The sequence below is a fragment of the Aythya ferina genome (assembly GCF_964211825.1).
Source record: "Aythya ferina genome assembly, chromosome: 7".
Taxonomy (NCBI): Eukaryota; Metazoa; Chordata; class Aves; order Anseriformes; family Anatidae; genus Aythya; species Aythya ferina.
The window spans coordinates 24,330,278-24,452,173 of record NC_140302.1 but is presented as its reverse complement, the minus strand read 5'-3'; the positions used below and the strand labels follow the sequence as shown (position 1 = coordinate 24,452,173).

Below are 121,896 nucleotides of genomic sequence, written 5' to 3'. Positions count from 1 at the left end.
CCCCGACATTCCCCCATTCCCCTCTCTGCCCTTAAAGGAATTTATTGAGGAGCACAAAAAGGAGCACAAAAAGAGAAGGACACCGACAAGTATGCAAATACCTTTAATGCACTTCGGATACACGGGAGGAAAAAAAAAAAAAAAAGGTTTAGTGATTCACAAAAATATTACAAAAGTCACGTGCAGGCGGAACACACCCAGCACCGCAATAACCATGTAGGAATTTACATTAGAAACTAATATAAAATATTTAAAAACCTCTGCTAGTTTAGCTTTCCATTTGTTTTTTTTTGTCTTTTATATATATAAAAAAAAAAAAAAGGGGGTGGGGGGACAATCGCACACGCACACCGGGAGCTGCGGGGAGCTTCGCCGCCGGGCTGGGGGCTGCCCCGGATCCCCCCGGCCAGTTTGTCTTTGCAAAATTCTGCAGGAAACCCCCCAAAAACGCAACCCAACCCATGGGCAGCACAACCCGCATCCCGCATGGATGTAGGGAAGAGCCTGGGCTGGAAGGAGAAGGGATTCGAAGGGCTAAAACCCCGCGCTGGGTTCGGAGCCCCGGGGTGGCCAAGAGGGGAGGGCAAAAGGGGGCACCGAGCCCCACCTGCGCCCCAGGACCCCGCACGGGGCTCCCGCAGCCTCGTGTTTCTGTAGGACCTACCGCTCCTGCATCCCGCGTGGTGTTTCTGTAGGACCTCCAGCGCGGTCCCTCCCACCCGCCCCGCGCGGTGTTTCCGGAGCCGCTCAGCTCCTCGCAGTTGGGCCCCGGGGACAGGAACAAAGGAGCCATTTTCATCTCCAGCCTCGCCGGGAGAGGAGGGGAGAGGGCGAGGGAGAAGCAGGGCAGCGTTTGCAGGACACAACGAGCGGCAGGAAATCTCCCTCCGGCTCTCTCGGAGGTCCCCTCCGCCCCGCTCCTCTCACCTCTTCCCCTCCTGCGAGAGGGGAGACGGCACGGCACGAGGCAGGGTGCCTGCCCGCGAGGCCGAGCTCGAGACACGTTTGCAACCCTCCGGCTTTATCCTCCGCTTGAAATTTTGGACTCGTGTCGAACACAAGGCTATTTTTCTTTTCTTTTCTTTTCTTTTTTTTTTTTTTTTTTTTTAAGGGAAAGAGAACAAGCAGGCACTGCACAACAGAGAAAAAAAAATGTTACAAAAATAGTAGGTCGCTACAGAGCTCGTTAAAAACCACAACGGTCCCAGAGACCTAAATTCGGCTTTAAAATCTCGGGACGTGAACCCCCCCCCGTCCCCGTCCCCGTCCCGGCAAGCGTGCACTTGGAGCTTGTTTGGGATTTGGGCTGGCTCCGGGGCAAGCCTGCTTCGATCCATGGGGACAGACACATGGAAAGGGGCTCCCGGCTGCCCGACAGCTCGTCTGCCCCTTGCAGCGTCGCTCACGGGGAGAATTAAGGCACAATATACACTCGTTTGGGGGGCAGCCGCTAAAAGGATCAAGCCTCCGGGGTGCGGAGGGGCTGTCGGTGCTGGCAGGGGGCTCCCACCTCATTTGGGGTCCCCGATTTCATCCAGCTAGGGGAAAATGGGATGTGGAAGGGTGGCCTCCAGCCTGAAGGGCTTCTCCCCACCTGGTGTGATGCTGCCTTGCCATGGCCAAGCCCCCGAGCAGCCCTGTCCTCCAAACACCAGCCCTACAAAGCACACAACCAGCCAAAAACTTTGTGGTGAAGCACCCTGCACCCCCCTCAGCTCCTCTCACAGCCTCGAGACCCCGCAAAGGCCCTGAACGAGCCCCAACTGTGGGTTTGGGGGGGGCTGTGGGTTTCGAGGGGGCTGCCAGCCCGACCCCAGCACGAAACCTCTCTTTAATCACGAGCTGAGAAGGAAAGTAGTCCTGGCTTTTGGGATTTCTCTCGTTTCAGGGCTGCGGTCACACGTTGGACTTTTCAAGGCATCGCGGGCCTGCCATAAGGCTCCTGGTGGTTGGAAATGCCCCTGCCTACCTGCGCCGCGAGGCTTCTCCAGGAGAGAGAAAACCTGGAGCCACTGATTTCAAGCCCAGATCGCTATCTCTGGACAAAAGACGCCTCGCAGGTTTGGGGTTTCTGTAATCCTGCTTCAAACCTCCTGCACAATCTAGAGCAAAATCAGCACCAAGCAGACCTGCACGGGATCTCGGCAGGTTTGGGCTAGAAAACACCGCGGCGTTTATTAGCGCTGCTGCATTTCCCTTGTCAGAACTATTCCGCTCACTAAAACACGGAGCTTGCTTTGCCATTTCCTTCGCACACAGACACGTCCTCCTGCCCCGAGATGAAAACATCCAGCCTCGAGATCTCTTTTCCTTGCCAACGAGTGAGGCTCTGGCAGGGTCGCAGACCTGAAGCCGATCAGGGGAGGGATGTCCTGCGGGTGTGCAGCTCTTCCAACACCGCACACCACGCCACTTTCTGATTCCCGGTGAGTGCTGAGAGGCAGCAGCGTGACCTTGGAGCTTCAGGGTTGACTTTCACCGGTTTCTCTCCTAGAGTTGGCCTCACGATAAGACAGAGATTTCTATTTTAGCAGTTATTTGTCTGAGAGTTTTCCCTTTAGCTAAGTAGGAAGATTTCCACTTCCTTCCCCTCCAACCTTCCCCTCAATTGTTATCTGGCTACCGGCACAGATCCGCGAGGAAGCGTCTCCGAAACGGGGATTTCTGGCACGCCACCTGCTCCTAACTCAAATACCCAGAGCTACACATAAATACGTGGCACGGAACAGAAACACACACACACCAGGATACCGGGTGGGTTTTCGAACGCGTTCTGAGTGTGCTCCCTCTGAAGTCAATGAAAACCCAACCCAGAGCGTCTGAGGAGAGCAAATACGACGAGGGAAACATGCAGATAAGCCAGGCACAACCGGAGCACGAGGCAGCCCGGAGCAGCAGCAGCGATTGACCTTCCGAACGTCCCTTCTGCGCTACGACGTGGATTGGAGGCTCCTTTTAACGAGGGCCAGCATCTGGAAACGAGGAGGAGCAGCCAGCAACGTGGCAGCGAGCCAGCAATGCTGCGGGCACCCCCAGCAAACCCTGTCCCGGCGCAGTCCGCGGGCTACTGCTGCCGGGTGGCTTTGGGACAACGCTGTGGCCGCTGCCTTTGCTCCGTTCCTGACGAACAATCGTCTGTTTGTTCATTATCTGGCGACGGGACGCTCGGGTGCGTTGCTTCGGAGGCTGGACCGCTCAATTTTCATGCTGCTCCCGATCCACGGTGTCCCCTGGATACGCATCGAGTGCGGGAGGCTCGGGTCGGCTCTGTGCGGGGCAGGACAAGGAAAACTGGGCAGGAGATCCCGGGGATGAACGCAGGCTGCCACGGCACACACAGCACTCTGGCTGGCACACGCAGCTCTCGGAAAGTTTGTTCTTTCGCAGCAGGATTTGAAGATGATCCGCTGAGTTCAGACTAAATGACAGCCTCATTTACATGTAAATTGCTTTCGTAGCTTTGCAGAAGGGAAGGTTCTGCCGAGCAGTGTTGGCCCCTGCATTTGGCCTGCCTTAAATTATAATATAACAACAATTATAATAATACAAACGCTACTTTGTACACAAAGCACGCCCTCCCCTGCAAACCCTGGCATGCTTCGGTAGGTCCTACAGCCCTCTAGTCAATAATCACCCTCTCTGCACGGAGAGACACCGAGTGACTTGCCTGAGGCCACAGAGGGATTCTGCAGCAAGTCCAAGGAAAGCTTTGCGGCTCCTAGCTCTGCTTCTTGACCAGCGTTAACCAGCCTCCAATATATGCAAGAAGACATCAAAGCTGACTGTGCCAGGAAGAAATTAACTCCGAAAACAAACAGAAAACCAACCCTGGGGTACCAGGAGGCCTCCTGGACTTTGCTGTTTGATCAGGGGAGGTAAAGTGTTAAAAGCTTTTGTTCTACTTGCACTGAGATCACCCGACAGTTGCGCATACATCGGGAAGAAGGAACGGCCAAGTCAGCTTGGCGGCAGAAAGGGGTGGAAGAGAAAGCTGCACCTCCCCTGCCGAGGAGTGAAGAGTTGCCACCGAAAGACAACGGGCAGGGAAGGGCCGGGGGAATACGTCAGGGACAACCTGCAGCAGCAGCGGGGGGTAAAGACGCAGTGCTTCGCTTCAGCACATCCCCAGCGGCCGGCCTTGCAACGCGGAGGAGACGCAACGTGATGGTGCAAAGACTGCATCCTCTGCACACCACCTTGTGCTCCGAGGGGGAGGCCGCGGGGAGCTAGAGGACAGGGTCTTTTCAAACCGATCCCGATGCTCCACAGTCCAAATCCACGCGACAGGAGGGGCACCAGCCGCAACAAGAGCCGCTGCAGCAAGGCTGAAGGGGAAAACGGAGCTGTGCTAGAGCCCAATCCTGCTGGAATGAGAATAGTTGGATTTAGTGAGGCTGAGTCTGCCTTTGCTATGCCAGGGCAGCGGAGATCTCCGTTTCATATGCTTTCAAGCAGCCCTCTGGATCCTGCAGAGCTGCCTAAGTTACCCCTGTGAACAAACGGCTCTTTCTAGCTTCTCGAATTCTGTACAATAGCAAGGAAAAAGTACTTGACAGTATCTCTTTAAAGATAAACACACTGTAAACAGGAGATCTCCCCCGCCCCGGTAGCTTTCTTCCTCCTGCCTGTGCAAAACCAGAGGTTGCGACCTTCCCTGGGGTTCAGGCACAAGGACAGGATGCGCGAGAATAAAGTTGCCTCTGTTTGCAGCGATACCATAGCTAATAGCACCAAGACCAACACTTAAAACATGCCTAATTTGAGGGCAGGGAGGATCTGGGTTTGTTTTTCTTGACTGAACTAGAAAGTTCATCTTTAAATCTGTTCAGCTTCAAGCATGTGAGCTTTTGGCCTCCTTTAAACAGGGGAAATACCATTCCGTTTCTGAAAAGAAAAAAAAAAAATAGCACATGGAAGAACAGTTCTGCAGTCAGTAAAAGTTTGGCTAACAAAAGGACTCCAGAGTCACGTAAAGAACATTTAATCCATGGATTATAGGCTCGCACCTGGCAGAATGCATGTGTAAATACAGGCGTGCAGAGCGTCTACACCCTGGGCTAAGGCAGAGGGGAGTTCTGTAGCTAGGAGAGAGAGAAAGGGTTCTTACTACTAATTTTCATAGTTAAATATTTCTCACTCGCACTCACACATACGCAGGCTGTTCCCAGAGAGCTCAGCCTTGGGAAGGATAAAGGAAAGGGCTCAGTTCGGTCTGGGCTGGTGCTGAGGAGCTCCTCTTCTGTTTGCAGTGGTTGTGCAGCAAACTCTTTTATTTTGCAGGCAGAGTTTTTACTGCATTAATTATCCTGTGAGTCACTGGGTAATGGACAGTAACTTGGCTCTCCCAGTCGTTAGGAGGGTGTAATTCAGCTCTAATGCAGCGGGTTGTCGAACACAGCATCTGGCAAGATGGAGACTTTCAGTTTCTTTTCGGGCCAGCTGTACTCCTTTGGAAGTTTAAACTGTTAAGACAACACAGAGAGCCGGTTAGCATATATCCCTGCAACCTCATCCCCAGGAAAAAAAAACAGACTTGTTACAAAGGCAGGCAGCCCCACGTTACTATTATTATTTAAAACAAGAGGCCACTAGGAAAACATTTCCCCAGCAGTATGTTTTGGACAGCAGTGGACATTAGATAATGTGGCCTGTGCCTCGGCTGCCAAAGTAAAGTCAGGAGATTTCAGCCCCTGCATTGTTTGTTTCATCGGATGGATTCCGGAGGCTTTCTGCTCCCATCACCATCTCCCCTCCCTGATCGCACCGAGAATTCCCAAATCTCTCCCTTCCCACCTGACCACATCCCTTTCCCTCCAGGACCAAGGAGACCCTGTCGCAACCGTGTGCATTCACACAGAGCTCTCCAAAACAGCGAGGGGGGGTGGGAGGGAGGGAGGTGGACCCGAACCATCACAGGGGCCATCCCCAGGCATTAACATCCCCGCAAGGGTTAACGTGGACCGGGGTTGACAAGTGCTGTCCCGGAGCAAGACAAGCTCCCCCTCAGTGTCACTTCAAATCTTGTTCTGGCTGCTGAGCCGGCAAAGACATGCCTGAGAGTGCAAGCAGGCCAAAAAAATGCAAACAGGCTAGATGTGGAGCTAGCAAAGGCTTCAAACCCTTACGTGGCAGCAGGGCAGCTGGTTATCTGCTGTTCTTTTTGACGCTTTTTCAGGCTAGAGATCTGCCCCAGCCAAGGCTGGCTGACAACCACTGCTGGGCCAGCATTTCAGGCAACCCCACTGCTTGGATTGATGGTCCTGAGCACATCGGGGACAGCTCTGGAAGCCAGTTTGCAGGATGATTTTGTTTCAAACCGTGCTGCACCCATGGCACAGCACTGCCCGATGCAGCAACAGCCCCTGACATCCCTAGGGCTCTCCCAGGGAGGAATCTCGCTGGGATCCCACACCATCAGTGACAAACGGACCTGGAGGCAGCTGCTTTGGGACCACACAGCGATCCTCTCCTGTGTGAGCCCCTCTGATGGGGCTCCGTACATCCCAGAGCTGGTGCAAGAGAAAAATGACCTGCAAACAGTCCGCCTTTATCCCATTAGTTGTCTTTTTTCCCATAAAAGCCCCACTCTGAAGGATATTAACCTGCTCAGGGGCTTGGCAGGATCATTCAGGACAACAGCTACCACAAACTCCTGCTTTGTCTCCTCTGGGGAGCATAAATACACGTCCCACACAGCCCAGGGGATCCTTCTGAGTTCAAGGGCTAGGGTACACACAAAATAAGCCGAAGCTACCCAAACAGCTAATTTCACTTAACACGGGCAGCTCGTGATGCAGCGGAGGAAAGGCTTTCCTCGCAGCGCCGACGGGGCTTCATTCAACCACATGAACATCAGCAGGAACCAGCCAGGGCTGCTGAGGAATGCGTGAAGTTGGCCCAAAGCGGGATCCTGCAACTTACAAATCCTTGGAGGGACCTAGATGCTGAAAGATCACATTTCACCTCCGGCATTTTTTTATTTATTTATTTTTTTTTCCCTTTTCGTAAACAGCGGCGGTTCCAGAGCGCTCCTCTCGGAGAAGCCATCCTTTGCCTTTGTTTGTTTTTCGTTTTTGAATTTAGCAAAGCCCCAGCAGCTCGGAGGCGAGCGGCCGGCTGCCCTGCCAGGAGCTGCCATGCCCAGCGCCTTCGCCTCTCAGCGGAGCCGTGCGGAGCCTCAACTGCAGTTCAAGAGCTCCCGGGCTTCCATGTCACCGGCAAAAATGAGCTTTGGATTAGCTTTAACTGGATAAAAGCTGGCCTGAAAGTCCCTGCCCGGCCAGCAGCGTGCTCCCCTCGCTCACGCAGCGAAGAACACCCTGGCATTAAATCAGCTCCGGATTAAATAATTAGAGCCCTGAGATTTTTTCCTTAGGGGGAGGGGAGCGGGGCGAGGGATGGGAGGGCTGCTCTGCAAGCCAAGGAAAGTTTCTTTAGAGTCTGCAGGGAGCTGTAAAAAATGGGATTAAAAATATTACATGTCATTTCTGCCACCGCTCTTTGAAGTCAGGCAGAATATTTATATGGCATGCATGGGAGACAGGGTGTTAAATGTTCCCCAGGAAGAGATCACATGGCAAGGGGAAGTTTAGCACCGCACAGCAAAGCTTTCTAAAGCTCCCTGGGCTGCTGCTGCAACGCTTCCAGGCTGGTGATGGTCTTTTGCACATTGTGCACTGGCTTACAGGGGCGGCAGGTGAAGGCCAAGCAGCAGACGTGAAAAACTCCCCCGTCTGCTCCCCAGAGTGGAAAAAGGAGGCCCCCAGGACAGATTGTTCAGCAGCAAATGTGCTGCCACCGCTTCCAGCCTTCCTGAGAGGGGAGAGGAGGTGTGTTGGGGGCTGCTGATGAGGACGTTGTTATCCACAGCACGGAGACAAACCCTGAGACCCGGCCCCGGGGCTGCACCGCCTCGATACGGGGTGCTCAGATACCGAGCTGGGAACGGTGCTGGTGGAAAGGATGCTCAGCACCTCCCTGAACACCCGCCGCTGCCCTGCACTTCTTGCAATCCCTTCTCGCAGTGCCTTCCTTAGCCCAGGGCAGGTGTGAAGGTCTAGCAAAGCCTCGAGCCTCCAGGGCAGGGCTGGATCAAAGCGAGCTGCAGCGCTGCTCTCTGGGGCAGTGCACGGAGGATGCGGGAACGAGGCAGTCTTACCTCCTCCGGAGAATTCAGATCTTCTAAATCTTCCAGCATTCTCTCTACAAACTCTTCCGTCAATAGGATCTGCAAAGGAAAAGACAGCCGTTTATGCCTTTGTACGCCTGGTTTTAGCTAATTGCCAAGCAGCAGAGCAACTTTTACACTTGAGCAGACCGGACCAGCTGACTCCTTCCCCACGTCCTTCTTTCCTGCAACACAAAGGTTTGAGGGCAGGAGCTCCTAACTTTGCCTCTCGCCTCAACCGCTGCAAAAAAAAAAAATGTTAAAATTATAAGGCAATCTTTTTTGACCCTCAATTATCTTCCTAAGTCTAAAATTAGAGGCTCGGCTTTAGACAGACGGAGTGGGGAAGGAGGAAAAGGGGTCAAGAGAACAACTGCTGGAGAGGCAGTGGGAGACAGAGCTGCTTTCATCTGATTCCTTGAAGTGAAGCTCACAGCTGAATTAGGAAACAGCAGTGCAGTGAGAGCCTGAAACCTGTGCAGAGCCAGAGCTCTGGGCAGGCAGAGGGCTCTGTCTGGCACACCGTGTTTAGACAAACCAAGAGCCTGTGGTGGGAGCTGATGTCCCAGGACCCTGGCTGTGGCTCTCGGGGACCCTTCCCACTCCTTGCCAGGACAGCAAACACGAAGCAGCCCGTGAGAGGGGCTGCTGACAGGCCGGGACGAGGCCAAGGTCCCCATGAGGCCCAGGTTGCAGCAGTGCCTGGTGGATTACCCCCAGTTCAGCCTACAGGTCTGGTTCTTCCCCACCGCTCCTCCTTTCCTTCCTTCGCTCCACCCTTTCCTCTGTCCCTGCCGCCGCTTTCCATCCCGAATTGAGCACCGTCCCCAGGCCCCCTCCTCACCCTGCCCTGGCCCTGGGGAACTGCAAACCCTAAATCCAGATCTGAGAGCCACGATGTTTCTGCACTGCTCTTCCCTTCTGCCCTGCCACCACCGCACACTGATTTCCCTGGGGGTGAGGGAGCTCCAGCCTCCCCTCTCCATCACGTTTCCCTCCTTGCTTAGCAGGCTTCGGGCCAGGTTTTACAACCGAGCCGCTCAGCGTGGATGCAAGCAGCTCCACCAGGCCCCTCCGCTCATACCTCAAACCTGGAAAATGAATAAAAAATAAAAAAAACAACCCTGCTGCAGCCAGCAGCCAGGATCTCGCTGCTTTGGACACGAGTCTGCAACCTGGCACCGCTCCGCAGCCTGGCGAGCTGAGAAACGTCGCGCTGAAACGCGCGGTGCCACCGCAAACTGCTGCAGTCTCCTTGCAGGAGGCTGGGACCGCTCTGCCTGTTGGACTGGAGGCACCCGTTTGTTGGCTGCCTGCACGACGAGGAGGAAGGCGGCTGGCCGTGCTGGAGGCAGGAGGGCGACCCGAGAGCTCAGCAACCGGAGGAAGAGCTGGGTGGGGAGCCGGGGCCGCGGCGCGGAGCCGATCGCTTTCTGCGGAGGTGCAGCCCGCAACGGGGCGAGGGAAGGAGAACGATTTGGCAGGCACCGAAAGGCACAGAGCAGCCGGAAAAAGGAGGAGGAATTGGTATTCACAGCAATCAGGCAAGGAGGAAATGAATATTCAGCCCGCCACGGATGAGCAAAAATGCCAGAGGCTGGGATGGGTGAGGGAGCAGGAATGAGGAGCCGCGGCTTTGGCAGGGGAACCAGGCGAGGAGCAGAGCAGGAAGACCCCTGGGCGCTCCCAAGGTGCCAGAGGCAGGGGAGAAATGGGAACCACGTGTGCGAGGCAGCCAGCTGCAAATAGGCTGGTGGAAAACAAGGCAGGGTGTGCAGGGGTGAGCAGCAAAGGGTAGAGAGAGTGAAGGGGGGACAGGTCAGCTCTTGTGGCTAGCACCGACCTGGCGAGCGATCCCCGGAGACGGCCGAGCCCCTCTGCAGCTCGCTGCCACCCTCCCGGCAGGATTTGTTAATCCAGCTGAACAAAACCCAAATTCCGCTGATCTAGCGAGCCGAACCGGCTCCCTGAAGGGCCTGACAAGTGGATCGGGGCAGCCGTCTGCGGCTCAGCTGTCTCAGGGACCGTGTCGGTGGGATCTCGGCGACGGCAGCCTACGCTGTGCAGCGCCACGGAGCAGGCAGAGGGAAGATCACAGCGCCGTTCTGCCAGCCCTGCACAGACACTTCACTTTGGTGGAGGGCAAGCGTCTACGGCTGCAGTGACAAACCGCTGCAGTGACATTCCCGCAGCGCGTCACTCGGAGCCCGTCCTAAGGAGCCAGCTGCAGCCCGAGTCAGAAAAAAAAAAATACCCCAAAAACCTGACTGCCCCGTAGAGCTGGGGGAGCCTGCCCTAATTCCTGGAGAAGAAGGGAGTCTCTGAAACACGGGTGCACACGAGCTGGTCCCTCGGCAGCACTTCTGAACTCTCCTGAGGATGCAGGGAAACGCAGGTGCTCCCTGCACAGACAAAGCTTTGAAGCAAGAAGTACAGCCATCCTGGATTCGCATCCAGACGAGACTTCTCCTCTGAGAAGCAGCCCCATTTAAACAGCCCAAGAGCATTAAGGTCTTGGCCATAGATCAGGCTGACACCCACACCTGCCATCAGCAAAACCAGCTTCGTGCTGGTGAGCCAGTCCTTGCTCCTCGGGAGGAGGATGAGAATAAATCCGATCCCATCTCAGCTTCCCTCGCTCACGATATTTCAGGTTTCCAGTTCTTGCAGCATGCCTGCTCCTGCACAGTATGATACCCCATTACATTAACACACACACGTTATATGTGCATGATATTAAAGGTGACATTCCCAGCAAATAAACATGACAGACTGCCATTGCTCTAGGCACCTAATTTAATTTCCTTTGGGATTTAAACCTTAGAAGCTCAAATTAAACAAATAGGCCCTGTTCACTTTGTATTTCAGACCTGAATCTAGAGTTTTCCTCTGATGCTGTTAGCCGATCTTATCAACAGGACACTGCACAGAGATCATAATGATGAAGCAGCTTTTTCTCTCTGCAAAGGAAAACGGAGCTGCAGCTAGGGGAAAACTCTGCGAGCTGGAAGGCAAATGAAACTCTCCCTAAATGCAGAGAAAGCCTTCTTCCCCCAAAATCCCTTGGCCATTGCTTTGTGATGGAGCTCTCCCGAGCAGCAGCGGGTGTCCCCCAGCGCTGCAGCAGCTTGGTGCTCGCAGCTCGGTGTTTTCACAGCTCTGTGCAAACATTCTTGCCCGCCCGGCCTGCTGAAGCTGGTTGCAGGGTGTAGCTCAGCCTTTGTGATGCCTGTTTGCAGTATGCACAAGGGAAGGGACATTCCCTGTGGTGCTGCACAGTTCTGCTTGCATCAGGATCTCGGTGAGCTGACCCGGAGAGGCCCAGGCAGATGCCATCCCGTTGCTAGCAGATCCGTGCTCCATTCCCCACGCGCTCTGCGTCTCCGTGAATGCTGCTAATGCTGCAGGTGCTTGGAAGAGGATGACTCCCCTAAAATTACGTCCCTATTTTCTATCACAGGGCCCTTCCATGCAGCCAAGGCTAAAAATTTAGGTTCTGGTAGCCGCGTGTGTCCAGGCGCGTTACGAAACACCTCGCCAGGCAGCCTGGTTCAGGTGGAGGCGTTCGGGGAAGGCGCTGGCTCCGAGCATGATGTCTCCCTCTCGTGGCAAGTCCCACCTGAGCCTGCTGAAACCTGCTTCTTACCTACGGGACTCTGCTACAGGTCAAGTGAAGGAGACGGCGTGGAAGCGTTCATTGTTGAAGCTTCCATGCCCGCAGATAGTTGAGAAACCTGCGTCGTGACTCCCTCCAGGTAGGCAGCTGCGGATGCGGGGAAACAGGTGAGATCTGAAGATGTACACAAGGTCACGGGGCTCTGGAACAGTTCATCTGACTTTGAAAGCTGTGCTTAGTAAAACATTAAAGACTTTACAGTCAGCTTATAGGTGCCATACACACCTAGCACCCCACCTCTCGCTTCAGGGTTCAACCCCACCACCAGGACCTGACGTTCTGTGACCACGGGTCACGCCGATGCTGATAGCCCGGCACATCTGGCAAGTTTCTGGTCAAAGATGACCCTCAGAAGCTGAGTGTAGCCGAGCTGCAGCTCTGCCCAGCTTCAGGGAACGCGATCTGTCCAAGGCAAGAAGAGACTGACCCGGGGACAATTACGCAGAGATGCTTTAGCTGATAATAGCCATTTTTCTTGCCTACCTCGAAACAAAACCGAACGATCCCACACTTTGCCCTAGTGCTTTGTTTGCATTAAACATTGCCACCAGCTTTTCTAACAGGTTTGTCAAAGAAAAGAAAACGTGTTTTATTAGATCTGGACTTAGTACGGAGCTGGCTCGCAGGGCTCAGCCCGAGAAGGTGGGGACACGTCGCAATAAACCCCTGTGCAAATCCCAACCCTCCTCAGCCACTGCCCATCCGTACAGATGCTGTGCCTGGAATGGGTGGAGCCGCTGTACCCTAAGCCGCGTGTCATCTGTTACCTCTGCAAATACCCAGCAGCTTTTAGGAGCCCTTTGCCCTAAAATCGTTTCAGACTAATTCCTGTCGACAGCCCAACACAAAACGCAGCTAAGGCGTGTCAGCCTTTCCCCCTGAACTTAAACGTCACCCACAAAACCCCTCACGAACCCTGCTTTGTGCCACAAGCACCCCCCAGCCCATCTCTCTGCTGTCCCCTTGGCTTGGCCGTGTTCGTGCTGCCTTTCAAGTGGCTCAGGGCCTTGTCACCACGTCCTTCTACGCTGTGCCCAGCCCTGGCACCGTCTCCAGAGCTACCAGTACTGCAACAAACACCTTCGATGGGAAATTCCATTCTTGCTCTTCCAGGAGATTCGTAACCCTCCATGTCAAGGAAAAACATCCACTCGCAGATGCCTACGGGACCCTATTGCTTCACAGCGCGATGTTACAACCCCAGAAGAGGAAGTATAGGATGAGGCTGGGAGATTTTGACCTTGTGGGATCTCTCCATGATGTTCCCAGCTTCAAGGCTAGTCCCGGGGGCTCCTTGTAGCCCAGCCTGACAAGACCAATCTTGCAGACAGGGCTGTATGCAGTGAACACACAAAGTTGGGTTCAGCTGGAGAAGGTTGGCAAGGGAGCCAAGAGGACAGGCAATACCCATGCTTTCAGAGTGAAAATTGGCCAGAAGAACGGGCATTTCAGGGAATGTTCTGGGCAGATGAGAGAAGAGCTACGAACAGTAGCCAAAATGTACTTTGAGTAGCAAGGGAGAGGCATTATGCTGTCGGAGAGTCAGCCAGCTTAAGAAGGATGGAAGAACTTGACTCATCTACAACTAGCCTGGACAAAGCACGAGGGAACACGCTGCAAAGGGTTGATATGGGAAGGATCGTGATGACCTAACGGGATGTTTAACTTCTAATGCAAGCTTTTCCTGGCATCTCACGAATTCAGATAGTGAGAAAGAAGAACAAAAAAGGGATATAAAGCTATGAGGTTTTGTGAAGTGTTGGGGGGAAGACGATAAACTTACTGGAAAGCGTTAGCTTAGGTTGTCCTAGGACTGACCAAGAATTTGGGGAAAGCCACCTAAAAGATTTAGAAAACGTTTTTCTTGGGACAGATAACATAAAGCTGTTTTGGGGAAGAGCAGGTTGTAGTTGGACGTGACTGAAGCCAGTTTGCGGGCACTGTCCTTAAACTCACCAGGCTAGGAACAGCACATCTAGTTTTGGGCACAGCACATCTATTCAAGCTGGGGAGACCAAAACCCATCCACTACCACTTCAAAAGAGGACTTGGCCCATAGCTGCCACTTACGGGCGAGCATCTCAAGTACCAGAGTAGCTCTTCCAAAAGTTCCTTTGAACCTCTGCTGCTGCCATTATGCCAATGTGCATAAATGATTTAACATGTGGTATAGCAGAGAGAAGAACCAGATGTGCTCATTTCCAGGGGAATGTCCTAACGCTACCGGAACAGAGTCATTCTCTTGTGCTGTCTCTGTGACTAATTCAGTGTTTTATACGATGTGGAACGACTCCAATTGGATGAGCTGAGGAAGAACCAAAATACCCTATAGCTGTGGTGCCCATAAAGCTAAGAAGTAGAAATAGGGGTTGAAATAAAAGCAAGGGGATGGAACATGAGTTTCTCATATCCTGGGCGAGCGTTTTGTCCCCCAAACACTGATTAGAGAAGGCAAAACTTCTGACAACTCCAGTTCCATTCTGCAAAACTAGATTTTGTTGGGGCTGTTTTTACTGAAGAAAACCTTCTATTTCTGGTTTCATTCAACACAAAGGGATTTTTTTTTTTTCTCCTTTTGGTTTCTTTAAGGCTTTTGTTTCAGCAAGAAAAACTGAAAAATATTTAAAGATTGAGCTCGGTCTGATCTTCTTTCCCAGATTTTTCACTTAGGTTGCCAAACCAAAAGAATGGACCGTCCCCTCTGACCCTGCTCACTGCAATCTCCCCCCACCCTACAAGTGCCAGCACAGATAGCACATGTTGATAGCTCCCGAATGCTGGGTGCTTCCCACAGGTTCCAGGTACCTATCCTGCCGACAAACACGCTTGTTTAACATTTTCTATGAGAAATTTGACCTTGCTGTCCTAAACCTCAACTTATTTTTCCATGCTGGATGTCTTTTTTTGTTGTTTTTTAAGGGTTTTTAGGGGAAAAGGAATCAAGTTATCTCAGAGAGGTGTTTTGGAAAACCTATCTTTTGGCAGTGCTAACAAATGCAGATCATCAGTTTGTTGCAAACAACTGGAACTACCCCTCAGGAGGAGGGCTACGAAGATTAGCAAAAAATGCTCTGGAGGTCAAAGGAGTCCTTCTCTCCATCATGAGAACGCTTTGCCAAGACAGAAGCCTCTGGAAGTAAGTGTTTGCCCACAGTCTTTCAGAGAAGGGCAGAATAATGAACCGAAGAGCCCTTCTTCACTGAGCATGTCCTTGCCCAAGACAGCTCTCCCCCAAACGCAGGGCAGAGGCAGCTAAATAGGACTTTCCCTTCCAATCATTCCTCCGAGCGATGAGGAATTGCTATGGCACCACGCACATCAGGACGAAAGGCAGGGAAACTCTCCAGCGCTCTCAGCATTTCGGCTGGAAGTCAGGCAATGTGGAGGAGGAGAAGGAATTTGCCAACTTGAATGAAGGGGAGGAGAGAAAAGCAGAGCCGGGCCAGGATGAGGGGAAGACAAAGACACAGAAAAACAGGATGGAGGGCAGACCAGAGGCCAAAGCCGGAGGCGACACAAAGGGTAGGGAGACGGGAGCAGGACCCCGTTTCCACAGCCTCAGCATCCACACAGCGACTGCTGGACGCTGCAAAGCCACTGGCACAGGAGGCGAGCAAAGCGTCCTCCGGCAGGGGCTGGTGCCAGAGGATAACACCCCACCGCAGCTCGGCTCACGTGGAGGCAGACCTTGCGCTGAGAATTGGAGGGCGCCAGCTGCAAATGAACCATAGCCTCCATCTGCCTAACAGCATTTGTTTTGAAACGGAGTAAATTACCTGGAAAAAAAAAATAAAAAAAAAATCTCTACATTCAGAGACCAGCAATATGAGGCACAGAAAACTTTGGAAATGGCTGAATAGAGATTGCCTGCGCAATGCTCATTTGGCCCCAGCGGACGTCTGCATCACGAAACAAATCTGTAATCACAAGATCGCCTGCAGTTTTTCTCCCACAAGACCTCTGCCCTGCTCAGTCCTCAGGATGGTTCTGCTCACTGAATGCAGCATTAGTCATCATTTCTTTTCATTATCATTCAAGTTGTTTGCCTGTTCCCTCCTACTCTCTTCCCCTTTATTTAGTATGCTCCATCCGACTACTGCCAGCATGGATTACACTGGAAGCACCTAATCTTACCGTCCTTACTGCTCGCACAGTCTCTGACGTGCTCAGCCTCACATTTCTGCGAGGCAGGGAGCGCTCCTCTCCGTGCAGCAGATGGGGGAGGGAGCTAAAAGAAGCTGAGACCTGACAAAGTCTCCGAGAAAACCTGTAAGAGCAGGGGGCTGAACATGAGTCGTCGGCTCCCAGGCTGAACCCTACACCCCACAGAGTTCCCTTTCTCTCTCCTGACCTGTAAGGATGAATTTTAATATCTTCCTGAAATTGCTTCTGGTGTTCATCTGTGGTGCTGGAATGCTTGGCAAGCACTGAATTAATCTTCACAGGATGACTGGAAGGTTTTCCTTAACAGACAGGGGAAAACAAGCGAAGAGGAAATTGAGTCTGAACGTCCACTTCTTGCAGGTGCCTGCCTCAAGACTCGCAGCTCCCCGTTCTCCAGCCCACTCAGCACTGTGGGGCACAGGGGATCTGCAGCAGAATTCCTCCTGGCCTCGGGTGCTGCTGGCAACATGGATCAGACCTCGGGACTCGAGCTGGCTATCCAGAAAATAAGGAACGCAAACTCAGTTGCCACCTGTGAATATTTTAGCTTAAGAATCTAGAATAACATTGAGAAAGAGCAGAGTAATAGAGGCAGGGCCAGGATCCAGTTCTCCAGGGTAACATTTAACAGGCTTCACCATGGGACTATTGTGATTTTTTGCAATTACCTGCCTCATTCACTACACACCTTCTAATTCTGACAAACAAACGAAGTGGAAGTCCTACAGGCGAGAGGCTACCTTGCCCCATACTCCTGATTCATTCCCAAAACACGCTGTACGAGGCAGGCATACCTTGTAGAAAAAAATAAATCTAATCATTCAGTTAGATATGGCACTGAAACAGGCATACGTAACAGGGGCAAGACTGTTGTTCAAATACTTCTGAAATTCGGTACGCTTGATTTTGCAGTTAACGAGGACTCGTTAACTACAGGTTTGTTTTTACTGCACCGTATTGGCTCGTATGTCGGAGTTTGCAGCAATATCTGATGCGTAACACGCACGTTGCACATGATCAAAGACTCGACTGTCATCTTCTTCCCTAGAACAATGACTGCCTAGAGCAGCAGGAGCAGAAATTATCTGAAGGTAGTGTTAAACAACCCTCCTTCTCCCCTCTGGGGAGAGTAAGCAGTCCAGGTGAGCAAGGTAGGAGGGGAGAACAGTCTGCTTTGTGCTAGACGGGCAGAGAGCTCCACATAAAAGCAGGGGAGCTTTGCAGAAGCATGTCCTGACTCCCATCACTGGAGACTTAATGATGGTAATTCCCAAAGGATGATGCATGCTGACAGGCTTTGACACAAACTACCCCAGGATAATATTAATATGTATTAAAGGCTCAGGCAACTTTATTGGGTCGGGCTTGATCAGTAACACATTTCAACAGAGCGTCTCTATCATCTGCCTGAGCATAAGTAAGGGAGGGAAGGAGAACACACGCACGACCTCACCTTGCTTCGGGTAGGTTCACAGACAAACAAGGCTGATCTGTGATGGACTGCGTGCTTGGCACCGCTCAGACCAAGGACCTGGGACACCCCACCACGAATACAAATGGCTCTGTGGGGCTGTTACTGTCGGTCTGTGGGCATGATCAACATCCTTAACCCCCTGACACTGGGCCAGGCAGCTCCTGCACAGCCTTTCGCCGTGCATCTGGGGCATCCACCCCTCGGGAAGGAGAGGAGAGGAGGCTGGGGGTGCTGAGGAGGCAGTGTGGGGACACCGCTGCCACAGCACTGGGGGAAGGGGGAATGGAAGAAAGAAGGGCGGAAGCCTTTGATCATGTGTGATGTTAATGCAAGTGTTACACATCAGAGACTCTGCCACAGTAACTAGCATATAAACAGGAGTCTAGTGTTAACAAGGAGGGCTGCTTGAATATGTTTGTATGTTCCTGAGTCAAAGCAATTTCCCTATTCAACAATACATGACACGGTGGAAGAAGTTCAGAAATAAACCAGCCTGACATGCTTAGACCTTTAATAGAATTTAGCTTCTTAGAACTAATTAAATGTTACTTAAATGAAAAAAAAAAAAATTCCAAGTACTTGGGAAAGGTGCCAATTTGACAGCTCTGGAGAATGAAATAATCTAATCATCCCCAGAGCATGGGCAGCAGCAGGACAGGCTTCCCCTAGTAACATACCTCGAACGTGACCTGGAAAGGCTGTTGATAGAAATGGGGGCGTACAATCATCGTGGTCTAATGACTTTTCTGCTGAGGCTGCTAAAAACGCTCCTGCCGAGCGCCAGCTGCCTGCTAGGAACGGCGCCGGGACCTGCCAAACCCCTGTCACCCGCTCACCGTCCATCAGGCGACCCTCAGAGCATCGCTCAGCCCGGGCTGATCGACTGACCCACCTCGGACACTCTCCATATGAGCCCAGGAGATGTGAACAGGATTTGCTGTGTTTAATCTGCACTTTTGGGCTCCCACTCGGGCCCGAGAGGAGCCAGCCTGCTGCTGCATGGGATGGAGGCCGGGATTTTTGCTGCCTCCTCCCCGGGAGGAGAGAGGCCTGCTGTCTCTCTTCCTCCCCACGGTCCCTCCGTTGCCGTGCCTTTGCAGCAAGCCTCTGCATTGCAGCGCTGCGTTTCAGGCGCCAGCTCTCCTTGGAGCTCATCGCCGTGCCTGGGGTCCCGAGCGAGGGAGGAGGCAGAGCCCCTCCGGGCCTCGCTGCGAAAGCTTCGTGGGGCCTGCCAACTCGGCCAGCCCAGGCTGCGAGGGGCTGAACCCAACGCAGCTCGCCTCCTCGGAAATTCTGCGCACCACAATTTCTTTTGCCTTCTGAAGCAAAGCCACACGAACCTCCCTCCTCTGCTCCCAACACCACAAGGGACTGCCGAGCGCAGCTGAAGCCTCCCGTTGCATATTAAGCCAAGAGCCTCAGACACTCCCACATGTATCTCACACAGCCGGGTGCTCCTCCTCTTGTCCCAGGCTGCTGCTGGCCTCCCTTCCTCCCCCACCCGGGCTGTCCTCCTTCATTCCCATCACAGGATGGGGCAAGAGCCAGCACAAAGGCAGTCACGTCAGAAGAGAAGATCCGATGCACTGACCTTGTGTAGGAGACGAGCGAGGGAACTTGCTTCTCCCTTCCCTGCAGGAGCCAGGAAGTCTCCACCTTTCCCTCCCACCTACTCCAAAAAAAATACCTAATTTTTGGTGCCCCGGTGACAGCAACCAAGTTCCTAAGGGTTAACATTAGCTGCTTGTCTGAATGGTGACCTAATTATTGCCATTCTTCACTCTTAGAGGTTACCTGACTACTCCACACATCAATACATTTCAAGATGTGATGTAAATGCAAACAAACACTCTTATGTTTGGAGTTAACACAGTCACAAGATCCCGTGTATCATGTGTTGGCAAGCACAGGAACCAACAGCAAATGACCCACCCTTAAACCTGACTGTTTGCTGTTAATCATTACAGGAGCGTTGCACTTTCCAGCCAGTACAATCAAAGCACGCAAGTTCTTTGAAAATCCCTACACGAGATGATTTCAGCCAAGATCAGCTCCTTTACAAGTCGTACAGGCTTCAAGGTATGATGTCCTCCAGACATACGAACAGAGGCAGTGGAATGCCTTGAAAACAAGTCAGGGGAAGGTTAAATGCAACGCTGCAATGCTAAAACAAACCTCTGCCTTAAAAGCAGAAGGGGAGGCAGGAATGCCACAGTAACAATGAAGGCAGAGAGGCACTGCATGTATACAGTCCCTCAGAGATAGGCTTTTCTGCACAAACACATTCCCTAAAGCTTTTTTTTTTATTATTATTATAATTATTTTTTGCAATATGTTTATAACTGTGAAGAAATTCAAGGTTAGAACAGTGCTGAGCCACCATATCGTTAGTGCATCACTGGCTCCGTAGGGCTGACCCTCAACACCAAGCAGATGGGGAACTTCCAAGGGAAATCTGGTGCAGAAAATGTGTGGGTGCTTCAAGGAACCGCAGACTCTCAAAGAATCAATAGGAAAGAGGTATAACTGAAAGAGGCTGCACTATCTGTGCTGCTCTGCTGTAAAGGACGATGTAAAACTGAGGTCCTGGCTCTGTAGGATCAAAGTCCCACAGCTTTCTCTTGAGATCAGCTTGCTACTCTTCTGCCCTGGCTCCATTCTTGTTTAGGTCATTCCACTCTGCCTCCCCAAATTCCTTTCTGGAAGAAATCGTGAGTAAATACAGCCTGCAAAGTGTTTGCTGACTCCAGGAAATGGATACTACTGTATTCACAGATGATTTTAGAACTTTCCAGCCACTGCATATCAATTTGAGCTCCGTTAACATAAATTGTAACATCTCACCATTATTTTTTGAGCCCATAGTCACTGAAAATATTACCCCAGAACTATAAGAAATGTTGCAGCAAGAATGAACAGGTTTGTTACACTTTTAAGCCACGTAAGCCCTTAGCAGGATCACTTTTAGGACACTGTAAAGGAGGAAGGGAGAGAAAAAGGAAGAAGGCTCTCTCACTTGTAACCAAGGTCCATGTGCTGCATAGGGGTGCTCTTCTGTTGCAAATGCTCCTTCTACTCCCGTTGATACAAACGTGATTGCTGTGTCCCCTGTAATACTTTTATACGTAAAGTGCCGTCCATGTAAGAGCCTCCCCCTGGGGAATAAAACATGCATGTGAATTAAAAGGCTGCGAGCAGCATTCAACAGACTGATGAAGATAGATCACTGTGATACAGCACTACAGCTTCTGCCATCAGCATGGAAGCCATTTGAAGGCAGCAACTATTAATTTTTTTTAGGAATATGTGACTGATTTGCTTCGCAAAGCCCGTCACAAGTCTCCTTCTGAGGCAGGGAGCTCTCCCCTACCTCCCCCCTCAAACTCAGGGCCTTGTTTTAGAGCTCTATCAGCTCACCTTGGTCCCCTCGCATACCTATCCCCATGATGAGGCACTGATGCATGCATGGGCAGGGCACTGCCAGCCTTTCAGAGAGATGAGAGCTGCAGGAGAGAACCCAGACTCCACATCACGTGGCAGGGTCTAAGCAGGCTCATCCGTGGGACCAAACTTACCGACGGTGACAATGCCCAGTAATCCCCTGGGACGTGACAAATGCAACCTGCGTTAATTATGCATTTCAATAAAACGTCTAGAAGATACACACACGTGATCATCTATAGCATCAATTCCCATTTTTTCACTCAGTGCTTTCCGTGGGGACAACCATGCCTCTGGTATTTACGCTCAGAGACTCTGCATTACAAGCATGCCTCCAACATGCAAGAAGGAAACCTTCAGGTAAGATATATGGCACCTAACAGCAGTCACAGCTGCCTGATGAGTTACTGCTGGTCAGCTGAGCTGCGGTAAGTGATCAGGACAGACTGTTCACACATTTGTAATGTAAAATAAAATATGTTTGTGTTAACTGTCCCACTGGTTTCTCAACAGGCACAGGCAACCGTGCACCTGCTGCTGATAACTCTGATACCACAGGCACGTAACTCATTAAGCCAAAGTAACTCAATCACCTGGAACCGTTTGTCTTATGCTAACGACTACAACATTTGCCACAGGTATTTTTTAAAAATAGCGCTGATTGAAACTGTGGACGTCTAGAAAAGTCACTTGCAGTGGTATGCAAAGCCTGAACCTTTGAAAGATAAGGCATAGGGCGTACACACCATGTTCTGTTCCTTCATTCACCAAAGTGCCAGAATTTGACTAAAACCACACTTGCATGCATAAACTGACTGCAAATGGGCTTTGTACAAATACTTGTGTCTGAGTCCATAAGCCATAGTTAACAACTCAAGGGATTTCTTTGACAGAATATGATAAGACATCTCTCCTTTATCGTAGTTGCCAGCATTAGACTAATAATAATAAAAGCATACTAATCCTGTCCTGTTTCAGCACTCAAAATACACTGGAGGACAAAAAAAGAATGAGAAACAGTCTTACCACGACGAACACACATGCAAAGAACCATCTGTTTTTAATGTGTTTTGGCAAAATTATCTCAACCCTGGCCTTTAAAGACCCATTGCATGCATGCCTGTATGGCGAAACAATGCCACAAGGCAAAAGCTGCGTGTTAGTTACAAGCTGAGGAGGAGGACGGCCTCTCTCACCTTAGACAGAGGGGAATCAGAGCTCCGGACTCTTGGTTGAACTTCAGGTGTACACTCTCCAGCTGTCTCGTGCGGATTAGCTCGTGAGGAATGATAGCTGCTGAGCTCTCGCTTTCTAAACTGTCCTTCCGGCTTCTAGGAGGAGAGAGAAAAGAGATACTTAGGGTCCCAGTGCTGTGTGCCACTGCTGCTGTGATTCAGATCGATTGTGCGAATGCTGAAGGACACAGGAGCAACCTGTTAGGAAGACGCATCTGTGTTTTCATCACCCTACAGAGACGCAGCCTCTCGCAGACTACCAGCCCCAGCATGCAGCTCTTTGCCTTCATTAGACAACCTAGGATGTGAATAGGAGCCTCATCCCTTCCTAGTATACAAGAAAAAAATAATAATCTGGGAAAAACTGGGGCAAAACTACACTCTCCAAAGCCCAAACCAGTATAAAATAGCTTGGAAGAATTAGCAGGTATGCCCTCCCTCCCCCTTTTGCTCTGTCTTCAGGTTATTTTAGGCAGTGGCCTGTGGGAAAGGGTCAAAAAGTCTCTTGTGCCCTTGCTGAGTATCTTTAAGGTCTGAGGCACGCCTACAATTCTCTCCAAATTATTTCTTTCCACAGTTCAACCAAAAGGTTTTGAGAACTCTGTTTCCACCAGCATCAAGACAGCCACAAGATGGATTCTGCACGTGACGAGTAGGACATCTGCAGATTGCCTTCCCTTTGAAGCAAGGCTGCTTTAAGACAACGCAGCTTTGCTTCCTATTTATTCATTTCTGCAAGGCCAGCAGCATGTCACGGAGCTACGACTAAAGGTTATGTTGTTGCATGATTAGGAGCTTCGCCAGACAGAACCCTCCAGATAATCAAGCAGGTGTATCTCAAAATACTTGACCATAAACACTTTATATGTTCAAAGAGCAGTTACTTGATAGCCCGGAACGAAGAAGGCAGAACACAGGATTTACAGTTTTTGAGGATGACACGTATTGATGTAACATGCCCGATAAGTGACTTATATTTTTGTGACCCGATGTTCCATGTTCACTTCAAAGAAGTAAGACTTTGTGAAGATCATTTCTGTACAAGAGAATCACCAGAGGATCGGAACAGGGAAGGCAGGAGAGAGCTGAAAGATGCCACATAGCAGTGTGGTTTTATCTTGCCAGACAGACCAAAAACCAAACGAGGCTACCAGGCTGCATTTGGGAACACTGCTAAAACACGCCCAGATCCTTCCTCCACCCAAGCTGAGCCATCTTGAACGTACATCTGGAAAAAATTGTAAAGAAACAGCTTGAACTTCGTGAGATCACACCTCTACTTGACTTTACATTTGGGTGTTGTCCCAAAATTACTCCCATCCACCACACACATAGTAATGCGGTTCAGAATGGCTTCCAAAGCAGATCAGCCTCCAGCCCCTGCCCCGTCACCTAGTCCCAGGTGAGCCTTCCTCTAAAATGGGGTACGAGCTCAGCTCTTCTATCTCACCACGCCTTCCTGAAAAGAAACAGAAACGTGAAGAAAAAAAACAAAACTAAAACAAAACCAGGGCAGCTCAACTCATCTCCCTGCGAGATAAAAACTCTGAAACGTGTCCTGTGTTCTGCCTTTGCCACACACAAAGTGTAATGGCCTCGGCAAGGACACAGTAGGTCAGGACACAGCTTATGCACGGGGTGGGCTCTGGGCTGTCAGTCAGCCAAGTGTCAGGCTGGTGGGTTAACCCCGAGGCAGAGACACAACATGCTTTGTAGTCTATAGGTGGCACTTAAAGCTGTGTTTAATCTACTTCAGCAAACATTTTACAGCTCTTTGTAGGTGGGGTCTTCAAAGAATGGAGTGGGCCAGCATTTTGCAGGCTGATTACCTGAGAAGTGCACGGTTGATTAATGATCAGTTGACCTTAAGCTAAGCTTTGCCTGAACTTCCTTATCAGATCTTATATACACAGCGAGCTGTGGGAAAGTCAGCCTGTGGTCTACCGCTTCCAATCATTCATTTATCAATCCCTACTAAAAGGGTCAGCCATTAGCAACGCATAGTTTTCAAGCCATAAGCTCGCACTGAAATGCAGTTGCGGAGTTTATGCACCCTGGAGTAGATCAGGAGTTACACAGAGACGGTGCCCTCCTCACCTGGATTGCCTAAGTGCTCTGGGCACGTCTCCTACCACAGCGTCCCAGGCAGTCGGTGCCGTAGGTTCGTGCTGGAGCAGGACAGACTGCCGGGGGACGGTTCCCCAAAACCCCGGGCTCCAAACTCCTGGAGCCGAAGGTGGGTTTTTCGGTTTCCACCACGCGAGCCAGTGCAGCTGCGAGCACAATGGGGCTGCAGTCCTGAGGGGAAACAGCCTCCGGTTGTTAATGCAATAATAGGAATGACGACAATATTCTGCAGGCAAGGGGCAAAGCTTTCTAAATCTTATTAAAACCAGCAAACGCTGTTTGTCATTACACACTCAAGAGAAGATGTTGACTAATGTATAACTCTCAAACGGAACTGTCATGACTTTAAGGCTGTCAATAATTATGACTTCACATTAATAAGTAACCAGCCCTTCTGTCAAAAAGGTGAAGGAGTGAAGCAAAATGGTAGTTAATTCTTTGAATGACGTGAAATTATTAATCCTTTCCACAAAACTTTTCCGAAATAGTCACGGTCTCCGTGTTTCTTTTTTTCACTTTAGTGGAGCTCACACGATCTCAGCTATTCAGAGTTAGGGGTGAAACTACAGGAGCAGAAAGCAAACCACCTCCTAGCTAAGCTATCCATTTCTAAAAGGAGTTTGTGGGTGTGTTGGGGAAGAAGCACAACACATTGAGAGGTGATGGTGCACCCCACGGGCTTGTGGCACCTAATTTTCGCCTCAGCAGAAATCGCCACCGCGGGGCCTAGAGGTGGCCAGTCCCACCGCCCCAGCGAGGGACCCCAAAGCTCGCTGACCCAGCTGAGGCCCTGCTGTGCTTTCATGAGCATCCTAAAAACACCTCAGGAAGGTGGTGAGGGGGGCACGGGCACCCCATGGCCTACATCCAGCCTGCGGACCAGTGCTCAGACCCACGCGGTGGCTGAGGCGAGGCAGTAGGCCCGAACGTCCCACCGCTGCCTCCGCTGTTGTTATATCCCGGGATATGCAACTTCATGACAAGAAAACAGACAAAAGCAAGATCTGAAGGGTATCTACAGGCTTCAGCTTGTAAAACGGAGATGATCAAGTGAAAGAAAGGTGCTTGAGGAAGGCCACAACCGGAGCTTTCAGGCTCTGAGCATGTGCAGGGACTCTGCAGGACGCATTAAAATTCCCCCCCTGGGAACGGAAATCCTTGTGCTTACTCTTCCAAAGGGTGATAGCCCAGATGGAGGGTCAGCAGGACTTGTAGGGCGTTATTAATAAGATTAGAGGTCACGTTGTAACACGCACTGCCATCCACAGCTTGTACTTTTCAGCTGTAGAGGAAAATTTAGAAAAAGTTTGCTTTCTAACACTAACATCCCTGGTTTTACGACTGTCAGTTACCCGTAAGCCTTTGCTTCCTCCACCCCGTCACCAAATAAATCAGCAGCAGAATTTGATGGAGTTTTATTTGTTATGACTAAGATCTAGCTGACTATCACGTAAAACGTTGCAAACTCGGTCTATTCCAGATTTAATACTTCATCCAACCCACACACAAAAAATTCATGTTTCTCAGTGTCCAGAAAAAACAAGTCTGCAAAAGCCAGGGCTGCTGCATTAGGGAAAGCAGGAGATTTAAATGGAAGCAGCATGCCGGAAATGCCCCAGTTTAAGGACTGCACATCTAGTGTTTTGTGAAACTGGAGGGGAGGTGGAGGAGATTAAAGCGCATTTCCCACTGATTGGGAGCTTGTGGGAGGTGTAAACGTGGGCAGTTGTCAGATTAATTCTTTAGATGATTACATTCTTTTTGTTTCTTTAAAGCTGTTTGTAGTTGGGTTTGATGTCTCCTGTTCTGGGCAAGTGTATTGCTGCAGTTACCAAGGTGACTTTAGCTGACTTTCAACTATTTTTTCCAGCTTCGGTTTCTACCAGTAGTCTGCTTCTGGGCGGAGGAGAGAGAGAGAGAGAGGAAATTATGTTTGGTTTTGTTTTGTTTTTTAATTTTGTGAATGCTGATTAGCACTCTGTGAACTTAACCAAAGTCATACTTGATTTTTAAAGCAAAGTTTTAGGGAGAGGGGTGGTCAAGCTGTTGCAAAAGGGTCCAACGTGGACCGCAGCCTCCCCAGACCTCTGCCCAAAGGGAAAAAGGGCCCGAGGAGACTACAGGTCCCAGCGTGCTGCGCTCCTCCATGGGAGCAGCCACACGCTGCAACCTGCAGCCTCCTGGGGGCCCTCTCCTCGTATTAAAGACGAGGGTGGCTGCAATCTGCTTAATTTTCTGCCAATTAGCAGCAGCCCTTGGGGATCCTGGAGAGTGGCCAATGCAATCAGCGGGTTGCGCAAAGTTTGGATGTCCCCTCCTTATAAGTCATGTTTACGGCAGGCTCCTCTCGAGCAGTCCCCATGGCAGTTATTTTATGGGATTCAAGAATAACCAGATCGGATTAAGAAAGGTTTATTTATTCTTGCATTTGCATTCCGCTTGATGATCAGAGCGTTTGATCTCAGGGATCTGTCACTGAAGGAGGTCTCAATTCCCTTCCAAGCTCTGTCACTGACACGGAGAGTAATTCCTCGGCGTTTCCAAGTCACCACCCTGGGCACTGAGCTCACCAAGGCCAGGCTCTTGGAAGCTGTCCACGGCAGTGACTCTGTAAAACTGGGTGCCCACCGCATTGCTAACCCGACCTGCAGCCACTTCTCCTCGCTTCCTAGGTACAAACCCCAGCACCACGAGGCAGCAGACACAGAGCGAGCTTACAGCAGCTGGGAAAGAAAGTCTGCCTGGCTTTTTTTTTTCTTCCTTTTTCCCTTCCCAACTGGGGCTATTTCAAACTTCCTCGCTCCCTAATGAAGATATGGTCAAAGATCACTTAAGCGTCGGCAACCTTCCAGTGTCTTTCCCACAGTTTCCCCTGAAGGGCAAACCGGCAGTTGTGGGAAAGAGCCCCGAGCATCTTGGCACACGGCGTTAGGGACACGTCACGGAGGCACGGAGGCAAGTGCAGAAGTGGGGGGGACGCTGCTGCACAGTTCCTGCTGTGGTCGCACGGAGCCAAGGCTCAGATCTGGGTGCTCACCCTCCTGGTTCAACCGGCCGGTGAAGATGCGCTGTGTGAGTTCCCTGGCGCAGAAGGGCTCCAAGGACAACGCCAGCAGCAACAATCTTCTTGCCGCTCACATATCCCTTTGGAAAGCTGCATAATAACTGCTGTCAGTGCTTGCAGGGGCCAGGCTGTTCCAGACCTACAGCTGAACTAGGGCTGAGCGATTCAGGCTGTGCCACCGGCACCCTGCAGGCTCAAACAACTCTTGTGTGCATCAGGTTCCCTGTGCCTGTAAAACCGAGACATTTTTCCACGCAGGGGTGTTGCAAGGATTAAGTCAATGTTTGCAGAGCACTTTTGGATTCTCAGATGGGGAGAACTATGCAGAAGTGCAAATTACTAGCATGGTGACCATTCTGCACTTCTCCTGACACCGGTTTTCCAGCCATTCGCTTTTCTAGTTCGCAGGCTTGTCACCCAGCACTCAGGCTCATGCTGAGAGACACTCCCTAAAGCACACTGCCTCCCCCCTTCAGCATTCCTTACTCAAGCAAGACACCACTGAATGGTGTCTCGATGAGAGAGCATGCCTAAATAAGCAGGACTGGCTTGGAAACTTGCTGCTTAGTGGTTGCAGAATCGCAGAGTCTAGCCAGAACTAGACAGTTTCAGAGAATGCTGAAATGCTCCCCTTTATGCAAAACGTTGCCTCCAAGAACTGAAGACAGGAAACCAGCTACACAGACAACAGCTCCCCTCCGCCCAAGGAAAGCAGCAAGCAAAACCTCGTGCGACTGGAAGACGCACAGCGCAGACGTGCCTCAAAGCAAATTCTACATCTTGATATCACCTTACGAGCTTCCTCAGAAACGCTGCTCGGATGGGGCTCGTTCATTTGCATCAACCCAACACTACGCACAGCGTTTACTGAAAGGAGGCATCAGCACGCCCTGCTTCCCGAGTCAAAGGGGCTACAGAGAGAGCAGCCCTGATCTTGCAAGCTGTTGCACTCTTATTCACTTGTTCCTCACCTGCCACTGCATCACACCGTGATCTCGGAGGACTTCTGGAGTGACACAGCTCCTCCCTCTTCCCACAAGGGAAGGGCACCGACCTGAGATGCTCAGGGTGCCCTGCGCCAGGAGGTCACGGCCAGGACGGTGCCGCCAGCCCCACCTGCCAGAGGCTCGCTCCCTGCTCTGTTTGCCAGGGACCTGCCTTCGTTTCCCTCCACAGCTGGGAAGTGTTCAGGGCTGGATGGAATTAGCACACTGGCACAGAGCTACCATATGTTAAGGGATCCCTAGACTCAACCTGTTTTTCTGCCGGGAAATTGAAGGCAGATGGGATTGGAGGTCTTTGGGGCATCTGCTGTGGGCTCCCGGACAAATGACCACTGTGCACGAGTGGCCTGGGGGGGACCAGAGTGTGTTGCTGCCTGGGAAATCCCAGACAGAAATATGGGAACCATGCGCGAGCGGCCTGTTGAACCACACTGCTTTATCCTCCTCGACAAGAGGAGGATAAACTCTTGTCGAGTGATAACTGTAAGGAGATGCTGGATAAACCTCATGTTTTGTCATACTGATGCACCTTGGGAGACCTTTTTCCACTACTCACACCTCACCTTGAGACACCGGGGATGTGTGTGGGCACTACCTGAATCCAGGAACAATGAAGTGTAGCAATTACTGATAATTTTAGCCTCAACTTATGCAGTGATGCAGCTTGCTAGCTCTAGGTTTCTACTCCATGCCTCTGCTGACAGGAGCGGTAGAACTGAGTCAGCCAAGGGGCAGAAAAACATCACTTTCAGCAATGCTGCGTGATAAAGGGGACCCTTGAGGGGTGGAAAAGGTCAAGAACTCCCCTATCCCAGCCCTGGCTCTCACCACAACTGTGGCAAATTAACTCCTCTGTCCCCACGTGTAACGTGGGGATACTACTCCCCTGCCTCACAGGACAGCACAGAGCCAGTTGCCAGGAGCAATTACAGCCTCAGCCCTGGAATCTCCTACATCGAGAAATTAAACAGCGAAGGGAGCGAGTGTCACTGATCTCTGACATCTGGAGCCTCCAGCCCACCGAGGTCTGAGCAGCACCAGTGTTTAGTCTGACATCTGAACGCTCCCTGTTGGGAACAGCTCGCAGCATCCAGCGACAGCGAATCTGCAGACTGAGAGCCTGGGAGCATCGCCTGGTTGTGTCTCCACAGCACCTACCAAGCTGAGGGGTCGTAAGAAATAAATAACGCGCCACTGGGATGTACATTTGGATTCATACACGCCTCATTTTTCCAAGGTGTAATCAAGAGTATTGTGTTACCTATGGTCAAAATGATTAGTCAAGTTTCCAAAGATTAATTTTTTTTTTTTTTAAATGCATGCAAACTGATTTAATGGCTGTTTATGAACTGAGCTAGCAGTCATTTGGAGAAACAGATGTCCAATGCAGTTTTAAGCATTAAGAGTGCCTTTATTCATATCCTTAGGAGGAAAAATGGCTACACAGTCTATAGTAATAACACTAATGAATCAAAGTGCTACAGCTGCCCAACAGGGTTTTGACAGAAACCAGCTTTTTTCTCAAAGGAACTTTTTTTTTTTAGGATTCTGGGACAGTGAACAACTGCTAATATGAATGCTTAACGTGTAAGTATGTGCCTTGCTGAATCAAGCCCTATCTGGAACCAAACAATGTGAGGATTTTGCATAAGCACCAAGAACTGTAACGACACAAAGATGGGGAAATTCACATGGAATCTGGATCTCCAAAATTTTCTACAAATAAATATTCAAAAGTTTGAGTGTTTCTGACGCTGTTTAGTGACACTGAATGCAGAACAGGTTGTCTGCTTTAAACCCTGACAGATTATTGCGTGTGGGTGGTAGGGTTAGGATAAAAGAAAGGGAAGAAAGCCACTATGAAAGCAGCCAGTGGCTGCAAATCTATGATAAATAAACAGCACATTCCTCTTCTGCACGAAGCCATTAGAGTCTATGTCAGCCTTTAACATCCTAATGTCAGCTGGGTGCAAATTTGACAGCCACGGGGTTCTGCGGTGCTCCCTACGGAAAAGAGATTTGGAACAATTTGCCATGCCCCACCAGAGCGCTTCTGTCAGGTTCCTGAGGAGCCCCGAGTGCACCAGTTATTCACAGAACCCTTGCAACGAACCATGGGTTTGATATTTTATGGTCTGGTGTGTACAGTGCAGGATATGATTACACTCAAGCCTGGTTCCCATCAGCCAGCACCTCGTAATCGTTAACATATTTATCCTTGTGGTGCCTCAAGAAGATGACATTGTTATTAGTCCCATTTTATAGATTTAGAACTGAAGCTCAATAGCTGGACGACTTGCCTTTCGTTACACAAGATTCACAGGGAAGGCCAGAACTGAGACCCAGCTCTACCAGGCCCGAGCAGGATCGCACCAGAAGGATGAGATCCATGTGCAGAGCTGTCCTTCTCAGGTGCCTCTAAGTCCTGGGATGTTACTGTATCTGCACTGGGTTTTGTCTTGCAGGTCTCAGCCTTTGCAGCAGTGTTGTGGTTTAACCCCAGCAAGTACCCAAAGGGAATGTGGATGGAGATATATAACTACACGCAAAAACTGAACTCCTGAGCTACATCCCCCTGCAGCAGTGGGAGACAAGAGACTCCAGACCATGTACGTGTGGTTAGAGCAGGTTGTCCAACCTTGCTCAAATGCTGATGCAGAGACAGTACATTGAGAAAGGCCAAGTGCTGGTAAGATCTTCCTCTGCTGCTTCACCTGTACCATAGTGTGCTGGAAAAAATGTTGACTGGTAAGTTTTCACTAAAGGGTAATCATCAGGTCTGATTTAACTACAGGTTAGTTAGAAGTTATGAGTAAAGACTGCTTGACGCTACAAATCACCCATCTCAGGGAGGACAACGCATCAAACAAGTCCCGCTGCATCTGTTACACAAACTAGAGAAGAAAAACCACTGCACGAGTCGAAAAAGACCTTTCCCAAACTCCTCTAAAAGTAGTCAGAGAGGAGATAGGAAGGAGGTATTAGGGCACACCGCTGTTTAAGTTGAGGAGATCAGATGTTAACCAGAGTGACCACCAGTAAGACACAGAGCAGCCTGATAGCTCTCTTTCCCTAACAGCAATGCTGTTATGGAGAACCAGGCTAGCTATCAGCTTCCACAGCAGCAGCCACAGACCTCAGAGCAAGGTATTGATCTTCCAGGAGACAAACACTGGGAACCAGCCATTCCTACCAGCCGTGCTTCATGGAGGATGGGTGTGCAGCTGCTACAGGTAAGAGCCTTGCTACAAAGGGTGCTATCGTGGATGCGAAGCTCTGAATTTGACCTGCCTTCCTCTCTGTCTCAGAACAGCTAAAAACTCAGGTAAATATTTGTGTGCTCCATCACAGACCTCTACGAACATTTCAGCACTCTGTCTTGAGCACACCTCTGTTTATCATACCCTGAATAGCAGACAGCTTTCTTATCTAAGCAACAACTGCCTCCCAGCATTGTGGCTTACCCATCGGCTGCCTCCCTTGTCCTGATGAACACCCAAAATGTTTCTGGTCTCTCCCAGCTGCTGCAAACAGAGAGCTTTTACTGCCATGCAGATTTATGCGGGAGCCTGGCATCAGTGAGAAATCCTGCTCAGTACTTCTAAGGCTGGCAGTGATTGATTCTTGCAAATGAGATGATATCATCTGCTTTTTTCAGTGGGGCCAACGGGACCAACCTTCAGGCAGAGAAGTACTACTCAGAATCAGAGTCAGGTAAGAATCTGGCTCTGTATAATTACTACATATCAAAAATAACATTACTAAAACAATACTAAAACCACCTGATAATTTTTTTTTTAATTTTATAAGCACCAATATCTCATCTTACGTATTAGTACACAATATCAGCAATTGATATAATACTTTCCCAAAGTACCCAGAATTATTTATAAGCAAATTAAATCAGAGGTCACCCAGAAAATGGAACAAGAAAGGACACCAGAGTCCTAATTAAGTATGAGCAGTATTTTTTCTGTGAAATGCTTGATCAAGAACGAAACTGGAATTGAAACAGAGCAAGGTGCTGCTCCTGCCTGGCACTACAGGAAAGAGCTGATTTCATGATGATCTTTACTCTTAAAGCAAGAAAGCACAGATGTTCACAGGAGACTAGAAAATACCAAGACAAAAAGAGTACGGGAAAGATACATGCCTTTCTGCATCACTTCGATGAGAACATTATGATTTATGGAAGAGATTAAACTAGTACAGTAACCAGCCTAAAATGGAAGAAACACAAAAAGACTGAAGATACTGCTGATGGCTTGAAACCACAGGTAATTTCCTACAGATTTACTGCAGCCAAAATTCACAAATGAGGACAGATCTCCAGGCCCACCTAGTCCCACTTTACTCACCTGTTAGTGTACAGACCATTAGATGTGAGGGTGATAACTGGCAGGTGATCACTGACAGTACCTGCCTGCTTAGGCAAGACCAAAGTCACCTTAAAAATATCAATGTTTTAATCAAAAGGTCTCTAACTATGAGCTTGGAAACAAAACGTGCAGGCAAAAATATCAGCAAATGCTCACCTATGCCACCTAGCTCTTTGGATACCTCAAGACTTTTTGACAGTACATTTTATAGGGCTCAGTCCAGCCAATGGCAGGGGGCTGGAATTAGATGGTCTGTAAGGTCCCTTCCAACCCAAACCATTCTGATTCTTCCTTTGTCTTTGCCCTTTGCAAGTGTTTGCTATCAGCTTTTTTCTCTGCCTGCCAAGCCTTTTCCCACCCAGCTTTAACTGAGTTTTCCAGTCTGAGCTCTTAGCATTCCTCCTCCCACCACCTGAGAATGCATGACGAAACTTACGGTGCTCGGTCATGGTTCAACCCATTCTGTCTTTGTGCATTTATTGGAGGTAGAACAGGTTTGCTGTTAATCTCAAGCCCTCTCCGCAAAGTCTCCCTGATTTGTTCTGTATCTGCAAAGAGAATTTTTGTAGTGTGACTCAGAGTCCCCAGAAACATCACATAACACAAGGAAACACCAGCTTTTCTTAAACGGCCTGTCTCTACGGTGTATTTCAACTAAACTCTTCCCCTTCAGAACGAAATAAAGAAATACTACAGGTGAATTCTTAATGGCCCTTCCTGCACCTCAGCAGTTACTTCACTTTATAAAGTCAGCCTGAATTCTCATGTTTTGGGTTGCAACGTTATGTCAAGCAAGGAGAACTGGAAGCTTTTCCCAACGAGAAAATTCTGGGTAGTTTTGTATCTTTTCATAAAGGAGGTGTTCGCTGTACCTGAAGCTCTTGCAGAACCTCCTGACACAGCCAGCCTTTGTGCTGGAAGTCGCTTTTCTCATTAGGCATAAAGGGAGTTTGCTCCTTCACCAAACGAGGGCAAGGAGATCCTGCAGCTTTTGCAAATGGCTTTGTAAATCTGATGATTCATTTACAATCAGATTTGCAAGAAGAAAGTCATTTTATGCAGGGTAAACTTCAGCCTCCAGCTCACGTGTGAAAATAAAATGCAAATTATGCAGCTCAGATGCAGCGTGCTTGCTTTTTCGTTTTCCTGTGATGTTGATTGGCCAAATACTTTAACAGGATGCTATCTTCACTTGCTTAGAAGTTTCCTGACCTTTTTTGATAATAAAAGTGGAGGAAAAAATATCCAAATGATTTCAAAACCTTTTGAAGGATACGACATACAAATATCATCTATGCCTGTCCCAGGCTCTGCATTTGCACGGCTGAGGAAGAATACTGCCTAGTCCTTTTAGATCCAGTGCCGTCCAAAATATATGCACAGAAGCCAGACAGATCCATATATCCATATAGGGCTGGTTGGTTGTTTTAAACCATGGATTTAAAAACTGGCTATCATGGACTTAAGATACCGTTCTTAAGGAAAACATCATTAAGTCCAAGAAATCTCAAACCCTCAAATTTTATGTTACTTTGCCCATTTGAAAGATAGCAATTTCAGGCATGCTTAATGGCCACAACATCTGCGCCCTGACACAGCATCTCACTGCAAAGGGGAACTCCACCGTATTTATTTTTTTCTTTCCAGAGTTCTGTATTTGCAAGATTCACTTGAGTTCAGCTACAGCAACATGCAGCGTCAGTCCATTGTGCCACCCAAGAAGTGACAAAGTTAAAAAGGAAACACAGCCTGGGAAAATGCAGTTGTGTCACCCTGCAGGTGCTAACAGCCCTGGTTTCACCCAGTTCTCAGCTTAACTTTGCAGATTTAGATTACGAATAGCCTAAAACCTGAAAGACGCATTTAAAGAAAACAATGCAAAGATCTCCTTACCTCCTGTCTTCCTCAAAGAGGCCACACCAAAATTTATTTTGTTCCTGAGACATACTGAGCCTTCTAGCATGAGTGCTGATTTTATTTTATTTTTTTAAATGAACCCCACAATGCTGCCCAGACCAGTCAGAAAACAGGGCAAAAGGCCATGACAGCGACTCAGCCCAGGTCCTCTTACCTTTCCCGGAGAGCCGCCGCGGCTGGGTCCCAATGCAAATGCTCCTGCTGTCTTCATCATCCTCGGGGGGCCGGCTGAGATCGTCCCAGGCACATTTGGCACTCACTCCGCTCAGGTTTGAGCCATCTGTCTCAATCCCTTTGTCGACTCTCTCCTGCTTGAAAAGATCCAAAACCCCACGACTTTTTTGGGTGTGACTTGACCCTGAGCCGGAACCCACCCTGGCTCCATGCAGCACGAGCACGGCTGCCGTCAGCAGCTCCTACATCTGCCCCTCTGCTGCCAGCCCCTGGGCTTCGATATATCAGCTAAGGATGACCAGACACTGAGCCAAATCTTGCAGCTGATGTGAGCTGGAACAACCTTCGTGGCAGGCTGAGCTGCACCCCTAGCTTTTCCTCCCTTCTTCCCTCTGGGGTGCTCAAGGGCATAAATCAGGGAAAGACAGAGGTGAAAATGAGAGTTCTGGGGGATACCAGGTTGCTTCTACGTTAACACCTACTCAAAGGTGAGTTACATACTCCTATACGAAGCAAAACTTCTCAGTCTACCTGTTACATGCCACTGATTACAACCCCACAAATAACTAGGACCCTTTCCCAAGCTTACCAAAGAGTCCCACAACAAAAAGTTCACACGGAGACCCATGGTTCCTAAGAGTTCACCATTTGCAAACTGCCCATACAATGACTGCTTTGTACTGTGCTGGTCTGTTCAGTTGAGGACAGATGTGCAAGGAGACACTGGTCCATATGCAAGTGTCAAAATCAAAACACACAAGCTCCCTCCCTTGCAAGTTGGACTTTCCAAGCATGTAAAGCACCGTTTGGTGTCACACACCACCACCGAGCAGCTGGATGCTCTCAGACACCGCGCATTTTTTCAAGGACACCTGTATCTGTTGCCAGCAAGACTGGCCCCTGAGCTGCACCCAAAACCTCCAGCAGACACCTACCTAATGGGAACTCGTTCCTCTGAATTTCCACCCATTTCCCACAAGGGGGTAATGTTGAGCTGAACAGACAGGGCTGGGTTACACCGAGGAAGGGCTGCTCTTACACTGGCACCTCTCTCCTGGCATTGAATAAATCCGGCTCGTTTTCCTCTGTTCTGCAGGGGTGTCACTTCTCATAGCAGTGATCCCCATCCCACTACATCCAGCTGGGTCACCTCAAAATACGCGGTAAGTCCCGCTGCTCGCAGGACAGAAACTTCGCAGATTTGAGGGAAGAGCAGAGCTGTGTCCCACACGACAGGAGCAGACCTTGCTGCTCAATATTCCTAGCCTCGGGTTTGACCTTGCCACTGGAGTCAAGAGACCGTGGGAGCATTCAGTGCTTTGCAAAGTCTGTTCCCCAAGAAGCAGTTTCCAAGCTAAAACCCTCACACACTCCTCCCCCTGCCCAGCTGTAGCCACTGTACCCTACAAAGAGCCTTGCTTGCTCTTGTGACCATCCAAGAGGGGATTTGAGCAGCTCAGAGATAAGCACGAGCGCTCTGGGTGTGGTTGCACAGCGTTTGAAGCTGATGTAATTCGCAGCGGCTGCAGTCCCACCCTCCTCCATGTGCTCCTACCCCTTCCCCTCAGCCAACTGACTGTTTTTTTTTTTTTTTTTTGCAGCTTTTTCACCTTCCTGAACTGGCTTCTCTGGCCCAAGAAGGGAGGCAGAGGGGGGTAAGACCACAGCAGTCCTGGCTTAAGTATTCAAGAGACTGCCTTCCTTCCGTCTCTCTCCCTGGAAGAAGGCTACTCGCCGGGCTCTTCCTCTGGCGTCAGGGGAAAACTGGCTTCTATGAAAAAGGAATGGGAAAATCTGAGAAATAATACAGCGGCTGGAATTTTCTTTTGTTACATGCTAAACACAGAATTAGTTGTTTAGCCCAGAAATAGAAGTTGTGAAAAAAAAAAAACAAGCCCTGCATCTGATTCTGCATATGCTGGTGATGCTCTGAGCGAGATTTACCACGTGGCCCTTCGGGGAGCCCTCCCCGGCGCTCTGAGAGGCTCCAAATCAGCTGGGGATTTTGTCAGCGTGGTTGGTTTTTTATTCCAGAGGTTGGGAAGCGAAGGAGGGCCACCAGACTTGCCCTTGAGCAGGGAGATGAAGGGCCCCGAGGACTCCAGCTGGACGTCTCTGGGATGTGCCGCTCCATCCCCGCAGCCAGAGGCCCCGCTCGCAGCACAGCACGACGCCTCGGGGAGGGGGAGAGGGATGTTCTGGGGGAGAGGGATGTTCTGCAGCCCCCGTCTGCCTCTCAGCTGCTCTGCAGAGCACTTCCTCGGGGGGAAGAAGCGCTGCTCTGCTGGCATCCCTTGGAGATCAAGGGGAGCTGATGGGAACGAGCTGGCCTCAGGCTGCCTGTGTTTGTAAGCACTGATGTAGAAGGGGGAGAAAATAAGAGGAAATAACCAACACAGGGTCTCAGTTTGGGGAAAAGCAGTGCTTTTTCCCCCATTCCCAGCCAGTGAGGATGTGCCTGGGCTGAGGGGCTCTTCTTCCTCCCTTTCAGGGCAGCCTGAGCAGGAGGTTGGAGGAGCCCAGGGCAAAGGAGGTTCAGCTTTTCCCTTCCTCAAAGAAAGGATGTTTCTGTCCCATTTTCCTCTCAGCATGTGGGAGGGATGCTCCGAGGCTCTTCTAAGCCACTGATCCCTTTCTAAACGAGCCAGAGCACTGCAGCGTGACCCGCAGAGCAGCAACCACAACTCAGGAAATTCAAATCAGCTTTATTCTCTTCTGAGATAGCTGCTAAGACAGAGAATCAGCACAGAGCTGGGGACCGACAGGGACTGCTTGACGGCGCTGCCAGGGAAATGTGAGCGGCCTACAGGGAAGCCTGGCTGCACAGAAAGCAGCCAGCGCTGCCACAGCGTTAATTGCCGACATCCTGGGATGACATCTTCGTTGGGATCCATTCGCAGCGACTTCGAACAGAAAGTACAGCTGCTGCTGCCAGGCCTGGGTTTAGGCCTCAACCCATTCCCACCAGAGACAAAGCAGCCTCACAACGAGCTCTACCCGCGCCCTGGGAAGTCATTTTCTCCCCCCCCTCGCCTCCACCTATGTGCCTTTCAGCTCCCACATGCTGTTTAACACCACCAAAAATGCCAGGGGAATGACACTTCATCCTTCGCCCACTAATTGTGGGCAGGAGGGCTGGCCCAGCCCAGCCCACGGTCAGGTTTTGGGCTCTTTTCGGGACCTGTCCCTGCAGATTTTGCTCCGTGTCTCCCCGCAGTCTGTAGGAGCGTGGCAGGAAGGAGCAGCGCACACCTGCGCATACTCATTGTTGAAAGAGCAAGAGAGAACAGAAACAGGAATGTTTTAATGTGAGGAAGTCCGGAAAGACCACAGACGGAGCAGCCGTCAGTGGCAGGACACGCTGGTGAGGCAGAAGTACTCTTTATTTGCCTTAACTTGCCTTGGCTGACTCAGATTCCAGTAAGCCCAGCCACTTCTCATTTACAGTAAATTGAAGAAAACCCTGTTATCGTGAGGAATCACCGCTGCTGCAGAGAGCAGACAACACCCTCCAGGAGGGGAGAGGGCACACAGGCGAAATTCTGAAGAGCCTGAAAACTCTCGCGTGAAAAACTTGCAGTCGTATTCGCTCCCACACTGTGGGACATTGGCGGAGCATTTTTTTTCCCTCTCTCAGGCTGGGGTTGTTATTTTGGATGAGCAAACTCTTCAGAACAGTAAAAGTAGAATTTGGTTTCCTTCCTGAGCTTTCAAATTAAAAGATGCTGTGAGGCAACTGGGGGTAATCAGATACAGACACACAGACCATAAGCGAACGCAAGAGCTTGTACAAAACGTGCACATATGCACGTGCCTTACCAGGCTACGCCATAAGTTCTCTGTTAAAGGGAAATACTCCGTGAGTCACCAAAACGAGGTCAGCACCACGCTGGATTTGCCTTGGACCCCTGCTCTCCAGTCCCACAGCTCTGCTGAAGGGGCACAGAACTGCTTCCCAAGCACACGAATCGGTGGTAGGTTGCGGGATGGAGGTAAGCCCTCCACAGAGGTCCTGATCTTATCTTTAAACTTGGGAAATTCACAACTTCAGCTCTGAAGCAGGTTTAACAGACCTTCCTGCACATATTATTAATAACGTCATGAGAGGCTTTTGGCTCGCCATAGCTTTTCAGATCATGCTGACTACTTGGCCTCAAGTGACATCCTACAGGAATGAGCTATGCTGTCTCATTTGCTAAGAAATAAAAACTACTTGTTTTGATTTTTGTGTCTTATTTCTCCTTATGCTTCCATATAAAACAAACGAGGAAGTTCCTGCTCTACCATCTCTAAAGTGGATACTGTCCTATACTCTTCATCATTTGTTTTCCTTCTTTCTTAACCATGCCACAAATCTTACTAATTGGTCTCATACACGAGATCATGTTTTCTTGGCCTAGCTTCTCTTCATTTCCTCCTAAAGCCACCATCCACTGGGGGCAGAATATGAGCACTCTTGAACCACTTCTGAGCCAGCAAACAGTCTCTAAGACTGTTCTGAGATTACTGCAAAAATTGAGAAGATCTCAGCACCTTTACAGAAAATAATAAAACTGGTTTATGCCATTAAACCCGTTCTCCCTGGCTACCACAAAAGACGTGATGTTTTATTAACTAAAGACATACTTGCAGATGTGGGTCGATTTCAAATATCGTTTCTCCTCTTCGCATATCTGTTATCAGCCAGGGTCCTCCAGCTCTACAAAGAAAGAAAGGCAATGAACCAAACAAGGCTTTAGCTAGGAATGAAAGCCCTCCGTGACCTGTTTCTTGCCTGGTGTCTGGCACCACAAAGTCCTACAGGGCAGTCTAGATTGATGCAGGCTATCCCCTGTGTGGACCCACTTCCTCGTGCAAGACTTAAGTGAGTTTTATAGGTAACTGAATTGGGACTGAGAAGTCCAACGTAACCTGGTATATGAGATACAGGTATATGAGAGATCAGCAAGGCATGGGTCAAGATTTACACCTCTCCTAAGCATCTGAAGATGCAGCTGGGTCCCAATGGGACTTCCCTTTTTGCTGAGATCAGCAGTCATGTTCAGCACCATAAAAAGCTCATTGCTCTGATGAACATCCTCACAATAGACATTCCGCCCAGATGGTACTTAATGGCTGAGTACTCAGATGGTTCAGCAAAATCCTTGTTTTCGCTAGCAATGAAAGCTGGAAGGGTCAAGATGTACCCCAACAGAGGCGATAGAAAGATTACTGTGAAGATGAACTACTTGGGGACTTTAGTCTGGGTCACAGTGCACCCAGGCTGGAGAAATCAGCCTCAAAACAAGCTTTTTGAAATAAAAACCGAAGTCTTGTGAAATCACCAGAGTTGTTTTTCTTTTTTTTTTTTCATGAGACACTTTGTTATTGCAGTCAAAAGCCCCCTCCTCTGGCCCTGTCTGTGTTAGACTCCTAAAGCACTTGCAGCCAGACCAATAAAGGTTAATATTTTATAGGTTTTCGGATGCATCGGTAACTACTCTTTTTTCACATCACTTTGGAAGCTGTTAATTTGTAACTGCAGAAGTGCCACCTGCTTCAGTTCCTCACTGGGACGCAAGAGCCTTTTCCCCTAGCTCCGTATCAGCAGCTCAGCAGTTTGCAGCTTTGCCTTTGAATCAGACGCATTTCTGGATTTCATTTTATCCTTGGAAAGGTGCTTGTGCCACAGCACAAAAGCCAAAAACCAACATGAAAACAGACTGGGGAGAGGGGTGCTACATCTGCATTGGTTTAGAGGAATCAAGGGAGCTGCAGACAGCATTTATTGTCTTGGGGTCCCAGAAACAAAGCTTGCAGATGGACAAATTCCCTCTTCTCCAGGGCAATCACATGAATTATTTGCACTTGTGCCTAAATGGGAAAAGTTCAAGTTTAAGAAATTCAGCAGCAAAGGCTGGACTCTTCCAAATAATCAATCAATTAAAGCCCACGGTGGCATTATAGACTGCACTGTTGTGCCCATATTCAAAACGACTTTGTTTAAAATGTTTTGAGCTACTACCACACTGCAATAATCTCAAAATATAGGAGAAAAGCATTTAAAGCAAATGCCTGCAAATCAAAAAAGTTTGGTTGCAACCTGGCAGCAAATAAAGCATCAACAGATTACGTAATATTTAAAATCCGTCTCCTCCTTGACCCAACAATATCTTTGTTTTGCCAAGGGAGAAATAACAGGATGAACTTCACTCCTGTGAACACTCTTTCTACTGCAAATTGGCCCTTCAGGACAGAGATTTTCTCACTTTCAGACAGTACCCAAGCTTTTGCTCGGCACTCTAAGTCAGACCCTCACTTCCCTTTCTTTCGAACTACTCAGAGAGGTCAGCAGTGACAGCTATTTTGGCTCCTTCAGGAAGAACCAATGGGAAAATGCTGCAGGTGCAAAAGACAGGAAATTTAGCTTGTAAAAGCTCATTGTGTTCCGCCCTGAACACGTGGACTTCCACATGCATTAATCTGCCATCTGAGCATCTGTGTGCGAGCAGATTTGCAATGAATTCCCATCTCTAGCTACAGCACAGGACTAAATAAGTTCCGTCAACCGGTTAAAGATTGTTGATAAAAACAAACTGAATTGTTCTCTGTCAGTATGCCCCTCTGTATGGGGCTGCAGGAACACTTACACTGGCACAGTCCGAAGCAGCTCCAGGATCCCTTGCCCGTTCCATTGTTGAGCTGCGTGCAGTTCCTCAGTGCAAACCCCAACAATCTGGAAGAAATAAAAACAGAGATGGGAACTGTGTGAAAACTGTGAAGAACACGTGCCACATGGTGCTGGATCAAACTGTAGCGATACAGAGAAGCACCATTCCTTTGAACTAACGAGACAAGCGAGGACAAGAGGAGCCTGAGACAACAAAGAGATTCTGCAGTTCCTTCTGCCCTCCCAATATCATGTGAAGTGCCCTGGCATGTATGATTTAATGTTGCATGGAGTGTGTGAATTAAGTAAGAGGAAGGCCTGGTGAAACATCAGGGCTTACTGGTCTGTTGTCACACTTCAATCGAGTCCACACAAGAGAATCCAAGCCAGGACAGGTTAGGGTCTGAGTACACGCAGAACACCGTGCTGTTGGCCGATTGCTAGGAGCACAAGTAATAACAAACCATCAATTTCCATCAGGCAGGAAACTAACTGCCACCAAGGAACGCTTCGGTGCTCATGGATCCTTGACCGACTTTGTTTGCAGACTGGTTAAATCTCACCTACCACGACAAAGTAGAGCTGCTAACATAATGCATAATCCACTCCTCACTGCAGGCAACTGCAGACTTCTGCCTTCCTGCATAAGGCAGGATGTGTTTGCTCTTCAGGATGAGATCTACCACACTGAACAATACCAGACATCCTTCTCACAGCAGCTGAGATCAGACACTTCAGATGAAGGGGCAAAATATTCTTCAGCTGATAGAGAATGGCAGTTGGTTTTGTTTTTTCTTTGATCCATCAAGCACTGGCTTGTGCTTTGGAACACAATGATTCACCCCCTGGGATGAGAAAAGATTTTAGCCAGGGACTTCTGCTTTGTCTCTCAAGACTTCTTTCCCAATGACATTGGATTCTTGGTCAGAATCTGTTCAAGTGGTGCTTTATCAGAGAACAGGAAAATTGAAAACTTAAGTCCTGTAGAGCAGTAAGCAGGAGTACACGATGTGCCTTCACCACAAGCAAGTATCTGCACTGACCAAGATCTGCATGGAAACCTGTCAGCACGTACCCACTTCTGCACCCTACCTCCTCTGCCCCTCGCAGAGCTCACTTTCTCAGGACCCAGCCCCTGGGAACTCACTTCATCCCCACCCACCTCCCAGGCTTCCTCCGTGAGCAGCCTGAATCACCCTCACTTCAGCACGCCCCTCCCTGCGCCTTTACTCACTAATTACATGCAAACAGCAAGACTCTAAACAGGAAATTATTTTGTGTTCATTCTTGCCTTTTTGCAATCATTTATCCTCGTGGGTCAAACTGAATCCATAACAACGAGCATCAAACAAACAAAGGGGAAAAACAAGTCAACCCAACGTGCTGCAGAAGATTGGAGGCCAACAGCCTCAGGATGCAACAAGCTGACTGCCCTTTGATCCTGACCAGCTGGGCACTAGAGAAGGGATGCAGACTAATGCAACACTAACTGGGGACTCAGCCAGCAATCACCCTGCTTCGCTTGACTCTCTCCTTCTGCTTCCAGACCCTACAATTCACCTTGTACTGATTAACCCCACACCCGTCTCTTTCTTGTTGATACAACACAGACTTTTGGGCAAATTGGAAGGTTCAGGAAAGCCTTTGCCCTTGCTCAGCAGTTGCCTTGTGCAGGTCTGTGATAATGGAGCTTCCCTTTATGCGCTGCAACTACAGCTGAGCACTAATGGATATAAACAGAAGCTTAAGCTGTAAAATACAGACACTTGCATTCTCCCACGTGGCTGAAGCTTCTCCAAAGAGCAGGGAAAAATCAGCAGTTGGCGTCAACTCTGCTATGTCAACTCTTTTGCTAACGTTAGTAAGTCCACATGTAATTTTTTAAAAGTTCAAAGCAGCCCTTGTCCGAGAGAAGCTTGGATACCACTGAGAAAATGGAACCTGTTTGGCCAAGGAAGCTCCCCTCACTGAGCAGCAGTGTTAATACACAAGGGTTGTTTCATTTGCAAAGCAAACCTGAACCTTTCTTAAACAGATCAGTACAGGCAAACCCACGTAGCCTCTAAAGAATCCTTATTTCTATGTGGCAGGCTACAGTTCGGCCATTAAATAACTACAATAATTTGCCAGTCCTACTAAAAACATCTCTTCTAGAACTGAAACCAATGGATCATCCACTGATACTGCCATAACATTAATGTGAATTTAGCCCTGTATTATTATTATTTTTTAAGTGTTTCTCTCAGCTTTTTTCCCCGTTTGTGTTTGAAATTTCAGAGCTCTAAGGTAATACTCAACTCCAGGTGTGTTTCAGGGTGTAAACCTTTTCTTCATAAGATAGGCCTCTATCCTGAGAACTGAGTGTGCCATTACTCAATCCCAGTAAAATCCTTACTGAACACCTCCAGGGTAACACCTTACTGAACACCTCCAGGGTAACACCTCAAAGGTGAGATTCATAGTAATCAAACACGGAAGCACGGTGGAAGACAAGTGAATAAGCATCTGACTTATCAAAGCTAAATAAAATGCAGTGTTAGCTGCATTCCACGCCCAGGAAGTGATGGAGCCAGCACTGCTGGGTGTCATACCTGCAGGAAGGTAACGACCCCAAAAGGAGTCTGCACTGGCTGCATCTGAGGGTCTTCTGTCAGTAACATGTGCTGGATTCTGGATTCACTGTTGTCCAAAGGGCTGTGCCACGACACATGGTCACCGCTGCAGAAGGTGTTTTCTGCGAGGAAGAGAAACAAGGAATGTTTAGTCCCTAAATTCTGCTGGAATATTCCTGCTGAGGAGCAGGACTGTCCCTGGCTGCTGTTCACAGTGACTGCCTGCAGCCGGCTCTGCTGCATCCCCAAGTCAGCTGAAGCACCTGAACCAGGAAAGGGATCTCCCTGAGCCACCTGGCTTCAAGCACTGGTTTTAAAATGGCCCAATCCTGAGTTAATCCTATGGCCAAAAAAAAAAAAAAAAAAAAAGAGGTTATAAATTAAGTTAATATATTAAATGCCACCAAATAAAATTAGTCTCTATCTAATTTATTGTTTGTCTCATTTTGTGAGAGGGTACAGACAGTCAGAGGGCCATACAGGATGCGATTCTTACTTGGTTTGCAACTCCAATTTGCCACAGCGAACAGATTCTGAAATGTGAATTAGACACAAATAACGCCCTGCTACACCTAATAAAGCACAGTCTGCTGCCCAACTTGTGACAGTCCAAGTCAAAGACACTTTCTCTTCTAATTGTCTGGCAGCTCTGGTGCAGCATTGTAATTAATATGTTCCTTCTTTCCCAAACAATGAGAAAACCAGTAGGCTGTAAATTTCACTCCATGTCAGAAGAGTCTGCATCAAAACAAAGGGCCAGAAATTATTTTCCCCTCTTCACAACTGTGAGAATTCCTTTCTTTTCCTCCTCTCCTCCTCAGAAATATAAAAGCCAGATAATCCCATGTCCTACAGCTGGTTCAAGCCAAAGGCACACTGGAACCCCTGCATATGTTGCTGCCTAAGACGAGGAGAGGCTAATGCCTGCTCTCTGGAGGAACTAGGAGTAAAACCACCAGCCATGACCATTTTCCCTGCAGTTAAGGCATGGTGCAGCTGCACACAGTTGGAGAAGGGCACGTGCAAGCGTGCTGCCCAGCCGACTGCCTCGAACGGGGGTCTTGCAGCGTCCCCCTGGATAGTTTTTTCACTGTACAGAGAAATCAGCAGCTTGGAAGCCACATTATGCCCTCTCACATAGGTGTAGCACCCCAGGGATGATCCGAGTATTGCCTGCATGTTTCTAAAACCACCTGCAAGCTCATGCTTCCTCCTTACATGAGCTCATTTGTGAAGCCAGGCTGGCCTCTCCCAGCTGTGCCAGGGGTAAAGGCAAGGCTTTTCCCTCTGAAGGACAACCAGGACTTCTGCTGTGGGCTGGAAAACATCAGCAATTCCTCGCATTACTGTCCTAAGACACTGGAGTACCTCCCGTGATGTGGAGCAGGTCCAGTTCAGGAGTGCTGCCTGCTGCAGATCCTCCCCTGCCTTGCAGCGGTGCAGGATGCTGCAGGTGAGCAGAGGAGAGGCACCTTGCAGCTGCTGTGCCCCAAAACACCCCAGCAGGGAGCAAACTCACGCTGCCACGGCCAGGGGGTTAATTCAGGGTGTCGCAGGCAACTCCCAGCTCCTCCACCAGGTGTCCCCATTGGCGTTTATTTGGGCTTTTCACGCTCTATGGCTTTGCAGACGGATTTCTGGGACAGCTCAACAGATTGAGAGTTAATATAAACTTTAAAAATAAAATAAAACGCCACGAGGAACTCGGCCTGCAAAACGAGGCACGGGACTGAAGTGTTGAGATAAGTCAGGGAGTGCTTTGCTTAGCTAAGAAAGAAAGAAAACAGCAAATGTGAGCCGCTTGAAAGAAAGAAAGGAGTTTATCTTTCTGTACGATAAATTACACGCTTCCAGCTCTGCGGCTGAAAGGAGTGGCTCGGAGCATTACTTCACGTTTAAAGTTGGGACGTGTAAGCAGACAGAAATGAGAAATATGATTGCAAAGTTTTCCTTATATCAAAATGGGATTAAACAAACAGACAAAACCGGCACAGTTGCAAAGGATCTCGCTGATGTTTTCCAGGTTAGGCAAAACGTGGCTGATTAATTTTATTTTTTAAATGATAAAAGCCTCTCAGTCACAGTTTTCAGGAATGAAACAAAACCACAAAGAACGTATTCTTGGGCCCTGTCTCTATACCACAACATTTTGCCCATCAAATGCTCACCCAATTCTATGCTGATCGATCGCTGCGTTTCACTGCTGCTGCTGCTTCTCCTGGGAAATCCCAGCCCGTTTAGAGCAGGTTTTCAAATGCAAATGTCTCTGCTGGAAATCCACCTGTTTATGTCCAGGCGAACACTGAACACTTAGAAAATCTCCCTCTCTCTCTCACATGCGGCCGAACAGCAAAAAATTCACACTGACTACTCAATTCAATCAAAAAAAAAAGAAAAACCACAAAACCACATTCTGCCAATAACCCGCAGCCCAATTAAAAGTTGTAAGAGTGCAAAAAGTTCAGAATTACAGCCCGAAACTCAGCTCTGCTCCTGCTGCATTGTAAGCCGTGCAGAATGTAAGACCAGCTCCTGTACAGAGACCACTGGAGGACGGAGGAGAGCCTGAACTGCAGGACCTGGAGGCACAGAAAGCGAGGAGCTACAGGAACAAAGCAGGAGATGACCACTTGCACTCGCCTCCTGCTGGAAACGGGGATGTGCACCCTCCCTTCCCACCTCTTGCACCCAATTTGTAAAATGAGACCATCAAAATCTTTAAGCTCCAAACAATGTTTTAACCAAAAGGTGCTGAAGTTTTTGTAAATTTGGATTTACACCTCAGCTGTGGTTTTCGTGAATGTTGTTGAATTGGAGCGTGGATCAGCCAGATAGATCCTCACAGACATCACTGCACAGATGGACAGGAAAAACCTCCTGTGGTTTTTGTCCCTTCCTATTATTTGCCGTGCTGTCAGCAACGCAAACTTCCCTTCATCCGCACACGTACAATGTGCTAATTTTTCCTGCACACAAATATTAATTTCCATAAAAACAAGAGATGAGTCGGCACAGGAGGCGTGGGCTCATCTCAGGTACAGCAGAAGCACAAACACCTTACGAGGAGCAACTCACTTCAGGAAGATGCGGTGGTTCCCCAAAAAGCATCCCCATTTCTGCCATACCATGCAGAAATAACCGGAGAAACAGCCTGCCACCTCCCAGCTCGTTTCTGTGTGCTGCTGTGAACCAGGACCTACAGTGACACCAATATGGGTTTACAGCCATACCTTCTGCACGTGTTTTGAAGTCTACTGCGTTTATTGAATGAGAAACCTCCAGTCACGACTGGAAACGACTTACAGCTGAAATACTGAAAATACAGATGTGAAAATAGGCATTAATGCACGCATGAAATAAATGTTTCATGTAAAAACAAAACACGTCCTAGTGCTAGGACAAAACCTGCCTCTCCTTCCTAATAAACGCAGAATGCTCCTTTGCAAATTGTCTTGGTTTAGGAAGGCTGCAGGTTTACAGCCTCAGCAGCAAAGCTGCTTCTGCAGTGATCCCATCACACCCCCGATGCTCTCCCCTGCCCTGGGAGATTTGGGAACAGGCTCGGCTTTATCCAAGCCCACTCCCAGCTCCACTGACCCAACTTTTTCCACTCCCACCAAGCTCTGCTCCGACAGCCCTTTTGATCTGCTGCAACGCTGTGCAGATGACCGTGCTGAGGCAGTTTCTTATCAGTTCCGAGGAGGGATTCAAGTTTTTCTGTACAAAGAGCGAGCACAACAGATAGGACACAAGGCTTCGTGCTGTATTAATGAGACAAAACGCATTTGGGCCCAGAATCCAGGAAAGGGTAAGAGTTTTCAGTGAGAGCTGTGAAAAACCATGGGAAAGCATCTCCTTTACCGTTCAACGAGGGCAATGATCAGCCTGTGGGCAACAAACGCCAAGACTACGGTGGCATTTGCTGCTGCCACGTTGAATTTCCAGGACTTACACCAACACAGCAGCACGATCTGTTCTCATGAAGCCCAGACTTTGTTGGTTTTTTTTTTTTTCCTGCAAGTGTGCGTTTTAACAAAACCTCCTGAACTATTCCGTGCTGTTAGGGAACGCTGATTCCACAGAACTGAAATGCTTCATAGGGAGGTATCGATTTCATAAGAACTGAACAAGGAAATCGTTACAGCATTTCACGGCAAACTTATTATTTCATTTCATAATTTATAACAGCAAATCTGAAGCTCCCTCTAGCTCCACAGCACTGAGAAGTCTCTAAATTTCCCCTAGACCGGCTCTTGCATCGCTCCATTATGCAAAAGCAGCATCCATAACGCAGCTACACCAGACTTCTCTGTTAAGCCTCCCATATTTTGAAGTCTTTAAAATGTCATTATCCATTTTCTTTTACAGCCCACATAAAGCAGGTGAGGCTCCTTCGTGCAGCAATGGTCATAATTCAGCTGTGCAATCTCTCCTAACTTTACTATCCAACTGCTCAATAACGAGAGCTGGGGAAATAACTCAGAGGCAACCGTTCCACTGTGGACTAGTAAATTTTCTTCGTGTAACGTTGCTCATGTATTTTCTTGGAGCGCATTCCCCTCGCCTTTAATTTGACTAAATATAGCTAATGCCTAGAGAAATAAATTCAAGTCATATTCTTGGCCTCAAGATGTTTTATAAACAGTGTGGCGCATGCAATCCATGCTCAAGAGGTGTTAGCGAGCTCTAGAGAGAGACACAACCCGTTTCCTGCTGCATTTTCCATTTCTTTTTTAAACCTGCGAGTTAAATATCTTCTCTTGCATGTGTATAGGGAACAGTATGGGGGAAAAGACAGTGCAGATGCTGTTCCACCAGCAAGGAGACAACTCAAAGCATCCCTCCTGCCCATGCATGGCCTGGCACAGTCTCCAAGTTAAGATCACAGCAGCCTGATTCCAGCAAAAGCCAGAAAACTTCTCCTTGAGACCGGGTCATGCCAACACTTCTTTAGATAGATTTTCAATTTAGGGAAATCGGTTTGTAACCTGACCTTTCTTCTGTGTCACTTCTGAGACACCTCCTCCTTCACACCACCTAAAACCTTTAGAGGAGGCGTTTTTCCCTCTAAACCAATGAGTTTGATAAATCCGTGGTGGTTCTGAGCTGACACCGAGCAGAGGGGGAGAAGCCCCCAAGTACGTTAACTACTAAACATGCTCACTTAGGGGAAAACGGCTGCTCTGCTGCGCTCACACCCTTCAAAAACAAGTTTCTGTGTTCCTCCTGTCTCTGCAGAAAGCCAGCCCATCGTTACACGGTCACTTTATTCCGAGATGAATGCGATGCTGCTGAAAGAAACCACCCTGCGTGCCCCCCTGTGACAGCAGGGGCTACCTGGATCCCGACCCTGCGAGCTTGGGCTGAAAAAACCCATCTGAAATTCGGGACAGCGCATGGCAGCGGGGATGCTGGCAGGCGAAGGCGATGACCGCATCCCTTTGGCGAGCCAGCCCTACGTTATCTGCGGCGCTCGGCGGCTGGAAAACTTGCTGCTGCGAGGGGCAGGAGCTCGGAGGCTGGGTCCGACCGCCAGATCCGGGCTAAAATGGAAGCAGGGAGAAACAGGAGTGAGCCAGCAGGCAGGGAAGGATTTCGAGCCCCAGGCTTACGGGTGCAGGAATGTTTAAGAGGCCCCCTGCGAGCTCCTGAGCAGCACGACAGCGATGCAGCCAGACGCTTAAATTGAAGGCAGCCTGTCCGATGGTTGCAGGAATCGTGTAATTTATTGCGCCGTTATTACCACATGCGCAGTCTGCAGAATTTATTACAGAAGTGCATTTTCCCCAACACATTTTTAATATTCAGTCTGGCTTTGTTTTATAAAAAAAAAAAAAAAAAAAAAAGGTAGTCTGGCAATCTGTCACGAGTAAGCTTTGGTGCTGTGTTTCAGTGCCATTTTGCAGACTGAACAGCCAGAATTAATTAAGAGAAACGAGGGGCAGACGCAGAGCCCAACGCTGAAATCTATTAGCTCTACTGCTCACCAGAGCCACTTAATACATTTCTAATCAGCTTACTAACGTCTATGACCACGCAATGCAAGGATGCAGCTATAATAAACCAACGCAAAAACTAAATACGAAGGTTATCTAAAGATCTCAAAGCAATACTGTTATGGCAACTCCTCATCCAGACGGAAATTTAAACGAAAAGAAAAACAAAAAACAGGCTATAAAGAAAAAGACTTTATTCTGACTCATTTGCCAGACACATGAAATTAAGATAATCTAGGGATAATCAAATTAATGCTAAATTCAGTCTGTCTGCTTCCTTTCCCAACCTACAAAGGACTACACAAACGGACTGGTGGAGGAGGAAAACAACGGTGATGTAAGCGGTGGGGCCTGCTGGCAGCGTCAGCTCCGAACTTCATTTTCAGCTCAAGCTGAACCTTTTAAGAACATGGGAGGAAAGAGGAGAATCCGAGCCATGATGCATTTTTATTTTTTATTTTTTTTAAAGCTTTTTCCTCGTGGTTTTCTTAAGCGGATTTGCTGTCCTGTATCTCCCATCGGGGAAAGGAGAAGTGCCCCAGCCCGGGCTCCCTAAAGAGGAGCAGACTCGCAGCACGGACAAGATGCCCGAGGAAGAATTAAATCCCCGGAGTACAATTAAACAGTGGCCCCGCCGCAGGGATTCAAATTGGGCTTTTACAAACAAGGGGCCTAGGCAAAAGGTTCTTTAAAAAATAAAATAAAATAGCATGGAGAGAAACAGCTTATCAGCACTGTAAGGACTCCTTGACCTCTGAGGTTTGAGGTTTAGAAAACACAAGAGCGATGCAGATCTTTTAAAAAATTGATCAGCGCATTGAAAATAAAAACTGTGTGTTAACTCTGGAAAATTAACGATCCTCTCCAAGGAATCCCATCAGTTTACGCAAGCGTACGTAAACTTATTTGATCTTTTAAGTCCCCTGGGGTGAAAGCCCGAGGAAGGGGCCAGAAGTGGGATGTCCCCTGCCAACCCCCCCGAGGAACAAAGAGGGCTCCTCGCTCGCCATGCAGCGCTCCCAGCTGCCTGCCTTCCAGCCCTGCTGCCACGGGGCTGGGGGAAATCGCCTCTTGTTGTATTTCAGCTCCACCAGAGTTACAAACACTGGGTTTTGTATCAGGACGCAGGCACCTGGACGCCTTCTGTGACGCTGTGTTAGCCCAAGTGCTGTCATGCAACAGGCGGCGTGGCTCTGTGTCTCCTTTGCCCCCCGTGTTTCCCAGGATGTTTCTTCCCAGCTCTTGCCCATCTGCGTGCCTGGCTCGCTCCCTCTCCCTGCCCACCACCTCTGTGCAGTTTCCATTACTGCAGCCTCGGGGAATTTCTCACGCAGGCTCCCAGCGAGTGACTCCCGTGCCCAGGGCACGCTCCCACCCGCCGGGAGCCGTGGGCCCCCTGTCCTCTCCCTGACTCCTTCCAGCCCTCTCCGCCAGCCACCTCCTCCCCTGCTTCCTCTCCTCCAGCTCCGTGCTGCCCCTGCTCCTTCCAGCCCCCCGCAGCAGCAGAGGCAGGAGCTGGCACCCCCAGCACCCGCTCTGCAGAGGGCAGGGTGCCTCTCCGGCGTTGCTTTTCCACCCACAGTCCTCACCTGCCTGCTGATTTATCCACACAGCACACACCCAGAGGGAAGGAGTCCTGGAGGAAGGCACGGCAGCAAGGCACGGACCTCCCAGCAGACACCTTGCAGTGTTTCTGCAGCAATTCCTGACAGCGAGGAGCAGCCAAGAGGCACCGTGGCAGCACCCTCCTGGAGCCCAGCCTCTCACAAAATGTTTTATCCGGAGCCAGACCCTGCCACCACCATCCAGCCATGCTGCCACCAGCTTTGCCGCCCCTAAATATCTACGAGACTTCCATTCAAGAGCTCTTAAGGAACTTCAAAGGGAAACTAAGGGACTATCCTCCTCTGAAAGGACTCGGGGATGTCGAACACAGCTTTAATGCTCGGCCTTCGCAGCACACAAGTCCCAAGTCTGAGAGGCAGATGGAGAGACTGTGCTGGGATCTCTCTAAGCAAAAGTTACTCAACAGAAAGGGCAGCTGGACTGGGACAAAGCACCTCTGGATGTATCACACCGTAATCTCTTAAGAAAAATTATCTAGTTACCCTGCCACTAGTTCTGGGGCTCATAATGGAAAGGGACGGGAGGTGTTAGAGAAACCATAGTGTATTTCTCAGTGGTTATTTTTAAGTTTTCAGGAATTTAAAGCTCGCATGGGCCAAACTTTAGTTTTACTTCTGGCAAAAGCAGGAAGCTGAAGGGCAGGAAACAGAGGAACTTTGTCTTCAAATGTATTTGTGTAAAATATTAGCCGAGCTCTATCAGCTCGTTACATTGGTGCAAGGGAAATGCCAAGTTTGCCCAAGAGCTATACTCATGGAGCGAACACAAATCGATCGGTCTGTTCGTGGAGCACCTTTTGAAACTCCATCCCAAGCCTGCTGAGACGACTCCTTTAAGGCTCTGGCTCTAAAAGCGAGCAGGGGAGTCGGCTTTCCACAGGCTCTGGGCTGTCTGCAGCCTCCGAGTGCACTCTCCCAGTCTCTCTTCCCCACCAAGAACAAAACGCTTCCCCTGCTGTGCCCATTTGCTGCCTCCTGGCTGAGCAGGCAGCTGCGAAGGATCTTTGTGTGCAGGGCTGTCAGAAGAGGGCCTGTAATGAGCTCAGCCTGCTGCCGTACTCGCAAGCAGAGGGGGTTTAGTCAGCAAGCACAGCCTGAGCACTCCTTGCTGCACTGATCTTCAATGGGAAGAGTAAGAAGGTGGATGTGTAACCACAAACCCAACTTCCAGCTCAGTCTGCTCTGAGATTTCGTCTAACACAGGCTGGCAGCTCTCAAGGGAGAAGCCAGTCCTTTTTACAAGGCTACTCAGTATGTGTGCAACCTTCACACTCTCCTCTGAGCATCCCAAACAATCGAGGGCAGGCAGAAGGAGAGGGCTCTCCTGTGACTGCAGAACAAGGCTGGTTTTGTGGCTTTCAGCTCCTGGATGGGAGGAGGCAGCGCTATTCTGTGCCGAAGCCTTTCGCTGTGAGAGCGGCTGCTTCCGCTTCCCAGAAAAGGCCGGGAGGGACAAAGCCTCACAAACAAGAGGCCAGAGGACCTCACACCAGCAGGAGGGGGAGTTTCTGCCTTCCCCTGAGCTCTTTCCTTTGTCTTGCATTCCTCCCGCGGCACAGGGCACGGAGCCTTTGTCCGGGCTGGGCTGACCATGTGCAGCCCCTGCCCGCTTCCCTTCCCCAGCAGCCAGAGATGCTCCTCGGGTCCCCTCCTGCAGCGGGGATGCTCTGGGGAGGATGGAGAAAAGGCTTGGGGCAGAAAGCAAGCCAGATCCATCCTGATAACCGATCTATTCCACGATAAACACCTGCCAGGAACCAGCAACCCAGCACCCCAGGGCACGGAGCCCGCTGGCTGTCCCTGCATCGCTCCGGCTCTTGCAGCAGCCTGGCATGGAGACGTGTCGCTGCTTTTTCCGTGTCTCCATGCCTGTTTGTTTCCTCCTTCTTCCAGGGGGAGCCCCCGTGCAGCAGGCAGGCTGTGATGACTGTGCATTTATAAATGCAACACGCATCAGATTTACACGTGCTGCTGCTCTGTCCGTCCACGGCATCTGAGAGCAGCGTAAGGGCGCGCGGGCTGATGCAGAGCACAAACAGAAGACAATCATTTTTTTTTTTTTTTTTTTTAAATAAACCAGCTGAAAGAACCGTATTGAAGAGCTGAAAAGCAACGAGCCAAGTTCAGCTCCCATGCAGGGACAGGACACGGGCTGACAGAATTAAAAGGGACAGCACCAGCTGAAAGCCAGCCAACCCAAACCGCGCCCGAACCTGCTTTATCGAAATCGTGGCTACAAACAAGCTGCTTCTTTCAGGCAGCACCAAGACCCCTCGCTCACGGCCTAGAAATAGTTTGCAACCAGCAAAGCAGCCCAGGAAAGACAGCTTCCCTTCTATTTCAGCCAGGTCTTTTCTAAGGAACAAAGACTTTCTGTGCCTCTGCTCCTGGCACAAAGTCTCTCCGTGCGTTAGTGTCAACCTAGCCTTTGGGGTCAGGTCTGTTCTCAGCAGAGGGCTGGAAGTCCAGAGACAAGAGGGACTTCCACGACAAGGCACGGGAACTGCCCAGCCTGCTCCGTGAGCCCAGACAGACCACGGGAGAGAATAAAGCCCAAACTCCATCAAGGTTAAGGAGGGAGAGACAAAAAGGCTTTAATTAATGTTACGCAGCTTGCTCCCTGACAACATAAGCCATGGACTTTTCTACCCCTGAGCCAAAGGAGAGCACAGGTGTCCTTAGAAAGTTGTAGGTTCCCAGTCATGCTTTCCAACCAGCTCAGGAGGAAGCTGGGCGAGCCTCCTGCCCTCTCCAGGCTCACGTCACCACTGCTGCCAAAGCCAAAGGCAGCGTCACACAGGTGCTGGTCCCCTCCTTTCAACTTCTCGACAAAGAGCCCAGCGTTTTTCCAACTTGGCTGGGGTGTTGCTGGGGCTTTTCCGTCAGCGCAGCAGAAGTAATTTGGTGGAGAAGAGAGATCCTAGCAGCTCTTGAGCGAAGGACAGGGAGATGCTACCCACCAGGTGCTACATCAGCCATGGATGCTGATCAGGTGCTGGGGCGCCTGCAGCATTGTCGGGGGCAGCGCCCTGCCTGCTCTGAACAAAAAGAGAGGCTGAGAAAATTTAATCAGCCAAAAATCTAAGGTCAGGGAATTGCATTTATGCTGCCAGGACGAACGAGGACAGGGGCAGGACGAGCGCACCACCTGCCTGGGGACACACACAGCAGCATCCACACCTGGGGCTCTGCTTTACAGCTCCCTGCCCTCAGCCAGTTTTGTACCGAGCTCTGAGAGCACCTCTCCAGCCTTGACAGAGGAAGGACAGACCGCCAGCTGCGTGCTAGTGCACAGCCTGGGGAGCCTCAGCCACAGCCTCGACCACCGCGCAGCTTTTCTCTGACGACTGGCAAGCCTCCGACCTCCCTCCGTGCCTCGGCACCCAGCTGCACGCAGGGCTGGGAGCGTTTCCCTGAATGAAAGCACCAAACTTCAAAGGTCCCTGAAATTACAGACGTACAAAAAGACAAACAACATTAAGCTCTGAAAGTGTGCAGAGAAGGAGCTGCATTAAGTTTGCCTAGAGAAGGCAGCAGCACCGATGCACGGTGCTGGGGTCTGTCCTCTCGTTCCTCTCCAGGGGTTCTCCAAGGGTGCTGCGTGCCACAGGCAGTACTGCTACACTCCTCTGGAGTCTGCTAGAAGGCAAAACCACCTTGATGTTAAAAGAAAATAAAGAGGAAAAGGTGCTAGAAGCTTACAAGGGAAAAGAAGAGCTGTACTAAGGGGTTTTCAATGGGCCCTGCTGCATCAAACACCCAGAACCGTCATGTAAAATGAAAACCAAAGCAGATTAGAGGAAAAAAAGTCCAATGCCAAAGACTTAAAAGCAAGAAGGCTTCTCAAGACTTGTTGAAGAACTGCTGTGTCAGGAAAGCAGGTGGGCATCCAGCTGCCCCATACCTCACATGCACTCAAAGACAAAATGCTTGACTCTCACTTTCCTCCTCCAGGAGCTCGGACACAAACCCAAGCTTTTGTGGCTCACCAGCACAGGCTGAGGCCAGAAGGCTGCCAAAGGAAGGGCTCAGTGCATGCAGCACTGCCCTGGGTGCTCGCCCTTGAGCATCCCGAGCACCAAGAGCAACAGGAAGGGAAGAACAAACACCAGCTCCGGACTGCTGCTTCTTACTTGTGTTTAGAAGGGAAAAGAGCCAGGTCCATGCACGACCCATGCTTTGCCATCATCCCCACCAGGAGGGAGGCAATTTACACGAGTGCTGCTCAGCAGTTCCCTCCCAGCAGGTTCTCCAGGAGCTGGGCAGCCAGCACGGCACCGAGCACGGCCTCAGCACGAGCTCGGCAGCTGCCTGCCATGCCCGGCACGTCCGCTGCCCGCCCCGCGCACGAGGAGCCGGCTGGTTGGGACCAGCCCCGGCACGTAGATCCCAGCTGGAAGCTGAGGGGACGTGACACGGCCGCCTGAGGAGATGGGGCAATGAGAAATATCGGGGAGGTGAGCTCACCAGCAGGGAGAGGCGGATTTATTGCAGCGGGGCTGGGACGCGAGGACGTAAAGGACCGGGCTCGGCGTGTGCCGGTGCTCGCGCAACAGCTTGCTTTATGGGAAACGGCGAAGAGGAATCAGGCTAAAACCCAACCGATTTCTCATGGACCACTGAATAACTATCAGATGATGAGAGCTCTTGGCCACGACAAGCTCGGGTTAAATTGGAACCAGTGACTTCATGTTTCCATACCCCTTTCACAGGCTCGAGGCACGCAGCCCGCGCGCTCGGATCCCACTCACCTACGGCACGGGACGGGCCCAGCACTGCTGTAGGAACTGCAGCGAGCCACACTTCCAGCGTTTGCACAGGGTTCACTACACCACAGGTTCTGCTGAAATTAGATTTGATTTATACTTCTTTGCGGAGCCCAAAAACACAGTTAATCCCCCCCCATTTTTAATCTAAAATCCTGGGATACTAGAGAGGAGCCAGGGCAGCTCTATACTGGAAACTGGTCAATATTACAAACAGATGATAGAAAAATATATATTTTACAGAGCCATAGCAACCAGAAGAGAACAATAAATCAGGCTGGGATTAAAAAAAAATAAAAATAAAGGCACAGTCAGGGGAAAAAGAAACCTCTATGAAATACTGGAAGATTTTATTTGGCTTTAGTCATCCTATTAGGGAGAAATAAACACAGTTTTACCAACACGCTGGCCAAGCCTCATTTGTATTCAAGGAAGCTGGGCGTTTGTTTTGTTTTCTTTTCTTTTTACACACAGAAATTGGCCAGTGTCAAGAGTGTTTGAAAACATGTCAGCAAGGAAAGAGTCATTGAGGCTACCACATTGAGGCTTTCTAAACTCCAGAGGATCCGAAGATGAGGTCTAGTGGTTAAGCAAGGGCAACAGGTGTCAAAGCGCTTGCTAGCTTAATGGCCTCAGGTCTGCAACCTCAGCCAAATCACTTAATCCCACTGAGTCTCATTTTCAGTGCAGAAGTTATACTGCCTGTCAACTGCACCGTGCCTCTGCGGCTCGGATTAAACTAACTTGAATCAGATGAAAATTGCTGGATAAGAAGAAAGCATCTTCTTCATCTGCAGTCCTCATGACTCTTAGCATCGTCACTTACCGGAGGAGAAACTAAGGCACGCAGAGCTGGTGTAGCTCTCTCAAACTGATAGGTTTTGCAGAAATAGAGGATAAGACATTTCATGTCTAATCCTTTGGAAAGGGCATCCCTCACTGTGAGGGTGCAAAGGGGCTAGACATGCCCACAGAGGTGACTGTGGGGAAAATATATATATATATATTGCTAATTTGGCGCTGCGTTGACACAGTGCTATCAACACATATCACTCACCGTGTACCTGCTGGAATCAGTTCTGTCCAATGCACTTTTCCAAGGTGTAAGACGTTTTGCTAGGGAATAATTAAGTCAAGGTTATCCAAGATCTGAAAACTGTGCTGCATATAAGCAACTTTCTTCTGAAGCAATCACCTGAAAGCCACACTAAAGCACCACCCAGAAACTGCATCTCCCATGCTTACTTCTTTTGCTTGTAGGTTTTGTTGCTACTGCTCTGCAGTCTCCAAAACACAGGCAACTTCCTACTACTGACTTGTCAAAGGTTAAATCTTTGCATTTGACTTTTAAATTGGCTGAAACTTCAGAACTTTGATTTAAATCTTTTAGTGCATTAGTAATCAGGAAACTAAGAAAAAAGGTACGGTATGTGTTTAGGGAACAAGATCACGTATAAAAGACTTGAAGAGGACATCTAATTGTTAAGACACTGATTATAAAGGGGACTCAGAAGGTTCCCCCTCTGCCCCCACCAAAATGAAGAATCAACTCTTCCTGACAAATATGCATGAAGAATAGTTCAACTTACTCTCAAAGGCATGGAGCAATGTGGAATTGACAATTACGTCAGTGCTTCACTGCACTTATTATTAGAAAGTTTTACCTAATGACAAACTCTAGGCTTACCTTACAGAAATTTAAGTAGTAATGGGCCTCTCAATTTACTTTATCCCCTACAGCAACCTTTTGCTTATTTGAAGACTGTTCTCACATCTTCCCTTCATCTTCTCCTCCCTAGACTAAACAAACGTAATTCTTTCGATCATTCCTCCACAGGTCATATTTTCGGGACCTTTGGGTCATTCTTACTGCTCTCCTCCAGAATTTTTCCAACTGTCTTTTGCCCAAAACCAGACAAAAAACCTCTCTCTTTCCCCTCAAGTTGTAGCCAGCAGTGTAGGACTGCACCACATACAACACGTAGAACAGTTCTGTGTATATATATGTAGGTTTATGTATATGTGTAGGTTTAGGTTTAGCTATTGGTGAAACCAACTCTGAATCTTTTTCTTCTCCTTTCAGGACTGCTGCCTCTGCCTGTCTTTCTCCAGCCAGTAATTGTGCACTGATTACACCTGAATAAGCGCAGGAACTTGCTCTTCTTGCACCTTACTGACCCTTCCTGCACACACAGGCATTTCAGACCATCTCCGCAACTTGCAAAAGGCTGTTCTGAACTCCAGCCCTGTGTGCCATAGTGCTTGCTGAGCCTGCAAGTTTTGTCAGGATACTCTGCATTTCGTCATCCCAGTCAATCCCGAATTGCATCAGCCCTAGGACAGATTTCAGAGGAATCTCAGTTCTACCCATCTTCTGCGGCTGATGACAACACATTGACAACTATTCAAGTCGAGATACCCAATCAGTATTGCAGCCCTTTCTTCAGTTTTTATCAAGATCACATTTCCTCAGCTCGCTCACATACCTGTGATATGAGACAATGTCCAAAGTCTCACTAGCATCAAGATAACTAACAGTCACTGCTTCCTATAGTGCCTATTACTTGGTCACAGAATTAAACTAGTTTGTTCTGCTTTACTCTTGATAAATCCATGCTGGAACTTCCATTATTCCCTGGACGCCTTCTAGGTGGTTTGCTGGTTTGCTAATAGTTGCTTAGGTGCCAAACATCGACTGATTTTAAACCTTGTGCCTTTTTTTATAACAAAAAAAAAGAAGAAAGGACAATGTGAAGGACAGCATTTACCATTTTCCAGCCTCCTGGGGAGCTGTGTCCCCTGTAACTGCGGAGGCTCAGACTGCACACACTGATGTGTTCTGGGGTAAATGTTATCAAGCTCAGCCAACCTGCAATCCTTGAACAAATTCATGGAGGGCTCTCAGTATTTTTGAAGCCAGTTTCACTAGCTAGTGCCCTACTACAGACATCCATTGTGGAGAATACATCCGTAATATCCGTTATATTGTTATCACAAGGCACTATGCATGAGAAGTTTTTCTGACAATTTCTCCAGCTCTGTACCTTAACGCTGGAGGTTTCTCTTTCAAGGCCAAGCAACATGGAAGCAGCAAGAACAATGCATTTGTTTCCACCTACATCAATATATTGCCCTCATGAAGAAAATTAGGTAGGCCCCTGAAAACAACCTAACCTCACTGTAGAGAGAGAAAAAAAAGCAGTTTTTAATGTCAGGAAAACACAACCCACAGCCACTCTGTACTAACCAAGCAGAGTAATACTGCCATACGTAAAGAGTTAATCGTAACAAGTCCTGAATAAACTTTCCATAGGAAGAGCGTTTCTTCCTCTGTTTGAATTCAAGTGTACATTTGTTCTACCACCAGATATTCCCAGTATACTCGTGAACCATGACAAGTTAAGGTCACTGAATTGTGCAGTTTCATTTTCAAGGTTAGGGGGGTTGGTGTTCTGTTTTTTTTTTTTTTTTCTCCAAACTAAAAATAACAGAGTTGGAATTTGTGGTCATGGTCAAACAGTGATAAAATTAAGAACAGATAAAGCCACAAATACAACTTTTTAAGGCTTGTAAACCCAGTTTTCTTGAAGGAGGGGAAATAGTGCCATTTAATCAAAAGCACAAAGCATCAAGTGTTTGTTACAGTGAACAGGGACGCCGAGGCTCAAAGAGGTCTGAAATTCAATGTGGGAGACAGCTTTTCTAAACTACAGCCACAGCGCAGGAGAGATGGAAACAACCAAACAACATCCATTTGCCTAAAAGCGTTTGTTACAAAAATACGTCACCTGCAACGAGACGTGTTTTGAAATTCCAATACACAGAAATAACATTTAGGGCAGCGGTAGCTGCTGGATGACTCTTGAACTCAATCACCACCATCTGAAAATGCTCAGGCTCAGCAGGAGCACAACTACATCTCACTCTCCCAGCAGCTCCAACTGGACCCAGCAAAGCACATCTATGATAACCACGAAGTTGGCTTGTTGCTCAAGAGATAAGAATTTAGCTCTTAGCATAGCTTTCAAAGTAAACAATCCTTTGACATGCCAAAGTGCCTGGAGCCTACCCAGAAAGTTTCTGCCAGTTTTATTTTTTTTTTTCCCTTGCTTCTTGTTTGGAGTGGATTAAGAAGCATTACTCAAGTTGTCTTGGTTCATCAGATGTTTTTAAAGCTACTTTAAAGTATCAGAGAGACACCACAGATTTTTAAACAACCGAGCAAGGCAACAATAAGGTATTGTTGCTTCTGACAAATGCTCCAAATTGCACAGTCAGAAGAACTTGAGCAAAAAGCAACCTTTCAGCACATAAAACAATGCCGGAGGTGCCACACCCTGCCCAACGCCGAATGGATGAATGGATTTTGGAAGGAACATGAACAGTCTGCTGCATCCCAGGTCTTGCTTTTAAATTCATCATCTTGCCAGGATTAACCTGACATCTGTGACTAGCTAGAAGATTTAAGCCTAAGTGAGAAAGTCCTTATTCAAAAGAGGCAAACGGTGAACAAATTTGTACTAAAATAAAACTAGAGCCCGATCACTTGCCTCAACAACATCAAATTTCCCTTTACACAGGGGAAGGAATGGCTGGTAATGCTTGGCGAGAGCACACAGCTGCTTGCTGAAGGGCATGAAACTATGAAAAAAATCAGAGAAGAGTTGGATTACGGGGCCTCTGGAGGCCTCTCACCAAGCCTTGTCTTGAAGTGGAGGTATCGTAGAACTTCCCACACTATGACACAGAGCTGGAGCCTCATCGTTGTATTATCTAGGGCTTGACCTCTCAAATTTTGACCCCTCAATCTTCTAACTACCCCTCCATCAGCTCCTTTTAGATCGCCTTTCACCTTCTCCACATAGACAACACAACCCTTCTCCCTCCACCTCTCCTCCTAGTTCATGTGCTCTTTTTGCCCCTCGATTGCCTTGGGCCTACCGGACCTTCTCTGGTTTCTCAGCCCCTCAAACTGTGAGGCCCAAAGCCAGACACAGCTTTTTAAGTGAGCCTTTCCCAGTGCCAAGTAGAAGAGGCAATAACTTCCCTCAATCTGCTGGTCATGCTCTTCTTAATGTAACCCAGTATGTGGTTTGCCTGTTGTATGCTCTTGGCTCATGTTCAATTTCATATTCAAAGAAGTCAATTTATGATTCATCCACTGGATTTTTTTAATAATGTAAATTGAGAACTAAACACCCAGAGGCTAGAATCCATTAAAGCATATTTGAGCAGTGCCTTTAAAGAGTCATGGTAGATAGAAAGTCAAAACCAGCACGGATAAGCAGTAGATAATACTGAAGGCCCTCAGAAGTTCACATCAGAGACTGATATGCATGGGCACAACTGCTCTTTCCAGTCTAAAAACAGTTTGTTTGCTTTGAGGTCAGACAGACGAGACTGCATTACTGCAGGAAACCTGAGAAATCTTCCAGCAGAACAATCCTTTGGTTAGCAAAACTCTTCTAAGCAGCTCATTGACGCTTGCACGCCATCAATGGCTTGGTAATATTATGAAACAGAAAGTGCCAGGAAGACCCATTTGTGGGCTGCTGTATGAGCAAGGGCAGTCTCTGCCCTCGGTACCAGCTGAGTCTAAGAATTCTGTCCTAAATTTTGTCCTACTAAATGCCATTTCACTCTGCACTCATCCCCTCACTCATGGAAAGGGTCAGACAAGCAATTGCTGCAGTAGAAGTTGCTTAACGTGCAAGGCACTGAAATTACTGTTGCAAAGAGACTACACCAGACTGGAAAACATGAAAGGCTACAAAAAGGGTCTTAAATGTAATATAATTTAACAGATAACATGTTGTATGTTACTCCTAAGTGGGAGACGTTAGAACCAGATGCTTTTCTGCATATCCTGCAATAGATAGAAATATGTGAGTATGAATTCACCACTGCATAATTAGTACTAAAACGCTGCTGTATTGTACAATTCAAGCAGGATGGGAACCTTAAATAGTTACAAAAACTATGAAAGTCATGTGGATTCAGATGCTTAAGAGTAGCAAAGAATCAAGATAGAAAAGATTACAGTTGAACCCAAATTTGGATGGCAATTGGGGCAGATAGCTGCACAGCAAAGGTGACAAAAGCATTTTTGTAATTTCAAACTGCAACCAGATACACTTCCAATATGAAGACAAGCAGTAATCTATGCTGGCATTGGTCTCTGTCAGTCAATACTTTGGAAAAATACTCTGAGTTACCACTGCCTCAATGATTTGTGACAAATTACCAGAGCAATCCTATTTTCACATGGACCTTTCCCTTTTGACAGTCAGCCAAGCTGACTGAAAACCAGCAGTAGAATCAGAAGTTACTGAGCAATTTATTAACTAGCAGAGCAAGCACCAAATGTTACAAATTCAGTAATCATTGATTTGGAAGGTACTTCACCTGTAGAGGATCCCAAGCCAGTTAAAAAAAAAAAAGTTCTTCAATTACTTTCATTCAGATCTTGTGATGGTAAAGGGTGCTTTTCAAATATGCAATGCACTCAGTCACTCCACAGATCTTCACGTGCTCACAACACAAGCTAATATTCAATCTACCAGTACAATGAAATCCAGGAAGAGTAGTGCAAAAAAAAGTTGGACGGTTCTCAACTTTCTGGTAAGTCTCCACAAGCACTGATGATTCCCAACTGTCAATTCTTTAGCCCTCCCAGCCTTGGCATCTCTTACAACTTATGTCTTTTTCATCTGTTTGTTTACACACACTGCTGCTGCCGAATTACACAGAGGACTGGAAGAGATTTACTTGCAAAGGAACTGCAACCGTTTTGGAAGTTACAGCCCTTCCACTGAGAAGCGAGGCCTTATCAGACGCGTGCTCCTCAGCCATTTCAGGAGAAGCAAATGAGATTCTTACATCTCATCACCTCCTCTCACCCAGAGAGAGATGAAACCAACGTGAGAAAGCAACAAATAGGCACTGGCAGGCTTCTGATAGTTACTGACCGTTCTGTACCTCCAGCTTCTCCATACTCCTGATTTAGAGTTTTGTAAACAGCAGCTGGGTTTTGTCCCCAGCAAGCAGGGTTGATGGATGATACCCACTTTTTTGGTCAAATGTTCTCACTCAAAGACAAATCTTAAGATTTGATTGAGCACCTATGACCCAAGTGCAGCACCATGTAAGAGACGTGGAATGAAAGCAGCAAAAAACGAGGTAATGCATCTAACCCTGCAGTACCTGACTGGAAGACGTATCTGGCTAAGCCTTGCATTAACTCCGCTGGCCAGGTAGGTGGTGCCGACTCTCCCGTTTCCCTCTTTAGTCGAAATGTCAACTCAAAGCCGAAACCACTTGGTCCATCTGTTCCCGTAAACCTGGAAGGAATGAAAAAGGAAAAGTCACAACGTGCTTTTTGCAAAGAGAACAGGCTTCAGCGTCAGCACTACAGAGAAAAGCAGAGAGTTCTCACGGCAAAGATAAGTTCAGAAATTCTCTTGCTTTGGTCTACACCAGCTCAAATGGCATAACATTGTTAGGTTAACTGATGTAATACAATTTCAAAGATAGCCATCATAGTACAGCTCTCAGTCAGAATAATGCAGTCTTGGAATTACAACTTCTTCTGGAGCACCACTGTGATTTTCAGCAGCCGGAGTTTGTTTTTAAAATAAACCTGAAAATTCTGCTGCCCTGATTATATTCGCTTAAATGGAAACACCAAAGAAAGTACCCAACAGGAAATGTTATTCAACCCTCGTGGACTCAAATTTCTACACGTTCAGAAGTGGAATATAACCTTAAGTACAGTGTAGTAGGCTTCTGAGCTGAAACACTCACTTGTTTTGATGTATGGCACACAGTTTCTGTGCTGTTAATGGACAACAGGGAAGGAATCAAGAGGATGCAAGCAGAAATTTAATCACCTTTCACACAACACAGTAATTCTTATTTTGCACCAATATATATGATGGGACAAAAAAAAAAAAAAAGCATGTATGTACAAAGTAAGGCTTTGTATGTAACGTACACAATGTATGAATGTACAAAGCACAGCTTTGAATTTATGAGGCTATCCTCATGCACACAGGGGAAGAACACTGAGTATGACAACTACAGCTCATGAATTAGGATGTTTGATCATTTCCCCAGTTTGATAGAGATAAGTGTTAACTTATTTTATTTGGTTTGGTCTAATAAGGCCTATGTAGGAGAATAAAGTCATATTAGAAGCATCACGGATATTACAAAAAGGAGCAAATAAAGGGTGTCCCATAATACTCCAACAAAACTAGTCCATAGGAATCCTGCATTTGACACATCCCCATACAGGAAAGTTCCTGTTCCAAGTCCACAGTAACTAAAACTGTCACATTTAATCCCTGAAAAACCTCATGAACAAGTATGTAGGCTCATAAACTCAAAAGCAAGTTGGGGACATCACTTTCCTTTCCACCACTGCCATCACATCCCTCACTCATTTGTTGTGGCTGTTGCAAGAAGGGAAAAACGTAAGAAAAAAAAAAAAAAGGATTTATACTGAGAATAAAGACACTTGATTCTGTTTTATAAAAGTTTCCATGATTCTGCAAACGCAAATCTCCTCCTCCAGCCATTGGCAAATTCTCTGGAGAAACTTTGTGCATGTTTTGGATGCTGGTACCCTGCTGACACACGTGAAAGATATAATGCACAAAGTGTTAACGTTGAGCTTCTACTAAAAAGAGCCAAACGGAGCTGTCAGAAAAGTGATGAGAGCACTTTCCATTTGCAAAAACACAGATCGCTAGCAGTGCCGTGACCAGTTCCAAGTGCTGGGTGGACGGTTCCAACAGTAAGGAGCTTGTTTGAAGCAGACATGCTTTTCAGCAACCCTGAGTAATGTAAAGAGCTAAAATTGATCAAATTTAAGCATCAGGGCAACTCCTTCAAGATCCAACGCAACTTTTATTTGAGGATTCTTCAAGGAAAGTTTGTGATGGACTTGCAGGTAACATAAGGAAAAAAGTTAAGAATTGAGCCCAAGGACAAAACCAAACTACGAACAGCTCTGACCGAAAAGAAGAGGACAGGTAGTGAAAATCAGACATCTGCAATAGAAATGTGAGCAAACAATAGAGGAAATAAAAATTATTTATTTAAAAATCTAAGTGTATGTTTCCGTTTCTCTCCATGTCATCCACAACAAAGAATTTGAGCATTACGTACTAGAGAAGCAAATGCTCCGTGAACGCAGCAGACAATGCATTTCATAGTGGTCAGCACGTATAAAGCCTCTTTCAGGAAACAAATGTACCTTAAAGCAACAAGCCAAATAATTGCACTTGGTTCTTCAACAAAGCAAGAACTTACTGAATAACCAGAGAGCCAGCGATTGCGGAGTGAGTTTGGATGTGCAGTGGAACCTGTATTCTGCGATCGTGCATGCAGGTCGACCAAAACGATTGGTACAGGATGGTGGTAGCCTCGTAAATTCAATCAAAGCTGCACTTTGGACATTCAGCACCCCTGTGGTGTTTTACTAGTTTCACATATCAGTTAGCAAAGGAAAAACAGAAGTATTTCTTAGAGGGAGAAACAAAAAATTCTTCAAACCGGGTAGTTTTCAAGGACTGATTCCAGGAAAAAGCATTCACCAGAAACTGAGACGCATTACGAACGGGGCAACCTCAAAAAGGATCAAAGTTAACAAGAAGCCTTCAAGCTGAGCTTACACAGTTACAATTTTTGGAAAATAAGATGGCTCCCTATTGAATTTCCTCCTCTCAAGGCAGGTCCTGAAGCAACACTTATTTTTAACATGCATCAAGCTAGAGTTTGGGTTGTGGGTTTTATTTATTTTTTTAAAACTGAACCTCACAGATCTCCGTGCTTCAGGGGATAAACAGGAATAACTGTTTGACAGAAGACCACACGTGCTTGCTGGTGCTCCGTAAGCAGGTTACCGAGTAACAGAAGCGTTCAGGTGGGTTTCCAGCAAATTTAAAGCAAGATGTGAAGTTAAGAGAACACTGGCCTGCAACACGCCAGTGGTTGCAAAGAGGGAAAAAAAACGACAGGCAATGCAACTCACCTTATTTTTTGTATGGTAATAAAGGAGCTACTCAGAGAATTGCTAGAAAATACACAGAGTAAAAGATATGTACAGGAGCAGGAAGTTATTTCCCCTAAGATGCTAAAAAAAATCTCAAGAGTATCAAAAGATGCATAACCATCAAAAACCACTCAAAAATACAATAGCGTGCAATGCTTCTAATTCTCAGCTTTTTAAGGCAGCAGTGAATTGTCAGAAAAATCCTATTTTGTAAGAAGTTTGTATTTAAAGATTATATTTAAAATGTTTTAGAATAATTAATGGACACAGATTGCTGAAAAGACTGTTTTGTGGGAGTAAAACTTTAAATACACGCAGTTCACCTGTACTGTATGGCTGTTCAAAGGTTTTGGTTGATAAAATCTTTGATCTGAGCTCACTTAATTTTAGATTGGTTGGTTGTTTTTGAAGAAATTGTGACACATGACTTTAAAAGCTCGATGGACTACCAAAACTTTTGTTTAATTCAGACAGATCTTCCATAGAAAGAAAGAATTATTAATCTTCAGAATGCAATTAGGATAGTCATTTTCGGTTAACATTTTTGCCAAAGCTTTTGCTTTTATTCTTCCAAGAAAGTCTTGTGTTTGAAAACAAGTCAAAATAGTTTCAACAGCTGCCATAAAATTTCTCTCAATGAACAACCGCCCATAAATCCTTCAATCCCAGGATCCAGCTACACGATGTATGAAGTGAATTTTATGCTCAACCACTGACTCCCAGGTTGCCTTTCCTAACAGGCGCTCATTTCAATCAGCAAGTAGCCAGGAATAAATCCTGAAATCACTAGAAGTTGAGACAAGACTATGGCAGGAATTCAGAATTGTGGATTTTCTACCAGCCTCAGGTCTCAGTTTGTCCCGTTAGGAGCTCAAGACCGCTAGACACATCAACTGCTCCTCCACGTAGGGGTGGAGGACCAAGGAAATGGCTTTGATCCCACACAAAGGTTTTCATTTTGGTTCAACAAGACAAAAATGCACCTATCCCAGGGAAGCAGCCACCCACAATTGGGGAGTTAATCATGAGTGACTTCCCAAAAATGAGCTAACAACCCAAATACTGGAGCATCCTCAAGCTGGCCTCCATCAACCAACAAGCTAAAAAAAAAATAATGTTCTGAAAGGTGCAGACTTGAATAAGCCTCGTATCCACAGAAAATGGTGTAGGAAACAGCGAGGATAGCCCAAAAAGTGATTCTACCTCCTCCTACCTGATGTGCGTGGTGACTTTGAACACACAATCCTGCAAATCAAGCATTCTCCAGGAGTCCTGGTACAGCACACATGAGGAAGCTGTGGGGAGCTGTGTTCAGGGCTCTTCCTACTCATTGCTGAAGCTCCGTGCTGCCTGCACCCATACGAGCTCGCTGCAAAGCACCTTTGCTGCTCGTGGGGTGGCCTGACCCTGGCTCCTGTGTAAACTGTCAAAGTAATACCTTTATTACATGGTTTTTGTTCCACAGAGGCAAGATTTCAGTTCTTCAGTGATCATTTCTTTGATTGCATGTTTTTTTTTTTCCTTTTTTATTTTATTTTTAAGTTATTGTTCAACACGGTTACAATAGTCCAGGAGTGTCTCAGCTCTACAGGAAGACGACGGTGCCAACCCAACCAACGTGCTGACAGCACGTGTGCGAGAAGGAGCCCTCAAAACGCACGTTTTGTATCCACGCATAGCCCCAGGTACATAAACTGAAAATTGCAACACAGCATTAAGTTTCTGTACTAACAGATCCGAATACTTCACATAGTTTGGTCTATGCCCGATTTCTGCTGAACTCTGCACTTTTGATTGAACAGTTTTTCTATGAACACCCCCAAAACGCTACGGAAAAAAAAAAAAAAAAATCCTCATTTTGCCCAAACACTCGAGATACTAACTACAAAGAGGCAGCACGGATGGTGTTGTGCCTGCCAATTCTTTGCCCCCTCCAACAAGAGAGGGCACCACCTCTGCAGCCAACTCCATTCTGAAGCAGCCGGGTAAGTTTTCACAAAAACAAACATCGATGGAGAAATTCTTGGCTTGCTGCGTGCCCACTGGCACACATCAGATAGTTTTATATTATGGCTACAGCACTAATGGCAGGCTCTGGTATCTGCCAAGTCAAATCCACCCCTATATTTATTATCAAAACCTTATTTTGTCGCATGAACAAAAACAAACCGTTCGAAAGCCAAGGTCATATATTACATGCCATTCTTCGGTTTAAAACTCTTTATCTGCTAGCAAATCAGCTCAGCAGAACAGACCACATTGCAGCGCTGCACACGGGCTGAAGACGTCTGGCTTGTTCCTTTAATGAGGTAAGAGTTTCACTGATCATGATATTTAGTTCCAGCAAAAGAATCCAAAGAAATAAGAGGCCCCTTTATTTACAGAGCCGTGCAGGCAGCCTCCTCGAGCCCCCCACCACCCCGCGCGCTGCCAGCCCTCTCCTGAAGCCACACACAGAGAGCTGAAAGGCTGCTCCCCTCCGCAGCGGAGTACCAAGGGCGTTTTTCACATCAAATAACCCAGCTTAAGAGGATCAAAAGCCAAACTAGCCTTTTGCTTTAAAAGCAGCTCTAAAAACCAGAGGCTTTTCAGTTTAAATCAAAGCAATTTGCCAAAGCATTTTCTTTCCCACTTTTGCAAAGGAAGAAGAAAAGATTCGCTTTGTTGCCGTGCAAAATGGCAGCATTTCTGAATGTCTGCTGTTAAAAGCTCTGCAGCAGCGGACAAGGAGCAGAGTGTACTGGGTGTTTATTTTTTTGAGAGTTGAAGAGTATGTGTATATAAATATATTAGATGTACCAGTCCCCGAAAATGGGAGTTTACGTAGGGAAATGCTGGCCCTTCATTCACTACATTTATTTCAGCCAGGGAGCAACAAGAACGCTCTTTCAGGGTACTGGAGGATAGTTAGGAGTGCGTTTTCAGGAGTTACAGCTCCACTACCAGCAACCACCGTGAGATGAAGTGGGTTTCTTCTGGAAGCAAGGCGAGGGCAGGCTCGCAGGGCACCACGCTGACTTACCCCAGCTCCAGCTTTCAGCTCCGTCCCTGCTACTTTTGTGAAATTCCTTCTGCTGCCTTTTGCATCGACTCCTTAATTGCATTTCTTCGTGTCTTCCACAAAGACAAAGCTTCCTGCTCTGCTGTTTGCGAGCCGCTCTGATGTTGTTTTGAAGGCTGCAGAAATAAGCATCGCTGCATTTCCAGCTCTGGCAGCAGCAGGAGCTGCTGTTATTTCCATCATAAGGCAGTCTTAATTCTGCCTCAAAGAAAGAAGCGCCAGTAATTGTTAATCCATAGCTCCCAGCAGCAGTACTGGGACACCTGATTAGTTCAAGAAATCAATTAAAGCCGAGCTGGCAGGCAGGGCCACAACTCTGCTTGGTGAGGCCAAAGTCCTGCAAGGCCTAGGTTTTGCTCCAGTTTGAGGACTGCACAGCTATTAACCATCCCAGGGGGCTATCAGCTAGCAAGGATACTGCTATTAGCAACAGGGAGGGCTGCTGTAGCAAAAAGCATCAGGGCACTGTCTGACCTGACAGACTTCACCAGTCCTCTCTGAGAAAAATCAAGATGTGCGCCATTCCCTCCCCCTGCTCCCATCTGGTTGCAAACAAGTCACACAAAGGGTGGTCTCCTGGCTAAAAACCAAGGCAAAGCCCTGAGCAGGCTGGCAGGGCCGTCTGAGTTCAACACCTCCCCGTCTCCATCTCCAGGGCAGGATGTTGGGCAAGAGCCGATGTGCCCCGAACAAGTTTACTCCGAGCCAGCCTTCTGCCTTCAGACTCCAGGCGCCTCACACAATGTCCTACCCCCACGAGCAAATCGTTTGCAGATTCCAGAAGTTAACGGGAAAAATAAAATTAAAGTGACCCTACCTCGTATGTCCAGCATCTTGCCCAACAGGAAATGGTTGTTTTTAGTACAGCTGTCAAACAACGCAAAAGGCTCGTCTGAGAGCCCCGACGGCACGCTGAGGCGCTCCGCTCACGATATTTCGTATGAAAGTGCAGCAGCCCCCCTACACCAAAGGCTTAAAAGCTCTCCAGAAGAGTTGTTTCAGCTAAAACGCACCTGCTTAGTCACGTAATCTCCTGGATTGTCTCTCGGCCTTGAGAAAAGCATCAATTTTGAGGAAAAACGTAAAACCATCTGAGAGAGCAGGGAGCGGTTATCTGGCCGTCAGATGGTTATCTCTTCAGAGCGCTCGGCAGGAAATTCCACGAGCTCCCACTGCCCCGAACCCGCACACACAAAGTCTTGCTGGACTCACTTCTACCCTGGTTTATTTAAAAAAAATGCTTCACAAACAAGCAGGGAAAATGACGGATGCCAAAAGAACACATGCCCAAAGATTTCTGAGGTAAAATCGGGGTGACGGTGACATGCGGCCTATGGCTGGGCCCGAAGCTGTTGCTGAGAGCTCGCTCTTGCAGCATGTCGCGTCAAATGTGTTTGCCATCAAGCAAATGGAAAACCTTTCTAGAAACAGCAACAGAAATTGTTTTGAGAGAATTAGTCCAACATCTAAATCCAAACAGATGCAGAGGCGCTCCCTCCGCAGCTCGGTGGAGGCAGGTTTCTCAGCTCGCTGAAACGCTCACGTAGGATCCCCTCAGAAAAATCCAATTCAGACAGACCTGAGTGAAATTTGTGAATTTGTGCTACTGGCCAGTATGAAAGCAGAGCTCTGCTTCACTGACCTCCCATTCAGCAATGATACTATGGAGAAGAAGGGAAAGAAAATACTTCACTCGAAGTTTCACTCACACATCCACAACACTGATTCCACACATTTTACCATTAAACTTATTCAAAGCTCAGCTGGTAACAATCTTGTCCCTGAAGGCTGAAGATTTTCTTTTTTTTTTTTTTTTTTAAACCAGTTTCTGCAAACAGTGAATACTGATACACCAGATTTCTCCTCTGATCCTCCAGACCACAGTGTCAAGTCCACACTACACCTAACCCTGCAGCCAGACTGCCTCACGTGGCAGCAGCACTTGCATCACACGATAACAGGACGGTTTTCCAGTGGCTTTAGATACCTGCAGCACAGAAATTGTGTGTACTTTGCCTTGCTGACAGACAGGCCAGTTTGGAGACCCCTAAATCATAATCATTCAGGCATGAGAGAAGCACCAGGAGCACGAGTGACATTAAAATGGAGCACGGACAGCGCCAGGCCCTTCTGAGAATCGCAGCAAAATAACTAAAGTCATTGGAAATTTGTATTATATACATCAGGAAGTTGCTTGGTTTTCTTTCTCCCCTCCTACCATAGCTGTCAGACCCTGGCACAGGATCCAGAGAGGCTGGGGAAGCCGCCCTCTGATCTGGCATTAACCAGAGACTGCCAGAGGTTTCTTCCAACCCAAGCGATCCTACAGAGCATTATGGCCAAGAGCACAGGTATGAAATTTTACTGCTGGTGCCGTGTCCATACCCGAGCTGACAGGACTCGCAGCTGATAATTCACAAACACACAAGTCAAACTCACTCTGAGAGAAGTGGTTCTTGTGCTTGGCTCCTGCCCACCCACGTGTGAACCAGCTCCAGAACCGTGCTGCCTCCAGCCCTGCGTGTCAATGTAAACCACCAGCAGCTTTCAGGGCACTTTAATGGGCTAAATTGCCAAATTAAGGCAATTTAGGGGTTGCTGCTTTGAGGTTCAGCTGTCCGTGCCACGGAAGTAGTGGTATCTGGAAGAAGGCTAGGATCCTGCTTAGCTGCTGGGGGTTAATCCCTTCGAGCTCGAGAGGCTTGGAAGCATTATCCTCCCGTTCTGGAGAGTGCCAGAGCGTTTTATGTTGTACGTGTATGAATGTATGCTTGGAGATTAAGGGCAAATGGCCCTGTCTGTGCCAAAGTTATCTGCTTCGTTACTGACACTACGTCAAGAAGCTGCAGAATAAATACCCTCACAGTCGTAAAACGGCATCCGGGTGATCCAGGTTTGAGTCCCCTGCCTACTGCAAACATCCTGCCATCCCCAACGAGTTACTCAGGAATTTGATGCTCAGATGGAAAGCAACGCTGCTTCCCCACTTCAGATGGTAATGTGACACACATCATATAGCAAATGCCTGTATATTCCGGCTGTAAAGGTCACAGCAAAGCTGGGAAATTAACTCCACATTCTGCACAGCATGGACAAATGCCGAAAGTGGGAAATGAGTAAGGCACCAAAATATGAAACAGGAGGCTGCACGGAATACGTCACCCTTTACCCCAGCAAAAAAAGACGTCCGCATGAGGGCAGTTTTCCTTTTATTTTCTGTTTTATGGCACAAAGATGTAGCTGCACCAGTTGGCGACGGTTTGATCTCCTGCTACGGTCATGATCAAATTGACAAGACCAAATCGTTTCATCCTTACATTTCCCAAAACACATATTCGAAAAAAAAAAAAATAAAGTCTTATGAAATCAAGCAACTGGGGCCTGGCCACGCTTTTTAGCTCGAGGGCTCCCTGCGGAGCCACCCAGGCCTCCCACCTCCCAGCCAGAAGAGCTTCACAATAAATAAATAAAATAAAAAAAGCTTCAAACATCTCAAACTTCACCTAAGGGCTCGGCTGCAACCCTGCCAGCCAAAAGGACGTAAGCAAAGGGCCAGCGTGGCTGGGAGGGCAGCGTCGCTGTGCTTGGTGAGCAGCTGGGGAAAGGGCACCGACTTTCCTTGTGCTGTCTGCTGGCTCCTTCCTAGCTCCTACTGCGGAAAGTTCTGCAGCTGCTGGGAGGAATCCATTCGCATAACAAAAGCGGCTTTCAAAAGCAGGATGGGAGAGTGGAAAGAATAAGAGAAAAACCCAAAGTTAGAAGCTTGGCTGACAGCTACAGCGAGTTGTTTGCAGCATTGCCTAAAAGTTTGGGGCTCTAACAGGTTATGTGGAACATGAACACGGTTTATAATGGTGTCTCCCGTTACCTTCCTGCTGGCTAAAGAGCATAGGTAAGAAGAAAAAGGCAGGAAAGAAGTTCAGCAGACCCTTTACCACATTTTTAGGACATTGGCACAATTAAGTTCTCAACTGCACGATAAATGAGCTCAAGGCACAATAGGTATTCAGAGCTGTGAGGAGCCTGAGCTCCAGATTTCAACCAGAGTTTGGCCACCTGTGTGTCCTGCTGGATCTGGGATGCAGACCCTGAGCTTTCACTTCATTAGCTGCAGACATCAAGACAATGCCTCTCTACTTGCCAAGCTGTTATCTAGTGGTTTTTCATTGCAAAGGGTGCATTCAAAAATACACTGATGAGCACCGCCAGAAGTCTTCACCCACTCAACAGGTAGGGAAAGACCCTTGGGGGCTGAGCCGTAATTCCAGGGAAAAGAAAACTCCCGTTCACTCTGAGAAATAACCTACTCAGTAAAAGGGTTCAGCATACAACTCCTCACAGCCGTTGTTTCCGAAAATCCCCCATCCATCTTCGAACATCGACTTCTCTGCTTTTCTGCTCAGTGCTACTCTTCTGGGTAAAAAGGAATTCAAGGCCCAGAGACGCATTATTTCTGCGTAATAAGGTTATACATATGGATTCAACTTAGCTAGGAAATGTCAACTTAAGGCTTGTCTTCATGAGGAAATTTACTGGAACTAGTCTACCAGTATAATTATATTGCTGTACTTCTACTGGTGAAATTCCCCTGTTGAGCCTTATTCATAACAACAGCAGCCTTTATGGTTTATTTTTGTCGACCATGCCAAAAAAAGGCCCCCGCTCCAGAAAGGCCACAACAATCCCCAGGGGAGGCGGGGGAAGGAGCTGCACCGGTAGAAAGAATAACAGTATAGAATTTGCCGCGTGGTTCTCCGGACTAATGAGCCATGGGCTACAAAAAAATAAATAAAAAATAAATTAAATACTGCAAGAAACCTGGGTTGTACATCAGGTATCTTTGCAGGTCGGGTACGTGCCAGGTTTATGCCATGTTTCAGCCCTTGGTACAGCTCTCCAGGGTGGATGCTGCTTTCCATCAGCCCCTGTGTGCATCCCTTTCCCCGTGTGCATCCTTCTCCCCCGCTGCTGCATCTCTTTCCCCATTCCCCTACGGGTGATGCCTCGCTGCCCCGCAAGCGCCCCGTGCCCTGACCCTCCGAAACACAGGGGTGGCAAAGCCCAGCCCCTCTGGTTTACGGTTTGCATCTTCAGGGACGAGCGATAGCTGAAAAGCAAACAGCTCCCCTTGCAAAAAGGGATTTTAAAACAATCGCCCTTCGCTTGGGCAGTGCAAGAATGCCGAGCTAGACAAAACAATGAGCCATCTGTGCACCCTTCCCTCCCTCCTTCCCTTGTTTCTACCCTCTGGGCTTAAATCAGAGCTCCCCAAGAATGGCCGAGTCCCTCTTCACCTCCTCCCACCCTGGTTACATCCTGCAAAAAAACACTTTTCTGGGCTTTTTTTTCCCCCCTCTCCTTTTTTTGTTCTCAAGAGCCCCAGCAGAATCTCTCTTTAAACCTCAGGCCTCTTTGTCAGGTGGCATCCCAGCTACCCGAATCAGCTTTGTCAACTGATCACAAACGCCTCCCCCAAGCCATCCATCCCTTGTTTACCATCCCTTGGAGGCAGCGTGGCACCCGGAGCCCTCGCCACCCCTTTGTCCAGGGGAGGGAATACCATGTGAATGGGAGACCACCAAAGATTTACAGCCCTCCTTTGTTCGCCTGGTGTCACTGCCTACTGGGCCTCGATTCAAAATTGAGATGACAGTAGAAAGGCAGACGAGTTTAGTAATCACCGTGGGGTTTGCAGCTTGGGGGAGAGGGGGGGAAAACTGCTGATAGCTCAAATTTTAAAATAAATCTGCTAATTGGCAACCACCGTCCCACCGCGATGCACACACACCACCCTACCAGCTAGCAAGGCACGCTCCCAGCATTGAGGGGAAAAAGGGATTAGGTCTGAGTAACAGCATTCAGATGCATCTCTTTAAACCTTATTTTTGTTAGTGTTGTTATTCCAGCAAGCAAAAGGATATAAAAAAAAAAAAAAGTCAGCTTTCCTTTGATCTCACAGCTGGAGCGGCCACACAGACGAAGAAATGCTTTTACCTTCGTGTCCCACCAAGACAAAAACCAACTCTATCTTTTAATTACTGCTTTTTAGAACATCCTAAGCTGATCTTTATCAAGCTGAGCAATCTCGCAGAGGAAGACCCAGGTTTGATCTCCCATCGCTCCTCCTCCCGGCAGGCTGAACCCACTGGGAGAGCGGAGCGCGCGCGAGCTCGCCCTGCTCCAGCCCGGCCAGATGACAGCAAGGGAGCCCTGGCTGGGGCCAACTCCCCCCCAAATACGCCGAGCTCACAGATGCATTTCTGCTGACAGAACAGAAATCACCTGCTTTGAACGCCGTGCCCCGGCCCTGCGTGGCAGCAGAGGCTCCTCTTACCAGGATGCACGCGCAGATGCGCTACCGAGCAGGAAGCCGGCCTTGCTTTCGGGAACGCTCAGCTGTAAACTTACATCCAATCTCTTCCTTTTTTATTGAAAACAGGCCTTTCTTGTAAACTCAACTACTTTACAGCAAACATTAAACGAATTTCCTTCGATGCTTCACAAAAAAATAATTCCAAGCCTAGCACAGCTCAGGCGTGCTCTGGTTCCCCCGAGCTCCGCAGGCACACGGAGCAGACCTCTCCGTAGGTGGCCTCCATCCTCCACGTCATTAACAGTGCTAAATGCCTCCAGCAAATGATATTTGGAAGCCAAGTGCACTCTCTGCCTGGGAGGAGGGGAAAAAAAGGTTTCCCCGTGGTGCCCGTAGCTTCAAGGGAGGTCTGTCCCCAGCAGAGGAACGCAAGGCCTAGTCCTGGTGCGCTGCCCCAGCCATCGGGGACACCACCAACGGGGTGTGGAAGTGGGCACGACGCTTGGTTGAGATGGTTTCTGCTGGGGAAACGTGGAATTGAATGTTACGTCACACTTGTGGGTCTTTAAAATGTCCCCATTTTTGAACTTGTTGGGCAATTCAAAGCGCTGCAAAGGATGAGGCGCCTACAGACCAAGCAGACAGAAGAGATGGACCCACAAGTGCCACGATGCCTGCTGGAAGAAGCACAACTGCATTTCTAGACACCAGAGAACACACATCGGAAAGAGCTGCCACAACATTTCCTCTCCTCTCTGCCTCAGAAGGAAGACTGATCAGAAAAATAAGCACCACATTTGGGTTTAGCCTCTGCTGGATGAACAGAATGAGTAAGAAAAGGAAGGTTGAGCACTCATCTTGAACTCTCCCTCCTCCAGACTTAGCTCTGGCACCTCCTTCCTAAATTCAGGCTTACCGATGTCCGTGCCCATGCCATTCCCTCTAGCAGGGGCTCTATTCTCCAGCAACAGTTCCCAGAAGGCCCTCAACTTGAAGATCTGTCCCCAAACTCAACCTCGCTTCCCTATCCATACCACGAAGTGGTACCAAGGAGTCGGCTGCTAGCTCTGAAGCCAGGTGACACCGAGTGCAGCAAGGTGAGGACGAGGAGGGGCTGCCACCTCCATGCTGGTATCTCAAAATGTCCTGAGGGTCTCCTGCATCAAGCATGCTTCAATCCCACGCTGGCAAGAAACCGGACACCACAAACGATGGAAGAAAACCTTGGGGTTTTAGTAATTTTCCTGGAATTTCATGCTCGGCTCCCAGACTGGTTCGATCTTTCATTTCTCCACTTGCATCCTGTTTTCTATCAGTGCTGTTTCAAAATCTCCTCTGAAATATTGATCCGTAACAACCACCGCCATCCACCTCTAATTTACTGTCTCCTCAGAGGCTCTTTGTTTTACTGCATTTTGGTGAAGACAAAGGAGGGCAGAGTCGTCCCCGGCTTTTAGAAAGAGCTCCCTGTCACCTTGGAGTTCGGTGTAATATTTCAGCGCTGCTTCAGGCTTGTGGCTTAGAAAGCACTTAGGGACCCATTAAACACCAAAATTTAAGGCTAAAGGCTGGCAAGCGGAGGGCAGCGAGCTTTTAAATTTATGAAAGGCTGCAGAACTGAGAGGCCACTAAAGTGACAGCTGTCAGCACCACTCCATCCTACATTCATGCGGGCTCAAAAGAGAAGCCAGCGTGCACTCGAAAGAAAGAGAGCGCTCGTTCCAACTTCCAGGCTATTTTCTAAATACTCTTTTCAGCCTCCTTTCAGCCTCGGAAAAAGCCTTCCAGAAAACATCCACCCCTCCGCAAGCCTCGCGTTTGTTACCTGATCCAGTTTGGCGCTCCTTTTTTTCTTCCTCCCGGCTCTAACAAGCATCCTTGCCCTTTTACAAGCCCGGGTCATTCAGAGGAGCTACACAAGGCAGCGGAGCACAAGCTGGACGGGGAGATGGTGAAGGGCTCACGCTTACCCTCACCTTTCACGGGGAGGCACCACCCACGGAGCCACCCTGTTATCCCGGTGCTGCACTCAGCCCCCTGGCAGGCTGCCACGAAAAAGGAGAGAGGAGAAAAAACCAAACCCTCGTCGACGTGAAGTTTGTGTAGGTTGGGAAACCCAATTATTGGCATTTACATAAAAGGCTAAACATCAAAACACGGTTGGTGTGTTTCTTCTGGGGATGTGGGCAGGCCCCGTGTACAAACCTTATCTCGTAACCCAGCCGTAATTGAAGTTTTGCTTCCTGCCCTGGCTCTGAGTGACAGCCTTGCAGTTTGAATACGCGCAAGACTCTTCCAGGTTCTCAGGAATGGCATCACGAGCTTTATTTCCCAGGCACTTGTGAGCCTAACAAAAAGGGTGAGCGCTCGGGGAGCAACAGGAGCAACTTCTCTGCACGGGGATGTGTCCCCTGCAGGATGGAAGAGGGAGCAGGACCCATCCCATGGCCACATGTTCACACCCTGTGCACTCATTCATCGCTGCAGTGAATGATTTCTCTTTCAGAAAGCAAGAGCAGTCAAAAAAAGAAGCACAAGGCTTTACTCTAACCCTGCTCGCTAAGTTCAAGCAGTTACCCATCCGTTTGGATTTTAAAGTAGACAGAAAAAGCTGGAAATGGCAATTAACTTGCTAAAACATCCCAGAAGGTCTTCTGCTGCCACTCGAGTGGTGCAGCACGCTCCACTGGAGGGACTTACTGCCAGGCGAGGGGCTTGGCAATCCCCCTGCAAGGCCTGCGGCTCCCTAACGCCGCCCTGACGTCAGGATTTCGGATTTCGAGCACCATCAGCCCCGCACAGCTGTGTCGTGGTTGCCATTATGCCATGAAGCACTGAGTGTTTTTAAATGAAAAAGGGTTTCCCCTGTTTGAAATTCTGAGATCTCTTCCCCGTTATTCTGTGAGCACGGAGCTGGTATTGAAGCAGAGCAGGAAGCGGTGCTGTTTTAGCTGAAAATAAATCTGTCAACGAGGAGGCACAGGGAGAGCTCCACTTCAGGCTTTTCAGGTTCTTATTAAAAAATATAAATTCAAGTCAACATTTTCACGTTACGCGCTACATCTGGTTGCTATCCCATTATAAATAAAAATATAGGGGCCTTCAGCTCAGCCCTGCATCACTCAAAAAATCATCAAAAAGCCCTTCTCATTTAGCACTGCAGTGTAATTGGTTCAGATTGTCCCCTATCACCAGAAGAGGTCCACGAGAAATAAGCCAGGTGTTACCCAAAGTGAAGTGGAGAGATTAAAAGGGTCCTTGGCAGTGATATTTGTCCTCCAAAAGGATGAAAAGCAGCGAGGTCAGGGACACGCGACTCTATCGCCGCAACCTCACTGTCGTGGGCAGGTCCAGCCCTGTGCTCCTTGCAGCAAGAGTCGGAAAACAAACCAAAAGCCACAGACCAGCAGCTGTCTCGGCTGGCCAGTGAGTGAGTGGAGTTCAGTGCCACGCCAGCTTTACAGGAAATCTTCCCAGGATTTAAACAGCCCTGTCGCCCCGCTCTCCTGCCAGCCGTCCCGCAGGATGCTTTGGGACAGCAGAATTTCAAAGTGCTTTGAGCGGCAGAGACCATAAATAGGGGCTTTCTCACTCCCTCCTGGATAATGAGAGCTTCTTGAGCACACAAAGTGCCAGTCCGGAGCCGTGCAGTCCACGTGGCAGTCGTGTTTTGGGAGCAGGGAACAGAACTGGTGGGGCTGAGCTCTTTCCCCCTGCCCGTCCCCAGTGCTCACCTACCCGCTGATCACTTCACGCTCAGTGTTTGAGAGATGCCGAGGTTTTTGTCCTTACACAATTTGCTTCTTCACTCATACAAGCACATGAAAGCCATTCCTCACCCTTCGTGTCTTCGGCTGGGACCCCCACGTCCTCCCGCTGCTCTCTCCCAAACCCACCAGGCGTGAGTGTGGTCGAGGAGAACACTCTCACCAGGAGAAAGCCTCGGGCTGGCAGGCCACCAAAAAGAAGAAGCCAGCGCAGCACTTACTCCCTCCAAAATTAACCTCCAGCAGAAGGAGGCTGGAAAACACAGGTTGCCTCATCTTGGCAACCCCGTTTTTTCAGCGGCAAAGATGAAATCTCGTGATTTGAGAACAAAGGCATCGTGTGAAGGCCTGCGTGTCCATGGCTGGGTCTCTTGTGAAAGCAAGGGAAGGAAACCTTTAAACTCCTTTTTTGTTTCTTCCACCTTTTATTTGCCCTACCCTGTCCCTGCCCCAGCACCTCATGAATGGGGTTTGCTGCCAGATGTGTTGGTCAAAATGCCCCAGGCAGGTCTGGGTGACACTGAGTCTGTGTAAACTCCACTCTGAAAAGAGACTTCTGAAAACCAGCTCTGTCTCCACAAACAGAAGGAACCGCCTCGAGGACGTGGGTAAGGTTAAAGAAACTGCTCAACTGCCGCTGTTGCAAGAGAAGCACCTGGGTGAAACAAAACCCATAAAGACTGCTGGCTGAAACTCAACCAAGACAAACAGAGGAGGAAAAGCTGGGATGAACAAATCAGGGCTTCTGCTGTGCCATTCATCAGGGATATGTAGCCCGCGACGATGAAACAGCACAAGAGTTTCACTGAACAGCAGCAGCAATCTGCCCTTTCTATTTTTTCTGGTTAAAAACAATCCGTGTTCAGAGCCCCAGGACTGTGAAAGCTGGGTGACTGCTTATTTTACCTGCAGTTAAGGAGCAAAGTCGGTGAAAGCAGGACAATACCGAGATTAGATCATGCTACTTGCCCCATCTAACACAAAACACCTCCTAAAGACTGCCCGCACCAACAACCCAAGGTAATCATTGCTGCAGAGAAGAAACTCAGCCAACTGTTTTATACTTCTGTTAGGATGGATTCGCACTTCACGCAGCAGGCACTTGGGTGGCAGTCCCCTTGCTGACAGTAACGCTGCCGTGCCAGCACCAGGAAAAATGCCCTGACAGCAGTTTTCCAGAGGAAGGCATTTAACATGCACAGGGAGGAGCCGGGATGGAAGCGTGTGAGCCCAGCAGACTATCAAGGGGGAAAAACACGGGACATTCAGCTAAAAAAAAGTTTCCCTGGGAGTTAAAAACAAAACCAAACAACAACCAAAACCACAAATCGCTCAACTTACACCACTAACAAGGACATATATCGCACGCAGAGCTCGAAGAGGGGAACACAGAAATTCTTCTGCAGCAAGAAGAATTTCTGTGGCACACGTTACCCCCCAGAAAAACAGCAGTTCAAATAACACAGACAGCAGGACAAGGTTCTACTTTCACTCCCCCCGATGTGACACAGAACACAACGCAGAGCAAGAGGACGCGGGTGATGCTTACTCGTGCACTCGGTTGTCTCCGTACAAGTCACTCAGGCCGAAGCTGACGTAGTGCCAGTGCTCAGGGACGTTCAGCGCCGGGTTGCCCACGTTCCTGTACATGCTAACGTAGTCCAGAGGATCAGGTCCCCCCAGCCTGCATTAAAAACAAAAAGGTTCTCAGGTAAATCAGGTTATTCAAGGCAAGTGGGATGTCTCCACGGGTTCTACAAGGGGCTGTAGATGGTCCTGCCCCAAATCACAGCTAGAGGTAAGTTTAGCACGGTCCAGTTACCTCCAAAAAAAAATGAAGAGGAAGGTTGGGTTAAGTCCAGGAAGCATGGAGCACGGGAAGGCAAAGTGCATGCGTGCAAAAATACTACGGTGTTTTTACCATTAAAGCACGAAGCCCTCTGGAAAATCGCATTGAAACTTCCGCAAAGCAAAGAACACCAGAAAACTCTCCGGGTAAAGGAGCAGGAGCTGTATCTGCGCTGCAAGCTCCTAACGCGGGCCAGAGGCACCTACCCCATTGAAGAGAGCATCGCTGTTCTTTCCTGACTCATGTGGGAGCACAGGTGCTTTGACAAAAGGACAAACCCTTAAACATCTCACCCTCTGCCCTACGTGCAAACCCTTGAAGCCCCCACAAGCTCAGGAGCAGCCAGCACCATCCCCGAGCCTGGAGGAACGCACACGGGACAGAATTGCTCCTCCAGGGCTGCTGACACAGGCGCTGACCCAGTTTTGGGGCCAGCTCTCGCACAAACTCCCGCCGCAATCTCCCTATCAGCGCGGGTTCACGCCAGGAGCTGGCAGCGTCGGAGGAGTTTATTAGGAAGAGCCCGACTTCAAAGCTGCAGGTACAAATGCGTCGCGTTCTCTATTCATGGAGCTCGTTCAGGAGCAAGAAGCGCGGCCTCAGGGGGGGTAAAAACGGGGTTTGCATCGGGGCGGCACCTTCCCCTGGCTGGTGCTCGGGGCGCGCTGAAGTCTCTGCCCAAGGAACCCAACGTGGGCAGAGGGGAAACACGGCGAGAAAAGCAATCACAAACCTTCTCCCAAGATGTGCAAATTGCGTTGAAAATATAAAAAAAAAGACTAGTTTCATGAAAAACGCCACGCAACCCTGGCCAGGTTTCTTCCCAAACAAGGCTTTCCCTTGATTTATGGGGGCACGCAGCACGCACTGGGCTCAGGGGCTGGCACAATCCCATTAATCCCAGCCGTGGCTGAGACCCAAATTCCGGGTCAGAAGGCAGAGCCCGAGCCTCCTGGCCAGGAGGAGAAGCTGCAGCCCCAAGGAACTGACCCAGCGAGGGAAACACGCTCCCTTCCCCATGCCCTGCCCTCACCAGCCCCATCTCTCGCTGTGGGTCACCCCAAAAACACATCCCCCTGGAGCTGCCTCTATGCCCACACCTCCCTGACACTCAGCACGCTGCCCTGCGGCACCCCACAGCACCCCCAAACCTTCCTGGGCATCTCCCCGGGCCTCAGCCTGCAGCCCCTGCACCTCTCGTTGCTCCCCCAAACCCCTCAAAGCTCTCCCTGCTCCCCAACCCCCTGCACCCCCCCTGCTGCCCCCTCCCAGCCCCACTCCTTTCCTCAACACCCCTCTCACCCCACAACTTCCCCCACGACCCCACAGCTCCCCCCTGCCTCCTCCGCTCCCCCAACACTCCGATATTCCCCCCAATACCCCAATGTCCCCCGTCAGACCCCACTACTCCCCCCAGACCCCAATGTCCCCCTACGTCCCCCCCAATACCCCAATGTCCCCTTTCAGACCCCACTACTCCCCCCCAGACCTCAATATTCCCCCCAGAGCCCCAAAATCCCCCCTCAGACCCCACTCCTCCCCCCCAGACCCCAATGTCCCCCCTGAGACCCCACTACTCCCCCACCCAGACCCCAATATCCCCCCATATCCCCCCTCAGACCCCACTACTCTCCCCCCAGATCCCAAATATCCCCCCATATCTCCCCCCAGACCCCAATATCCCTCCATATCCCCCCTCAGACCCCACTACTCCCCCCAGACCCCAATATCCCTTATATCCCCCCCCAGACCCCACTACTCTCCCCCCAGACCCCAATATCCCCCCATATCCCCCCTCAGACCCCACTACTCTCCCCCCAGATCCCAAATATCCCCCCATATCTCCCCCCAGACCCCAATATCCCTCCATATCCCCCCTCAGACCCCACTACTCCCCCCAGACCCCAATATCCCTTATATCCCCCCCCAGACCCCACTACTCTCCCCCCAGACCCCAATATCCCTCCATATCCCCCCTCAGACCCCACTACTCCCCCCAAATCCCCCCCAACCCCAATATCCCCCAACTCCCCCCCCCAGACCCCAATGCCCCCCTCAGACCCCAATATCCCCCCATATCCCCCCTCAGACCCCACTACTCCCCCCAGGACCCCAGTATCCCCCTCCCAGACCCCAATACCCCCCCCCTTAGCCCCCCTACTTCCCCCCAAGACCCCAAATATCCCCCCATATCCCCCCCAGACCCCAATATCCCCCTCAGACCCCACAACTCCCCCCACGACCCCAATATCCCCCTCCCAGCCACCAATACCCCCCCTTAACCCCACTACTCCCCCCCTAACCCCCGCAAATCCCCTCCCAGCCCCCCAAATCCCCTCCCAGAGCCCCCAAAACCCCCCCCGGGCACTGACCAGTACTTGAGGATGGCGGTGACCTGCAGCGGGTTGGGCTGCTCGGGGTAGAGGCGGCGGCACTCCCCATAGATGCCGTGCAGCCCCGGCGGGAAGAGCGATGGAAACGAGCCCGAACCGGACCCGGACCCCGCACCAGAGCCCGGCCCTGCCGCGGGGGCACCCCCAGCAGGCCGCACGCCCTCCATGGCGGCGCCTGAGCTGCTCCGGATCCGCTCCGGATCGGCTCCGGATCCGCTTCGCTTCCCCCGGCCCGGCCCGGCCCAAGCGGCGCTGCGCGGCGCGGCGCTGAGGGAGGAGGAGGGGGGAAGGGGGCGGGGCCCGCGGTTGCCATGGAGACGGGGATTGACAGGTGGGGGCCGCCAATGGCAGCGCGCGGCGCTGAGGGAGGCCCCGCCTCGCCCCGCCCCTCCTCGCCGCCCTCACGGCTCCGGTGCGGCGCGCTGAGAGCGCGACCCCTGGTGGGGGGGGTGGGGGGAGATAGGGGATATGGGAGGTTGTGAGGGGAGATAGGGAGGTGTGAGGGGAAATACGGGGTCTGAAGGGGGCTGTGAGGGGAGATATGGGGTCTGATGGGGGCTGTAAGGGGAGCTATGGGGTCTGTGGAGGGTGCTGGGGGGTTGTGAGGGGAGCTGGGGGGGCTGTGAGGGGAGATAGAGGGTCTTGGGGGGCTGTGAGGGGAGATAGGGGGTCTAGGGAGCTGTGAGGGGAGCTAGGGGGTCTGTGGGGGGAGCTAGGGGGTTGTAAGGGGAGACAGGGGTCTTTGAGGGGAAATATGGGGGGCTGTGAGGGGAGCTGGGGGGGCTGTAAGGGGAAATACGGGGTCTGGGGGGGCTGTGAGGGGAGATAAGGGGTCTGGGGAGGGAGCTGGGGGGCTGTGAGGGGAGCTGGGGGGACTAATGGGGGTTGTGAGGGGAGATACGGGGTCTGGGGAGGGAGCTGGGGGACGGTGAGGGGAGATAGGGGTCTGGGGGGCTGTGAGGGGAAATATGGGGTCTGTGGGGGAGGCTGGGGGGGCTGTGAGGAGAGATAGGGGGTCTGGGGGTGTGTGAGGGGAGATAGGGTGTCTGATGGGGGCTGTGAGGGGAGTTATGGGGTCTGGGACTGCTGTGAGGGGAGCTGGGAGGGTCTGGGGGGGCTGTGAGGGGAGATATAGGGTCTGTGAGGGGAGCCGTGGGGTCTGGAGGGGGCTGTACACCCTCAGCCACCCACTCAGGCCTCTGCTAATTTTCCCTAAAGAACTGAGGCTGCAAACTGCATCTCAGCATTTATTGAAATATTTGAGAAATTACTCTCCGTGTACCTTTTATTGCAAAAAAGGGGGAGAAAAAAAAAAGAAAAAAAAAAGCCCCCCGTGTCTCTGCGCCCCCCCCCAGTCCCTCACAGCCCCCCCTATTTACAACCTCCCCGCACTACAACTCCCAGCATGCCCCGCGCCCTCCTGCCGCACCCCCTCACAGCGTGGGGAGGGGCCAGGACTACATTTCCCATCACCCCCCGCGGCCGAGGGGAATACATCACCCAGCCGGCCGCGCGCCGCCCTCCCGCGCATGCGCCGCCGCCGGCTGGGCTGTTGCTCCCTGACGGGTGGCTGCGGCGGCTGCTCGCCATGGAGTCCTACGACGTGATAGCGAACCAGCCCGTCGTCATAGACAACGTGAGTGCGGCCGGCGGCGAGCCCCGGGGCCGGGGGGAGCGGGGAGGGCCCGGCGGCGGCGATCCCTTTGTCATCGGGGGCGCCCCCACCCCCCCCTTCCCCACCCGGCCCGGCCGCTTCGCGTCCTGGTAGGGCGGGGCTACAGCGGCTCGGCGGCTCCTGATTGGCTGAGGCGGCTGCCAGTCACCCGCCCGAGGGGCGCCGCCCTTCGCCTGTGAGGAGCGGCCCCCCCGCCGCTGAGGGGTGGGGTGAATGGGCGGGGCGGCGCGCTCCCATTGGTTGGGGCGGCCGTTCGCCCCGTCCCCTGCGCGGAGCGGGCGCTCTCATTGGCTGGCGGGGCTGCCCGTCAGGAGGGGCAGCGGCCCCGCTTTGTGCCTAGGGGGACAATGGGGCCGCGTTCCCGGCGTGCTCCGCGCCCAGGCCTCGGCCGCGCTCCCGGCGTGCACCGGGCGCCGCCCCTCACAGCGGGACCCCCCCCCGGCGGCGGCTCCGGGGCCCATCGGGCCGGGACCCCCCCGGCTCAAAAATTCCCGTCACAAATTCCCCGCTCAGCCCCTCGGGGCTCCGCCCGGCCTGGGCCACGTTGGCGGGGGCCGCATTTGGGGTGTGGCGGCTGTTAGGGGCCGGTCGGGCCTGCGGTGGGGCCCGGCCGTCACCCGCCGTGTGCCTGGGGGCGCTGGGGTGGCCTGAGGGGAAGGAGAGGGAAAGGGAAAGGGTGGGGGAGGGCTGGGGGCTGGGGGGAGCCTCCTCGGCTGAGTCACGCGTTGACGCCCCTCCCTTCTGGCTGCTGCTGTCAGCCAGCCTGGTTTTGCTGTTTCAGAGGGTCAGTGCTGCCTTCCCTGCACGTCATCTGAGCTTCTCCTGAATGCTTTCACCGTGTGACGTGTGCCTGCTAGCCTAGCACACCTCAACACACTCCTTTTTTACAATCTGAATGGTTTACAGATCTCAAATCGAGTCAATCCTTCCGACCTTTCCTTTATTATCCATCCCACTTGCCTCTCTACAACTGGAGCTCCCCGATACACGCTGTTGTTGTTGTTTCTTCCTATGGAATCACAGCGGGGAGATTACTGGGGGCTTAAGGGCAGGGCTTAGGTCGATTGTTCTTAGCAGTGACTGGAGTAACGTTGATCCTGCCGTTAGCTCTTCCCAGGCACTCTGTGAGGAAGAATTTATTACGATACAGTCATGTAATAGCAGCCTAACGGCAGCCTTTTTGTTACTTAGCTCAATGATTGCTTGTTCCTCCCTGCTTCAGACCTAAAGAAAGGTTCATGTGCTGCCAGAAACCGACTGTTTCTTTTGTCGTTTTAACAGCTGATCTTAAAAGCTAATTCTTTTGCCTTTCTGCTAAATGAGTTCCCTCTGTCCTCTCCCAGTGCTATGGAATGAAGCAGTTGTTGTGAGATCTGCCTTCAGTGCTCGCAGGCTGTCAGCCGATGAGCCCTGTGGTGACGTTGCATTTTTGGTGCTCTCGGGAGCTCCGGCAGGATGGGAAACGGGGCTGCACAGAGAGGTGGTGTCGCTCCTGCTGCCTCACAGAGCTGCCGACAGCTTTCCAAGGCTGAACGCTGCCCTGTCCCATGGACATGCACCTGTGGGAGGGCGGGGAGGGGGAGCTGAGGTTCTGAGCTGGCACACAAGCCAGACCCTCCCTGTTCCAGCCTGCCCCAGTATCCCAGCGTGTTCCAAAAGGACACTCAGGTATGTGGCCACAAAAAAAGTGACTTATTTTTTGTACCAAACTGTGTGCTCAGCTCCCCGATTCCAGCAGGGAGTTTTGTAGTGTACAGCGAGAGGCTGCAGCTGTACCCCGGCACAGTCTGATGCTCCCCCCTGTCCAGTAAGTCACTTCTAAAATATGTGTGAACCCCTCTTGCACTCCAGCAAGCTCTCCCTGGAGAAAACATCCTGGGAGCCCTGGTGGTTCAGCTGTGGCCTAGGCAAGTGCAAGTTCCTTGACCTCCATGGAATTGTCTCCTCTTCCATGTAAAGAGGACAAAATTTGGCTTTGTTGTCTAAGCGGGGCATTTTCAACCTCAGAGCTGTCAGTAAGCTGCTGTGGCTTTGATCTTATAAAATGTGCATCTAATAAAATAGGTTTAGAATATGAGATGTGCATTCTGCATAAAAAGTATTGCATGGCAGGTTGGCTCTCTTGGATTGCCATTGAAATTTGAGTCTGAGATGCATCAAGGTGGGTGAATCAATAACTGACTTTGGCCACAGAGCTGGCAGGAGAATGATGTTCGGATGCTTTAAGATGCTCGTGATAATTTTCCATGAGATTATTTCAGATACGAAGGTCAAGGAAGATCTAGTTTCTTTCTTTATTTTCTCAGATAAAGAAAAAAGAAACCAGCAAGGAGGACGAAAGCCCAGCCAGGATAGCTACCGGTGGAAGGATGTTAATTTTGAAATTCTTTTAAATTTTAATAAACCTGAGCTTACAGCAGAAGGAGGATTTGTTTCGTTTTTCTTGTTTTGCCTCTTTTTGTTTCCTTGAAGCAAAGAGGAAAAACCCGCTCTTTATTTTAAACTTTCTTAATTGCCCAATGCTTAAACCTTTTCCTCTAACTGTGTAGGAATCTGAAAACGGGGTATGATAACTAGATCTACTCAGTACACACACACCTTCAAAGAATCAAAAAGTTCTGAAGACAATTTAAATGGCCAGAAGGTGCTGTCAGGTCCTGGTGGCACGGAGACAGCAAACTCGCTTTGCTCCCAGGCGCTGGGAAGCACAACTCTGCTCCAGTCCCATCTCGCTGCCACGTTCAAAGCAAACCTTTGTCTTCAGCTCCAGCAGCGATTGCTGAGCTGCCACCACGTTCAGCTGACTTTGAACTTGGATATGTAAATCTCAAAATGCATAACTCGCTGGGAAGCTCACCAGGGTGTGCGGGGTAGTTCCTGGCCTGGCATAAGTTTCTTACTTTCTTTCCCCTGTGTTAAAATAGGGGCATCATTGTTCTGAAACCATTTCCCAGCAGCAGAGAGTCCTGGCAGCGAGATCAGTCAGTAGCTAGAATAAAATATTCATTAAGAGCATATTCTGATGGGGTCACCTCACTGCGTTTCATGCAGGGATTTTTGTTTGTCAGTTTATTAGTGTGGTTTGGTTTTTGTTTTGCTGCCGGGTTTGACAAAGGCTGGTGGTATTTCCCAGGTACAGAGTTTAAAAGCTCGATAAGGAAAATCAAAATGGTGTTTGTTTTATTCCTGGCTCTGCTTTGAAGCCAGGGGAGTGGCTGTCCAAAGGGACATTGTCTTAATGCTCACAGGCTGCCTCATCCCACCTGTGCCTGCGTGTGCAGGGGCTGGGAGATCTGCCAGGAGGCAGGGGGTGCAGGATGTGGCCCTGCTCCTGATGCAGAGCTCACAAAGTGCACCCTGCAAAGCCTGACACCTTGTCCGAAACAGCTGGCAAAGGGAGCTGGGGAAGGAGGAGCTGGGACGGGAGCTAATCTCTTCTTCATTGTCCCTTTTAAACAAGGCCCATCCTGTCAGCTGCTTTCCTGCCTCCAGCCCTTCCTCTTGCAGGCTGACTGGCACTTTTGTTGTGTCCAGAGCCCGGTCCCATTTAGTTCCCAGTGTTTTTTCTGATGGGATTTCTGTGACCTGCCTCCTTAGCACCAGCCAGCCTATCCCCCTCCCGAATTTCTTTTCCCTAGTCTCTGCTCCAACTCGTTTCACACTGCCTACTCCCTTCCCTGACTTTATCCACTCTCTCTTCATCTTCTCCAGGTCTCCTACCTCTGTGAGGCTTACAACCTTAATCCTACACGTTTCAGCAGTGCTCCCCACAGCTGGCAGGGCTTGGTTGCTGTTGCATGGCTTTCCACAGAGCTCTCCTCCACCAAGGGAGCATTTAAGATCACCAGAAAACTGCAGAGCCGGGGTTCAGCCTCACACACCTCTCACACTGTAAAAGCAATGGCATAGGGTAGAAAAATTACTGCACGGGGCGGTGTTTGGGTGTGTACCCGGAGCCGCAGCGGGATGCTCCTGGAGCTTGTGCCCTGTGATGCCTCTGCCAGGAGGGTGCTGGTTACTCCCCTCTAGCGGCTGAGCCGATCTGCTGGCACCTTCCTGTCCCTGCCCTGCCTGCAGGACCCATGGGGAGCTCTATTCCAAGGGAAAAGGAAGGGTTCTGGCAGTGCTGCTGTACTTTGCTGCTCTTTTAAATGTTGGGAAGGTGACTGAGCATCTGTCTGTTCCTCCCACAGGGCTCGGGTGTGATTAAAGCAGGCTTTGCAGGCGATCAAATACCGAAATACTGCTTCCCAAACTAGTAAGTACTCCCAATCAGTTCCCAGTACCATGAACCAATCCTTTGATACGTGGAGGGGAAGAGTGGTCCGATTGTGTTAGTGAATAAATGAATTAAGCATTTTTTTCCTGCTGTACAGAAGTGTCTGAGAGAGATCTCTGCTGTTAAGCACTTGTAGATTTGGGGGACACACGGGACATGAAGGATGATCTGTCACTTCCTCAGGCTCAGCCCCCAAGCCACTACAGCTTTGTAGGATTTAGTCTGGAGACATTAGGTCACCACCAAAAAGACAAGGCTGGGGCTGGAGGTGTGAATCCCTGCGTATGCCTTTGGTGTGTGGGCTGAAGCCTTCGTTCCTGCCAAGCTTCCTTGCGACTTTTCTGACAGCTTTACTGGAAGAAGGACTGCTGGATCAGGAGCAGGCCCTGGCTGTTATTTTGGATAGGGTGCTTTTTTAACGAATGTATTTGTTGTGACCGATGCAGACTCATCTGTATGGTGAAATGGGGCAAGGGACTCTAAATGTCTAATCTGAGGAGCCTGCCTGAGGTCAAGCAGTATGGTGGGGGTCCGTCAGCTCAGGCTGCTGCTCAGTCTAGCCACGTTTACCCCAGGCACTGCTGGAATCCTGAATCATCAGGGAAAGCGTGGCCAGACTCAACTGGCTCACGTCCTGTTACTTCAGCAGCGCCCACAGTCTGCTCCCTTCGCTTCTGATTCTGGGATTAGCTCACACAGAGCAAACCCGGGGCTGTCTGCACCTGGGAGTGCGCTCAGACTCTGTCATGGCTGTTAGAGGGCACTGCTTGGGGCTGAGAGGAGCAAAAGGTCGTAAATTGATGGGCACACCTGAGCTGTCTCCTGAAGCATTTATACTTTTGCCTCTGCAGTGTGGGGAGACCAAAGCACGTTCGTGTTATGGCTGGTGCTTTAGAAGGGGACATCTTCATTGGTCCGAAGGCAGAGGTAAGAAAACCTCTTACTGCAGTTCTCCGTGCGCCTTGCTATGCTGCTCTAAGAGCTGCAGCAGTCACCCTTGAAAGAGCTGGGGTTCTTTGAGGGCAGGGTAGGCCTGAAGAGCAGAATAAATTGTCACTTTTAAGCATGTCCAAGCTGAAGTGGGAAGCTTCATGAAATTTTTGTGCCAACCTGCTGTCCACAGACCATTTTCCTCGGTCCCAATTCATTTTCACAAGTCCTTCCGTATCTCTCCTTTTTTCTAGGCTGCTTTGCAGTCTGTATGGTTACATCCCTGTCTCTGTGACTGAGAACTTTAGAAATGGACCCTGGTTGGTTGCCTTTTATCTCTGGGGTGTAGGCAAGAGGCTCGCTTTCCACAGTTGTGCCTTTGTCAGCAGGCAGTCGTTCTGGTCTCATGTTTCCTGTGAGCCCTCTGAACTGCATTCCCCAGTATCACCCTGTTATATTTTATATCATGGCCGAGCTGGTAGAACAGAGATACCATTTGAGAGGTGTCTGTATGTTGGCTTGAAAACAGTTAGGATGGAATGTGCTCTGCAGACACCCTTTGTTCCAAATCTGTGTAAAACAGCCTTGTTTAATCTTTGTAAATGCTTCTCTGGAAGAGATGTTTGTGATTAGTGTTCAGTCTTCGCCCTGTACACTAGAGATATGATGTTTTTCAGTGGAGTTGATAATAAGCAAGTCTCTTGGATGAATTTGTAGTCGTAATGCTCAGAAGTGAATTGTTCCAGTTGCTGACAAGTATGCTGCATTGTCCTTTCTGTTTGCTCAGGAGCACAGAGGCCTTCTCTCGATCCGGTACCCGATGGAACACGGCATAGTAAAGGACTGGAATGACATGGAGCGCATCTGGCAGTACGTGTATTCAAAAGACCAGCTTCAGACGTTCTCAGAGGAGGTGAGATGCCTCATTTCGTGATTGCACCAGAGTCTTTGAACTTTGGGAAGAACTTGGGACTCCTCCTTTGTTCTTTCTAAACTTACCTGTTGTTAAATTAAGCTCTTTCCCCTCTCAGAAGATACAAGAAATGTCCGAGATGAATTCCTCCCCATATCTCATGTTCTGGCCTGACTGAAAATCTGACTTTCAATGTTTGTTACTCACACACTCTCTAATATATTCTGCTCTGTGCCAAGTGCTCCTTACTTTTCCTGTTTTGCCTGTGCATCAGGCATACCCACTCAGCAGTGACATAATTTGAAGTGAGGAAGGAGAAAACCACAGTCATGTGGTTTGGAAGGAGCTGACCAAAAATTATTACATGACTGAGAGTGAGAGGCTGTGTAAGTGGAGGAGGAATATTTCTGCTTACACATGCCACGACCTTGTGCCTTTACCCTTTCTTAGGGGCTGTGTTTTTCGGGCAGTCTGGCTGACTTTTGGTACAAAGGGTCACCTTGTTCATCCTTGATGAAAAAGGGTCACTCACAGGGCAGATTTCCTAAGATTTCTTCATAACTAGACCAGAGCCCTGCTGGTCCCCCAACCTAGTAGTGATTATTCACTGTCTGGCAAGTTACTGGGGGGTTACTCCCTTTCACATGTCTTGTTCTGTTGGTTCCAGAGGTGGAACAATAACCAGAATTTTTTGGGTAGCACACATCTAGCTGCATCCTGGTTATTACAACACAGCTCCTTTTCTTTACCAGCATCCTGTGCTGCTGACAGAAGCACCCCTAAACCCACGCAAGAACAGAGAACGTGCTGCTGAGGTGTTTTTCGAGACCTTCAACGTGCCAGCACTGTTCATATCCATGCAAGCTGTGCTCAGCCTGTAAGTACCTCTCATCTTTGATTTGTTGTGAAATGTTTCTTGAAATCTATTTTTTTGTTCCCAAAACCAAACAGAACAGGGAAGACCACACAAATGTCTGACTTACCTCCTGTTTCAAGCACAAACTGAACTTAAATTTCAATTTCTGTAATAGAGTTTATAGGAATGTGGTGAAATCTGATGAGAAATGGCTGTGGGGATTTTTTTTATAGCCTGTTTGTGTGAAATCTCTGCTCCTAGAGTTGGGTCTGGTTGTGCTGCATGCTTGGGGCTGACCTTTAATGGCTCTTTTTGGCTTGATGGTTTGTCTCTTCACCAGGTATGCTACTGGGAGGACCACGGGGGTGGTGCTGGACTCGGGGGATGGCGTTACCCACGCGGTTCCCATTTACGAAGGCTTTGCCATGCCTCACTCCATCATGCGGATTGACATCGCTGGCCGCGACGTGTCCCGCTTCCTGCGCCTCTATCTGCGGAAGGAAGGCTACGACTTCCACACAACCTCAGAGTTTGAGATCGTCAAGACCATCAAGGAGGTGATGTACTGTCTGCTCCTGTGGTTATCCAGGGAGGGCTTTCTGCCCCAGGGAAGTTGTTGACTCTCTGAAATATATTGCGAAGTGCCAGCCTACCTAGCTCTGAACCTCATTTCTTTTTCTGCCTGAGGGAGAGCAGAGTGTCTAAGATGATTAAGGGGCTGGAGCTACCCTCCTGTGAGGAAGTACTGAGAGGGATGGGGTCATCGAGCCTGGGCAAGAGACAGCTGGGAGGGTTTCGTCAATGTGTATAAATATCTGAAGGGAGGGAGCAGAGAAGACAGAGCCAGACTCCAGACTGATTTCAGTGATGTTCAGTGACAGAACAGAAAGCACAAACTGAAACAAAGGAGGCTTCATCTGAATGTAAAGGGATTTTTAGTATTTTTTTTTTTTTTAAATGTGAGAGTGACACATTAAAAATAAGATGACCTCCTGAGGTCCCTTCCAACCTCAGCCATCGCGTGGTCTGAGATTTATAGTCCAGATTGTGTCCAGTCCCTACCAAGGGGCTGTACGCATTGAGGACTGGATGATCTCAAGAGGTCTCTTCCAACCTCAACTGTTCTGTGATTCTGTTTAGATGTTTGCTTGTTTTTTAATCTCCAAATGATAACAACATAGAAAAGCAAAGCTTAACTATGGAAGAAAAAATAAGGCTGCTGGAGCAGTTTGAAGAGTCAAAATACTTTGTTTCCTATAACTTTCTAAGTTGTAGGTGGTCAGCGGGCAGCAAGCCACATAGACCATGTTGAGTAAGAAATTTTGCTATTGGCTATTAGTTATTTCCTCTGAAATGTAATAATACATTTTGTTCATGCTCCTAATCTGCTGCCAAGTTACCCAAAGCCACCTTTGTATATGGTTAATGTCACTGAAGGTGTTTCAGATGCCTGTTTTGCTTTCCAGTACAGTAGTTTGGAAGTGCTCTCAGGATAATTATCCCATCTGCAGCAGATGGAGATAACTTCTTAAGCAGTAAGAGAGGGGTGAAAAAAAAGGTGAGCAGCAGCTAGAGCAATTGTGAGCAGCCTGAATGTTTCTTATTATACGGAGCCAAAGCATGAAGAGCAGATAAGGTATTTTTCCTGATGAGAACCCACAAGGTCTTTTCCCCAATACAAAATAATGTTGAAATTGGTCTCCCCAGAGGGATGGATTTTGATAGTTAAGGAACTTACTTTTTGTAGTCAGAAACGTGTTTATGAGAGGTATTTGCATTTACCCTTATCTTCTCCCTGACTCTGCTTCCTCCCAGCGTGCCTGCTACCTGTCAATAAACCCCCAGAAGGATGAGACTCTGGAGACCGAGAAGGCTCAGTACTACCTGCCAGATGGGAGCACGATTGAGGTTTGTGAGGACTGCTGTCAAAAGATTCCTCCTTTGATGCACTGGGTTTCCAGAATAGCCTTCTGCCTCCTGATGGGAAACTTAATGCAATGTTGGGTGGGAGAGGGTAATTTTAAAAGAGCAGAACTCATCCCAGGCTGCTGGCTGGGGCACTGGAGTTCTTAGGGGAAGAAAACGTTATTAGAAACCTCACTGATTCTACTGGGAGTTCTGGGTAAGGACAAAGCATAGCCAGGGGGACTGAGAGCTCTTTGAATGCAGGCTCTGATCTAGCAAATCTTTATGTGGATCAGGTATGAAGTGTGGGTTGGTACCAGCTTGCTGTAAATCCCACTGGGGTTTTGTACATGGTTTTTGTTCTGCCTGGAGGTGCAGAAACAATTGGTTTGAAGAGTGTTTTGGGAATACTCCTCAAAAGATTGAGCCTTGAATGAGAAGAAATACAGGTCTTACCTCCAGCACTGGGGGTGGATCTGCTCCCTTGTCCACCATTGACCTGCTGAATGAAGCTGAGTGAGTGTTGTGAATTAATTTGTGCAGAGCTTTGATTCAGCAGCAATATAGGACTTATTGATACTTTTATGGCAAATCACTAGATTGGATTGCGTGCTGCCTAACAGCACTTACTCATGAGCCAATTCAGCAGAATTTACTACAATTGAAACAGCAACTTAAAGATTTGCACCAGCAGGTTTCTTTATCTCTTTCATCTGCAAAATGGAAATGGCACCTTTGCCAGGAGTAGTAGGTCAATCTGGCGGTTGCTTGGGAGCTGATGATGCAGCACAAGTGTCCAAGAAACTTTCTCTGAAGTTTTGCCTAAGAGAGAAAGGCCCAAACTTGAGACAGTGAACTGGGCCGCGCTGCTCTCTCACTCTGTGCTACCTTCTCCTCTTGCAGATTGGCCCTGCCCGTTTTCGAGCCCCGGAGCTCTTGTTCCGGCCAGACCTGATAGGGGAGGAATGTGAAGGACTCCATGAGGTGCTCGTTTTTGCCATTCAAAAATCAGACATGGACCTGAGGCGAACGCTGTTCTCCAACATTGTGCTGTCTGGAGGCTCCACGCTTTTCAAAGGTTCCTGCTTCTCTTTCAGTGGGCTGTGCTTTTTCTTTTCCTTCTCATGTGAAACAGGGAAGATAACCTAGATCACCCAGCTTGTCCTGAGGGATGAGGTCTGTGGGAACTCTGTTCTCTTTGGGGAGTTACAGTGAGAAGCAGAACACTGATTCTCACTAATTTTCTGAGTCCTAGTCAGAACCAGCGTGCATCTGGCCCCTATTAATTTATAGATATCCTCTGCCAGAACTTGTCCACCCTTTATCCACAGGTGGATGTCTCCAGATAGATCCCGTTTTTCCCATTCAAACCCTGTTCTGCCCTACAAAAGGGGCTGGATACAGGAGGAAGGCCAAGGGAAGAGGGAGGGAACTGGCCCATTTGTGATCCTAGCTAGGAATCTTGGTTGCTTGTCTCAAGTTGCTGCTGCGGGACACAGTCTGTTGTGGTAGTGTTTGAGGTCTGAGTGAGTCAAAATCCTGGTACTTCTCTGGCTGTGTTCTGTGCTCCTTCAACGTGGTTTCTTTGTGAGATCAGGAGTGGGATATTTGAATAGGACTGTGTAGGATCTGGCCACATTGTTAGTAGATGGAACTTGGAATTTTGCTGAGGGATTCAGACTACTTTGTTTTTGTCTTGTGCAGGCTTTGGTGATAGGCTCTTGAGCGAAGTGAAGAAACTAGCTCCGAAGGACGTCAAAATAAGGGTAGGAGCATTCTCTTGGGTGTTTGTCACATGCTCCGTGTGTCTTCTTGAGAGAACTGTGCTAAAAATTATGCTGCCACGTGGTTCAAGCCAGCAGCAGCTTTCCTGGAGACAGCCCAACAATATCTGCTGTCGTGATGAAAACCTGTGTGGTTTCATCAGAGAAAGTAGCTCCTCTGGCACCATACCTGTCTAGGATCCTGGGAGTGGTTCTGTGGGGGATCCGCTGGGTGCCTTTATGGTGGGAGAGGTCGTCCCTGTGTTTGTCAGCTGTAGGAGGAGCAGTGTGCCAGGAGGAGCAGGCTGGAGCTTGGAAAAGTACTGACTGACTCTCTGCTTCTCCTAGATATCAGCTCCTCAGGAGAGATTGTATTCCACGTGGATCGGGTACGTACTGCATGATGCTGGGTCACTCTGTGGGATGAGGGCGGGGGAATCGCCGTCTGCTGGCTCTCAGAGCCCTGTCCCTCCTGCTGCTGTGTCACTGCTCAGCCACGTGATACTCAGCCTGGTTCCTGAGCCCGTCTCCATGCTGCCAGCCCCTTACCCTTTGCATCTTCAAGGCTCCTGCAAGTCCTGTTAATTCTCCTTGTTGTCTTAACCAGTCCAGTTCAAAGTAGAACAAGCTTGTTGGTAGGAAATGCACCTAGGGCCTCTGCCCTAAGGCATTTCCCCTTTTGTGTTGCTGATCGGGGGAACTAAACTCAGCTCCACAATCCTAGGCAGTGAGACCAGACCCCACCTGAAGAGGGCTGGTGTTTGCAGCAGTGTCAGCACATTGTTTGGGAGGTGCCTGGTGCCAGGCTCTGTGGTGCCAGCGCATTTGAGGCTGACAGGAGAGGAGGTGACCGTTCAGAGAGTGTTTCTGTTGTAGGAAACAAGGAGCCTTGGCACCTTCCTCAAGCATGGAAGTGTTGTGCAGTAGAAACAGCTCCTCTCTGCAGAGAGGCAGTGGGAGTGCCCCCGTTTGCCTGTAATACGTAACGTGTCTGTCTCTCCCCAGTGGCTCTATTCTGGCCTCACTGGACACCTTTAAGAAAATGTGGGTTTCGAAAAAGGAATATGAAGAAGACGGAGCTCGTGCCATCCACCGAAAAACCTTCTAGCCCTGGGACCTGTCCTCAAGTCTCCTCCGAAGACTCACTTCAGTTCTAAACTCGCTTTTCTGAGTCCGAGTGTCTGAGAGCTGCCTGTATGTGTGTGTGTGCGCCAGCATGCCCCGATGTCACTGAGCAAAGACGACAGCAGCAGGAGGGTTGTATTCATACTAACTTCATATTTTTTTTATTTTTTGATGTTGTTTTTTTTTTTTAATGGAAAGGAGAAAACCCCAGTCTGAATTTCTCCAGAATGGCCCATTCCTTTTTCGTTTCAGTCCCTTAGTTTCTGTGTTACGATCACATTTGCCACTGTAAAACGAGCAAGCGAAAACAAAAGGGAACAGCTTAGAATCTGCCTAGCAAGCCAGAAGGGAGCCAACCACTGCAAACCCCTCACGCAGGCTTTAGTCGGCCTGGCTGCAATGCCTGGGTTGTCTGGAAATACACAGCGGAGGCCCCGTAGCTACTTTCTTAGTCTGCAGCGTCTTCGACATCAGTAGGTTTTGGAAGTTGTTTTTAATATATTTTTTTTTTTAATTAAGAGGAAGCACATTCTCAACAGTTCAGCCCGTTTGCCCCCACTGTTTTTGGTGTGTGTGTGTGGGTGTTGTGTGAGTGTGGCGGGGTGGAACTTCTCAGACTGACGTGTGGGTCGGTGCCGCAGCCGGAGAAGTCGGTGATAGGACTTAGTTCATATTGCATGGAGTAGAACAAAGCAATCTCTAATCAGCTTTCATTATGCTAGACGGTTACTCTCTCATTCCTCGTTTTAAATAACTTTTCTCCTCTGGAAGCAAGTGCCCCGGAGTGGGGGTGAAGGCACTTGTGTGTTCCCCCTCGACCTGCCAAGAGTCACAGTACTGAGCTCTCACGTTCTTGCTCTGTAGGAGCTGAGGCTGTTTGCCTCCTCCTCGCCACGTCAGGGCGGAGGGAGCACGCGTTTTCAGCCAGGCGTAACTCGTGTACTATATCCACTCGGGGGCTACGTAATAGTTGGAAAGGTGCGTCGTAATGTAAGAATTGTTTTATTTATTGAAATGTCTGCGTATTATCTCCAATACTGACCGCAGCACCTGGGAATTTTGCTTCGGGTCTTCCTTGAACGCCTGCTCCCCAGTTGTCTGTTGTTTGATGTTAACACTGTTTACAGCACACACACGCTTCGCAAAATAACCGGCCGGCCCTGCATCACCGCTCGGTAACCGTTGTGTGGGGAGCCTCGCTGTTCTCTGGGAATACACTAAAGGAGAGGACAAGGAATCACCTCAGCGCGGTGGTGGGAGCAGCCAGCTGTCGCAGGGGCTGCGTTCTGCTGTCCTCTCGTGCTGCTTAGGCCTTTCTGCTCAGCTGCTGGCTGTCCTCTAGAACATCCTCATCCCTCCCGCAGCTCGCGTGGGGGTGTGGCACTGTTCCCCTTGCTTCTGTTGGTGCTCTTCGTTTCCTTCACCACTGATTTTTCTGTATTACCCGGCATTCGCAGTGGGCCTGGAGTTGTTCGGTGGCAGTTCCTCCCTGTTCCCTTCCTTTCTGTTCGTTTCCACCCATCACCTTGGGGTCACTCCCTCGCCAGAGCTGAGAAGGGGCAGGAGCCGGAGGGTTGCAACAGCCCCGCTGCGGAGGCTCGGCGGGAGCTGGCGTGAATGTAAGCAAGCAGCACGCTGCCCTAGCACAAAGGGGGTTCTCCGGGATCCGAGAGGCTGCAGGTAGGCAGGTTGGGTGCTCTGCTCCCAGCTGAGGCCGTGTTGCTTGTTCTCCTACCCCTACCAGAACAGATCGTGGTTTTTAAGCAAGAACCCGTCGGGTAGGGACGAGCTCTCACTGCTCAGCCTCCTCCTGCCAGAAAATAAGTTGCGTTCTTGCTGGTTTGTTGTTAACGTGCGGAGGGGAAGAAGCAAACCCCTCTGCTCGCCTCCCACGTGCCCCAGGCAGTGCCAGTGATCTCTTCCTCCCCTTCCCAGCCCCTCTGCTGGCCTCGCAGAAGCAGCAGTGCTCCATTTTGTAAACTGCAGTGACCGGACAGAAAGGTGCCGTCTCCAATCTAGCATTTGTTTGATCTGCCTGACTGTTCCCTCGCACACTGTCCAAACCATGTTGCCTGGTGGTGCCCAGCATACTTAAATAAAGTCATTCATATACAAACCTCGAGCCTCCTGGCCTCCTCTTCCCACGCTTTTGCATTTCTCAGGAGGTAACTTGTGTTCTTCTCTTGCCTGTACAGAACTTGTGGGCTAATCGCTGCCTGGAGACAGCACCGGTGGTCCAAGACTGCCTTCAGAGCAGGCCTTTGTGCTGAGGTAGGATGTTGAGGATTGCTCTCCTCGACAATCGTTGCCCCCAGAGCAGCTGAGGGGCTGAGAAGCTGTAAGAGGGAGTGAGGAGGAGGACGCACGGGTGAGAGGGGTGATGCTGCTGGCATGGGGGGAGCTGGTGCCAGCCCAGGGGCTTGCTGAGAAGCAGCAGGCAAGCTTCCCGCCCAGGGAAGGGTGGGGGAACGTGGTTCACCCCTGGGACTTCACTTTTCATTAACAGTCCCTTTCTCAGCCTCTACCAGCTGTAAGTGGGGCAGGCAGCATTCCAAAACGCCCTCACTGCAGCTCAAGCTCCTGCTTCTTGCCCACCTCATCAAGGGAAGCAGCACCCGGCGCCTCACAGGGTTAGGTGAGCCCACGCGGGGCCAGATGGGTGGCAAATGATTCAAACGGGACCGCAGCCATACAGAAAAGATCTTTAATTTATGAAATGAAGAATCAAACTTGGTTAAAATCTGCACAAATAAGTTATGATTGAACTATTGAGAACGACAGAAGCCCCGTGGCAGAAACATCTTGGTCCGAGACGGGAGGCAGCTGTGTCCTGAGGCAAAATGGCAGAGCTGTGGGCTGCAACCCCAGGAGGAGCCTGGTGCTGAGGCTGGGGAGGCAACTCAGTGAAGAACAGCAGGGATGTGAGTGAGCACACCTCCTCCTGCAGGAGGGCACAGGGCAGAGCACTGCTGCCCCCACCCAGCCTGCTTTGGCACCACACTCACCCTAGGGAGTTGGAGGAGACTCCCTCACCCTGGGGACTTCTGGTGACCGCCTGCCCTGCCCTTCCCCCTTGGATCCGTGGCTGGACAATCAACCCCTGGGGCGCTGTTTCAAGCAGAGAGGAGCTGTGGTGTCTGTCCTTCCGCACAGAGGTAAAATCCTACCCCTGTGACTACCCAGCATTGTGTTAAACGGGCTCCCAAGTGGAATTGAAGGCACAAAAGCAAGAGCTGAGCTTTCCTCCTGGCTCTGCTCTCCCCCCTGCAAGGAGGTCAGCCATGGGAGAGGGGCACATCAATCCCCTGGGTTTAGAAAAGGAGCAAGGAAAGGCTCTGTGTGTGCTCCCTGCCCTGCTCTGCCCACCAGGGACGTGTACACCTGCAGCACGTGTTGCACCCCAGCTCCTCCTGCCCTGGGATCAGCACCCCTGGGACCAGCTGGGTTAAAATGCTCTTGCTCCTGTGTCAAGGCTTCTCTGCCTTCCCCAGCAGCCCCTCCTGGAATAAGCAAGCACCGGCCTTACAGCATTTCACAGTCGAATCACAAATGCAGGGTTCCCTCGCTCAGCAGTCCCCTCGTTTTGCCCCAGCCTGGAACCAGGAGGGCCCCAGGCACCCCTAAATCATTTTCACTTCAGGCGCTTCCCCCTGCGTCAGGCCTTGGCGCTGAGCCTTCACCATCTGCAGGCGCTTCCCGTGCAGGCTGAACTGCGACCAGGTGAGGAGCTGCAGCAGCGCGCAGGCGATGGGCACGAAGACCAGGAGGTAAAAGCAGCCCTGGCGGAGGGTCGGCTCCAAGGCGGCGGCAGACTCCAGCTTCGGCGGGGCGCTCACCACGTTGCCCAAGGGGCTGCGCTGGAAAATGTCGTAGCCTGGGGGCGAGAAGAGGTGGTGAGACACAGCAGGGACACAGCAGTGACAGCTTTTGCCACCCCGCTGCTGTTCCTACTTACCTGTGTAGGCGCAGAGCAGCCAGGTGCCAATGAGGGGGGCGAACGTTTGCCCTGGCTTGGTGACCAGCGCGACCATCCCAAAAAGCAGCGCCGAGGCCGCCTGCTTCCTGCGGTTCAGGACCAGGTCCTCGTCCACCAGGTCGGTGACCACCAGGTTGAGCAGCTTGCAGGTCCCTTCCGTGAACACGCGGTTGCTGCGGGACAACAGGCAAAGCACTGGGTAGGGGCACCGAGAAGCGATAGGAACGGGTGAGAGATCAGAGAAAACGCAGAGAGAGATGAGAGGGATTCCCTGATGCTTAAAATAAGAATTTTGGAAGCCCTGGCTACTGGGGGGGAACCAGTCATTGCTGCCAGGGGATTCTGCGGTGACCTGGGTGCTGTCAGAGCTGGGAGCCACCCGGCTTCTCCTCTCTGGTGCAAACAGGGACAAGTCATTTTCCTTCCCAGCTGGCAGAGAGCAGGGGATGTGAGTGCTTGCGTACCTGGCTATGAAGATGCAGAGCAGATAGACCTGGTTGGGTCCTGCCAGCAGCATGACGACGCTGAGAGCCAGCTTCAGGAAGAAGAGTCCTCGGACCACAGCGTAAACCCCACAGCGGCGGCAGAGGGAGAGGAAGTAGAGGTTGTTGAGGTGGGGGGCGATGTAGGAAACACCTGAGCAGAGAAAGAATCACAAATAATTCTCTCGAGTTTTAGTATCCACCATCCACCCCAGTACCAATACCAAGAGGAGGATGAGGAGGGTAGGGTAGGAGATTTGAACAGCCCCCAAACGCATACAGGGGAGGGTGGCTGCAGCAGATGTACTCAGTGGGTTTGTGACAGCGCACACTCTTCCTCCAGAGGGCAGAGCGTGTGCTCTGCTTCATCAGCCTGGTGGGCAGGAAGGAAGAAAAGACTTGCCCCTTGTTCCACAGGGGCTGGGACTCAGCCCTGGAGCAGGAGGGAGAGAGACTGGGCAGCACGAGCAGACCTGGCCCAGGCAGAATTCTCTCGGAGTGACTCTAGCCCTACGGGACTAATGCCCACAGAGGGAATAAATTCAGAGCTGTGCTCCCTGCTGCATCCTAGAGCCATATCCACAGGCACAGATGTTATCCTCAGCAACACCTGGGTGGAGCCACGGAGTCAGAGTCCAGCACTCGGTGCTTTTCACTTCTAGAAAAGGCTCCAAGTTACCCCTCCTGTGCCCAGAAAGGAGGTTCCAGGGAAGGATGTGTGAATCTTACAGCCCAGAGCCCTGTGTGTGAGCACCTCTCCCCAGCTGGGGTTTGTGAAGGCAGAACACAGCCTCAGGCCCTGCCCCAGCTGCTCCCTTTGGTCCCTTCTGCCACTCACCGAGGAGGAAGGATCCGGTAGAGACAGAGATCTGGTCTGACAGCAGGTGCTCCAGGAACAGGGGGAAGAAGTTGCTGTTAAAGTGGCAGTGAAAAACCTGTGAAAGCAGCATGCAGACAAGCCGGTCAGCAGGAACAGCAGGAAAAGGGAAGAGAAAAAGCTAACAGCACCCTGGACTCCTGGCTGAGGAGTCCCGTGCCCAGGGATCGTGCAGGATGGGCCTCCAGCACCTTAGTGCAGCAAGAGCTTGGCTGTGGAGCTTGCAACCCTGGAGGCTTTGAGACTGCAAAGCTGCAATGCCACCTGCCTGCCTGGGGCAGGCACCGTGTGCCAGCTGCCAAAGCATTCCTCACTGGTGAGCTCACGCAGCAGGGCAGGGCAGGGCAAGGAGTCCACAGCCGTGGCCACAAGGATTTGAAGGAGGAAACAGTGGCACAGCAGGTGGGAGGAAGCAGCTGTCAGGATGACAGCAACAAAAAGAAGGCAGCAAGGCTCAAACAGAAGGATTCAGGCATTAAAAGCCTGCCTGAGGGGACCCGAGGGACCCAAGGGGAGGCAGAGCTGTGACGGCAGCACACCAAGCTCAGGGAAGCTGGGCACGCTGCTGCCATTTCGTAATAATTGAAGAGGATGAAAAACAGAAATGGCAAAAACCAGCTGGGAGGTGGATCCAGCTGGACAGTGAGAGCAGTGACATGAGGCTCAGGAAAGCAGGAGGAGACGGCACTGACAGCTGAGCCAGCAAACTGCACTCCTGAATGAATCCTTCCCACCACAAACCAGGCCTCGTGCTTCTGCACCCCAGATGGATGTTGACAGCCAGCCCCTGTAATCCAGCCTGCACCCCGCAGAGAGGGGGCAGCACCCTGCAGCTGCTCAGGAAGTCGCTGTGCATCTACCTGGACCAGGTTCATGCAGACAAACCAGAGGAAGTTGCGATGCCGCTTGAGCTGCTGGAGATATTCTGCCAGGGTGATCCTCTTCTCCTGGGGGACGGAATGTTTCTCGATGTACAGCCTAAAGGGAGAGGAGGAAGGACAAACAAAAAACAAAACAACTGTGATTCCTTCACAAGTAGGGCAGGGTCCCGTGCAGATGCAGAGCTCTCTCCTCAGCTCCCATTCCAACCTTCCTTCTCTCTAGAGACCAAACCAAAAAGAGCAGGGTCTTCAACAACATTTACAAGGCCAAAAGGGTACAGGTCTCCCGAAGAACATTTATTTCCTGAGCCCACAGTTCGGATTTCTGTCCAGAAAAGCATTCTCCTATCAGCCATTACACTCCATACACGCCCCCAGTCCAGATTAGCTCACCTGGCAGATCTCATCAGGACCTGCTGTGTTAGTACAGCATAAAGCTGGCAGCTTGGAACAAGAGACAAGTGAGTGTAACAAAAGTGAGGCAGCCCAAGGAAAAGCAAGGGAGCTGAGTGGGGTAGCCAGCTGCATCGTGGCCCACGCAGCCCAGTCACCATCAGGCAGCTAAAGCGAGCAAAAACGTGAGGGGTTTGCTTGTCCTGCTCCACGGGGAAGGGGCAGCAAGGTGGTCTCATGCTCAAGCAGCTTCTGGCATTTCGCCACTCACAGGCCTCAGTGGGTGCTCTAGATACTAACTCGTGTCTCGTTCCAAACACTGGGAAGGTCAGGGCTCTGCCTCCAGTTTGGGCCTGGGCTTTCACGAGATAGTTTTGTCCTATTTTCAGAGGGCCTTAGCAGCCAGTGTGACCTCAGGCAGAGGTGATTCTGAAAACTGTATCAACAGACAAGAACCACAGATGATTAACAAAAGTCTTCCTTGTCCTGGATCTTCTCACGGTGGTGCATATCAGGACCCTACAGATCTATGCCAAGCTGTCCCTGCTGCGGAATGGGTGACACTTACTGTTTTAGGGTTGATTCCTGATCCCATTTCGCTTTCCCATCAGCCTCAAATCGCTGGCGGAGCAGCTGAGTGGACAGGGTAAAACCGACGATGGAGCAGAGGGCCAGCGCGACGCAAAATATGCGAAAGGAAAAGAAGTCTTCCTTGTTCCACACTGTGTAGGACATGAAGACAGAGAGCGAGCCTATGGCACTGAAGAGAGAGCAGTAGAAGTTGAGGCTCGTCCTGTCTCTTGCCGAAACGGCCAGGTCTGCGAGCAAGGCGTTGTGATGGAGGTCGACCATGGTGAGAAAGCTGTCGTACATGCAAAGGCAGAGAAGGAACTGCACGCCGGGATGAGCCCAGGCGACCCAGAAAGCCAGGAAAGAGATGGCAAAGAGAGGGCCATTGTGGCTCAGTGCTCTGAGCCTCTTCAGAACTACTTCTGGGGAGGAAATCTCTGCTCCCGGCCTGCAACAGAAGATAAAAGTTTTAGAGACTTGGACAAAATCCTGCATGACCACGTATTCCTGCTTTCCAAGGAAGTTGTGTAAGTGGCCCAGATGACAGCGCAGCTTTTGCTCACGTAACAAACACCCACATACGATAAATTCTCATCTAATGTATGAATCCACAGAAAACACAAGTTTAAGGCTGAAAAGCACAAAGGAAAGGGATCCTTTTTCTCCTGAGCAAGGGTCTCCCTGATAGCGCTGCACCGTCTGCTTTGCATAATGTAAGTTACTTCAAACAACACTTAAGAAGTTTCCACGAGGTGCAGGAAGCCACACCGTGATTTTCATTAGAAACTTGAAGCAAGTAACACAAGAAATGCTAATGACCATCTGTGGTCTGTGATTCAATAATTTTAGGAACAACTGGTTTGACGTATTGCAGGAGGAAAGATCATCCTTTCCCCCAAGTCCCCCAGACTACATCCAGACACTTTCCAACACCCCAGTAAAGGGCTTGGGATTTTAGATTATTTTTAGATATTTTAGGTTCTGTACCACTTGTGAATGTTAAGAGTTAGGGTCACATCTACTTGGTACATATATGACCTCCTCTGTACAGCCAGATACTGAAACAAGGTGCAAAGAGCTCTGAACTTCTAAGACAGCAGGAAAAGGAGGTGTTTAAAGTTTCATTCTCCAGTAACCATTCCCATGCCACAGTTTTAAAGCTCCCACTTTCACATTTACCCCCAGAGACTCAGCAACTTCCCAGCCTCTGCTGGAAGTGGAACTTTACTTACTGCTGCGTGCTCAGGAACACCCGGTCGCTCAGCCAGCCAAACAGAGGGTCATTGAGGCTGTTCCAGATCAGGAACACTGTCTGGGAAAGAAAACAGGATGGTGAAGCAAACCACAGCAGGAATCTCCAGTGTGCCCTCCCTGCGCCACCATCGCGGGGCAGTTCCCCTGTCTGGGGCAACTGGCACAAACGCAGTGAGGCCACTGGTTTCCAGGCTTCTGAAACACCCCCACATCCCCAGAGAAAAGCCTGTCTTAAGAACAAAGCCTCTGGGTTTTCTATTTCATCTCCTTTTCTGTTTGCGTGAGGAAAAAAAAGCTAAAAAAAAACAAACAGACTAGCACTCAGAAGGCTCCTTTCCCAAAGGAGAATACAACTAACGCCCCGTACACCTTTAGCAAGGGCCAGTCTCAAAATTTCATTTTTCCAAGGGCAAAAAAATCCACGGCAAAGACTAACCTCCCCTATCCAAAAGGATAGCTTATCGATCTTGTAAACAGAGACGAAGGTGTCCACGTAGTAGAGGAGAAACACATTGTGCAAAATGGAAACGAACAGCGACAAGGACCCGTAGATCACTGCGGTGGGCAATCGGAAGAGACAAGCCAACAGTCGCAACCCCATGTCGGTGCGGGCGGCGCTCAGTTCCCCGCATCACCTCCATTTCAGGTGGGATGTCTTCCCCCAGCACCTGCTGGGTCTCTCTTGGGGCCAATCCATGGCTGCTCCTGCAAGAGGGAAAAAAAAAGTCAGTTTCTTAAATGAACAAAAATTGAATCTAATTAATTGATAAATCTTTGCCAGCAAAGATCAAAATTAGTACTGCTTTGAGGAGCTGTTCAGAAGTGGGTTGGATGGGGTTTAGGCCAGAAGCTGCCTGCTGCACTGAAGCCACTTCATTAAGGGGAGGCCAGGGGTGGGCTTAGGGGTGCAGCTGCCCCATCCTTTTTACCTTGATGGTCTTTGTCAGCCAGCTGATTAGCTCCTTCCACCTCTTTAACAGCAAGGTCAGAGGAGGAATCCAGCGAGGTAGCTGCAAACAGCAAAGCAGCCCTCAGGAAACAGCCCCAGTCACTGACATTTTTAGGTGCTGATGTTAATTTTCGGCCAAATAAAAGTGACAACAGCCCTGATGTCATCTCTCACAGGCTGCTTTCCCCAGGCAGTCGCAGCTGGCTGCACCTGGGCTCGCTCAGACAGCAGTTATTTACGGCGAGCAGTGCTGCTGCTGCTTTGTGGCATGAAGAGACACGACCAGAGCGCGACGGCACGCAGCAGACACGGTGCCATCACGCCACAAAGGCTCCCAAAAGCCACCTCACAGCTGGACTGCAATGAAGATACTTTAGCTGGGCAGCAGTATACAGGGAAACTAAACCAGTGGAAAGAGCAGCCTCCACCTGGAGCGACCCAGGAGGAAGCCGTCAGTCTGACCGCTTCTGGGCAATATCAGAGAAGCAAAAAATAACTGTCTGCTCTGCCCAGCCCGAGGAATTCCTCACAATGAGCTCAGCAGGAGCACGCAGCATTTGTTCCCAGCACTTACATCGCCGGGCTGAAGCTGCACATCAGCCCTGCTCCTGGCCAAAGCGCCAGACCTCACTTCGGATCCAGCTGCTGAGCCAAAACCCATGGGCAGATAAAAGGGTGGCACCGCTCCACGGGGAGCTCAGCCAGACAACGAGCGTTTGTAGGTGTAATTAAAGGCAGACACACTGACAGGCCTCGAAGAGAAATGGCATTTTGTAGGGTTATGCCCTGAAAAGGAGGCAGGAATTTGTGGTGTGTGGAGATGAAGGTTGAGGAGCAGCGAGCTGAGTTGGCACAGCTCTGTGCCTCTCACCAGAGCTTCCTACAGAGGAGCAGCTCGAGGGCACGTCGGGCTTTTGGGGCACTTTTTGGGGCACCCTCACAAACGGGACGCACACAGGCACCCCTTCCACTTGGGCTCTGTGAGGATTATTTAGCTGCTGGGTTATTCCTGCAGAGGGACAGGGCTAAGAGGTGGCTGACAAACACATTAAAAAGCCTCAAGGTAGCTGCTAGTTGGACACCAGACACATCCCCAGCTGGCATTTCAGACTGATCTCACCCTTCGCTGCCACAGCTGCCTCTTTTTTTTTTTTTTTATAATCTCCCTCATCTGTGAGCATGCAGATGAAAAGAAGCAAGTTATAGTGGCCCATAAAAAGCGGATTTCACTCCTACATCCAGCGTGCTGTGTTATTGATGCTGGCCACGGTGGTATTTTCATAACCTTCTCCTTGGGACAGACAGAGCGTTAGTCACGGGTTTGTCAAAAACGAGGCTTTAAAAAATGGGGGGAAAAGGAGCTGTAGGAGGGAATGGCTGGCATTTATTCACACTGAACTTAGAACACACACTCCTAAAGCAAGGATCTCGTAGATTAGCCTTTATTTCACTCAATTTCCACATCTGGTGGGGCTGCCAGTGCCGCTCGCTGCCCCCTTTCCTGGTTAAAGCCCCCCCAGCAGCACCAGTGCCCATGGCGCCCATCACCCCCCCACAGCCCGCTCCCTCACGGCCCCCTCAGCCCCTTCAGCTCCCTTCAGGAGGGCGCTACCAGGGGGTATCCCATGGGGGGGGGAACCCCCCCCGCCGGCCCCGCGTGGGAGCGCCCGGGGGAGCGGGGGCAGGTGGGCGGCCGGGCGCTACCACTGTGCTCGGGGGGGGGGGGGGGGGGGGCGCCACCTCCTACCTGCGTCCGGTGCCGGCGCTGCCCCGCCGCTCCGCTGCCCAACCGGCGTCTGCGCATGCGCGTCTAGACGCGTCCCTCCCCGACCCCACCCCGCGGCCATTTTGCGTCCTGGCGGGTGAAGCCGCTCCTCCGCCGCCATCTTGTTTGAGGGCAGCTCGCCGGGACGCGCCCCCTCCGGTTGCCATGGAAACGGTGACGGCCGCGAGGCCTGGCCTAGGCCTAGGCCTGGGCCTACACCGGGCCCGGCTCTCGGGGCTGATCGGCCGAGCCCCGTCAGGGGGCCCCGAAAGGGCCGGGCTGCCCAGCAGCAAGTCCAGAAGGGTGCCGAGACCCTGAGCGTGGCTCTCAGAGGGTGCTCGGTGTTGCCAGCAGTCTGTAAAACACACGGCTTGCCTCTGGTCCCCGTCATTCACAATCATCTCCCAAGATCCGTTTGACGTTATGTTGTCCAAAATAATAAAAAAATAGAGACTGTGGTTGGTTGTCCGTTGGTTCGATGCTTTCCCCTGAAGGAGGATCTGCACATTGCCTCCCACCTCTCACTGCAGCAGTTGTGCTGATCCCACACATCTCACCTGGGGAAACAAAGTCCTAGTTGTTATATTTCTTAAAAAGCACAATTTAGCAATTTCAATAATCTGTTCAGCTTACAACACTACATATTTTGTGTTTCATACTCCTTTCAATTGCACCCTATTACAGAACTGACAGCAGTGACCTAAACAAGGCGTATTTATAAACTCAGGGAGCCAGGCAGTTAACGACAGCCGTGCAATTACAGGCTGTGCAATTAGCGAGGGGAAGGTGTTGGCCCACCCCACAATGACCCTGCTGCAGCCCTCAAGGCCTGTGGCAGCACAGGTGCTGGCAGTGAGCCCGCTGAAGGAGCGGGTGTACAAATACAAGCTCAATCCCTGCCTATGCTAAGTGCTTGTGTTCTCTTTTTTCCTCTTTGAGGCTTTTCCCTCACTAAAACATGCACCTTGTATTAGGTTTAGCAGCTAGGTAAGTTTTCTCAGGCTCCCCCCCTTGAGTGTGCAGCTCTGCAGGAGGGCAGGCACTGTAGCCCTGGCTACCAGCAGCGTGCTTCTGCAAGGTGTGGTACTGCACCCATGTGTGTTTGCTCCTGTTGACCTGTCAGGGTGTGCTGGTGAGAGGCGGCTGCAGGAAGAAAGCTGCCTTTGCGAGGTTGGGTTATCCTGCTGCTCCCGATCCAAGCACAGGCACCGCCTTGGCTGTTTTTCCTCAGGAAGTGAGTACAAGCACACCAGACGACTGTCTGATCGTGACTAAAGACTTGTGTTGCAATACTTTAAAAGCTGTGATGGCAAAATGATACTGCTGCTAGCTTAAATACTTTCAGTATGAGCATGTAAGTGAGGGTTTCTAACTTTTGTTTGGTTTGAATCCCCCTGGAGGCAATGCCTCGCTCACCCCTGCACATCCTCTGCTCCTCTGGTAGAGCCATGTGCAGTAGCCCAGCTGGGTTGGAGCAGAGATTCATGCGAGTGCTCCAGCTGGTGACTTTCGTAACATCTCCTGATTGTGAAAGATAATGTAAATTGTTATTGTTGTGTGGTGCTAGGCTTTGAACACTTTAGTTTTAGAAAAATGACATTTCTCTGAACGATTGCGTTCGTGGAAACACAGGGTTGCATTTTCAATCCCATGTTTAAAAAAAAAAATCAATAAAGTTGCTTGTAAGCTATTCTCCGTGCTGCTGAAAGGCCATAACAGAAGGTAGCTGGAAGGGGGGGGAGCCCATGATATAGAGCCCTAGATCAGCAGAGGCTGTGGCTGTTTTCCTTAGGGGTGCAATAAAAGCAGTATTCCCATGGCTATTTTTAGCTCAGAAGCTTGAGCTTAAACTAGAAACACAGTGTGGGTGTTCAAAAATGTGGTGGTGGTGTAACAGAAGCTAGTTTTATACACTAAAGGCATGATATGTAATACAAGCCCAAACTCTGGGTAATCTGTTTGCTGCTCTATCTGGCTGTTGGTCCCATGGAGGATCCAGTGCAAATGAGCTATGCTTTCCTTGCTTTTTAACAACGTGTCCTCAGTGTAGGGTGCATATTCTTTGGTATTCTTAAGACACGTAACTCAAGTGCAAATGTCTTGTTGTGATATTAGTCACCAGTGTATGACAACAGTTGGAGGCGACCGTCTGTGAGCATGAAATCCCTCTGGAGGAGCAGGCTGTGTCACCAGCTCAGGCCTTTGCAGGAAGGCAGGAGGTTCTCCCAAGAAATCTTCAAGGGCACAAGGCTTGTAATCCTGCAGTTGAGGGAGCAGGATGGTGCAAAAGCACGAAAACAGCGTGTAAAACATGCTGTTCTGCTGTGCAAACTGTCTGTTTGATAAGGAGGTGCTGGTAGGTAACCGGAGCTAGGCGGGGGAACCAAGGCTGCAGCAGAAAGGTTTGTTTTGGAGGGTGTAAAGTCAACAGCGTTTAACCAGATAATGGCAGGGGAGGCTGAAGCAGCTCTCGCAGGGCAGAACTGTGCAAGGCTACTCAGCCCCTATCAGTAATGCCATGGAAGGCTGAGATCGCCTAGGGAACGGTATCAGAAGTGCCGGACTTGGTTGTGGATGTAGCAAAACTGAGACCAATGAGGAAGAAGTAGTTAGGGGTGGAATGAGTACTTGGGAGGAGACCGGCTGGAGGAAGGGAGGCATCTGCATGGCAAAAAAAGTGGGTACAGAAATGAAAGAAGTAAAAAAAAGGAGGTATTAAATGGGATGGAAGCAAAAAGGAAGGTGGGACTGCAGGAGTGCAGACACCTACAGGTGGTAGCTGAGCCTGAGGACCTGAACCTGTGGGGCTGCTGGACTCCGTCAGGTCTAGGCTGGAAATATTTGGGGGGGGGGGGATCAGATCAGCAACCTTGCACTGGGTGCTGTGGGAGGGAAGGGAGGCATCTATAATGCACTGGCAGTGCCGTGTGGGTCAGAAAGCTTGATTAGGAGCTTTATGGTTGTGTGCAGACTGATGTAAATAATGTGAGTTACGAGTGGTGTGTTAATGAGGTTATCGATTCTCCAGGTGAGTTATTGGTGTGATTAATCTGTAGCGGTCGGTCTCTTCTGTCAGGTGTCCTCAGGCTGCAATCTGGAGTACAGAGAGGGGCTCATCCAGGGTCTCCCAGCTTGGAAGCCTGAGCAGCTGATAGTGAGATCCCCTGTTTGAAGAAGAGGGGGGTGTGGATGGAGGAGGTGGATATCAGACAAACTTCTGGGGGTGGACGGGGTGCGGGCTGTGCTGGAACATGGAGGGGATCCTTGGGCCTGTGAATGTTATGGCGTGCCAAGAAAAATGTGCCCTGGGGGAAGGCGAAAAGTGGGGTGTTTATTTGTGGCAGTGCAGCTGTCCTGGCCCCGCTGTGTTATCCAGCAGCAGGAGGAGGGGGTGTCTGCTCCAAGTCCCTGAGCAGAGCTATGAGCTTGACTGCTCTTTGGGGGTATCATTAGTTTTTTTCCGAGTACCCGTGTGTCTCTGGAAAGCCCTTTCATTCCTGGTGGGCTGCTCTCAGTACCAACCCTTTTCCTTTTCATGTCACTGCCAGGCACTGCACGGGAGCGGGTCAGACAGCCTCACCCCTCCTCTGAGGAGTGCAGGCTGGGTTCTCCTGCCTCGCTGGGCTTTCTGTCCAGAAATATCAAACGACAATCAGCATCGGGAGGCGCTGGTGTGTACTGGCTGCCTGCAGGAAGCTGATTGCTGCCACATGCACCGTGGCTTTGTAGGAAACTGATTGCATGCAGAAAAGAGCGCTGGCAGGATGAGGCAAGTGTGGGAATCAGTGCCCCTGGATAAAAATGAAGGCCTGGAAGAGCCCAGCTTGCGGCTGTGTAGGGAGCTGCTGTGCTTTCCTCACATCCCTGCCACGCTGCCAGGCACCTCTGGCCGAGCGACAGCATCCCCTCCAGGCAGGCAGCCAGGAGCCCGTGCCTGAAATCAGTCCTGGTGGCAGGGGAGCAGAGCCTGGTGCTGTGCTGGGTGCTTTCTGTGCCCCTTCCCCTCCTCTCCCCCTGCTCCTTCCCAAAAGAAGCCCTTGGGAGGCCTCTCCTGGGTGAGGGTTTATTTTTTTTCTCTTCCAGAGACCTTGACCAGAGCAAGATCTGATGTTGGCAGTAGGGGGGGAAGGAAACGACAAAGTTTTTGCTGCAATCCTCTCCCACGCACAGTTTCCAGCTATGGGGTTGCTGGATAAGCTTGTGGGACTGGCTGTGGAGGGCAGACCTTAGCCCGATGTGCTGGCACCGTGACGTGAAGGAGTAGCTTTGGTCATAACACCTCACTTCCAAAGAAACCCTTGAAGCTTTTCTCACTCTGTGCTGTTTCCCAAGGGAGGCCTTTGCCAAAGCTTTGCCAGATGGCAGCGGTTCTGCAGAGTCTGCTCAAAAATGTGGGGATTAACTGGAAATAGCCCGTGACTTCATCCCTCCTGGTTCAGGGAAAACGCTGCTTGCGCCGTACTCATCCCTGTACCCTTGGGGATTGCTATGGAGAAGTCGCAACAGATCTGTGGGTTTGGGTTTTTTTGTTGTTTTTTAGTTCTTTGTGGGGTGGGGAGAACAAGGCATGAAGAAGGCCAGGTAGGAGTCTGCAATAACCTGCTTGATGTGCCAGCTGGGCCCAAGAACTCGGCTAATTTTGCTGTGTGGGGTGGACAAAAGACTTGATGCCCACACAGGTTTTTTGGCACACTAGCTCAGCCCTGTGCCATCTAGCAGGGCTCTGCTCCAGCTGCGGTCTCCCAAAACCAGCCTCTGGAAATAGGAGCAGGCTGAGGGTCCCAGGAACTGTGGACACCATCCCAGGGACGGATCACTCGCCCTGAAACACAGAGGATCCATGGAAATGAGGGATCACAGCTCTTTTGCTGAACTGGAGCAAAAGATGCACTGAAAATCCTAAGGAAAGACAATTTATTCTGTTTATCTGCCTCGTGCTGCCACCAATGCACGATACCCTCTGGGTTTTGCAGTGCTGAGTAAGGCAGACAGCGTGCTTGGAGGCAGCTGGCAGCCTGCTGAAGGGTGCCTGGCGTTGTGCAGGGCTGTTACAAAGATATTGGGGCCGTCTCTCCTGCCCGCTGTGGGTTTTATGCCAGCTCATTCCCACCCGTGTGCCTTCGTTTGGGACCTGGCTGGGTTAGGTGATGGCTGGTGCTGAGTTTGCTTACAGCGCTAGGTTATCCAGGCTTATTCAGCCTGCTTCTGGAGCATATAATGGTGTAAATAACTTCTCTTCCTCCTGTCCTCACAGCTATTGACACTCAGCAGCTGCTCCAGACGGATGTCCCCGCTGTGAGGCCCAGCTCCTGCACCATGTACCAGTCTCCCTTCGTGCCACGGGAGCTCTGCCCTCCTGTCATCCCACCGCCCCCCTACACCTACCTGCCCCTACGGACGGGGAGAGAAGAGGCCGCCAGCTCCGTAATGATCCCTGCCGTCCACATGCACAACTTCTACAGCCGCCCCATCACCTTCGTGGTGGATAGGAGCGGATACCCTGACTATGCAGGAGGCCAGGTGGAGTTTCATCACCTCTACGGTGCCTCCCAGCCCTATTTCCCCCCCTACTACACCTGGCAGTTCCCTGCTGTGCTCCCCGTCCCTCTGTACAGCCCCTACCCCAGCTACAATCCCTACCAGAGGGGGGATCCGTATCGAGAGATGTGGCCGGAGGGCTTCACCATGAGAGGGGAGCTCCAGTGGGGGAAGCTGGCGAAGGTGTTTGGGCCGAGGAAAGAGCTGCCGGACTTCGTGAAGGATGATCTCCGGAGGGTTTACGGCACCTACCCGCGGACCAGCATCTCCATAACCTACCGCAAAGGGGAGTTCCTGGTCAAGGGAGACCCTAAGGTAGGAGAGCAGGAATATACGGTGGAAAAAAGGGTCGTCCAGAGGGCTGTGACTACCAGCGAGGCAGATGACAGCGGCGAGGACCGGGGTCGGAAGAAGAAAAAGAAACTGAGACACTGATGTGACCTCTCAGCACAGGGACAGATGCTCCGGAGCCCTCCAGGAGCCAGCTGGCAGCAGCTGGGAAGCACCACGAGCAATGGGTGCCCCCACTGGCTCACGACTTCTCCTCCTCCACGAGCTTGTGGCAGCTTCACCCCGTCTGGCACACGATGCCCGTCCTGTGAAACAACCACCCGGCACTTGACTCCCTGTCGGGCCGGCTCTTCGGTCCCATTTTTGATATGAATTTGCTTCCCACTGGTTTGGGTGAGTGGTCACGGTCTGCTGAGGGGATTCCCAGGCAGCAGCCCTCGCCTAGAAGCTGGGCCTCTTCCCACCCTGTCCCGGGGAGGTTCCTGGAAGCCGGGTCCCTTCCTGGCACTCGTCTGAGGAGATGGAGTCTGGATTTCCTCCCAGATGGAGGCAGTGTGGGTTTGGAGGGGAGAGAGCAGCTCTTAGGCGCTGTGAAGAGCAATCACCTGCACATCTTGTCACTGGTTTATGGCCACACCACTGTGCCTACGGTGTGACACCTCCCTGCAGCACTTCCCTACACGCTGGCGGAAGATCCGGGTGTCCCCATCCCCTGACACTTGGTGACCTGCTGCTTGTGTCTCCTGGCCCTGTGTCCTTGCTGAAATTGCTGGTGAGGCTCCCGGAGCTGCAGCGCCTCCACGGATGGGTCCCCTGGGAGGGGGCCTGAGCTGTGCTGGAAACCCCGAGGGGTGTGAGGGGCTGGGGCTGAGTCTGACTTCCTTGTGAACTTCTGTACCTTTTAGATGATTATAAATAAACAATAAAAAAAAAATGCAAATTGTTACATTTCTGCTTTTTAGCTACCTGACAGCAGTCAGCTGCAAACAACCTGCAGCCTGTCCTGGCACCTTTCGAGCTCCTGACTTCACTGCAGCTCATCCCTTCAGCTGGCTCCTAATTTTGCTGGCTCGTAACTGAGCCCCCATCCCCAGTGGGGTGCCATGGAAATGTAGCCCCCAGCTCATACATCCTCACAACTTAATTTCTGTGTTTGATGTGCTGTCCAGGCTGCTCTGAGATTCAGCTTTTGCTCACCATCAGCATGGCAAAGGAGGGAGCCTGGGGGACCCTCGGTGGCTCTGAGCTGCTGCAAGGGAAAAGCGAGCGGGTGCCTTTGTGTAATGCACCAGCTCTGCTTGCTGAAGCAACTGCCAGACCAGCTCAGCAGCTATCTGGATTTCCCCTTCCCCAATCGGTTTCTTCGAAACGGGTGAGCTCTGCTGCTAGATAAAGCAGCGAGAGGCCTGAACCAGAAAAAAAAGTGCTGCAGAAACCTCAGACCGAGCTGCTGCTGCCTGGCTGGGCTCTGCTCAGTGACTGGCAGCCCGTCGGGCCTGCCCTGATTACCAGAGTAAGAAAAGAGCAGTTCTTAGCTCTTTGCTCTCCCTTGAGCATCCCCAGAGCATCCTATACATGCAGACAGAGCAATGATGGTGAGATGTCTGCTGTCCCTCCACCAGCAGCTCCTAGGGGCAAAGTTTGTGTTAGATCCTTGTGGGTGATGCAGCACTCAGGTGGATTTTCTCCCATATGTGGATTTTTTTTTTTCCATATCCTCTGTAGCTGGTGCAGGTAGGGCTGATAAAGGGGAAGGTGGGGTTTGCTTTCTGGTGGTGATCGGATGCTGCATAAATTGCCAGAACTTGTGTAATTCATCCTAAACGTCACTATTCCAGGCACGCCTGGTACCAGTTTTGCACCTTTTGCACCCTGTTGTAATGGATACCATCTCTGAAAGCTGATGTGGGCAGCCAAAATCTCTCAGAGGCGTATGAAGGATGGGTGGGAAGAGCCAATTGTCTGCACAAAGCTTTCCCTGAAATAACTCTGCCGGGTTCCCCAGGTGCCTGCCAGCAGCCCTGCCTGCCCCAGCTCCCCCAGCCTGTCCTGTCCTGCTGGGGACACCTCTGGGGCTGGCCGGGAGGGAGCAGGCACAGCCCGAGGCTTTACCCAGCCCCTTCTGTTTATCTTCTCCTGAGTCTTGTTTGGTTTTGCTGCCCGGACTCTGTACAGGAGATTGCTGGGCACACCCAGGCCCTTGTTCTGACAACCAACGGGTATTTTTAGCATGGGTTTACGATCATCAGGAGGCAGCGATGTATTTTCCAAAGGGCCATTCTGCTCCCAGATGGAAGAAATGCTTTGCAGTTGGGCTCTTTTTGCCTTCTGGGGAAGCACCCACCGTGTAAATCATGCCCAGGTGGCCGTAACTCACCTCCATCCCTACTCGGATCCCCACGTAGGAGCAAAGACTCGCAGGTTCCCTGCAGGCACAGCCCTGGGCTGCTCTCTTCTTGGAGGTTCGAGGCTTATGTGCTGCCCAGCTGCAGAACTGAATCCATAGGGCATTTGGGGGTGCTCTAACGCCTATGGAATTCAGTTCTCAGAGCCAAGCAGCCAGCGCGCGCTGCCTTCCCGTCGGCCCACCCGGCTGCGTCTCCATCTGCGGGGAGGAAAAAATAGAAAAGAGCTCACGGCGGCGGTGGTGGTGATGATGACACAGAGCAGGCAGCGAGCTGACACACATTTTGCAGCTGGGAGAGTGAGGAGAGGGCTCTGGCACCTCCTGCTCTGCCCCAGATGCAGCGCACGCAGCTGTGGCTTTATTTGGAAGCGCTGCTCAAGCTGCCTGCTGGATTATTATTATATTTTTTTTTTCCCAACGCTTCCACGTGTCACCCTGTCACTTGGAGCTGCTGCGGAGTTTCGTGCCGGCCCTGAGCTCTGTAACCTGCTGGAGCTGGGAGAGAAATGCTGCTCCTTCCAGATATAGTGGTTATATGCAGGTGCCTGAGGAGTCCCGCCTGCATTGCGCGCAGGTGGTAATGCAGCGCATCCTCGGTGTAAGCTGCTCTTCCTCTGCTTGTCCCTCTCTCAAAAGGCACAGCAGGGCAGGGGCAGCACTGGGGGGACTGCTCGGTGCTCTCGTCCCCAAACCAGTGCTTGCTGAACCCCCTTGAGCTAGGATGCACGGGCTGCTGGATGGAGACGTGTTGTGCCCGCCTGGGGCTGCGAGAGCCCCCAGGGCAACTCCGCAGCTGGAAATGAAGCAGTGAAAGGCATTTTCCAGGCAGCCAGGTGCCTTCCAGCCAGCTCAGATGCAGCAGATGGGAAGGGTTGGGGCTGGGCTGGGACATCCTGGTGCACCCAGCGTGCGCCCTTTGCTCCCTGCCAGCCCTACGCCTGCTTTGGGAGCAAAGAGGAAAAGCGTGGGGCAGGTGGGGACCCCCGTGAGCTGCTCATTTTCAACCAAACCAGGAGGCTGGGCTGGCAGCTGACACGCACAGGGAGGCGTTTTTTTGGCTCAGCAGTGCTTTGCCAGGGCTGTGACGGCAGCAGCAGCGTGGGGTGGCCGGGGAGAGAGCGCAGCTGGCAGGGGGCTGCGCGCCGGGGACGAGCCCCCGGCTCTGGAGGATCAGCAGAGAGCCGGGAAATGACAGGCGCGCTTTGGAGCCCCGACAAAGATTTTGGTGGGGGAAATACCCAGCAAATGTCTGCGCCGGGAGCCAGCTCCACGGTTGCTCAACAGCCAGCCTGGGGCTCTATTTTTGTCTGTCCACGGGGAGCCGGGTTCAGCCGGGGCAGCGCGACCCCGCTGTGCCTCCCCTGCTCCCACTGAGCTCACCATGCTGGGGAGGGAGAGGTGGGCTCAGGGACCCTGCTGTGCTATTTTTCAGGCTGCTGCGGCTTGGTGGAGAGGTTTCGATAGCCCTGAGACCCCCCCAAGCTGAGAAAAGTGGGGTGATTTCCCCCTCCTCTCCCCCAGGGATGCTACGGCTGCAGCAGGCTGTTGGGGTCCGGCTGGGGGGTGCTGGTATTCAGCCCCAGGTAGGGACTGGGGGTTTTGGGGTGTGTCCAGGGGCTCTTTGGCCACCTTCTGGCTGTTTAAATATGTTGAAACCATTTCTGCTTTCATTCCCATGCTGTAAAACTCCTCTCCGATGTGTTTCCCCCAAAGGGCTGCAGGATGCTGCTACCCAAAGTGCCGGCCACCCGCCCTCAGCCCTTGGCCACCCCAAGCAGCTCAGCTTCCAGGAACCAAAAGGAAAAGCCTTCCCCAGCCTTCCTCCACATCCTGCTCTTCTCAGAAAGGGGAAGAGCCTCAAGCAGAGGGGTTAACCCCAATGCCCCCGTGGTGCCCGGAGCGGTGTCCCCTTCCCTTTTTCTCGTGGCCCTGGGGAGGTGACGGGTGCAGGGGCAGCCTGGCACATGCCCTGCTGTGCCCTGTCCCCCTGCACGCCCGGATGGAGCAGGGCCAGCTCCAGGAAAGCTCTTTTTGGGGTCCTGCCCCTGGGTGCCCATCTCCTGAAGGTCCCGGGGCAGTCTGACCTGGGCGAAATGGGAAGCCTGCAGGGGCTGAGATGCAAACTCCAGGCTCCGGCTGTTTCCCCTGGCTTGCAAGGTTTATTGCTCTGCGGGGCTGAGGAAGAAGCAACGCCCCGGTTTTGGCACCGCCAGCTAATTAGCACGGGAGCTACTGATTAGCCCAGGGCCGGGCAGCGGTGTCGCGTGGGCGTTCATCCAGCCTGCCTGGCTTTGTCTTCCCAGGAAGCCTGCAGAAATAGTTACACGCAGCCCCCATCCCGAGTGAAAATATCAGCGGGACGGGTCCGCTTTCGCAGCTCACCCAAAAAAATACCGATAAAACCGAGGCTGGGCTGGAGATGCTCACACCCGTGGGGCTGTGCCCGGCGGTGAAACCTCAGCACATCCATGCTTTGGCTCCCTGGGGACAGCAGCAGCAGGGGAACCCCCCTCACCCGGCCACACCGACACCCCCCGGCCCCAGCAAGGACCCCGCACTCACCCTCAGCTCCTGCCCCGGCTCCGTCTGTGCCGACTGCGAGCGGAGGCACTCTAAATATCGCCGCCGACTTACTCACTTCTCTTCCTGGACGGTGGCGTGCAGGGTTTCCACCCACTTCTTTCACCTTTGGTTTCCAGGCTTTCTGAGAAAAGGGGAAGCCGTGGGAGGGAGCGACCGGCATCCCCGTGCCAGGGACGCAGCCTCCGGGAGCTCGCGGCCCCCCCCGGGAAGGGGGTCCCAGGATGGGGGCCCCCAGGAGCCTCCAGGAGCTCGCTGCGTCGTGCTGAGTTTTGGGGGGCTTCTCCTGCCCAGCACGGCTCAGGGGAGGCTCAGCCTCTGCCTTTGGGGATGAGAAATCCCCCTGGGACTCGGGTGCCTCCTGGCGATGCCCAGCCACCTCCTGCTCCTGCTAACACAGCTCCTCTGTGAGCAGTGGCGGTGCTGGGGCTGATATCCACGTCACCCACACCTGTGACGAGCGGTGTCCGTCCTCAGCCTGCGGATCCCTGCGCTTTTAACCCCGCAGCATCCCCTCAGCACCTCTCCAGGACGTGTAAAGCACCACAGCCAGGCAGGTGCCCAGGCAGGGCGAGCACACGGGCCTGGCGGGGTGGCTTTTCCACCCTGTCACGTTGCCCGGCGTCCTGTTCCTGTCCTGTCCCCCTCTGGCCGCCCCGTGCCCAAGCATTGTTCTGCTCAGAACTGACGTCAGGTCCCCCGGGGCTCCCCTCCGCCCGCGGGTTGGGAAGGAGAGGCTGGGGGCATGAGGGGCATGCCCTGCTGCTGCCCGCGGAGCCACACGGGTGTTTAGCTAATATCTGCCTGGTGTTTTCATCTTCTGGGGGCTGTCGGGTGTTTTTGGGGGTAGGAAGTGCCCGGAAGGCTGTGGGGATGAGATTACCGAGCTGGTTTATCTGCGCCCCGAGCGCGTGATGAGCACTCGCGCTGCAGCCCACGGGTTTATCATGCGGTGCCCGAAGCGGCCAGCAGCAATGATTTGGGGACCCGATGTGGTCTCAGAGCCCCGGCTCTGCGTGGTCTCAGCCCCACGCCTCCTTCACAGCGGGGATAAGGCTGGATGGGAACTTTGTGAACCTCAATTTCTCCCATTTCCCGAGCGAAGGCAGCCTGCAGCAGGTCGAGGCGGGCATTGTGCAGGGGGACAAGACCCAAGACCTGCTCCCTCCTCCTGAGGCCAGCCAAAACCCCTGGTGGGATGGCAGCTCAGCCCCAAAGCAGACACCAGAGAATCCCACGGAGGGGAAAATGCATTTTTCATCCTGCCCTTTGGGGTGAGGGATGCAGTTTGGACTCAGCAGGTGCCTGATTTGCAGCCCGCTGCTCACAGACGGCTGCCTGGCGAGCTGATTTTGCCCCGTGACAGATTTCCCCATCCTTTGGGACCTTTTTCCCCATGGCCACATGGATAAAAGCTGAGTGATGTTTCCTGAATGCCCAGGAGTGGGGAGAAACGGAGACAAACAGGGGACACAGAGGGGACTTTGGAGCCACGGAGCCGTCCCCGCATGCCTGCAGCACCGGAGGAAGCAGGGCAGGGCGGGGGGAAGGGAGTTTCTCGGGTTGTTTTTCCCCTCAAGGTTCCTGTTTCCCCTCCAGCCCCGCTCCACACATACCGGCAGCCCTCCCCGTGCCCCTTGCAGCGGGGAGGAAAAGGAAAAAAAAGGAACAATCGGGGATGAACTGGGGGAAAACCGCAGGGCTGAGTCACTCCTCAGAGAGCTCCGTGTCTGGGCAGGGTCCCCCCCGAGCCCTCTCCGGGGACGGTCACGCTCAGCATCATCTGCCAGCATCCCTGGTGGGTGTCCATTGCACGGCAGGAAGGTTTCCTGGTGGCCAAAGAAGCAGAAGCGAGAGCGAAGGCGTGCGGAGAGCGGGGGGAAGGTGCTGCTTGGAGAGAAAACGGCACCGAGAGGGGACCCTGGGAACCCCAGGGGGATGCGTCCCAAAAGGAGCCTCCCGGCCCAGGGGTGGCTTTGGGTTAATGATAGGACTTGGGGTGACAGCCTGCGAGGTGGGCTCGCCCCCAGAAATGTCTTGGGGAGCAGGGTGAGCTTGGTGAACCCCCACCTCCAGCCCCCTTGCTGCGGCCCCAAAAAAGCCCAGCTGGTGCTGGGAGGGATTGCGCCATCGTGCTGCTGCTTCCCCACGCTCTGCGCCCAGGGCTGGTGTTTCCCCGAAATGTAAACCCCCCGATGGTCAAAGCCATGCTCCTGCCAGCCTCGTGTGCGTGGCCGGAGCAGGATGGGGCCTGGGACAGGTCCAGATGTGGGACTCGCCCCATGCAGCAGCTCCAAGCTCCTGCACCCCCCTCTAGCGGCAAATCCTAGAGGGTTTTGCCTCTGGGACATGGGGCACAAGGGGATCCCTCACCCCAATCACCCCCACGTTGGGCTTCCTGCCCCCAGTTGGGTTTGGGGCCACGTTACACGTGCCAGGAGGCTTCTGCCAAGTGTAGGGTGGGCAGCGGGCGCTCCTACACTGGGGAGCACAGCATCGCACCCACACCCTGCCACCCGAATCGGGGCTGGCAGGGGGCTCGTCGCCCTCTGTACCCCTGTCAGCATCGCGCAGGGG

General features: G+C 50.5%; 4 protein-coding genes and 1 long non-coding RNA gene across 11 annotated transcripts; 2 read left to right on the top strand and 3 right to left on the bottom strand.

Annotated features, from left to right (window-relative positions):
- Nucleotides 1–273: 273 nt before the first annotated feature.
- On the bottom strand, nucleotides 274–84,203 carry SUFU (SUFU negative regulator of hedgehog signaling). Of its 5 annotated transcripts, none has more exons than XR_014695103.1 (13): nucleotides 83,890–84,199; nucleotides 81,218–81,352; nucleotides 63,674–63,810; nucleotides 44,063–44,205; nucleotides 41,452–41,537; nucleotides 39,449–39,521; nucleotides 34,803–34,959; nucleotides 33,168–33,279; nucleotides 22,119–22,253; nucleotides 20,498–20,636; nucleotides 8,159–8,227; nucleotides 5,148–5,462; nucleotides 274–4,884 (listed from the first exon to the last, which is right to left on the bottom strand). XR_014695103.1 is itself a non-coding variant. In XM_084526267.1 (12 exons), the coding sequence occupies exons 1-12, from the start codon at nucleotides 84,075–84,077 to the stop codon at nucleotides 5,373–5,375; spliced, it is 1,461 nt and encodes a 486-aa protein (XP_084382393.1). In that variant the 5' UTR covers nucleotides 84,078–84,203; the 3' UTR covers nucleotides 4,966–5,372. The 5 variants fall into 5 exon arrangements, 3 of the variants coding, with proteins under 3 accessions (XP_084382393.1, XP_084382392.1, XP_084382394.1); XR_014695104.1 differs by having other exon boundaries at nucleotides 274–4,361; XM_084526267.1 differs by lacking the exon at nucleotides 274–4,884 and having other exon boundaries at nucleotides 4,966–5,462; nucleotides 34,803–34,956; nucleotides 83,890–84,203.
- A 1,197-nt stretch (nucleotides 84,204–85,400) lies between these two features.
- On the top strand, nucleotides 85,401–99,472 carry ACTR1A (actin related protein 1A). The gene is made up of 11 exons (XM_084525578.1): nucleotides 85,401–85,546; nucleotides 89,779–89,843; nucleotides 90,716–90,791; nucleotides 91,582–91,707; nucleotides 92,460–92,584; nucleotides 92,904–93,120; nucleotides 94,379–94,471; nucleotides 95,372–95,546; nucleotides 96,173–96,234; nucleotides 96,580–96,620; nucleotides 97,237–99,472. The coding sequence occupies exons 1-11, from the start codon at nucleotides 85,499–85,501 to the stop codon at nucleotides 97,337–97,339; spliced, it is 1,131 nt and encodes a 376-aa protein (XP_084381704.1). The 5' UTR covers nucleotides 85,401–85,498; the 3' UTR covers nucleotides 97,340–99,472.
- Nucleotides 99,473–100,046: 574 nt separating this feature from the next.
- Nucleotides 100,047–108,543, bottom strand: MFSD13A (major facilitator superfamily domain containing 13A). Of its 3 annotated transcripts, none has more exons than XM_084525575.1 (9): nucleotides 108,486–108,543; nucleotides 106,226–106,494; nucleotides 105,768–105,847; nucleotides 104,534–104,983; nucleotides 104,266–104,401; nucleotides 103,552–103,669; nucleotides 101,797–101,968; nucleotides 101,312–101,505; nucleotides 100,047–101,230 (listed from the first exon to the last, which is right to left on the bottom strand). In XM_084525575.1, the coding sequence occupies exons 2-9, from the start codon at nucleotides 106,388–106,390 to the stop codon at nucleotides 100,977–100,979; spliced, it is 1,569 nt and encodes a 522-aa protein (XP_084381701.1). In that variant the 5' UTR covers nucleotides 106,391–106,494; nucleotides 108,486–108,543; the 3' UTR covers nucleotides 100,047–100,976. The 3 variants fall into 3 exon arrangements, with proteins under 3 accessions (XP_084381701.1, XP_084381703.1, XP_084381702.1); XM_084525577.1 differs by lacking the exon at nucleotides 104,266–104,401 and adding an exon at nucleotides 102,653–102,749; XM_084525576.1 differs by lacking the exon at nucleotides 108,486–108,543 and adding an exon at nucleotides 106,719–106,741.
- A 2,620-nt stretch (nucleotides 108,544–111,163) lies between these two features.
- Nucleotides 111,164–115,078, top strand: LOC311439648 (uncharacterized protein C10orf95 homolog). The gene is made up of 2 exons (XM_084525579.1): nucleotides 111,164–111,327; nucleotides 113,758–115,078. The coding sequence occupies exons 1-2, from the start codon at nucleotides 111,228–111,230 to the stop codon at nucleotides 114,474–114,476; spliced, it is 819 nt and encodes a 272-aa protein (XP_084381705.1). The 5' UTR covers nucleotides 111,164–111,227; the 3' UTR covers nucleotides 114,477–115,078.
- On the bottom strand, nucleotides 113,404–119,410 carry LOC311439649. The gene is made up of 3 exons (XR_014694879.1): nucleotides 119,302–119,410; nucleotides 116,710–116,937; nucleotides 113,404–114,637 (listed from the first exon to the last, which is right to left on the bottom strand). It is a non-coding gene; the product is annotated as an uncharacterized lncRNA (long non-coding RNA).
- Between the last annotated feature and the right edge of the window lie 2,486 nt (nucleotides 119,411–121,896).

Coding starts and splice junctions, on each gene's coding strand:
- MFSD13A (XM_084525575.1), bottom strand. CDS start 106,390: ATGGGGTTGCGACTGTTGGCTTGTCTCTTCCGATTGCCCACCGCAGTG. Junction 104,402..104,533: donor CAGGAATCAACCCTAAAACA/GTAAGTGTCACC, acceptor CTGTTGATACAG/TTTTCAGAATCACCTCTGCC. Junction 101,969..103,551: donor TCTGCATGAACCTGGTCCAG/GTAGATGCACAG, acceptor TTCTCTGCTCAG/GTGTTTCCTACATCGCCCCC.
- SUFU (XM_084526266.1), bottom strand. CDS start 84,077: ATGGAGGGCGTGCGGCCTGCTGGGGGTGCCCCCGCGGCAGGGCCGGGC. Junction 8,228..20,497: donor CACATGGACCTTGGTTACAA/GTGAGAGAGCCT, acceptor TTTCCTTTGCAG/ATCCTATTGACGGAAGAGTT. Junction 5,463..8,158: donor ATCTGAATTCTCCGGAGGAG/GTAAGACTGCCT, acceptor TTGTCTTAACAG/TTTAAACTTCCAAAGGAGTA.
- ACTR1A (XM_084525578.1), top strand. CDS start 85,499: ATGGAGTCCTACGACGTGATAGCGAACCAGCCCGTCGTCATAGACAAC. Junction 85,547..89,778: donor AGCCCGTCGTCATAGACAAC/GTGAGTGCGGCC, acceptor TTCCTCCCACAG/GGCTCGGGTGTGATTAAAGC. Junction 95,547..96,172: donor AGGCTCCACGCTTTTCAAAG/GTTCCTGCTTCT, acceptor TGTCTTGTGCAG/GCTTTGGTGATAGGCTCTTG.
- LOC311439648 (XM_084525579.1), top strand. CDS start 111,228: ATGGAAGCAAAAAGGAAGGTGGGACTGCAGGAGTGCAGACACCTACAG. Junction 111,328..113,757: donor GGGCTGCTGGACTCCGTCAG/GTCTAGGCTGGA, acceptor CTGTCCTCACAG/CTATTGACACTCAGCAGCTG.